We start from the raw sequence: 137,500 nt of genomic DNA on the forward strand, positions 1-137,500 counted from the left end.
GTGTGTGTGTGTAAAATATGCACTTGAATGTACCGAACAGTATGTTTGAGAGTACACAAGAATGAAGTGTGAGTTTGCATACACTTACACTTTCACTATACCACAAAGCATTGTATGCACTATATGAATCAACCACAGCAAAGCAACCTTAAGAGAACGGACAACTGTGTGCGTGTGTGCGTGTGTGTGTGTGTGTGTGTGCGTCTCTGTGTGTGTGTGTTTGTGTGTGTGTGTGTGTGTGTCTCTCTCTCTGTGTGTGTGTGTGTGTGTGTGTGTGTGTGTGTGTGTGTGTGTGTGTGTGTTTGTGTGTCTCTCTCTGTGTGTGTGTGTGTGTGTGTGTGTGTGTGTCTCTCTCTCTTACCATGCGGGCCAGTCTTTCTCGCAGGCGCGTGTTGGCCTCCTGCAGGTCCAGGTTTGTGCCCAGGTCTGGGGAGGAGCTGACTGGGGCCTGGTGGGAAGAATGAGAGGAGCGGCGGATAGGCTGAATGAACAGGTGCATGGATGAAGGGATGAACAAATGAATGGATAGATGGATGAATGAAAGAAATGAATGAATGGATGGATGGATGAATGGATGATGGCATGAATGGGTAAGAAAGATGAACAAGGAAAATAGTTGAGGTTATCAGTGACTCAGCTGATAGATAGAAATAAATAAAGAAAGAAAGAAAGAAAGAAAGAAAGAAAGAAAGAAAGAAAGAAAGAAAGAAAGAAAGAAAGAAAAAGAAAGAAAGAAAGAAAGAAAAAGAAAGAAAGAAAGAAAGAAAGAAAAAGATAGATAGATAGATAGATATATAGATAGATAGATAGATAGATAGATAGATACTTTATTGATCCCCAAGGGGAAATGCAAGTATGTAAATGAAGAGTGGCCTATGCGAGTCTGATTTCACCTGCTTGGCCTTCTCTAGTGCCTTTTCCAGCTCGTCCAGGTTCTTCTGTGATTGCTCTTTCCAGCTGTCAATCTCAGCTTTCAACTTCTCCTCCCGCTCCTTACTGGACCCCCTGGCAGCCTTAAGCTCCTCCCCTTTCTTCACCGACTCCGCCCTCTGCTGGTCCAGCTCTGCTTGAGCGCGCTTCAGGTCGTCACGGCAGCTCTGCAGCTCCTGCGGTAGCCATGACAGCAGGATCATCAGAACATCTCCGTTTCAGTGTGTGTGTGTGTGTGTGTGTGTGTGTGTCTCGCGACAGTGAATAAGCGTGGGCGTTACCTGCAGCAGAGCGTTCTTCTCCTCCGACACGGACATCTGTTTCAGCCGATCCTCCAGCTCCTTCTTCTCCTCCTGCACCTTATGCAGTCTGTGTGGGTGAAGAGGACAAACACGGACAGGTTTCACAATCACGCACTGACGCGGGGATGAAATATACACGCTGATTAAGGGGGAAACACACTGATTACATATGTACACTTGGATCACTCAGGGAGGGTAATTCAACGGCAATCAAACTCGATCATCCTGCAATCACATATTCAGCTGCTAACACATAATCATACCGGATCACACAGTCAACTACTACTACGAAAACACACACACATGCCCACATGCACATACTATGTACATACTATTACACACAAAACTACTAAAAGACTATAAAATCCTATAAAATATCCTATAGGTCATAGGTGATTGGATTTGAGCATGATTGGCTGATGTGATTGAGTTAGTTCTGGTAAGTTTTTTTTTTTTAATCGTCACGATGCGATTGGTGGGTTAGTGTTGGAGTCTGCTAGTGGGCTCTCACGTTCTAGGCACTCTGCGCTGAACAACCCCTCTGACCGATACAAACCCACAGATGGACAGAGGTAGAGGCAGTGGCATGCAAAAAGAGAAGACAAATAAAAACACACAGTCCATTAAAAATAACACCAAGGAGCAGGAGGGTTTGCCTTAGGTTAGGTTGGCGAGCTACAATAAAATGGAAACAAAGTTACCGAAGGAGCATATTATGAGAAAATGTTTATGTTGGCAGATGCTTTTGTCCAAAGTGACTTACTGTACAGTATATGACTGCTACATTATTTCAAAATAATAGCTTCAAATAAAGTTGAAAAGCCTACATTATGCATAATAATAATAATAATAATAATAATAATAATAATAATAATATTATAACATGGCACAAATATACAAAAGATCTGCATTGAATTTCACATAGCTAGTAAAAAGGTTGCATAATAGTTTGGAGCGTGACAATACAACAGCTTAATGTTTAACATCCCCTATACGGAATGACTTGTTCCTTGATACCACATTGGGAATAAGCACTGAAGCTTAGTGACGTTGGTGACGTTGTGGTGAGGTTTTGATAAGTACTATATAGAAGATATCATGACGTGGTTGTAGGTAGGTAGCGCATTGAGGTTGGACTGAAGTTATATTACGAAGATTACCCAGGGATTACCCAGGGATGCAAAAAGAATTTCAGCCTTTGACTGACAATAAAGTTGTATCGTATCGTAGATACGGTATGGCAATGCAAAATGGTTGTAGGTGTGTTGCATTGAGGTTTGAGTTTCCTAATCTGCTGAGGGTATTGGGAGGTTGTGTTGACATTATGCATGACATTATTGGCTTGAAGGTGTGGTAAAGTGACTTCAATCCCATTAAATTGGCATAGAAAGTGGACTTTTAATCATAACCATTGTTATCACATAAATGACTCTCTTCTTTAAAATCTTGCTACCACAGACAAGATACTGTCAAAAAAGCAGGCTTTGCCTGGAAGTCAGATTTAACAATAGTAATGATTAACTAATGTTACAGCAACTTTTGCTGGCAAACTGCCACTGGGGATCTGTTGGAATTCCAACAATTTGTGTTTTACAAACATGACTTTCTCATGGGACAAATTCTGTCACATTCAGGGTGAGGGTTGAACTGGAGTAGTGTGGGTGGGCGGTTGTTAATGGCAGGCCAACAACATGTTTGCACAGAGCAGATGGTTCTCCTAGGTAGGTGGCGACCGTGAGGTTGAGCAGTGCTCGTGAGAAGCCTATGGGCAGCTCTCACAAAGGCCTCGGTGACCGCATGAACAGGTGATGTTGTAGTGTTTGTGGTTGTGTGGTTGTGTGGTGTGAGGACACTCAGGTAAACTAGTGATGTTGAGGCAATGTAATGATGTTGTTGAAGAGATGTGATATGTTGGTCAGTAAGGTTGGGGTGAAACACACTGTGTCACTGTTGATTGACTCGCGTGATTGTGAGCTGTGATAAAGTCATAGGGTTGTGGTGAGGTTGTGATAAGGTTGTGCAGACATTATAGTGAGGTTAAAATAATGTTGTGGTGAGGTTGGAATAAGGTTGTGGTGATAATGTGATTAAGTTGTCATAAGGTTGTGGTGAGGTTGTAATACGATTATGCTGACATAGTGAGGTTGTAATAAGGTTGTGGTGAGGTTGGGATAAGGTTGTGCTGGGGATGTAATAAGGTTGTGTTGAGGTTATGGTGATGTGATAATGTTCTGAGGTTGTAATAAGGTTGTGGTGATGTTGCAATAAGGTTGTGGTGATGTTGCAATAACATTGTGGTGAAGTTGCAATAACATTGTGGTGAAGTTGCAATAACATTGTGATGAGGTTGTAATAACGTTGTGGAGATGTTGCAATAAGGTTGTGGTGAAGATGCTGGATTTGCCCTATAATGTTTTTCTGAAGTTGTAATAAGGTTCTGGTGAGGTTGCAATAATGTTGTTCTGAGGTTGTAATAAGGTATTGGTGAGGTTGCAATAACGTTGTGGTGACATTGGAATAAGGTTGTGGTGAAGTTGCAATAAGGTTGTGGTGACGTTGGAATAAGGTTGTGTTGATGCCGTGTACTCACTCCTGTGAGGTGGAGTGCAGCTGTGTCCTCCAGTGCTGCTCCTTGGTCTTGCTGCCCTCCAGCTCCTCCTCCAGAGCCATGACTGAGCTGTTCACCCGCTCCCGCTCATCCTCCATCTCCTGCTGGGTCTGATGGAGAGAGAGACAGAGATGGGGGAGGGAGAGATGAGGGTGGGAACAGGAGAAATAGAAAGAGGAAGAGCAAAATAGAGAAGAATCAAGAAAGAGAGACAGAGAAAGGGAGAGGGACAGAGAAAGAGAGAAAGAGTGTGTATTTTTTATTTGTGTGCGTACCTGAGACACATTTTCCATGCCCTTGCGGAGCATCTCTTTGAGTGTGTGTGTGTGTGTGTGTGTGTGTGCGCGCGCATTTGTCTGTGTTTGAGTGTGTGTGTGTGTGTGTGTGTGTGTGTGTGTATGTGTGTGTGTGTGTGTGTGTGTGTGTGTGTGTGTGTGTGTATGAGTGTGAGTGTGAGTGTGTGTGTGTGTGTGTGTGTATGTGTGTGTGAGTGTGTGTATGAGTGTGAGTGTGAGTGTGTGTGTGTGTGTGTGTGTGAGTGTGTGTGTGTGTGTGTGTGACTGTCAGTGTGAGTGTGAGTGTGTGTGTGACTGTGAGTGTGTGTATGAGTGTGAGTGTGAGTGTGAGTGTGAGTGTGAGTGTGTGTGTGTGTGTGTGTGTGACTGTCAGTGTGAGTGTGAGTGTGTGTGTGACTGTGAGTGTGTGTATGAGTGTGAGTGTGAGAGTGTGTGTGTGTGTGTGTGTGAGTGTGAGTGTCAGTGTGAGTAAGTGTGTGTGTACCTGAGACACGTTCTCCATGCTCTGTCGTAGTGTGTCCAGGTCCTGGCTGTACTGCTCCTTGAGGGCCTCCATCTCGCGGTCGTGAGAGGCCACCTCGTCCTTCAGCGCACCCTTCAGGGCGGTCAGCTCACGCTCCCGTTGCCGTAGCGACTCCTCCAGACGCTGCCGCTGCAGGGCTGCCTCGGACAGCTCTGCCTGCACCGACGCTAACTCCTGTGTGTGTGTGTGTATGTGTGTGTGTGTGTTTGTGTGTGTTTGTGTGTGTGTGTGTGTGTGTGAGTGTATGTGTGTGTGTGTTTGCGTGTGTATGTGTGTGTGTGTGTGTGTTTGCGTGCGCATATGTGTGTGTGTGTTTGCGTGCGTGTATGTGTGTGTGTGTGTGTGTGTGAGAGTGAGAGAGAGAGAGTGTGTGAGTGTTGAACAGGACAATGAAATAATGATTATGCTTGTGTCATAAGGCAGCTTAAGGGTACTATGTATCTCTGTGTGTAAAACTACAGGTGCCTCTGCTTTGAGTGTGTGTGTGTAAGTGTGTGTGGGTGTGTGGGTGCATACCGTCTGAAGCGTCTCTGTGTGAGGTGTGTGTGTGTGTGTCTTTGTGTGTGTGTGTGTGTACCGTCTGAAGCGTCTCTGTATGAGGTGTATTTGTGTGAGGTCTGAGTGTGTGTGTGTGTGTGTGTACCGTCTGAAGCGTCTCTGTATGAGGTGTATGTGTGTGAGGTCTGAGTGTGTGTGTGTGTGTGTGTGTACCGTCTGAAGCGTCTCTGTATGAGGTGTATGTGTGTGAGGTCTGAGTGAGTGTGTGTGTGTGTGTGTACCGTCTGAAGCGTCTCCGTGTGAGGTGTATGTGTGTGAGGTCTGAGTGTGTGTGTGTGTGTGTGTGTGTGTGTGTGTGTGTGTACCGTCTGAAGCGTCTCTGTATGAGGTGTATGTGTGTGAGGTCTGAGTGTGTGTGTGTGTGTGTGTGTGTGTGTGTACCGTCTGAAGCGTCTCCGTGTGAGGTGTGTTTTCGGAGACTCCTCTCAGCTCCTCCTGCAGGTGAGCCAGCTGGTCCTCCTGCTGCTGCAGCCGAGTCTCCGCCCCTTCCTGTTCCCTCCTCACGACAGCCAATCTGAAAACAGGAATAACATGCTCAACACCTCAATCAAACCTGCACTGGGTGCTAAATACTCCTCCCAATGAATATAAATATAAATATGCATTTTCATCTTTTGACTGTTTTTAAAATCACCCCAATCTGAACCCAATAAAGAGGTATAGGTCAGTCCAAGTCAGTCCAGTACCAAAAACTTCCGTACTATTTCCGTACAACATTCCATCATCTTACACGCAAACATGGCTGGGTTAGCGCACAAACAAGAAGGTTCTCAGTTGTTGAAGGCAAGTACTTGAATTCCTTTAAAGTGGCATTTCTGTGAAACGTACAGAAAAACACTAACAACAAACTGTCATTTAAAGTCAGTCTCCTAAAGTTAAAACGTGCCATTTACTCAACTGAGTGATGCGTCAATAAATTTGTAAATATTGGTCATCACCACTTTTTCTCACTGCATATGTTTGTGTCGCAGCTTGCGGAGCCCGTTAATAAGTTAATTGATTCAAGGACACTTCTCAGTGAAATGATCACATGCAGTTGCAGTAGCCCTTGTGTCCTTACTGCTTATTGGCCTGCTGAAGGTCTTTCTGGCTTTGCTGCAGTTGCTGCTTGAGACGTTTGTTCTCCAGTTCAGCATCCACATTGGAATTCTAAAACATTAGACAAAACACATACGCAGACACACAGACACACACAGACACACACAGACACACACAGACACACACACACACACACACACACACACAAACACAAACACTGTGTTTAATTTCAGTTGCCAACATTAAGCAGCTACATTAAGCAGCTATTGATGTTGAACACACGTTAAAAATGTCCATTAGTCATACATTGCTAATTTCATTTTAATATTGCCTCAGGTATTCCATTAGGAAATAAACAAACAAAACACAACTAGAAAGGCACTTGGAGAGTCCCAGATGTCTCCCAATGTTAAGGATGCAAACCAGTGCTGGATCTGCCCTGTGATTCTGATTCTGATTCTGAGCTGGATGCACTCCAAAATGAGATATGGGTCACTGAAGAACCTTCCACACTCCTCCATCGGTCTTTTTTTTGTTGCACATTTTTTCCCGACAGATAAGCCAACAAACAGGTACACACACAACAGACAAACCAACCGACCACCGGTACTAACATCATAGCCTCCTTGGCGGAGGTAAAAAAAACAAACACTTTTATTGACTCCTCAGTCCTCTGACCTAAATCTGCACAGGTAACAGACATTCCTTCCAACGTGCCATTCATACCTCTCTCACACTGTCTACGCAAGGACGTCTTTTTTCCTCTTTCAAAAGACGCCGACACTACCAACTGTCAACAAGAAAGATTATTATGATATAGAGTACATGCAAGCTTTCTTCATAACACATCCATATAACAGCTGCCTGTTTTATGAGTGTGAGAGAATGTGGAAAGACCAGGAGGATACCGCATGTGAATTCGTACATGACGTGTGTTTGTATGTTTGTGCATGTGTGTGTGTGTGTATTTGTGTGTCTGTTTCCACAGCGCGAGGAGACAGATGCCACCCATCTTGTCTTGCTTGGGTAACCCAAAGCTCTCAGGTTTCCGCACACACCGATACCTGACACGGGTGCCCCTACCAAACTGCTGTTACCACGGCCACACCGATACCCACCACCACACCCAACCAATTAGCCGCATTGACCCCAGTAGAGGGAGCTGCACCAGGCATACAGCACTCCCATCTGCGCCTGGGAACATGAATTACTCATACTTTACTTGCAGCAGTATGTCCTATGATATGTGATTCGGTGGAGGTTAACAGTGCCTTCAAACCCATCTCATTCCTTTGTATATCAATCCAAAGCGTCTCTCATTTCATAGGCTACTTAATTAAGCACCCGTTTTTTCCTGCCTATGAACCAAGTTTTATACATTGATTTTGCTACATTTCTTCAGCAATGAGGTTAATACACAGGTTTTATATAAGTTATATATGGGAATGAGTTTCTTTTTTTCATTCTTCTTTGTGATTAAAACATGTCCTAATCCTGATTCATTGGGCTACAGGGCACTGCAATTAACACATGGGTGCAGCCAATATACTGGAAAAGGCTGCATGCCATGCACATCAAAATGGATGACAGGCAGCTGAATGGGTGTTTGCTAAGAACTGGTTTAACTTGATAGGTTCAAATGTAAATATTTACATGCCCCTACTGCACAGTCTGGGGTAGTGAAGAGTTTTATTTTTTATTTAATTGTATTCCATTTTACAACTGACAGCAACTGCACAGTTTGAAGGTGTTTCTCATTTAATTGGAATGAACACACACAGATCTCTAAATCACACACTTCACATTGGTTTAAAAAAAGAGCTTCGGCCTATTCAGCTACCTTAAAAACTGAAACCTCCCTCTCGTCTGAATAGATTTCAACCTTGAGGAGACTGTGGCTGCTGTGTGCTTTGTGTGTTTTAATTAGTCATACTGGAAGACCCATTCAGACTGCAATCAACTTAAGGTTAAGGTATAAGTATAAGTATAAGTATACTCTTTTGATCCCTTGAGGTAAATTTGGTCTCTGCATTTATCCCAATCCGTGAATTAGTGAAACATACTCAGCACACAGTGAACACACAGTGAGGTGAAGCACACACTAATCCCGGCGCAGTGAGCTGCCTGCAACAACAGCGGCGCTCGGGGAGCAGTGAGGGGAGCAGTGAGGGGTTAGGTGCCTTGCTCAAGGGCACTTCAGCCGTTTTTACTGGTCGGGGTTCAAACCGGCAACCCTCCGGTCACAAGTCCGAAGCGCTAACCAGTAGGCCACAACTGCCCCCTAGGTATTAAGGTTAATTCGGCGATTACAGGTGAAATAACCACATAGCAACATCGTGCAACAAAGTTAAAATGATTTCCATCTTCATGGCGGAAAGCGACTGGCAACTAGCGAAGAATCGCAGAATATGTGAATGGGATTTGAGAGACCACTATTCACTAAATGCCTAAAAGGCTTCTCAAGGCTTCACCTCTTTCTCTCCTGATGGCACTGCCGGAGGTGGCGGAGCGTCCTGACGCCGAGACGTCAGCTCAGACGCAACCCACAGGCGCTCTACCCTCGCTCTCACTCGCTCACTTTCTCCCCTGTAGCTAAGAGACAGCCTGCAGTACATTTCCATTAAGTCACTCAGCAAATGCTTTCACCCACTACAAGTCACAGCACCGTGCAATTTAAGGGCACAATTCATCAGTACACTGCGAGGCAGGCAAGCTTCTACTGTGGCTTTTTGTTTAAGGCTCAAGACTATATATCTGGATTTACTTCCTAACACACAAAGAACCTTTCTTCAGAGGGCCCTGTGAAAAAAAACCCTATACATTCTAACAGCTTATTCTAACTGCATGCAAGCGACCAACTCTAGCATAGCATCGAGTGTTCGGTGTGTCTGACAAAAGTTCTGCTCGCTCACATCCCATACAGTTAGGACACAGTGTAAGGAGGTAACTGTCTCCAATAAAGCTCCTTCTAGCCCAGTGTTTCTCAAACTTTTTCAGACCAAGGACCATTTAACCAATAATAAAAAAACAAACTCATGGACCACCTAGCTAAAAAAAGTAGAAGTAGAAGTAGACCTACTTCAACAGTATATTACACAATAGGCTTATTCGCTGAACCACCTTGCTTATTGTGTCAGAGGATTTATATGATTTAATTAAACTGGCGTAGCTTATAGGCAGTGTTGCAGAACTGTTTGGATTTACATACAAGTTGCCTCAATATTGCAAACAACTCATCTATATTATATTTTATCACGTCTGCTCACGGACCACTTGGGATAGCTTGCGGACCGCCAGTGGTCCCCGGACCACACTTTGAGAAACAATTATCTAGCCTATTCTAAAATAAACTGTACAGCTTCCTCTTCTAGCTTACACAAGTTCTTCAATGGAACCATCGATGAGCGTGAGTGAGGGTTGTGAATGGCATTGTTTGCCACCGTATGCCCAGGCAGGGGTGGCACCTGTGGCCTCTGCAGTGCCATGGAGCACCAGCTGGACTCCAGAAGCGGTGGCACCTCCTCCACCGCACGCCAGGCTGACTGTTGTGCCAGCGAGGTGCAGATGTGGCCTTGTGCTGAGTGGATCCGTAGCCTGGAAACGCTCCTTAAGAGGCGCTAAATAATAACTGCTAATTAAGGCAGATTGGGCTAGCGCCTGAGCCACTCAAGAGATCACAGAAACATTAGCAAACACGACAAGCACTCATGCAACATACATGCTGCACACAGAGGGAGAGAGAGAGAGAGAGAGAGAGAGAGAGAGAGAGAGAGAGAGAGAGAGAGAGAGAGAGAATGTAGGTGAATAAAGGAAGGGGAATTTTTTCTTGTTGATGCAAAGAATAGGAGAATGCTTGACAGTAAGAGAGAGGAAATGAAAGCAACAGAGGGAGAGAGAGAGAGAGAGAGAGAGAGAGAGAGAGAGAGAGAGAATGAATATGAAGAACAGAGGGAGGGGAAAATGAGGATGTAAAGAGCATGAATATGCCAGACAGAAAAGGAAATAGAGACAGAGAGAGAAAGAAAGAATGAAAAGGAGAGAGAGAGAGAAAGAAAGGAACAGAGTGAAAGAGAGAGAGGGAAACCCCTCCTCCCGAGTGTTTGGTTTCTAGTTTTCACTCCATTATTAATGGATCACAACGACTGATCTCCTAAACTCTCCACCTAATCAGCTCTGCGTCCCTCAGCTGTGGTTGCCCAGATACCACACGAATAAGTCACAGCTGCCGCCGCTGACAAGTACACACAAATATACTCACAACTACTTCAGCAGCACACGCACACACATGCACGCACAGTCGCACACACATGCAAGCACACACACGCACACGCACACACACGCTCACACATACACATGCACACAAACACGCACGCACACACACATGCACGCACACACATGCACACACGCTCACACACACACACGCACACGCACACACACACACACAACACACAACACACACACTCACAACAAACACGCACACACACACACACACACACAAGCACTCACAACAAACACGCACACTCACAACACACACACACACGCACGCACATACACACTCACACACACACACACACACACACACACGCACATACACACTCACACACACACACACGCACGCACACACACACACTCACACACACACACACACGCACACACGCACACACTTTCCCTGCCTCTTCCTCTTTCCTCTTTCACACTAAACAAATGTCCCACAGAGATGCAAAACATGCAAGAGAGCAGAGCCATGGAACAGCTCTCTCCAGCTTTGTATGAGCCCAACCCTGAGGAGGAGCCCCAGCGAGAGCAGGGGAGAGGTGGCCTTACCTTGAGCCCAGCCAGCCTCTCCTGGATCAGGGCAGCTTTGCGCATCAGGGACGCCTCGCTCTCCGTGGAGCTGATGCAGGAGCGACAGAAAATAATAATTCATTGAGATGTTAGAAAAGGTCTTTAGACTGTGTGAGAATGGCTATGCTACCGTGTTTTAGTCATTTTATGATGTAGAGTATAATATGAAAGACATTTTCACAATTTGCATCTGATAAACAAACGAGAAATCAGTCCTCTACTGACACGCTCATAGATAATGAATCTTTAATCTGAGTCTTTGAATCTGAATCTTTCATTTTAAGGGGCAGCCGTGGCCTAAGTATAGTATATAGTATATATACTCTTTTGATCCCGTGAGGGAAATTTGGTCTCTGCATTTATCCCAATCCGTGAATTAGTGAAACACACAAGGCACACAGTGTACACACAGTGAGGTGAAGCACACACTAATCCCGGTGCAGTGAGCTGCCTGCATCAACAGCGGCGCTCGGGGTTAGGTGCCTTGCTCAAGGGCACTTCAGCTGTGCCTACTGGTCGGGGTTCGAACCGGCAACCATCCGGTTACAGGTCCGAAGTGCTAACCAGTAGGCCACGGCTGCCCCAAATTTTGACCTACTGGTTAGCGCTATGGACTTGTAACCGGAGGGTTGCCGAGGCCGAGAAATGCAGAGACCAAATTTCCCTCACGGGATCAAAAGAGTATATATACTTATACTTAATCTAAAAACATCTACTGCAAACATTATGCCGTGTTGAGACCACAATGCCATTTTGTTATAAACTCCCTATTTGTATTGATCCCACTCTGTAGTGGTTTGATGTGCTGCATATTAAGAACTGAACATACCCCTCTTTAAGGATGCTGAGGATGGTCTGTTTGCTGTCCAACTCCTCGCCATTGGTCAGCTCCAGACTCTGACTACGGTTCCGCAGGAGGTCAGGGGTCATCTGAGATAGAACAGACAAGCTATGTGAGAGCACTCCCATGCTACATGCTACATGCTACACAACCACATCTAAATGCAACTTATGCATTTACACAATCACTATATTTTTTATTCAGTGGTATGAAGCAGGTTGCTTTATAAGTCAGAAAGGTGGTCCCTGTGGCATAATCAATTGAAAATCCCGGATCCAAAATATGGAAGATGCTGAGCTGCAATAAAAGCCTTGAAAGCATAGTATAAGTACAGTTTCAGTGCAATAATATAATTATTATTATTTAATTAGTATAACAGATGTGACATTGTAATATATGGAGATGGAGATAGCATCTCAACTCACTGGCTTTTTTGGAACCACCGGCGGTTTCCTTGGAGGCTGAGAGAAGGGCACTGGTTTGGGGGCAGAGACAGGTGTTGCCTTGGCAACCGTGGCGGACTTGCGGCCCAGGCTACTGTAGGGCGGGTTGGAGGCAAGAAAGGACGAGGAAGAGGAGGAGACAACGGAGGGGCCGTAGGGGTTAAAGGTCGGGGACGGGGACTTCCGGGGGCTGCTGTCTTCGGCCAGGTCTTTCCGAGAGTCCAGGCTGCGTGAGCGCCGCCTCTCGTCGAAGCGGAGCCGCGCCCTGGCGCTGGAGCGGCCCCGGGGCTGAGTCTGGCTGTCCGCAAGAGCGGGCGGCGTGGAGGCCGGCTCGGTACCGGGCCTGTTGAATCTGTTGATGAGTTTGTTGATGGGGGCCAACGACTTGGTGTCAATGGCCTGCACCGGCTCCTCCTCAAAGGCCACGGGGGGAGGCGGCTCTGGGAAGGAATCCCGGTCCTCTCGTCCAATCCCCTTCAGCCCCACCTTCTTAAGCCCGCCATCCGTCAGCCCTTCGAGGCTTTTACTCTCCACCCCATTGGTCACCGCCGGAGGCCGGCGCGGTGCCGGCGCAGCAGGGCGCTGCGGTCTCTCCGCGGTCCGCTCCTCGGCCTCGCCCTGGCCCACCGCCTGCCCGTCTCCGGGAGGCCGTCTGGACGGGCTCCCGAACCTGCCCACGGGCTCCTCCTCCGGGGAGCTGGGCGTTGCCGTTAGCGACCGGGGGTCCGGCGACGGCCGCGGGCTGGAGAGGCTGGGCAGGCTGGGCAGCGGGGAGCTGCGGCTGGACGACGACCCCCGGTCGCTAACGGCAACGCCCGGGGGCACGGGGCTCAGGGCCTGAGGGTGGCTCTTGAGCTGCACGCCGTACGAGTCGCCCTTCTCCCCGTCCTTCAGCACCACGTAGGGCTGACCGGAGATGCCCTGCACGCGCACCGCCACGCCGTACCGCGACGAGGGAGGGGTGACGGCCGCGCCTGCCCCCCCTCCTCCACCGACACCATTGGCCCTGCCACGTTCGCCGTAGCCCCCGCCTGTGTCGTCCAGGTCTTTGATGAAGCGGATTTGGACGCCGTAGTCCAGAGGGGGCTTCCGGTCGGCGCTGAGGGAGCTCATGCCTACTTCCTGTGTGCGTGACAAATAGGACACAACAGAGAGAGAGAGAGAGAGAGAGAGAGAGAGAGAGAGAGAGAGAGAGAGAGAGAGAGAGAGAGAGAGAGAGAGAGAGAGAGAGAGGGAAGAGAAGAGAAGAGACATTCAAATGAGGTGGTGTTTGAGTATCAACACTGAGTCACAGTAAGCCAAGTCTCAGGGTTATTTTCACAAGGCAACATTATGCTCGCTAGAGGAAAAACAACTCAAAGAATCGAGTTTATATACTATACCAGTATTGGGTTAATGTGTTATCAAATTCAGAGCTTTATCTTGGTTTCCCTCTGTGTTATATAAAGAATATAGAATAGCAAGCATTGCATCCCTCTCTTTCTGACTGATGAAGATAAAAAACACATTAGGTGGTTAGGTCTGAGCCACTTCACAAGTATTTATCTAAATGATTTTACTTATCTTAATGAGCTTTAGTTTTATTGCTACTTTATTGTGTTATTGTTTAATTGTTGTTTTATTGTCTTCTTTATTAAAATAACAGCTTCAAACTCATTATGATGCTACAGTGACACTACCAGTGTGTGCCCAGAGCACTTGATATTGCACTATGTTACGTTGATGGGGTAGGATCAGGATACACTCTGACTCTTCTAGTAGGTTTTTGACTAACTGGATATACCATCAAAGCGCTAAATAGCGTTGATTATTGATCCCTACGGCCATAGATATCAAATCTTCCATCATGTTCCTTTAAGAGCATAATTTTTCACTGCAGAGGTGATGGTTTGGGGGACATTTTGACAATGATTTGTTTTTGTCAGTTAGGAAATACTAGGAAATACAAGTAGATATGGTAGTAAGAAAGAAAGATAAAGAGAGAGAGAGAGAGAGCGCAATAAAAAGGATGGAATGAATGAATGGCTCAGTGAGTCATAAAGGACTTAGGTCAGCCAGCAGTGAAGGACACATGCAAAACACTCTCCAACTCAAGTGTGTGCGTGTGTGTGTGTAGGGAGAGAGAGAGGGAGTGTGCACTCGTGTAAAGAAAAGAGCATGGACAAGATTTTCAGAAAAAGGCAGTTCATTTAGTGGTCCGTAACCCATGAGCAGCAAGTCAATTCTTAAGGTGAAAGAACTTCATCATGTTGCTTTAATCTTAATCACTTGTGGAGGATGTGGGCCTAGCAATTCATTGATCTAAACACAGAACAGCGGAACACCGAACAGCGGAACACCGAACAGCGGAACACCGAACAGCGGAATGGTACTACAAACAAAAACAGCACTCTGGTTGTCTTGGTTCATCCCACATTTAGTGAAAACCACAAACATTGCAAATAATCCCTTCAGCTAACATATAGCTATGGGCGTCTGTATCTTATATTATATTCCTGCAGTTTATCTGCTCTGTCCAAGCCTCTTCCAGAGAGATGCCAGAAGGTCTGGATCAGAACGTAGCCTTTGAAGCCTCTGTCCATGTTTAGGGACACCTTAATGCTTAGGTAGATCACAAGAAAAGATTGCATTCTTCCATGTGTTTGGGAACTTCTCCAGAGTTGAATCAGTTTGAGGTCTGTGCCCTGCACTTGCATATAGCAGTGTGCCAGTCTTATCCCTCTAATGCATGCAACGCAGTACATGAGAAAAAAGGCCTCCTATGGCTTCGGGCTCTTTATGGAACTGCAGCTGTAGTAGTAGTCATGCGTCTCGACTTCAAAATTGGCCCTGGGATTTGCTGTGTTATTGGAAAGAGTTATGGAACTTGTGCCTAGCATGCAATTCCCCAGAGGACAAATCAAGAGAGAGTCTTCATTCGCCCTGTAATGAGTCATTTAACCATATACCGACTTACAAAGATGAGTAATTAACACGAAAACGTTGCCTGGTGTCCTTTTAACTGGCACGGTGTTTAGGTTGAAATCTATGCAATCTCAAACCTATACGAGTGTGACCCATTTCCCCTGGCCATCAAAACAAATGTTTCATTTATGTGCATGTGTGTGTGTCCACAACTGAGCCATTGTGTCAACAGGTGTGGCAGCTATTGTGTGTTGTGTTGCACAACGCTAGCTTCTGGCCGTTCTGCATTGTTCCCTTCAGCCTTCATTCAATGCCAAGTTTCACTCACTCTCTCTCTCCATCTCTCTCTCTCTCTCATCAATCCTCATTACACTGTCATTTGCGGTCATGTTCCTTTATTACAGAGGACTAAGCAGTAGACTGTAGAGGATTATTACTATGACATGACAGCAATACAGTGGAAAATGTATCGGGTAATATCGAAAAGTGAGTCCACATCTGAGCTTTCCCCATCTTTGATTTCTGCCTCAACCTCACTGACCTCTTTTGCCTCTCTCTTTCACAATCTCTCTCTCTCTCTCTCTCTCTCTCTCTCTCTCTCTCTGTTTCCCAATGCCTCTCTCTCTCTCTCTCTCTCTCTCTCTCTCTGCCTCTCTCTCTCTCTCTCTGCACCCAGCCCTCTCCTTTTCTCTGTCGGTGGCTGCATTCCTGCGCAGGGAGCCCATGGTTTCGGGGCCTGCAAGGTCACTCATCCGTGTGAAGGGCTGTTTGCTCAGCTGCATTGGCCGCCGATCAATAACTCACCCGCCCGATTAATCAATACCCCATGCAAGGGCAGGGCTTGGGGCAGGTGGGGCAGGACAGGGCAGTGGTGGGCTATGAGAATGATAAGAGGGTAGGTGGGAGGGGGGGAGGGGGGGGGCGGTAAAAGTTGGCCGATGGGTTACACTGTAACAGCCGGTGCCTTGGTCCGGCAGAGCGGCTCTTTAGCCTCTCAAAGTCAGCCTTTGTCTCGGCCAGCATTCCCGGCATTCCACGCATGCATTCTGTAGCGTACGGTGGCTTCACGCGGGGTGGCGCGGGGCCCAGGAGTGGATTAGGGAAGACAGGGGGGACGTGTCTGGAATGGGGACCAGGACCACGGGGCTCCTGAGGGATGGGGTGGTGCTGGGGTGGTGGTGGTGGTGGTGTAAAGGGGGGGGGGGGGAGGGGGTCTGAAGCAGGGTACTGGGCAGAGAGAGACCCACAGACGGGCGGAGGAGAGAGAGTGAGATATGGATTGGTATGGGGGAGAAATATGAAGACATGTAAAGATGGGAGAGGTACCAGTAAGGCTGCACTATTTTGGGAAAATATTTCATTACGATTTTTCAGACAGATATTGCGATTTGTGAATGTCAATAAAATTGATTCAGTTCAATATTCCAAATGTCTCTTTAAGTTGTGCTGCTGCTGCTGCTGATTACTAAGCGAGTCTGGTGCGTGGGAGGCACAGCACTTCTGATTGACTGTGAAGCTCACCAATCAGAAGTGGCACAGTCAAGGAGGATGACATTATTAAGTCATTAATGTGACAAGATTAACTGAGCATGATTATTTGTAGCTTTTGCGATTAGATAATTGCGTTGGTTCATATTGTGACTGGCGACTGCGATGCGATAATTGTTCAGCCTTAGGGAGAAGGCCAGAGACAATGGAAAAGATAGAGAGAGGATGGATGGATGGATGGATGGATAGAGGCTGGATGGCAATGCTATTTTATGTGCCACCTGTTTGATAGGAGGAAATAGAAGGAGATGTTTTCCTGATGGAGACGTTGCACAGTCCTCTTGAAGCATTACAAAACAAAATAGATGACGCGGATGCCACGTGGAGAGTACTCATATTGGAAACTGCCTCTAAAATGATAAACACTAACTCAAACGACTAAACCTCACCACGGCCCATCCCACTCAAACATACAGGAAGTCACATCCTCATTCCGTATGGCACTTTTGAAGTAATCAAATAGTGATATATGTGGCACAGACCAACCTCTAAAGATTTCTTTTGATAGAGATAAAAGAAGAACACATTCAACAATTCTGTCCTCAGGCAAAAGAAGACCCAGCAGGGTCGAAACGTTGCCTTTGTACATTAAATATGGGAGTCTAAAGCAGTGTTGATGACATTATATATATTTTTTCCCTTGAGTAGGTTTTTTTGTCCTGCACCTGCCAGAAGGTGGGATGTGCACACAATAACTTTTTTGTTGAAATACTCTAGTGTAGCCTCTAGACAAAAGTAGATTGATGACTTAAAAAGCTACACGATAATTACATTATTTTAATTACAATTATTATTGTAAAAAGACTGTACTACTAGACGGTGCCCTTTCAGTGCAGAAAACAAATGTCTCCGATATAGTCTAAATGGCAGAGTGCACGGGGGAAGGGCAAGGCTAGCTAGGTTCAATTGGAGATGACCGAATGACAGCAACACTAAATTGCTGATTATCTTCCATCATCCAAGCATTAAAAATAGGTACTTGTCTTACACTTAAAGCCATGCAAGAGAGAATACCTAAAGACAGAACAGGACTGTGCCATATCATCTATCATTTATGTGATACCTCTTCCTCATGATAAAAAAAAAATGGGGAAGGCAAAATGGCAAGACAGAGGTGCCTATAATGTGCATCCTTACAGGAAGGTAAAGTTATTCATTAATGACATCAAAATTTTAGATATTTTTGTCATTAATTCCTGTATTTATCAACAGAGTGGCCTACAACTGCTCAGACAACTGTCCTTCATGAAACTGCAGACTCACGTTCGGTTGCAGAACCCTTTCAAACTTTGCAGCCGTATGAAACTGGTCTAACAGAGAGAGTCTGCGCTGTTTAGAAAACACACAGCGGCATAATCCCCAGCTCCATACACTCATACTTTGTCATCACAAGGAGGAATGTCACCCTGCTGGAGTATCCTCTCTCTCTCTCTCTCACTCTCTCTCTCTCTCACACACTCACACACACACACACACACACGCACACTAGGGGTGGGCGATATGGACAAAAAATAATATCTCGATATTTTTTTGTGATTTTGACGATATCGATAATTAGTCGACATCCTTTAAAACATTGTTTTTGTTAAAGTCTGAGTTACTTTACAGCTCATTATTTATGAATAGCATCATTACAATAATAACCAATAACCTAACCTGTGACTTTTTTACCAAATCAACCAATGCATTGTCACTCTATGACACATTTCCAATTCTGCCCCCACTTGTGTGTGTGGCAATGACATGGTAAGCCAGCTACATTAGAGAAGATGAATAGGCCTAACAGTTTCCCAAGAAAAAGTCTGAAGCTGAAGTTCAAGAGCAGTTTAAGAGCAATTATGTAGGCTAGCATTCCAAGTTACAGAATAGAAACTAATAGGATACAAGGATACATGGAAGTTTATTGTCACATGCATATAGTTACTGGAAGTAAGAAATGCAGTGAAATTAAGTATGTAAGTATGTTGGGGATGTGTGTTGGAGAAGCTTCCTGATGAAATAATGTGCTGTGTATGTAGAGGAGAGGGGGGGGGGCAGTGTACTGCAAGTATGGTGAAGGGACTTACTATTGCAAGCAGAGTACTGTATGTATGATGTATGTGAGTGATGACAGTGAAGATGTGTGTGTGGGCGGGAGGGGAGTGGAGCAGTGACTGTGTGTGTGTGTGTGTGTGTGCAGTGTGTGTGTGGGTAGGTGGGGCAGTGTGCTGTAAGTATGTAGAGGATGTATGTTGGAGAAGATCCTGAAGACAATGTGCTGTGTATAGGGAGGGGGGGGGCAGTGTGCAGCAAGTATGTAGAGGAGGCTTACTGTAGCAAGCAGTGTGCTGTATGTATGTGTGGTGATGACAGTGATGATGTAAGTGTGTGTGTTTTTTTTGTGTGTGTGTTGGGGATGGGGGTGGGGGGGGGGCAGAAAGGCTAGGCAATCAAGGACATGGGTAGATAGATGGAGGAGAAATCAAAAACAATAAATAAAAAGTTCTATGGAGATGTGCAAAAGTTGGAGAAAGTCAGATGTGTGTGTGTGTGTGTGTGTGTGTGTGTGTGTGTGTGTGTGTGTGTTGACGTGTGATGAAATAAGAAAATAAATAAAAGGTCTGTAGCATAGGGAAAGGGATGTAAAAGTGCTAAAAGTCATGTAGGTGTGTGTGTGTGTGTGTGTGGGGGGGGGGGGGGGGTCATGAGTGCTGAGGAGTGAATGAGTGCAAAGTCAATATAGTGTGAGTTCAGAGTTGGGAAATGTTTGTTAAATGTTAATGTGTTATCTTATGGCTAATGTATATGAGAAATCCCATAGAGATGTATATGAGACTCCCATAGAGAACGGTTAGCATAATCGGTAAACGTAGATACTTAGAGCGAACTTCAGTCCATTTACAAAAGAGTTACATGAGAATAGTTATTTGTTTACAACTGACTATTAAAATACTCAAAGGCTAATGTTTTCTCTCCATATAATACCGTGTGGGAGAAAACGTGACTCATCAATGCTACTTGAACAGAAGTAGCCGCATAAAATCCCTAGTAGGCTACTCTCGCTGCACAAAATAAACATTTGGCATGCGTGTGACAATGTTGTGCGCACTAGTGATCACGTGACACTTGCTCTGCTGCAGCCAGGGGCTTCTCCCGCATAGACCTCTCCAGAATAAGTCCCGCCTCCGTAACTTCCGTATCCATCCAACTTCCGGGCGTGGATTGTCTATGGGGAATAACATGGCGTTTCGAAATATCATACCGGTAAAACATCTGTAGGTAGCGAAGTTGAAAAAGCTGGTGGGCAGATTGACCTACACACTTCTGCCATATAGTTTCCACTGGATTTTTTGATTGTCGGTGCCGTTTAAGTAGTACACTATAGACTATACTACTCAAACGGCACCGAAAATCAAAAAATCCAGTGGAAACTAGATGGCAGAAGTGTGTAGGCCAATCTGCCCAGCAGCTTTTTCTACTTTGTCACCTACAGAGTTTGACAGGTACGATCTTTCAAAACGCCATGTTATTTCCCATAGACAATCCACGCCCGGAAGTTGGATGGATACGGAAGTTAGGAGGCGGGATATATTCTGGAGAGACCTCTCCAGAATATATCCCGCCTCCTAACTTCCGTATCCATCCAACTTCCGGGCGTGGATTGTCTATGGGAAATAACATGGCGTTTTGAAAGATCGTACCTGTCAAACTCTGTAGGTGACAAAGTAGAAAAAGCTGATGGGCAGATTGGCCTACACACTTCTGCCATCTAGTTTCCACTGGATTTTTTGAAATAATAATTTAAGTAAGTTAACGTTGGATGGATACGGAAGTTACGGAGGCGGGACTTATTCTGGAGAGGTCAATAGGCCTACAACTCCTGGGAATGTATGAGTCTTCAATGCGTGATTTTGAGTGCGTGATTTTGAGTGTTTTTTCCCCATAAGTAATTTAAATACTCGATAATGTCAATTTGCACATCGTTAAAACAACAATCACGATATTATCGCAGACGATATATATCGCCCATCCCTAACGCACACACACATGGACACACACACACACACACACGCACACTCTTGAGTGCTCTCTCATTCTTTCATCATTTTTACAAATTCCTTCCATCTCTATTTCCAGGCCTCCAGACAGCTAGCCTATTTGTTGCAGAGGTCAGGGCTACTGTATGATACCGCAATATCTTTGCACATAGAGGGCCATTATGATACAGCAATATCTTCGCACATGGAGGGCCATTATGATACAGCAATATCTTCGCACATAGAGGGCCATTATGATACAGCAATATCTTCGCACATAGAGGGCCATTATGATACAGCAATATCTTCGCACATAGAGGGCCATAGTAGGAGCAAACTGGGTCCTGCTTACTCTTGTTTTGCGTCTTGGATGATTCAATAACAAGTGGTCAGCCAAGACACATTGCTGTTTACACATGTATTCAAGGTGTGCTACAGCCAGAGACATTGCTGACCGCTTGTGTTTTGACTCCGCTACTGCCAACATCACATTCATTGGAACTTCCATTGTCTGTGATGCATCAGAACGCGTAGCGTTTACATTACAAATGATATGTGGTCTAAATGAGTCTCAGACCACCTTGGCAAGTGGTTTGAGTGATCGGATCACAGATGTGTCTTGGTGAATGTTTACACTTATTGTTAGAACTTACCACTTTTAGATTAGATTAGATTAAACTTTGTCATTGTGCAGAGTACAAGTACAGAGACAACGAAATGCAGTTTGTGATCGGATCACCCAGTACTATTTTCAAAACAAATGTGAAACAAAGTCTAGAAGTCTCTGTGTTTGGTTGAAGCATGCATGTTTGATTTTTCTCTGTAATCATTGTATAAGTGAAGGTATTTTCTCGATATGCTTTCCTGAAGCTTAAATGAACAATTGATATGCACCAATATTCCTTCTATCTGACTGGGCTACCTCCCTCTCAAACTTGGTTCGGCCAACTTGGTAGAGCTTATTTTAGTTCAAAACAACAATTGAAGGGGGGGGGGGGGTGGCTGTGGAGAGCTAGAGTCATGAATGGGCAACCTTACTGCTGTCTTTGTCACCTGGACCCATTAGTGCTCAGCCTACGACTAGCCTGCTTCATTAAAGCATTAGCAACCACTCACTAGAAAACATAATGCGTAGTTAAAAAACAACTACACGTGGGCGGCCACCTGACTAAGGAGCTTTGCTGATCGCTAATAGTCCCTCCAGAACACAGGAAACAAGAAAACTTTCCCAGTGGTACAGAGAGAAACATTGACTACAATTAAGCCTCACACACTTCATTATATAAGCGGAGGCAGAACACTAAAGCAAATATAATGTATTTTCATGTGAATTAAGAAATATTCAAAGGCAATTAAACCCCCATTATCTATCTGGTTTAACTGATATAACTTAAGATGGGCAAATCTTTGACCTGGTTGTGATATCACATACAAGTCATGACAGCTCAGTTTTTCTATGCAGTGCAGTCGACTAAGAGGTCCAGGGGCCAAAAAAGAGCATTCCAACTCAAATCAATGGACCATCCTTGCCATCCTTGATACCACTTATATCATCTGGCAGAGGTCAGGTCAGGTTGACCTCAGAAGAGTAACAAAACATATGCCTTCATGAAAAAAATAGCCTACAGCTGCCACAGGTCTTTTGATAATTAAGCAGTTCAGTCGTCCAGCAAATTAAATCTCAAACTAAGGAGTGAAAGTGGCCCTTGAGGCAAGGTAGCAACTGTGCTATTGTGTCAGTAGGCCTAAATGACAAAAGCATTTGCAAGGGTGCTTGTCAGGTGACACAAGGCTAAATCCACAATTATAACCTGGAGCCTGAGTACACCTGACCTCCAAAAAGTGTACTTGAGGGGTCACTTCTTTCCAGCAGCAGGGCCAAAAAAGATAGACCAACAATTGTGAGAGATGGATGGACCCACATCCAAGTTTATAGGCCTACTCAGTGAATATGAAGATCTATTTTGCAACAGATTAACCTCCAAGTTTCCCTCGGCGTCTTGAGAACTGGTTGCGTCACACCCACCCACCCGGTCGGTCAGTATCGGTCTAGAAGCGAAACTACCGTTGTTTGCATGAGAGCTCCGGTCAGCACAGAAACAGAGGCAGGGGGAACTACAAAGCGAATGATAACCAAGCCATGGGATTATCTTTCTAATGCCACTTAGAGAGCAAGTACAAGGGGCAATTAATGTCCCCTAAAAGCCTCTCATGTGGAACTCTAGCGGAATATAGCCTCTGCGTTTAACGTTTGAAGATCTCTCAGTATTGGCTTCAGCAAGGCATTCTTTTATCTACCATGCAATATCCATTTTAGTAGCCTTTACGGTATTGTCGCATCATTTGCAGAGCTGCTGTTACAATGAGCTATAGGGCGCACTGCCACACTGAACAGCTAAACGAGCTAACAGATAACTTCAGGCTATACAAGTTTGTTCTAAAGAAATACCACAGCCTTGATAAAGACAGGCTGAAAATTATTTTGTAGCTTCTGTTCACAGTAACGTTACTACCATAAGGAAATGCTGGTCTCCGACGAGACAGCGACGAGAAACTACAAAGCAACAGGTGCTCTCCCCCCTGCTCGCCGCAATCATAATGCACTCGTAAGCTAAAGAAATGCAGACAATTCAATTACATACATTTCTCCCAATAAATAGCTACCTAGGCTAATGAAAGCCAATGAACATGCGGCGGTGGTCAAATCGACACAAAGCATACAAGTTGTTAAGTAAACATTGCTGTTCCAAGCACACTAACGTTAACTTACCTGTGAGATTACCAGTAAATTCCGACTGCAAAAGTCGCCACTCGGAGGTATAGAAGGTATTTTTAATGTCCTTAATGTCGCAATAATATACTCCCAATAATTACGAAATTAGAAGTACGATTAGTTTACCTCCAATATTGACAGCAAGGAAAATTCCCTATGGACAACCTGTTGCCTTTGCGTCAGATAACCATCAGCCCGCCCCACAGGCTTACTGATTGGTCAAGACATAGTTGCAGGCTGCGCGAGCAACTCCCCGTGCAGCTGATTATTGGATAGCTATTGATGTCAATCCAATATGAATATTGCCTTTTAGAAAAATACACGCTAGAAAATTCAAAATCAAGATAGTGTTGCAAATAGTAGCACGTAAAATACCAAACCTGTCTATTGAAAGCCAAGATACCTGTGATGGATGATTGAACACATTCACCTGTAATATCTACACCCAGGATAATAAAATTCACATTTCTGTTGCTACACATATATGGAAGCCCGTTTCTGCCATTTGGGAAAAACGGCCTCAAACAAGTCAACATTGAGAAGTCTCAATGTAAAGATAAATGTACGTTTTGTAGGCTATTAACATTTGTATCTCAGAATTGTGACCTAGTTTGTGGCTGTTTCTTTCCAAAGTGAAAAAAAACGGGTCTCCATAGAAATAGGCTATTACCAGCTTACTTATAGGCCTAGGCTACAGGAAATGTAACTGGTTCATAGACTTCTTACTTCTCAACCAGTGCAACCCTTCTACTTTATACCAAACATGACACAAATACTTCAGCAAATGTGACTGTCCCTTATTATAAGTTAAATAAAAAAAAATGTCGTTTAGAGTGTGGACTCCTTACCAAGGAAACTGATTGCATAATACGCCCCTAAATCTCACCTGACTCTGTTCACTACTTACTGTGCAAATGAGAAAATTAAAATGAGATTTGACAGCTAAGACTAAATTGATAACATGCTGTGCACCATTAAAATTACATCAATAGCACTGAAATATGCCAGCCAATCATACCTGTCAATCAAAACATCTTAACTTCAAATTACATTTAATATCAATTAACTGATATGTTCTATTTATTGTGCCAGGTAACTAATGTACAGCAGAGATGTCCACTGACATAAATATTTCAATTTAATTTTTACACATCTTTATATTTTACACATGGCTGGGGAATAATCCCAAGGCCACCTAGCATATAAACCAGAAAATGCTGATTGAAACAGATGCCTTCACAATACGCAATGTTAACAGACACATAGGATTTTCCCTTTCCAGCAAAATATCTTGGCACTTGTAGAGCTAATACTACCACCGGATACTATTACATTTCCCGGGTCTCCAACAGGTAACTTGCAAGCTGTCAGTAGCTCTCCAAACAGAGAACACACAGAGAAGGTAAAGGAGTTGAAAGGAACACATAGGAAGCTTATTCAAGCTTATTCTGTTTTGGGTGGAGATCAGCTATGTGAATGCATGCTACTACAGCTAATATAGCCATTAGTAGCTCTTCGCCATGTTCACTTTGTCAAAGTAGAGGAAAAAAGATTGGAGACCGACCCCTACCATATTTAATACACTTTTTTTGTTGTTGTTTAAAAAAGCAAACACATAAAAAGGACAAAGTCATACAAAATCAAAACTCGCTTTACTTCTGAGCACATTACAGTACCATCCCTCTTCCCACCCCGCATGTAACTGCACCTCCAAACCACCAGAGGTCGCCAGAGAAGAGCACATAGAACAGCACAGATATCAGTACCAAAAAAGAACAGCTAAGAGAAAGGCAACTTGGACAGAAATGTTAAAAAAATAACGTATATTAAAAAAAAATACAAACATCTTGCGCAGTGACAGTAAGATGAGTTTGGAGAATTCTTTTTTTTTTCATCCAGTTATTTGGTCTACTTCAAGACCCTGCTCAAAGCAAAGGCCCAAAATGAAAACAAAAGAAAAACAAACCAACAAAAAAAGAAAACACAAGTTACTGCATTGGTTCACATGCAAGCCAAAGACTATACACATATGACATGATATGACTGATTTCACTACATGCTACACCGATCCCCATTGTTAGTCTGCCAGCTCAGCTTTTCTCGCTGCCAGACAAAACATGTCTGAAGGTGGAGCTTTTAAAATGAAAAACAAAACAAAAACAAAACAAAAGAAAACAATCCATTGTGACTGCAGGAGCCTTGGAACATTTGCCTTTGCAGTTCAAAGTTCAGTTCAACTATGTTCCTTAGTGGACAGAGGGAAGTCTGTTGGTGTGTTGGTGAGTTAATGGTCGAGTATCTACAGATTGGTTGCTTCTGCATTATGCTGTTTCACAGGAGGCGTGCAAGGTGGGCTACAACTGGGAGAGAGATTGCTGAGAGGGAGGCCGGAACCTTGGTTGAGAGAGGAGCGAGAGAGGAGGGGAAGAATGACAGTGTGACACAGCCTTGCCTGGTGGTCTGGTCTGGTCTGGGCTGGTGAGTTTGTAGAGCGTGTGAGGTAGCGCGTTGATGTCAGTGCTGCACCAGAGGACACGACAGCTCCGGTGTGCTTTTGATTTGTATAATTTACAGACAATGTGTTTGGACTTGCCAATGAAACGGTAAATTATGTTAGTTTGTTTTTTTTTTTTTTTTAAAAAGAGACACCCAAAGTGCTTATTTACAGAATGAGAAGAAACAACATTAGTGAGAATCAGGCGTAGAGCGTTCCAAAATAAAGGCCAAAGACAGAAAATCGCTGCTGAAAGTCCATTTCTTCCTTACCTCTCCCTCTCCTCACGCACCCCAACCAGCTGGTACAAGCCTCCATCACATCTTCCTCTTTCATCCCAGAATGCCACCGCACCACACACACACAAACAAACCTCTCTCTCTCTCTCTCAGCCCTCGTTAGCCGCCACCAGCTGGCCCATCCCCTGTCGTACGTACACTGCCTGGATCTCCTTGCTCTTGAGGCAGAAGTCGCAGGCCCAGATGGCGGCGTCCTCGCGGTTCAGGAGCCCGTACGCCGGCTCCGTCAGGCCCGTGCAGTCGCGGTGGAACCAGCGCTTGCACGACGCCTCACACAAGATGGCCTCCTGGTCGTCGTGCACCTCGGACAGGCAAAAGCCGCAGGGGCAAACCGACCCCCCGCCCATTTTCGGGGGGCCCCCGCCGGGACCGGAAGAGGGGGGCGCGGGACCAGGGGGCAGGGGCGACTGGGTGGTGGGAGTCGGGGTGGAATTGGACGGGGGGTTGGGGTTGTTGCCAGGCGTGTTGCCACCACCGTTGTTGGGCAAGTTGTTAGGGGTGGAGTTGGGCGGTTGGTTAGCCATGGGGGCAGACCCCGGGCCACTGTTCTGTTGATTGTACGGCGTGGGACCAGGGGCGGAGTTGGGTGGCGTCGTCTGCGGAGGCTGCTGGGAAGAGTTGTTGGAGGACGGGCCACCGGTGGAGTTCGGCGGCGGATGCTGATTGGACGGCGGCTGCTGAGGGCCATTCAGAGGGCCAGTGGGAGAGGAGTTGGGGTTGGGAGGGGGTGGGACGGAAGAGGGCTGGCCGGGGGTGTTTGGGTTGGGATGCTGGACGTCGGGGTGACCGGGGAATCCTCCCCCAGGCTGGGGGGGACCGGAGGATGGGGAAGGCCCAGGGGTGTTGTTGTTGGTCGGGGGGCCGGAGGGGTTGAGGTTAGGGGGCTGCTGCTGGGGTGGGCCTGGTTGGGGGCCACCAGGGCCAAAGTTCTTCCCCTCGTCGTTGCCTGGAGGACTGGGGCCTGGGTAGGGGCCTTCCTGGTTCGGTGGAAACTGTCCTTGTGGGGGTAACCCCGGATGACCCCCAACCATGTTTCCTCCTCCAGGGCCCCCCATGCCTCCCATCATGTTCATCCCGCCTGGCATGCCGCCCATGGGGTTCATAGGCCCGTGGGGTGGCCCCCGGGGACCCCCTCCACCTGGTAAAGGAGGGCTGTTGAAGGGGTGGACGCCCTGGCCATGCTGAGGCTGCTGCGGAGGCATCCCGAAGCGCGGATGTGGGGGTCCCCCGCCCCCTGGGCCCCCCATCCCGCCAGGGGACAACATGGGATTGAATCCTTGACTAGGATGCATGGGCGGGCTAAAGTTGGGAGGCATGTTGAACTGCGACGGCCCGCCAGGGGGAAAGCCACCACCACCGCCGCCTCCTCCACCCCCTGGAAACCCTGGCATCCCAAAACCACCTAGGTGGTGCGGCCCGGCGTTGGGTGGAGGTGGACCGAACGGCGGCCTGCGTCCAGGCGGACCTCCTCCAGGCCCGCCAGGGCCCCCCATGAAGCCCATGGGGCCCCCCATTCGGCCGGGACCCCCATAGCCCCCGCCGGCACCACTCGCCCCCGGGCTGGACAGGAAGGCAGCACCACCGGGGCGGGACGGGGCTCCGAAGTCGTCATCGAACGGGTTGGAGGCCACCAGGTGGTCGACCATGGGAGTGGGCGGGGGCGCAAACTCGGAGAGGTGCGAAACCGCCGGCCCCTGCTGGGTGAAGGGGAAAACAGGAAACAGAAAAGCGAGAACATGAACTATGAACTGCATGCGCATGAACTGATATGCAGGAAAAGTTTACTGAACAATGAATGTTGGTAGGTTTACAAAAAAGACTGAATGATAATGCAACAGGCAATCCTCGCATTACCTGTGCATTGGATTTTTTTCTCTTTTTCTCCGGGCTCTTCAGCATCTGTGAACCTTCAGACAGAGGGAAGAGAAAGGATCGGAAGTGAGTGTAGGTAGATTATGAGACAGGCATCTTTTCCCCATCGACACTGATCTTGGATGGAAAGCTGCTGTCTTCTGTGTTACTGGTGATAGAAAGACCATGAGGTACAACCAAGTCGTGTTGAAGCCCACTGACCACCACCACCATACCATGCCAACATGCCATCAAACACTCCAATTGGTGATCTGTGTCTGTATGTGTGACACCTAGCCACAACTTTACAATATTAGGCTAAAATCTGCTGATTAATGACACAGCTTAAAACAGGAGTGTCTAAATATTTGACTACTTCATAGATACCAGGCCATGCCCGGACTGCACGACCAAATTAAATGATGGTGCCAGTCAAAACTTTGCTTGGTACCATAGGGAAGCTCAGTAGAAACAGCTGAGTTTGTGTTAGTAACCTGGAAACCCATTATCGCAAACCTCCAGGCATAATTAGCACAAACAGTCTTATCTTCAGTTCTAATTACATTGCATGTATGAACCGAACTGATTCTGGTCGCTACCGCAAACGCAGCCAGGTGAGGCGGGTTGAGGACACCTGGACGGATGGGTGACGAGCAGGCACAGAACGGAGAGCGGACACAGCACAAGCAGGTAGACAACGCAGACAGGTAACGCTAGCTTGACATAAACCCAGAGACAGTTCCCTTGAAAACAGACAACCGGACAGTCAGATAGCGAGTGGACAGGGAGATGAAAATCTGCAGCAAGAATGGAGATTCCGCAAGGACACGGAGATGGACTGACGGACGTGTGCCTACCTTTGCCTCGTTTTCCTTGACTTTGTCCCGCCAGTAGTCTCCCCGATTCGGCAGCCATTAATATGACTGTCGGTGCGGTGCCATGTCACCGTTCATATAGAGAAAAAGTGTAAAATTGTCGAGCACGTCTTTAATGGGTCCAAACACTACTCCGGTGATCTTAACAAAGAACCAGAGGATTAGCTTACGTTACCAGCTCCAAGCTACTCCATGAATTCAGTTAACATGGCAGCTACATAACGTTAGCTATTCCTCATTATATCTGTCACGGGAACTATTTCTCCATCTAACAACCAGAAAAATGAACTCCAAGCCAAGACGTCAGACAGCGCAATGGATAAAAAAAAAAGCAACGAGTACAATGGTTTTGGGTGAAAACGACTGCCAAATAGCTAGTTAGTTGGTTAGTTAGCAAAGCGTCGAACACTCCCCCTCTTTAGAAAATATGATCACTTACAGATGTGTGTAAGATAGCTAGGCTAACATGCAAGCTGGTATGACCATGTAGCCTAACGTTACCCTCGTAAACTCTGCTTGCTAGACATCTGTCTATGATCAAACTAGAATCACAATCATTGAAAACAAGAATCCAGTGTACAGGATGCATGTAGTAGCAGAGTCGGGATAATCCCGATCTTCGTTTATAGATGATACGACGGTGAAATTACCAGTTTAATTCAATGATGTTTTTCAGCTAGTTAGCAAGCTAGCTAGTAATTTAGCACAAGATAGCTGACCAGTTAGCTAGCTAGCTAGCCGTCTTACATTGCTAGCAGTCATCTTACTATATTGCTCTTGTTTGTGTCCGCTACGAAGAACCTTCCCCCTGTATTACTGCATACATATCACTCTTGTTCTCCGTAATTAATATCAAATAAACTTACAATTATATTTTATCCACAAACACGAAATTGGCCATGTTAATTACGGCCTACGGACGCCGCTGGACAAAGACGGACAGGCAGGGGAGACGCGCAACCGGGATTATTACAATCAGTGAAATACGTGGGGTTGGTGGTTGAACTTTTTAGTTTGAAATGGGCTCTATTACAATATATTGGGTTTTTGCATTTTACATAATAATTGAAACCTCTTAAACAAATCATTAGTAACATGAGAAGTAGTTACATGTAAATTTCAATACGTTTTGCTGAAATTCTTTGACATAGTTCTCCCTGTAATGTTAAGGAAGTGGGCTAGTTCAGACTAGACCACTCGTTCAGACTAGGCCATATTTTCGTAGGGGTGTGTGGATGCACCAGAGCACTAGGTCGTATAACGGAAATTACAACAATGAATTGACTTTATTGATTATTATAACAGTTGATCAATCTTGTGAGTGGTTTGAAGCTAACACTTTATTGGAAATGTCTCTGTATGTTACCCGAGACGTCCACTTGAATTGCGTTATGGGATACATAGTAATCTCTCCAACAAGCTGTGCTCACTAAGGAAAACTGCAATGATCTGAAGATACGATAAGGTATTACAACAAGATATCCTGATCTTACAACAAGAGATCCTGATACAAAAATAGCAGGACTCTTTTGTATGCAGAAATGTTTTTGTGAAATGTGATTTTGTTTTTGTAAATGTGAAATTATTCCCTATAGGCTAATGGATCATTTTAGGAAAGCAAATCAGAGATCATTTAATTTTATAGTTGTGGGATGTTCCCGTTGGTAAGGGGCACGTGTTATGTTATTAAAACTGACAGACGTAAACAGCCTACTTTTTGCATTTTATTTTTTACAGTTCTAAATGTAGGCCCACAAATAAACTTTGATAAGGTCTGCTTTGACATTTTGATTTCTATTTGTGATAAACAAGAGGAGTGTGCATCAATACATGCAACAACAACAAAAGAAAAATGTGAATGGGCCACTCAAATACATTATTAGATCGGCCTAACTACATGTCAGAAGGCAGCTGAATTTGAGAGATGTCTGGCCTTTGAGTGGGTTTATTGAATATGACTTAGGTCTTGAGCTCCCAATACCACTAATATACAACCAATGCCACTCAGTGTCATTCTATATTTGGATAGCGCTATGTAGGCTAAACTATGTGGATAATGGCTAATTTGGCCTAATAAATAAAACGGTGTCTTGCACATCTTGGAATATTTGTTGAAAATGTATCTTATTTTAGATGGCCATTAGCAAGTAAAAAAACACAGTGCCACAAGGGTGTATGGTGTATCTTCAAATGAGCTGCATGTCATATTCACAGATACAATAGGCTACATCTACGTAAGTCCTGCGCGTCTCCACCCCCTGCACCTCGTACTCTCGGCATACTCGTTTCTCACCTCAATTGCATTCACTGCTAGAACGAGGATCACCAAGATCTCCTTAAACAAACTCACTTATGGAATTAATATTTTAGAAGACAATTAAGCCAGATGTTATGGGATAACATTTTAAGAAGAAAGGCGTTGACGAACTGCACAGGGATATGTATTTACCTTTATGTTCTGACTTTGAACAAGAACATGTTAATGTGAAGTTCGTATAGGTTTATTATTTTGTTTTGAGAACACCACAAACAGTAGAGTAATTGTTGCAAAAGTTTAAATGACCGATAAATGCTTACTAAACAAGACAATTTGACTCACAAGTTTTTAGAATAAGGAGGGACAATTTACGTGCGTAACGGTGTGTATGGCGCTTGGAGAGGCATACGTTCCCTCTCCAATCTCACCACAAAGATTTGCAATGGCGAGGTGGTTTAAAGAGTTTCCCATCAACTTCAGAAATGGAACAGATAAAATCCGTTCTGTCTCGGAGTCGGACTGTCAGAACCGTGACAAGCCTGCGGGAACCTTGGGCATGGGTACCGCTCCGAGGGGGAGTCCGCGTAAAGGCTCCGGCGGTGGCAGAAGCGGCGGGGTGAGCTGCCTTCTGTCAGGAAGAAATCGGAAAAACTCTACCAACGAACCCTGTCACAGTGTGATTAAGGATGAGAAGGTTTGGGACAGTCTGCTCTCTGGAAAAAGTAGGAAAAATTCGAAATCAGTGGCTGTATCTGAGGAGCAAAATCGGACACTGAAGAATTGTATCTCGGCAAGTTCTTACATCACCCGACTCATCAAAGTGGAGAAACAAGATAAGATACAAAATCCCAGCAGTGCATGTACTCCTCCGATCGAAGAACAGAATAAGGGCACGATGGTTGGCAAACCCGAGACGGTGAGAACCCATGGTCACTCATATAGCCTAGTTATGCATGTAAACATGTTTTAAAAGATAGTACTGTTGCAATTCATTTACATGGTGTAGAGAGAGTGATAACTGTTTTGTTTTTTGTTGTTTTTAACTATTAAGATGTCGTGAACCTATTTTCACCCACTTGTTCACCACAGATGCAACCTCATCTCTAATGTACCATTAATAGCTTTGGCAGAAGGAGCCAAATCTAAAGAAAGCTCTGGTCAATGTGAAAGTTGATCGTGCATCAATCTGAGCCAACCCCCAAACTTGTCTTTGTGTCTCCTGCCCTTCTTTGTATTATCTTGTCCATGCCTGTCTATCTTCCTGCCTGCCTACCTACATGTCTATCTCCCTGCCTGCCTGTCTGCATACATGTCTGTCTCCCTTTCCACCTTTCTCACTTCCTATGTCAATCTCTCTCTCCTTTCATCCAGCATTGTTCTGCACTCTGAATTTAAAGTTAATGCATGATTAGATGTAACCCCCCCCCCCTCAACACACACACACACACACACACACACACACACACACACACACACACACACACACACACACACACATACACACACACACACATACACACACACATACACACACACACACACACACACACACACACACACACACACACACACACCCTTTTCCTTGATATCCTCACACTCACCTTAACCCCCGCCCCATACACACACCCCTACTGTGAGACCTATCATCCTGTCAAAGGAGCATGTCATCTGACATGCAGGTGCTAAATCCCTGGTCCCCTCTGGCAGCGCTTTGAAAGTTCAAAAAGAGAGACAGGAGCTAGCGGAAGAGAAAGAACAGATGTAACAGGATGGTGTGAGAAAGAAGGGAGATTTAAGAAAGGAAAGAATCACTGAAGGGTGAGGGGAGGGGGTAGTTTTATGTTTCCAACCGTTGATCCTTTTTTTCCCCTCTGCTCCATGCATCCTACGTCCGGTTGCTTTTGTTCCTTTGTGAGGTCGAGAGAGGGAATCTCTCCAGGGTTTTTGGGACTAGGGACAAGGCACTGAAAAAGCAGATGTCACCTTTTCTCTAATGTGACCTACAAAATTCTGTTTTTGTGTTTCTTGGGTGTAAAGAACATCTAAGAACTACTCAGAAAAAAAAAACAGAACTGGAATAATGACCTTCAACAAATTGGTACTTAGTAGAATTTTTCTGCGGATTCTGGCAATGACTGATTTTTTAAGCGACTGCTTCATTTATGTGTGTGTGTGTGTGTGTGTGTGTGCGTGTGTGTGCGTGTGTGTGGTCGTGTGTGTGTGTGTGCGTGTGTGTCTGTGCGTGTGCGTGTGTGTGTGTGTGTGTGTACACACATGAGTTTTTTATGTTTAGACCTACAGTTCTATCTGACATTTGTGACACCACTCATTTCCAAAAGTTAATGGTTTTCCTGATATTACTACTAGTTGGTCGTAGAAATGAGAAGGAGAAATTAATGCTCAGTCGAGCTAACAAGCAAACAAACGAACAAACACAGAAATTGCACAAAAAGCAGAGATGTATATTTACCGGCATATCAAAGAGATTTCATGCTGGTTGTGGTACTCTGGCCTCTGTAACAGATGGATTCCCACTGATAGGCTATGAGGCTGTGCAACACCAGTCTTATCTAAATTGAGTTAGCACAAGCACAGGTCAGATAACCCTTTTTGTTCTAAAACAAGAGACAGCCGTAAAAAGAGAGACGCCTGCAAACAGCCCATTAGGAGTGTTAGCTTTTACACACACATACACGCACACACCACACATACACACACACACACGCACACACACATGGAACTACACACACACACACACACACACACACACACACACACATGCATGCACGCAAACACACACACACGCATGCACGCAAACACACACACACATAGGTACACACACACACACACACACTGCCCCAGAGTTATCTGAGGCTCAGGCTGATGTAGACAGCCTTTATGACCATGTCTGTAAAGGTTTGAAAAAGACTTGCGTCTGGTCGAAACCAGAACAATGCAGGGAGGAGTGCAGATGTCCTGCTGAAGGATACCATTTCACAAGATGAATGACATGCTGTGACTTACTGAATGAGGAGCCGATAAAGTGTTCCTCTTTTGAATTCTTGATGAGGATGAGGAAGCTGCAAGTGTTTGTCCATCTGTAATATTTCTTGCTGTCCAGAATCAATGAAAAAGTACAGTGTTTTATTTCCTGTGTTGATATACGCATATAATTTTGAGTTGTTCATGGGTAAATATTGATGATGGCATATCCGCTGTCTAATTATCCACAGGAGACCATCCGGTAAATATTTATGCAAAGCGGCACCAGGCCTGGGGGTTCTGCATAGGGCGCGATGGAGGGTGTTTCGTGTACGGCCGAATAGCCGCCAGTTATGTAATAAACCCTGGCTCTGTGAGACAGGGGCTTTTCCACAGGCTGACCTCACCCGTCCTGAATATTTTTAAGCTCTGAACTCATCACATCACGTGCAGACAGGACATATAACGAGGGACGTTTATTTATTTAACTTAATAAAGTATTTTCATCTCCAGAGGTTTACATCTAATAAACATGTCACATGATGACGTCGTTTTCGCAGGATCGCATTTTTAAAAATCACAGAATCAATAGAAACTTTATTGATTTCATGTGATATGATATCATTCACTCAATTGCTGATAACATTTTGCCCTATCAATTAGTGGGTTCATAAATAAGTTATCAAATACTTACACACATAAAACTGCACTTTTTCCTCCTCAATTTCCTCACAATCTATTTATTTAATTCTTCTAATTATTTTCCTTTATCCTTATGAATAGACACCTCTGCACATGAAAGTTGAGCAGCTAAATGCCATTTCACTTGATGTTTTACGACAGTATCTATGTACAGTATGTGACAAATAGAAATAAATAAAAATTCTTGAATCTTTGAATAATTGTTCAAATTTGATGCAGGTTATTATCAGGGAGGATTATGCGGATCCGTTCGATGCCCAGAGGAGCCGTGAGCAGAACGTGTCACCAGGGCGGGGAGAGAACGACGGCTACATGGAACCGTATGATGCCCAACAGCTCATCACAGGTAACCGCAGAAACAGATGCGTATACTGTACACATTCTCTTACACGTTTAACTGCTTCTGATATGGAACACAAGTGCTGATTTCATAGGAAAACTTGTGCATGTCACCCCCAAAAATTAGGATAATCTAACTTGCATGAAATAATAAACCACCTTTGTGCCACTTAATCAGCTTTGCTATTGTCTTCTTGTTGACGTTTCTTTTCACCACATTTCTTGCTCACTCAAAGTGGGCTAATGTTACCCTCATCCACCTTCATCATTCAGACCATTCCATACATCAGGGCTTTCACCACTTGCCACCCAGTCATACACACCCACCCTACACCTCCTCTCAAGCCATTAGTTGAGTATGGTGTACGTGCATCGAGGCACCTACACGGCTGACATTTGTTTTGTGTGGCTACCGATTAGCGAGCATGCACATTAACCCTCTCCTGAATGCTGCTGCACCCCAAAGGGTTGCCATAGAGACCATGCTGTTCTGGGACAATGGGTGCAGTTTCCTGTCTCTACTTCCTGTTTCCTGTCTCTGTTTCCTGGTCCTATTCTTTGGAAGTCAGGTTGCCCCATAATGACACCCCCCCCCTTTCTGTCAGATGGCCCTGACGTGGCCACCCCATTTGTCAAAAAAAGGGCCTGCCCTCTTTTCCCCAAAAAATTCCCGGGGTTTCGGAGTTCATTCATCTGGTCGTACACTCTGCTGACCCCTCATTCTATTGCTACGTTGTCCTATAGGACCATTCCCCTTGGGCCGGGACACATGCTCTATATAATGTGAAAGTATTACAATTTGATCTATGGAAAAATGGGACAATATATGAGGAAGTGCATTTTAGATTTACTACCCAATGGGATATCCTTAATTACAAACTAACAATGGCTGTGCACTATGATGGAGGTTGAAAGCTATTAGTGCCACCAAGGGAATAGAAGATTAAAGCACAGGGCTGTATGGGCATCTGTGTGTGTGTGTGTGTGTGTGTGTGTGTGTGTGTGTGTGTGTGTGTGTGTGTGTGTGTGTGTGTGTGTCTGTGTGCTCACTCATTGAGTCATTCACTTTGGCTGTGGTTCTTTTCGTAGAGATCCGGCGCAGAGGGTCCAAGGACCTGCTGAAGATGTCCACCTTCCTGGAGGGCGGCGAAGGCCTGCGGGACGACCCGAGGTCCTCTCATCCTCTGCAGATATATGATGACCCATACGAGGGAGCCACAGAGACGACTGTGAGCCGCCCAGAGTCCGACCCGCGTTCCCCAGCGGAGTATGAGCTGCCCTGGGAGTGGAGGAGGGAACAGATCCTGAAGGCGCTGTCAGGTACCACAGAACCTGGCCGGAAACTATGTCTGTTAGGTACCACAGAACCTGGCTGGAACTATAGACATGTTTAATGTCCATCAAACTTTACATAAAATGGAAATTTGTCTTTGACAGTGGCATAAAAACACACAAAACACACACACACACACACACATCACAATATCTCTAATATATCTTTTCATGATTTTCACAAAGAATTGAAAACCGATGGAGTCCCTGTGATGGCAATTGTTTTTGGACAAAATAGAGGATAGCAACTAAGCCAATAGGGGAATTGTAAATAACGGCCTTCTGCTTGGTCAGACACAGCCTTGTAATAAAACTCAAAGGTAAACTGGGCCACATAACTACTGACTCTGAAGTGGGTCTGGCCTGATCTTGTCACAATGACATTGTCATTGATATTAACTTTTTTTTACTGTTATCACTATAGTTATCGTTCCTGATGTGAATGGCCCTTAACATTATGAGAAATACAGTCCTGCAGTGCTGGATATGCAAGATCAAGGGAAGGGAAGTTTACTCACAGATCCGCTCTGTACTCGTTGGGCAGTGTGCATTAAAAAATAGTTTTTACATAAAAAAAAACCTCTTCCTTTAGTCACTCACAGTAACAATAGCTCAACAACGCTAACATCAAGTGGCATTCAGAGCTCTTGGGGTCATTTTTCAATACATGGACTAAAGCCTAGTCCGGAACTAAAAGTGAACGTGGAAAATTCCACTGGAAATTGTTTTGTAAATGTAAAATGTAAACCAGGTTTTTCTAGGCCAAGTATACTTGTGTATACAAGGAATTTGGTCTCTGCATTTATCCCATCCGTGAATTAGTGAACACACAGAGCACACAGTGAACACACAGTGAGGTGAGGACACACTAACCCGGAGCAGTGAGCTGCCTTGCTACAGCGGCGCTCAGGGAGCAGTTAGGTGCCTTGCTCAAGGCAGTCTCTTGTACTCTTTGGTTAATGACAGTCTCTCGTACTCTTTGGTTAATGACAGTCTCTCGTACTCTTTGGTTAACGACAGTCTCTTGTACTCTTTCAGTTCCATTTGATGACGCCGCTGATCGCCTGGACCACACAACCCCAGGCAGAGAGGAGGCAGCAGCCCCACATCTCTCCTGGCCCCAGATGCATCCCCTGCAGCGGTGGAGCTGGAGCCAGAGGGGCCCCAGGACCTCCCCACCACCCAGCCAGGCAGTCCCCAGACCCCCACCACCCAGCCAGGCGGCCCCCAGACCCCCACCACCCAGCCAGGCGGCCCCCAGACCCCCACCACCCAGCCAGGCGGCCCCCAGACCCCCACCACCCAGCCAGGCAGTCCCCAGACCACCACTACCCAGCCAGGTGGTCCCCAGATCCCCACCACCCAGCCATTCTGGCGGGAGCCCTACCTCCACTGCTGAGGGAGACGGATGCAGGGTGGACCCCAGTGTGCCTCTGGAGACGCAGAGGTGAGGCTTCTGTTGGTGTCCGGAGGGGGCGGGGGGAGTACAACAAAGGAGTGGGATGGGGCGGGACGGGATTGGAGCGGATGGATGAAAGACTGTTTTTAGAAATGCAAAACTCCAGTCCAAAGGGACATGAGAGTGAGCGCGTGGGCAGACTGGTTTTGTCTGGCCAGCCAATCAGTTTTGGGACAGGTTTATAGCAGTTCACAGACCTGGTTGGTCTAGATTGCACATGTGTCCTCTCTTCTCCAAGCCTGAGGCTTGATACTGATATGGGAAAGTCTCGATTGCTAAGGCAGTTCATGAGATACTTCAAACTTCCAGTAGATCCTCAATATTCATCAAGCTTTTGCTCATAATTCATTATAGCGGGATTTTTGGTTTGTGGTTTTGAAGTAACTCATACAGTATGCTAAAATCTGCACCTCCATTAATCAGTTAATACAATGGTCTGCTTTCTGTTGGAGTGATACTTCCCTCTCTCAGTTTCCCTTTCTCCCCCTCTTGTGTATCCACAGCTGGTACCATGGCAGTGTGACACGGCAGGAAGTGGACTCTCAGCTGCAGTCCTGCAAAGAGGGCAGTTTCCTGGTCAGAGACAGCGAATCGGGAACCAGCAAGTACTCCATTGCTCTCAAGTGAGTTATGCTGTATCATTCTGTATGTTCTACAACCCCAAAGCAGAAAAATGTGTGACGTTATGTAAAATGTAAATAAAAACAGAATATGATCTGTTTTTATTCTATCAAATCTCGTAAACCCATATTTGGCTGCAAAACTGACATAGACGGCAATGGTAAAGCACAGTGGCAGCTGGGAAGATCTTTTTTTTTTTAAATTGTACTTTGTACATTGCACATGTCTCATGGCGCTTTACAGAGTGTTAGACAATCAGAGAAAAGAAAAGAAAGGAAAAGATCTTTCAGGCTATCGCACGCCAACCATGCTCCATATCCACTACACAACCGCTACCACCATCCACATTGCGTCCCCAATGTTTTCCAGACTTCCTCTGACTCATTCTCTCTCTTTCCGTTTCTCTGTGCCTCCTCTCCTCTCTCCCCGTAAGGACGAGCCAGGGCTGCGTGCACATCATCGTGGCGCAGACCAAGGAGAGCGGCTACACACTGGACCAGAGCCGCTGCACTTTCCCCAGCATCCCCCAGGTGGTGCACTACTACTGCACCCAGCCGCTGCCTTTCCCCGGAGCCAATCACATGACCCTGAGGCACCCCGTGCCCCGCCCACTCTAGTCACATGACCAGGATTCCCCTGCTGATTGGAGGGGGAGGTGTGGGGGGGGGGGGTTTGGAGGGCTCTACCTGAGACGTTCACCTTACACTGAGACTCAGGGACTACAAGAACTGTGGCAGATTTTCATATGCTGTATGAATGGATGTATACTGTGAAATATACAGAGAATTATATTTTTTGAAGCTGTTTCATTTGAACTGCTGTAATATGCTGTAACACATGAGAAAATGCAACTGGCTAAAATGCAACTCTCACACCCACCAGTTTATATGACTCCGGGCGGCACAGATAGAACAGTTCCACTACTGTACTGAAGCTAATATAATGGAAGAAATCCATTTGCTTGAGATTCCCCTAAACTGATTGGAAATACAGGAGAATGATACTTCCTGGGCTTTCTTTTCCAGTGTTGCCATTTGCCCCACCCCTGTAGTCTGTCACACACAGCTGTAGAGCTCCAGGGATAACGGTGCTTCTAAGAGCATGATAGCTGCCGACTGCATCTGAACTCTGACTAAAAGAAACATGGTATCTACCGCCCCCTGTTGGACTCAGAACTCAGACAGAATTTTGACTCATCACAAGGACTGGGATGCTGTGTGGTCACCACTGATCTGGACCCTCTGCCCAGCACAATGCACTCCAATCAGGGCAACATGTGTATGAGACAGCTGTGTGCACAGCATGAAAGCATAACTGTGCCATATTTGTACTGTGAATTTATTGCCTTAAAAAAACAAACACTTTCTTATCCTTTACTGCTGTGTGAACAGTTGTGACGTTTTGTTATGGTATGCACTCCCCCCCCATCATGTACCTGTGTCAGACACACATATTTCATCTCTGAGTCTAAGCTCTCCTGCGGGCAACAGGAGCAATAATTGTCCTCGCCTCTTGATACCGAGTCCTCAGTCTGGTTGCAGTTCAGGTCTTTCATTGTGAGCTCTGTTAGCTTTAGATAAAAGTACAAAAAAATTACATATCTGATTTTTAATTGGTGCCAGTTGTTTTCCGACCGGAGCTGAAGAGTCCGTCTGTAGTCAGGAGCTTTTTAAAGTGGAGGAGCCCCAGCTGTAAAACATCTGGCAAGCATAAACCATCTTGTGACGGGAAGAATGCAACTAAACCGCTTTGAGGTGGTGGGACTCGGTTAACAGAAAGTCAGTAGAAAAGTTTGTTTCTGTGGATAGCGTCCAGATAGCTCCTGACACTAGAGCAGACTCAAGCCCTGAGCTCGCACAGAGCTGCACCAGACCCGGGCCACATTTGACGTCTCTGTCAGTGGCATTCTTGGATGTTTAGTCACATTTCCTGTCATTATCCTTCAGTAAGGTTATATGTTAAAGTTTGTCTTCAGTAACAGTGGTTTATATGGCCCATTTGCTACTAAGAACTGGTCCACAATTGAAACAGCAAAACAAACTGAAGTAGCATTGCCAGTAGACAGTCTATGCTCAAAGCTGTTGTGTTAGATATGTCATACACACCACAAAACATTCATCAGCATTCATAATATCCTATTGCATTAGAGTGCTCATATCAACTTGAAGATGTTGGACTCCTGCCAGCGGCACATTTCTCTCTTAAAGTGAACTCTTCGTCTCCTGCTAGTTTTGTGTAAACTTTGTAAAGCCGTAGTTGTAGTGCTTGAATGTGGCTCATTTGTTTTCTTGTCAATTTGTTTTCTTTGGTGCAAGCTCATATGCAACTATTACTGCCTGATAATTATTGATAGATAGATAGATAGATAGATAGATAGATAGATAGATAGATAGATACTTTATTGAACCCTAGGGGAAATTCAAGGGACTTCTTTAAAATGAAGAATGATTTATATTATAGTTGTCCTCCCGATTTTTAAATGTAATTTGCTTGTTTGAAAAGTGTAGCACCAAGTGTGTACTTTGTGCTTACTGGGCTTACTGTTTTAGACCAACAAATCAGATATACAAACATTTATTTTAAAATATGACCTTTACTCTGCTCAGGTGAATATGACACTGTGAGCTGCCTGCCAACCTATCACAATTAGTTATCCAGACGGTTTGCTGGGTTCTTTTTTTTATCTCCATGGTTGTACAGGAACTCAGCATCTCATTTCCGGTCTCTCTATGACAAAGCTTCCCCACCACAGGCGACATCTGCAAACAGGCACATGTTGATTATTCTGCCCCTCTTTGGTGAGAGCAAACTCATGAACAGACACTGTTTTTCCATCTTCATGTTTTCCGGTCTGTCTTCTTCTCTTCTTCAGAATTGACATTGATCAAATTATTGCAAAAATAAATGAAGAAACCTCTATGGCATCTTGCAAGTGCATAACAGAGTTTTTCAGCATTATATTTTACATGTACTCCATAATCATTGCATAAACCACTTGAGTTGGTATATCCTTGCCAAACATTAACATGAAAATACATGTAGGAACCAGATACAAAATGTATTTGCACTATAACAAAACTGGCCATGTATAAATATTGGTCTGATCTCTATTGGTCTGATTTCTATTGCGTTTGAGTGGAACTTGCTCTTACCATCTCAATTCTCTGTGTCTTAAAATGGCTTTAGAAGGGATTACATCACCATCTAAATGTCCTCCACCTCAAGAGATGTAACGGATGTTTCAGACTAACAGCCCTTTGTTTTCCAAGACGTGGACACACCCAAGACCTTAGGCCTGATCCCCAGGCACAACAGTCCTAACTGTCATGCTCCAGACACACACTATGTCCAGGTCAGAGTTACTGCTTGGTTAAAGATAAACTCAGGGCTGGGGGAGATAGGGAGAGAGGTCAACTGGGATCAATGGTGGTGTACAATCTGAGAAGAGGCCCCAGTCAGAAGGAGGGTAGATTACTAGATTACTGGAAGATTACTGTGATATAGAAGTGGTAAAGAAGTGTCTGCTAAATGTAATGTAATATAGAAATTAGGGCTGTCAAAATAACTGATTAATTTCGATAAATTAATTGGAGAAAAAATAACTGATTAAAAAAATAACGCAGATTAATCAATTCTGTATGACCTTTGACCGAGCCGTTGTAGTCAGTAACCATTAGACTGTAAAATGAAGGAGAGAGAAGAAAATGTGCTGCCTAGATCATTGATTGGAACATTTACTTTTCAAAAACGGCTTGATGGTGTTGATAAAAATAAAGTGTTGGTTAAAATAAAGTCTTCTGCAATGTATGTTTCTTCCCGAAGCACTTTTGAATTTATTTCCTCAGCATATTAGGTCATATCATAGATTATTATGGCCATCATTAAAATAATAATAAAAGAGTTTTTGAACTTTAATGTCACTAATGCTGATTATTCAATGATTCATTTGGATTTAAATATTTAAAATACTTTCACAGCAAAAATAATATGTGTGATTAATTTAGATTAATTAATCACAGAGTATGTAATTAATTAGATTAATTTGTTTAATCAATTGACAGCCCTAATAGAAAAAGAATATATTAGATATACTAAGTAAGTATACTCTTTTGATCCCGTGAGGGAAATACTAGATTACTGTGTATAGAAATAGAAACAGTAACATTATTACTTCATTTAATGTCAGACTTAAGGTTATATTTAATGGTTATGTTTCGTGGCATTGCTCCATGACTATTATTGTGCACATCATTATTTATTTATCAGTAGTTTGTCACATCTAGGTGTATCGGATGTTAGAATGTTGGCAACATGCTGTTGTTTTTTTTGTCAGAAGTTCTAACCATGCTGAGCTGTTACTATGCTTACACCAGATGAAGGTGAGTCTCTCTCTCTCTCTCCCTCTCTTTCTCTCTCTCACCTTTATGTAGTGTCTGTAATGTACCCGATTCAGTGTTTCATGTTTTTTGTGACTGTCTGAAATTGTTGTCCCTTTTTCAGTTGTTGGAGGGAGTGGGCCAGAGGTTGGGGTTCACTTTCTCAAAAGAACTGTTCATCCTTGGGGTTAAATACTCCAAAAACAAAAGGGAACTGTGCACCTTCATGAACTTCTTGATTGGCCAAGCAATATGGAAGGGAAATCGGTTGGAGGAGGAGGGCCAGTTTGTCAACCTTGTGGACATGTTTAAAGCTTTGGTGTAATCAAGGGTTAGGGTTGAATATGTTTTTTTTAAAGTTTCAGACAGTGTGGCTCATTTCTCACAGAAATGGTGTACTGACAAGGGTCTGGTCTCCATTGTTGATGGGGCCTTGGCATTTGTGTGGTGATGTCATGGGGACTGGGGGGGGGGGGGGGGGGGGGTTATACTGTAGTGTTTTAAGGTGGTTTTTGATCCATGCAATGGTTCAATAAAAGGGGTTTTAAAAGTCAAAAGTCTCTCTCTCTCTCCATGTAAAGGTGAGTCTCTCTATCTCTCTCTCTTCAGGTAAAGGTGAGTCTCTCTCTCTCTCTCTCCAGGTAAAGGTGAGTATCTCTCTCTCTCTCTCTCCAGGTAAAGGCGAGTCTCTCTCTCTCTCTCTCTCTCTAGGTAAAGGTGAGTCTCTCTCTTTCCAGGTAAAGGTGAGTCTCTCTCTCTCTCTCTCTCTCTAGGTAAAGGTGAGTCTCTCTCTTTCCAGGTAAAGGTGAGTCTCTCTCTCTCTCTCCCTCTCTCTCTCTCTCCAGGTAAAGGCGAGTCTCTCTCTCTCTCTTTCTCTCTCTCTCCAAGTAAAGGTGAGTCTCTCTCTCTCCAGGTAAAGGTGAGTCTCTCTCTCTCTCTCTCTCCAGGTAAAGGCGAGTCTCTCTCTCTCTCTCTCTCTCTCTCTCTCTCTCTCTCTCCAGGTAAAGGTGAGTGTGCTGGTGAAGGTTAATGGCTGGATCTGGATCAGGTGTGGGGCTGGGACAGGTGAGAGAGCTGAGGGCAGCGTGGCAGGTCTATCTGATCTGAGGAAAGAACAAATGTGACTGAGAAAACATCCAGCGTGCCACCGGGGTGTCAGGTCCCTGGCATTAGAACCACTTAACGTGAAGGAAAAAGCAGGACCTGATACCACTGCGCTCTCTCCTTCTCTCTCATCTCTCTCAGTCTCTCCATCTCTCTCTGTATATCTGGCTGTTTCTCTTTCTTTCTCTGTATCTCTATCTGTCTCTCTCTCTTTCACACTCTCTCCATCTCTCTCATCTGTCTGTATCTCTGTCTGTGTCTCTTTCTCTTCCTTTCTTTCTCTCATCTCTTTCATCTCTCTTTGTGTCTCTGTCTCTTTCTTTCTCACTCTCTCTCGCCTGTCTCTGTATCTCTTTCCTTCTCTCTCTATCAACCCTCTATATCTTTTTTCTCTCTCTCTCTCTCTCTCTTGTGCGCTCTTTCTATCTCTGTCTCAACCCCACTCTGATACCCCCACCCCACCCCACGCGCCCCGTCCATCTCTTCGCCCTACTCCATCTTGGACACTCTCTCTTACCCTGCTCACTCCATCATTCTGATATCTGAGTCGGACGGTCAGTCTCTGGTGACAAGCCTCAAACGCCGACTGGGCTCAGATGGCCCTAAAATATAAACAGCAGTGCCATGCTAATGAGGACGAGCAGAAAATATTTAAACAGCAGTGCCATGCTAATGAGGGCGAGCAGAAAATCTGAGCGACATGAATATTTCATCACCATGAATAAAACAAGACGAGAAATACATCATTTAAAACAAATACGTGGCACATATACCATAACCTACGCAGTGTGTGTGTGTGTGTGTGTGTGTGTGTGTGTCTGTGTGTGTCTGTGTGTGTGTGTGTAAGACTCTGTGTGTAGTGTTATATACATGTGTGTATGTATGTATTTTTGTGTTCATGTGTATGTTTATGTGTGTGTGTGTGTGTGTGTGTGTGTGTGTGTGTGTGTGTGTACATGTGTGCGTGTGTATGTACGTACATGTGTGTATGTGTGAGTCTGCGTGTGTGATATCTTGTTCATGATATCCCCATGCCACCATACCCCGGGGCTTCTCATGACAGTGGGACAGCTGACCACAGTGGATCGATGTGGCATGCTGACGTCTCGGTGTCGCTTGGCCAGACGGGTGTGGTGGACGAGAGGTGTCCCTGTCACTCTTACCAGAGTGACCAGAGCGACCAGAGAACCATGTATGCTGACAAAAGTGACGAAACTATGATCTGCTGAAACTATGGTCTGCTGATCTGGGCTGGGCTGGTTTTAGACTGGACTTCCACTCAGGGCTCGAATTATCTTTTTGTCTTTAAGGGGGTCTCTCTATCTCATAAAAAGTTGGCACACCCCGCGCATAGCCTAGGCGATACAATGAAATAGCGTAGACGCAAGTGCCGCTTTTGCGCAGTACAGTATATGCGCACGGTAGGCCTAGGCTTTACCTTGACACACGCACACAACAGACATAGATTTTTCATAGAAATTGATTACTTTTAATTAATTTCAACATATTATTGATTGTAATAGTCCATATCTCATTTCAATTTCACAATACAAAGAAACAGACTAAACGATTTAGTCTGTGCCATTCTCAATTTCACAACGTAACTCATTTAAACCAGACCACCGTCTCAGATAGGCTATCCTCAGTGTCAAACACAATAATGCATGTAGTGTAACTTATACACAGGGGAAAAAGCACTAACTGGCAGAAATGAATAAAGCCAACCAAACTATGTTCTAGTAGGCTAATGTGTTGAACCGTGGAAAATTAATAGACGAACAATTTTGGAGTTTGCACTGAGATATTGTCGGGTAGCCATTGAATATTCCGACATCAGAGATTGCTAACAGGTGTTTCAAAATAGCTGGGAACTTTCCGGAGCTCTGAATGGCATGAGGATAGCTAGATCATCAGACAACACAATCATTGTAGGCTGCATTATGCGCCATAATTTATGGCTTTGTCAATCAACATGGAATAGGTGAAGCGCAAGTTCAACAGCAAGCAGGACTTTTCAGCACGTATCAAACCACGTAGGCTAGCCCAATGAACGCAAATAGACAAAACACTCACATCAAAGCAGGGTGACTTCTTCAGATTTGCAAATGCTGTCAAATCGATACGGTTTGCTCATATAGTCTAGTGGTGTGGTGGTGAAGTCATGCTGCGTTCAAGAGCGTAGTGTAGGTCTACGTCCCGTATAGCCTATATTTTAATTTAACGTCTTTAATGGTAAGAGATCGCACAGGAATGGATAATGAGCGGTTGTTTAAGATTAAATTACAATACCAGACACCTTCAGATATGAGAGACCCCCTCAGGTTTTTGACTTTGTTGCTTTCATGGGAGCCAGTCCTCACTCTATGGGAGCTCGGCTCCCTCTGGCTCCCACGTAATTCGAGCCCTGCTTCCACTACACATCCACTACATTCTAAGAAGCAAGGGAGAACAAGACTAAGTTTTTAGTCTTTACTTCAAACATTGGATGGCTGACCATACAGGCAAAGTATAAATGATATACTTCGAGGGAGACATAACCCCCCCACACAATATTCAACTATGCTCAAAATGCTGGGACATTTCTGGGAAAAAAACAACACAAAATAAATAATAATACGTTTATTTTGTATAGCGCCTTTCTCAAACCCAAGGCCGCTTTACATAGTAGGAAGGCAAAAAAATCTGATAGGCAGGTTTATTGACGGATAACCAGGGTTGGGTAGTAACGGATTACATGTAATCTGGATTACGTAATCAGATTACAAAAATCAAGTAACTATAATCAGCCCAGATTACAAAAAAAAATTGTGTAATCAGATTACAGTTACATTGTTGGGGATTACTTGATTACATTTTATCATGCAAACAATGAAACTTTTTTATGATAGCCTAGCTATCTTTTAATTTGACAAGCTTCGGGCATGCCGGTTTGATCCCCGACTAGTAGAAAAAATGTGGGAGGGGGAAGTGGTTGAGCACTGCTCTCCCATGCCCACATCCACGGCTGAAGTGCCCTTGAGTAAGGCACCTAACCCCTCACTGATCCCTGAGTGCCGCTGGAGCAGACAGCTCACTGCTCCGGGTTGGTGTGTGCTTCATCTCACTCTGTGTTCACTGTGCTCTGTGTGCTTCACTAATTCACGGATTGGGAGACCAAATTTCCCTCACGGGCAGGGGCGTATCAAGCTTTTTAAAAGTGTGGGGGTTGTGGGATAGGAAAATGAAACAATCTTGCCAAATTATAAATAACTCCCTACAGGGACGTTGTAAGTATTTTCTGAGAGGGGTGCGGACTATATTGGTGTCCGGCAGTTTCTACCCCGAAAAAAAATGAAATTCTGATTGCTAAACACACCATTTTAATGCAGTTTGGGAGGGACAGAAGAAGCAGTGCCCCTCATATGTGTGGCTCATGCATGTGACATGTAAGCCTACATGATCTACCTATCACTTCACTATTTGACACTACCCTACATGGAGACATATATCATGTTATAAATCAAGAAATCATTTCAGAAATTATGTTTTGTGCATATATGGGTTAGCAGGCTACAATAAATTGCCCTAACAGACAGCAGCCTAATTTCGAGGTATCACTAATACCTAAATAAATATAATAATAAAGAATACAGAACTGTAAGCTCAAATTCAAAAACGTTTGAAGTCTACCCAAATATAGCCTATGCAAAGGGAATATAAATAGATTGTGTTGCATATAGCCAGCTTAATTAATGTCAATTTAAAGATTATGATTAGCAGTTTCTTTTTCCATTAATATAGTTACAGGAAGCCACGTTGTTGTTTAAGCTATTGTTGCTTCTAGCCCACGTTACCTAGTTTCACTTGCTGCAGGGACACACACATTGCATGAGCGCTCATAAGCGTTCTATTTGAGTTCTACATGCTGGAAATCTTAGTTCTCAGATGTAGAACTCAAATGTGTCTTGACGCCTCCGTTTGTAAGATCAAAATAAGATGTTCTAAATGGAACGCGATCGTAGGCTATTTAAGATCTCCAGCACCGGCCATAACTTAATTTCGCGGCTACGTGGACCAGTAGGTTAATTGTTGAGGAGGCCAATAGTTTGAGAAAAGTTGCAGAGACAGAGAAAGCAAAATGCTCTGAGAACAGTATAGTAGCCAAGGTCTTTCTGCAGAAGCAAGTGCCTTGGTGCGCGACCCTCCGCTTTCACTTTGACTCTCTGCATTTATACATTGTGACAAAAACTGTCAGTCAGACAGTGAATTTTGGTTTACTAAACCAGCTCGGGGCCCCAAGCAATTGCTTGGTTTGCTTGCCTTCTAGCGACGGGCCTGGCAGCAGCACCTTGAAAGATGCACACTTTGAATTTGATCAGAGCGGCTCTGGTTCTTCACTGGCTAACTTGATGTGATTGGCTGGATGACCATTCAATCAAATCAACAGACCTATTTGTGTTTCTTTGTGTGTGCGTTATGGTAGATACGGTTCCAACTCTTTACGGGAGCGTTTATTTCCATATTTTACTTTCATTTTAATCTGACAAAAAGTGTGGGGGATAGAATCATGTTCCAGCAAAAGTCTGTACGTTATAACACCCACATCCCCCACGCTTGCTACGCGCCTGCTCACGGGATCAAAAGAGTATCTTACTTACTTATCTTTTCCTCCTAATCTTAATGTAGCCTCTTGTTTTAGTGTTACCGTTTACTTTGAGAAAGTCACCAGGTCCCCCTGGTTGAAAAACATCCCAAAGGAATAATATTCTCACCCCCACAATTGAAATGGACATGGTGTCATTCAATCTCAGGCCATGCCCTTGGGTCAAAAAAATCCAGCGAAAGCTAAATTCATTGTCCAGGTGTGTCCTAATAAAGGTTAAGCTGAGTTGTGCATGTTTGGAGAATAGTGATCCATGATCACATCCATGATGACTAAGTGATCAATTTTGGGATAGGGTGAAAATTTCAACCACCAAAACACCACCCCCAAAGTGGAGAATAGCTATAGAAATGTACTTAAGGGACATATTTATTGAAGTAATCTAAAAGTAATCCTAAAGTAATCAGATTATGTTACATGTTTTTGGTAATCCAACTGATTACGTTACTGATTGCAAAAATTGCCATGTATTTGTAGTCATGGATTACATTTCAAAGTAATCTGACCCAACCCTGCGGATAACCTACACTGATATCCATGTCCCATGTCAGTAAATGTTTTCCTGCAGGCAGTGTGTGGTATATGGGTGGGGTAATGGTTTGTCCTGGTCCTGGTTTGGAATGTTACCTCACAGGGCGTTCGGCCAGTTGTGCGGGTCCACCTGGGGTCAGTGCTGGGGCCCTTCTCCTCACTATTTACACCACCTCTCTAACCAGCAGTGGTGCAGCATTCTGAATCAACTGCAATGGTCTCACTACAACAATGCATTGTATTAGTCCAGTTTTGTTGAAAATTGCTAACAAGGCCATCTCCATATATATTAACTAAATATAGATTAACGAAAATTAACGAAAGCATTTTGAGACAAAATATAGTAATCTTATAGGAATACTGTAGTATTTTGGGACATAGGAGACATAGAAGTATTATAGTATGGGACATACTATAGAAGTACATTAAGACTGTAATAGGAACATTATAGAGAGTAAGGATATTATAATTACAGAACATCATAGAGGTATTATACACTATCATAGAACTGCTATAGACATGTTATAGTGTTACTCTAGTAAATTGTCTGTGTTTTCACAACACTGTCGCTGCATCATGAATGACAGCATATGACAGGAATGTGGTATGGACATGCATGCTTCTCACCTCCACTTACCTGAGATCATTAGAGCTGCTGGCATTATGCCAGGTGTGTAGAATACACACTTAGTTGGAAGTTGGAGGAGTTAGCTTAACAATACACACCCTCAAATCGGGTGTGTGTAGAGCTTGTAAACAGATGCCAAAACATGTACGTTTGTTAAAGACATGGTCCAAGAAAGACTTATTAAGAGCAAGCGCTTAAGAGTGCAGTTTAGAACTTTATTTTTATAATCTTTTTACAACTCTCACCCAAAGAGAGTTTCATTTTTGGAGTTGAGTGTGCCTGTTCCTGTGTTTACTATAGGCTTTTGTTATATGATTGGTGTGTAATACTATTAGACACTATTAATAAACATAAATAATAGTAATAATGATATAAAATAACAATAAACATAACTCCATCTGTTCATGAATGTTGACTCTATAGCTACGGCTGTGGGCTGAACCAGGCCACTGATATAAGATGAGGCTAGATTATTTAAGGCTCTGAAAATAAACAGTAACATCTTTACATACAATACCTGAAAAAAAAAATGGAGACCCTAGGTAAGTTAACCCAGAGGAAGTGGTAAACCTCCTAACAGAAGAGCCCTTTGGCGTTGTTTAATTTGGAGATTGGCACAAAATGATTTGAAAAATTAGTACAGGCAAGAAAAAGAACATGTGTCACGCAAGTAGTGCTCACAGTTACAGCAACTCTTACTTAAATGTTAGGTTTCTGGTGAACAATTGCCGCAAATTTGCGGCAAGGTCATATTTTTACATGCAAATTAGGTTTCTGGCAAACAGTTGCGGTTAACTTTTGGCAATGTTGCAGTAAATTTGCAGCAATTTCAAATGCAAATTAGGTTTGTCACCAGATTTCACTGGAAGTTTGCCATTATTGGCAAAGTGTGATGGCAAATCACTGGCAAACACATTTGCCACTAGTGGCAAACTTCTCATTGTTGCCAGAACTTTGCTGGAAGTATGCCTCTAGCGGACAACATGGCCAACTTCTGGCAATATTTTCTAGTGAACTCATTTATTTCCCACAAATCATCTAGCCTGGAAATATCCTGACTCATTCATGAAGTGAATAAAGTCTGGGAACTCTCGATTGGGAAACGTTTTCAACACTTGCATCGCGATGGTCCCTAACTTTGAAATCATTGGTCCAGCATTACCAAACGCATTGATCAGAGATTCCTAACGTTACTTCCTGCTTCGCCTACACTTTCTAAACTGACAATAAACAGCATCAACAGTCAGGAAACAATTTATGTGGGTCTACCTTTGCTGTAAATAAAGTTCTGCATTTTGCAGACTAGATCTTCCTGAAAGGAGATCCAGGTGGGCGGGGCCAGGCTACAAATAACCCACGAGTTTGCTGCCAATCTGCTGCAAACATTTAGTTTTATTATTATTATTTTCTTTTGTTTTGTTAGTTAATAAGTTACTAATAAGACACAGGAAGGACATAGAACAGGAGACATACAGTACATGTGGGATTACAATACCATGCAAATCAGGTAAGTAAGACGTATATTGCAGAACAGGTAGTTTGATTTAAATGTCACTAAATGCTTCACAGGTAAGCAAACAGAAGCATTTAGAAAAGGCCAATACAGATGGGATATACGTGTTATCTACCAGTCAGGGGCGCGTTTCCGAAAACCATAGTTGCTAACTAAGCAGCAATTGTGTTGGTTGCAATACAATTTCCCATTGCCAATCAACTAAGTTGCTAACAGGTTAGCAACTATGGTTTTGGGAAACGCACCCCAGATTTGCAGGAAGAATAAAGGATTTGCAGGTAAGGACATTAGTACAGGTAAAATCCAAATAGGAAGATCTGGTAACACAGGTAGAATGTAGAACAGGTAAGTTGGAGGCAGGATTTAGCACAGGTGAGATACAGATAGGATTGAGAACAGGTAAAACTCTGGTAAGCTTGTGCACAAGTGAGGTACAGGCAGGATTGAGAACAGGCAACATACAGGTAGGATTCAGCCCAGGTAAGAAACAGGATCTCTGCGTGCTCTTGGCAGGCCACACCCTCTGTCTGCTCCATGAGCGAAGCATGAGTGTGAGCGAAGGCCTTGTTTCGACAGGTTGGCGTCCGTCGTGTAGCGAGACGGGCAACTGGCTCTGCCGGATGTGAGTAAGCAAACGAGTGGATGGGTGAGTAAGTATGTGAGTGAGAGAAGGAGAGAGCGGGGGCGTGAGTGCCTGGGTAAGTGAGGGAGAGAGAGAGAGGGAGAGAGAGGGAGAGAGAGAGAGAGAGGGAGAGAGAGAGAGGGAGAGAGAGGGAGAGAGAGAGAGAGAGAGAGAGGGAGGGAGCTGGGGGAGAGAGAGGGAGAGAGAGAGAGAGAGAGGGAGAGAGAGAGAGAGAGAGGGAGCTGGGGGAGAGAGAGGGAGAGAGAGAGAGGGAGAGAGAGAGAGAGAGGGAGAGAGAGAGAGGGAGGGAGCTGGGGGAGGGCTTTGGTCTAGACAGAGGGGCGTGGCATGAGGAGCTGGCTTAGCACTGGGTGGCCCATGCGGTGGGAATCCCCGGCCTTTCCTGCGCCGAACAGAGTCAGTTGTGGAGCTTTCCAGCTGTGGACCGTCACGTGTAGGCTAATGTGGAGCAGGCACATAAAGATACAAACACACATATACTGTACGTACACACGCACACACACACATACACACACACACACTCACACACACACTCTCTCTCTATACTGTATGTCACTCACTCACACATACACGCTGACACACACACACACACATACACCCACACACTCTCTCTCTATACTGTGTCGCTCACTCACACATACACACACATATACACAAACTATCTCTATATACTGTATGTCACGCACACATACACATACACACACACACACACACACACACACACACACACACACACACACACACACACACACACACACACACACACACATACACACATGTTCATGAGCACGCACTGATGCTCTCACACACATTCCCATGGCAAGATGTTTGTGTCATTGAGAGCAAGGGCTACCTGAAAAAAAAGTTCATCTTAGTTGTTCATGTGTGTTTATGACTCACACTGGCCACTAAAAAACGTGTAATATCCGCAGTATTACAGTAATGTCATGTATGATGCAATCTAATTGTACTGTTGTGCAGTGCTTAAAGCTATGATGTGTGTGTGGTTAGTTGAGACACACTGAATTGTGTAGTAGGGTGCATGCAGTTTGTCCACCTTAAGGAATGGTCAGCATTTCCTTACATTTCCTAGCCAGCCCATCCATATCTGTGTCCTGTGTCCTGTCAGAACAGCATAATTGCATGTCTGTCTACCTGTCCACGAGCTTTTCTAAGAATGTGTGCAAGAATGATGTGTGTGGGTGTGTGTATGTGTGTGTGTGTGTGTGTGTGTTGCATTGCTGTTTGTGTATTACATGTTTTGAGGCTAAACAAATAACAACAACCTCCCTGTTAAAACAAACAAACAAACAAACAGAACAACACCTGAACAGCGACGCATGTTGGTTAAGCATGTTCATTTTAATGAGGAAGTTATGTGGGATATTAACAAAAAATAGGTTACAAAAGAGGTGCAAGGAAACAGGCAAACATGCTCATATGTCCAACACTGAGAGGATAATGTTATCGATAATATTGCGTAACTATAATACCCTTCAAACGACCTTCTGTCACTCCTTTCTGTACAGTAGAGGGCGTTTCTCTGTCTCACCCTTTCACTCATATCCCCTTCCCTCCCTCTCCCACGGTCAGTCCAGGAAAACACAAATGGTGTATTAGTGAGTGTGTGTGTGTGTGTGTGTGTGTGTGTGTGTGTGTGTGTGTGTGTGTGTGTGTGTGTGTGTGTGTGTGTTTTCTTTGCATGTTCTTGTCCTTAGCCAAGAGGCACTAATTAGAATGATTCACAGGTTAAAGGAAAAGGGAAAACCTGTTCCTGGATAACCATGAGCTCTGCCTTAGCTATAGGACATGGCTCAGGTCTAAATATACACCTAAAGGTAAGTGACAAAGGAGACATGACAACATGGCCCTAATAATGAGAGGTGGCTCAGTGGGAGAAAGCTAGGCCTGATCTGGTTCAGATTGCATCATCTGGTCAAGATCCAGGCCCGATCCAACTACAGTCTGAGCCACATTGAACGGTCCCCTTTTGCATCCTGACTTCAGAGGTGCACTAACAAAATCAGACCAACAACAACATACACTACGGTTCACTTCTGGATGTCTGCTTACTCCGTGTTTTACCTCCATATTTCCCAAATCCTTTGTTTGTGGTGTGAGGATGTGGCTGAGGATGAAGGGGTATCGGTTGCTGTTGTTACGTGACTAAGTGCTCGAGAGGTGAGGCTCAGTGATAAATAAACCAGCAGTATTCATGGTTTTCCAGGAACACGGGAGTGTTAGTCTGTTCAAGTAGTCATGCAATGTGTTCCTCTTCTCCCTCCTTCTCTCTCACCCTGATTAAACTGTCCTTCACTAATCTAGTTGTCTCCCCATCGTCCCACACAAGACACATCTGTCAACCCCCCCCCAAAAAGAAAAACAATACTGGTTTCTTATACCTTCCCCTCCCTTCCTTATCTTCTTAGTCTTCCTTTCTTTATCCATCCATTTATCCTTCACCATCCCTCTATCCCTCTCTCCCACCTTCCCTCTCCACCTCCATCCATTCTCCTCTCCCTCCATCCTTCCATCCTTCTCCTCCTCCTCCTCCTCCTCCTCCACCCCTGAGCACGTTCACTCTTTCTTCGCCTCTTCCGGCTTTTCGTCCTTCTTGGGCATTTCAAGGAAGAAGTCGTTGCAGGCCACGGTGAGCGCACCCATGAGGATGATGAACTCGGTGAAGTCCACCTCGCCGTCGTTGTTGGAGTCCAGGTCATTCATCACTTTTTCCACCGCGTCTTTGTCCTGCGCACTCTGCCCCGGAGCGAAGACGGAAACAAACGTAGGGGATAACACACTGTTAAAGAAACTAGTGACCGCTTCAATTTTCTTCATTTTGATGAAACACTTGATTATAATACAGAACAAGGGGCCTCTGACTTTCCTAATACGTGACCAGAATGGCTGATATTGCGCTGAGTAACTTCGTTGTAGGCTTACCATGCAACAAAGTTGTGAACATGTTTTTTTTTCGTTAGTTTTAGTGCTAAATAGGTACCCAGTGCGTTGAAAATGACAACAAAGTGAATGAATAATAATTCTTACATTGCAATGTTTTCAAGTAAGAGGTGAGGAGAGGTGTGTTGCACATACAAATCAAAACAGAAGGACACACTGCAGTAAATCTTGCACATCTTTCTGCCCAGTGAAATAGTAATCACCTATTCTCCACCCACCCACAACTGATGACATGTATGAGATCACCAAATCTAGCAAATACCCCGGGATAACTGATGAAATTAGGAAGCAATGCATTGCCGTGGCCACCCTTTTGATGTTGCATGTTATGTCTTGTCTGAAAACACAGGCTGAGCTGTGATATTCTCGATCAATTACATCCTTTATTGTGACTAACCTTTGGCCTTCTGACCCATATCAGACATCAGACAATGAAGTAGACTGAAGTAGAATGTTTGTGTGCTCAGCACAGGCGTGTAGTGAGTGCAGTAGTAGTAACAGGAGGGGCCATCCTACCGAGAGTGCTTGTTTGAGAGGGAGCGTCTGTTTGCAGGTGTGTAAAATGGGTGTGTGTATGTAAGTGTGTGTGTATGTAAGTGTGTGACATTTTTTTTTATAAGCGTCTGACACTGTTCCATACTGTGGGCTGTGGGAAGTGTTTTTCAATAAGATGAATAAGATCAAAAGTATGACTGCATGTTGAGTGGTGCAGAAAAATGCATGTCCGTCCATGTGTGTGTGTGTGTGTGTGTGTGTGTGTGTGTCATATGCTGGCATGTTTGTACTTGCAGGTGTTTCACACAAAGTGAGATTGTGAAAGGAGAATGTTGTTGGAAAGTAGGAGGGAAGTCATGGAGACCCACATACTTCTCCATTGTGTGGATGTCAGGAATTCAGCCCTTACTCAATACCACCCTCTCTGCGTTTTCCTGCCTGGCTGTTCTCTACTGTACATGGGGAGTGAATGATTAACCGTAAGGTAGAAATAGTTTAGCTGGTTCCTCATAATAACCCATTTTATCTTTGTCTTGGTTTCTTAGGTAGTCTTCCCATTTCTGCAGCCGACAACTTTGTTTGGTTGTGTTGTGTTGCATTTTGTGTGCAATGTAGGTGTGTGGAAGTCTGGTGGGAATGTTGCATCGGGCGAGCCCCTCTCCTCCCTACAGATATTTGTCCTGGCTTCTTTGTCAGTATGTTCCTCAAGTTGCTGTGCCGTGTTATGTTGTGATATGCCCTGTGGTCTCCTGATGCTTTTGTGGGAATGTTTACATATTGCGATGTGTTTGTGAATCCTCTCCTCACCCCCTAATCTCCTGTCTCTCTGTATTCCATTTCTCTCTCTCTCTCTCTCTCTCTCATCAACCCAACATAGTTCCCTATCTGCTTGGCAAGAAATAGGTTGTATTCTGTCGGCTGCATTCCTATGTTCTGTGTGAGTCCACTTTCTCCTCACAAAGAGGTAGTTCCTCTGTGACAAGATGGAATGGAACCAATCTAGGTTCTACTTAGATGTATATGTTTTGTGGGGATGTTTTGTGTCATCTGGGTTCTAATAGATTCTCCTCACTGCTAGATAGTTCCCCACCTATTTAGCTACGTGGAACCAGTCTAAGTTCCCAATCTCTTTGGTAAGATGGAACCGATAGGTTCTACTTAGATATGTTTTGCGGGGATGTTTTATGTGATGTTTTGGTTTTTGATGGGTTCTCCTCACCCCTAGATAGTTCCCCATCTATTTAGCTACGTGGAACCAGTCTAAGTTCCCAATCTCTTTGGTAAGATGGAACCGCTCTAGGTTCTACTTAGATATGTTTTGTGGGGATGTTTTGTGTGATGTTTTGGTTTTTGATGGGTTCTCCTCACCCCTAGATAGTTCCCCATCAGTTTAGCTACGCGGAACCAGTCTAAGTTCCCAATCTCTTTGGTAAGATGGAACCGCTCTAGGTTCTACTTAGATATGTTTTGTGGGGATGTTTTGTGTGATGTTTTGGTTTTTGATGGGTTCTCCTCACCCCTAGATAGTTCCCCATCTATTTAGCTACGTGGAACCAGTCTAAGTTCCCAATCTCTTTGGTAAGATGGAACCGCTCTAGGTTCTACTTAGATATGTTTTGTGGGGATGTTTTGTGTGATGTTTTGGTTTTTGATGGGTTCTCCTCACCCCTAGATAGTTCCCCATCTATTTAGCTACGCGGAACCAGTCTAAGTTCCCAATCTCATTGGTAAGATGGAACCGCTCTAGGTTCTACTTAGATATGTTTTGCGGGGATGTTTTGTGTGATGTTTTAGTTCTGATGGGTTCTCACCCCTAGGTAGTTCCCCAGCTCCTCGGTGAGTAGTTCCCTCAGCTCTCCACGGCTCAGCGTGTACTTGTCGCCCTCCTTGCCCGAGTACTTGTGGAAGGTCTTGATGAGCATCTGCATGGCGCTCTCCAGGTTGGAACTAGGCTCTTTGGACATGCTGTCAGTACGGGGGTCAAAGGTCAGAAGGAGAGGGGTGTGAGATGGACAGGAGATGGGTGCGCCCCCACTTAGGTCCCAGTTAGTCATGTGAGCTGAGTCACATGACTAGCGTGGGCGGAGCTTTTGGCAGTACAGCACACATGGTCTGCTAAGTGGCAAATGAATGAGATTCGGCTGGAGAATGAGAGAGAGAGTGGAGAGAGAGAGAGAGAGATATGAATGGAGAGAGAGAGAGAGATGAATGGAGAGAGAGAGATATGAATGGAGGGGAGATCTTGGATTCAACACAGAACTACAAGAGAAAAAAAATCTTCCTCCACTCCATTATAAGGGTATAATCTTACGTGTGTCTGTCTCATTGGAGGAGAGTTGAGAAAGAAAGAGAGAGAGAGAGTGAGTGAGAGAGAGAGTGAGTGAGAGAGAGATAAAAGGGGAGAGAGAGAGAGAGAGTGAGAGAGAGAAGGTGTTTTTGGAGGAGGGCGGAGGAGAGCACTCGAGAACCAACACTCTTACACGTTACACCGTGAGCGTGCGCGTGAGTTGGCCATCTTGCTTCTTCTTGTGCCAGGCTTTCTGGACTACTGTGCATACACAGACATAGACAAGGTCACTGAAACAATAGCACGGTTACACATGTAGCTGAATGGATGCTTTTCCCCACATGTAAACACACTGGAAATGGATTTGGCAATAATGAAGCTGCGTGTAGATATACAGTAGATTATCATCAATCATTCATTAGAGTTCTTAATCTGTACATATCAAATGTTGAATTATTGCAGAAGGATTCTGCAAGGTCTTGTTGTTAAAAATGTCATCAGGTTTCTGCTCCCTGCAAAATGGTCGGCGCTTACTGATATTGGATCACAAAATAACAGATCAGGTCCTAACAGAGCCTGTTCACGGGCCAGATGAGGCCAAATTTGAGATGTCGCTGGACTATTAGACGAGTGAAATGTCCTACTGCCCTCTTTTCCTAAAGCCGAGCTGCTAACCTTGATTAGCTGGGCAGAGGCTTGTTAAGGTAAGAGAAGATCGACAACTCCCCACGTTGGACAAACGTATCGGCTGGCCAAGCGGTCATGTAACATGGTCCTTAACGTTCGCATGGAAACCGCAAGTGAAATAGAAAACTGTCAAAATGGAGATAAAGCTCATGGCAACCGCTCCGCAGCAGTGGGGGAAGGTAATTTGAGGCAGACCTATGCACAAAGCCTACGCACAACCACACAGATGCACATGTTCATACACACACACACACACTCACACACACAGACACACACACACACACACACACACACACATACACACATACACACACATACACACGCACTGGTGCATGCACAACCACAAACACCCAGGTGACATATGTCACAGATACCCCTCTTCCTGTAAAGGGTGAATTATCCTAACATCAGGATTTCAAAGAGGATGAAAATTGCAGGTGAGGATGAGGGAACCAGGAGTGGACCAGATGTCTCAGTTGGCACATGCAAAGGACACTGTAGTTGCAGTTTGGCATTGTTTGGTAACATGGTATGGCACTGGTATAGGAGGATGTAAGGACACTGAAAAGGGCAAAGAACGCACCACTGACCAAGCAATCTATAGGTCGCGATGAGCGCAATGGGAGACCATAGCAACCAAAAACATGCACAGAAACTTTATCCTCTGACCTACTGTAACCAGGTCTTGGACCTCAGCAGAGGATAAAGGTAAGAGTGCTTGTTTTTTTCAATCCATGCTGAAAGCTTGGTGTCTTTCTCTGTCAAGCCAGACCTGACAAATTCATCTGGTCCCAAAAGATGAATTTCTCTTGACGTCTCTTGAGCCATCACTACTTAAGTGGACAAAATTGGTCAACTTTTGGTCCTAGCCAGGACATGTTTTCCTACTTGCCCATATTTAATGCTCTTCACCATTAACACATTATAGTTCCTCAGCTTCGTTAACTAGAAAATTCACCCTTCAAACTTCAACTCTGAGGTTGAAGTGAAAAAGACACAACCAAGCCTCCATACGCCCTAAAAACATGGATGAGTGTTTCCGGAAAATTCTACAGAAACACCTGGTGGGTCTTCTCCACTGACAGAATCTATATCCCAATTTTTTTTTTCCCCGAGCCAAGAACTAGCCCAGCCAGAGCACTTTAAATAAGGACCAGGGCTAATCCTTAAGAGCACTTATCGATTACAGAGCGGGAGAAAAGAGATGGCCCTCTCGGCCACTCCGAGCTGTCCATCTTACCTGAGAGCTGGTGGAGAGGCTCCTTTGTCTTCTGCGGGCGAGCGAGAGATGGAGACAGATAGAGAGAAGAGAGTGGATGAGGGGAGAGTGGCGCCAGCAGGTTTAAATATCACCCCCCTCCGCCTCCTCCTCCTCCTCCTCTTCCTCCTCCTCCTCCTCCCTTCCACTCCTCTCCTCCCCTTCTCAAACTCTTCCCTAGGAGGATCTGTTTCTCTCTATCCTCTCATCCCCCTCTTCCTCCACCCCTCCCCCCTTGCTCTCTCTCTCTCTCTCACTCCCTCCTTCTCCCCTTGTTCACGTGCAATCACAAGAGCTGTTTGACCTCATAGGGCAGTTCATTAGACAAGCGAGCCACCAGGCCTCTCAGGGCTTTATTAGAATGCTGGTAGAGCAGGTGTCTACGCACCGGTGGCTTTATATACAGCTCTGGAAAAAAATGAGGAGACCACTGCACATTTCTCTGATGTCATCCTACGGTTGCCGAGTGATATTGGAATGAGTTGATGGTCATATTCAGAATTGCAGTGGTCTTTTAATTTTTTCCAGAGCTGTAAACTGAGGGTCTGTTCCAAAAGTGCTGCATTTTTAAGTATAAGTATGTATATATACTCTTTTGATCCCATGAGGGAAATTTGGTCTCTGCATTTATCCCAATCCGTGAATTAGTGAAACACACTGCACACAGTGAGGTGAAGCACACACTAATCCCGGCGCAGTGAGCTGCCTGCAACAACAGCGGCGCTGGGGGAGCAGTGAGGGGTTAGGTGCCTTGCTCAAGGGCACTTCAGCCGTGCCTACTGGTCGGGGTTCGAACCGGCAACCCTCCGGTTACAAGTCCGAAGCGCTAACCAGTAGGCCACGGCTGCCCCAACAAAGTATATAAATACAAGTATGACCCTGTATGTGTGTGCATACATGGGGGAATGCCATGTATAGGCATTCAGAGATGTGCATAAGGTCTAGCGAACTCACATCTGAGGATATGTATTTGGCAGAATAGCATCTTCACTGGTGGAGGAGAGAAGATGAATAGGCATGCATGTGTAGGCACAGATAGTCATAATTATTCTTGATTGATAATCACTCACTGGCTCTAAGGTGTATAGACAAATGGATCCGATCCACACACACACATACACGGAAAAAAAGTGCTTAGTAAGTTAGAATGATAGTCTGTCAAAAAAAATAAACTAAACACCAAACCAAACACTGGCTCCACTGTGGTGATTAAGTGTGTGTGTGTGTGGGTCTGTATGCGTGTGTATGTGCCAGTGCGTGTTTTGGGGATTACTGGCATCTCCCAAAGTGTTGATAGTGAGTTGGCAGCAGAGATCTGGTTGGCAAGGCCTTCAAATGGCAAGAGGGGAGAGGCATGAGGTAACAGGTATTTTACACACACACACACACACACACACACACACACAAAGGTGTTTCTGCGCGACACTTGAGGCAGTACATGTGTGTGATCAGGGGGAGGCTAGTGGGGTGGACGGGGGTCAATAGTCGGCTGATAGTGTTTCACTGGCCGGCTAAGCATCACTCATGAAAAATCCAAAGTGCTCTTGCATGCCTAAAAGCACCAGGACGCCTATAGCAAATCCCTACTGCAGTAGCAACTGTGTTGACACCATAAATGGTGTATACTGTTATTCATTATTTTGTACCAATCTTTTTTTTTTTCAGCCCAGGTCATGTTTCCATTATATAAACACAAGAATCGTTTGATTTGTACCAGTTTAATACTATCTAGCCACCGTTTCAAATACAATGAACATACATCGTTACAATGTTGTCTGTACTAAAAACAAGTACCATAATGTTTGTTGAGGAAAAAGCCGCTGTGAAGCATTAAGTATGGTATCATGAGATTAGATATACTGGACTTAATGTCATTCACAAAAGAATTACTGGACTGTCATGTATGGGGTGTCCATTTCAAAATTAATATTTAATACAGGCCAAAGTACATATACGTACAGAATTAATGTATGATTATTACAGCTGCATATAAATAGTCAAATTGAGTACATGGTTTCATATTCAGAGTAATAACATGGCATAGACATTTTAGTGGTTTCTTTTGTGTAAATTAGATCATTTTAATACATATATTAGAACCCTCTCTGCAGCCATCCAATGTAATTCAACATTTTGACACCGATTTCACATTGTGGTGACAAAGCAACCACACTGCACTCAAAGGCAAGGATACAAATGGGTAAACAAACACCACAAAAAAAACACATGCAACACATTATTTGATTCCAGGGGTCATTTGAAGGGTCGTGGCCGATTTCATCATAGATTTACCCAAGGGCTAAATTGGCACCACAAAGGTCACAGGCATTGGAGAGGGTCACTAGTCCGAGTTCCCAGTGCCCGATCTCAAGCCTAACAAAAGAAAAACAAAGTGAAGCCACACCTGACACCCAACAAAGTGTCTTTCCTGTACGTTTCCCTGTTATGACTGTGCTTACACGTCCAACATGCACACAAAGGTGTTTATTCTTTATCTTAGTTTTTGAATGTACTTACATATATGTACATATATGTGTATAGATGTGTTATATATGTACATATATGTGTATAGATGTGTTATATATGTCTGCCTGTTTCTCCTTTCTGACTGGGGCACGTTTTGGGTAATGTTGCGTGGACACTGGCTCATCCCCAGGGGCCTCCCTGTGTCAGGTGCCCTGAACCAAGTGGCTATTTTTGGGATCCAGGGCCACAGGGTCCCCTGGTGTGGATTCCGTCCCTAGGTGCCTTAATTATTTACCCCAACAAGCCTTTATTAGGACACCAAGCACCCGTCTGTGTACGGCCTGACAGGCCACTGATGAGAAGAGAAACAGCACACACACGCACACATTTCACCCTTGACCAACAGAGAGAGAGCGAGAGAGAGAGAGAACAGACAGAGAGAGAGAGAGAGAGAGAGAGAGAGAGAGAACACAGAGAGAGAGAGAGAACAGAGAGATTGGATGGACAGAGTACAAGAGACAAGATGATGAGAGAAAAGAAAACAAGAGGACACGCTAGACAGACAGAATGTAGACGTGAGGATGTGGAGATGATCAACTGTTATTCCCAAGTACACACAAAAAGGGCTGTTTAAATTCCAGGCCGAGATGATGAGAAAATTTCACACAGATAGTTGCAAGGATAGTTGTCAACTAGGCAGCTGTTATGTAAACTATCAGGGAAAGCTGACAGATAATAAGAATACAATGTCTAAAATAATATTGAGCATTTTTGTAAAAAGAAAAAGCTTTTCTCTTGCTACCTTGAACAGAATAATATTGGTAAGCACCAGAATAAGTTTCTTCTGTGTTTTGGCCTGAGGACACAGACATCAGAGAAAGAGAGAGAGAGTGACAGAGTGGGGGAGAGAGAGAGGGAGAGAGAGAGGAAAAAGAAGAAAGGAGAAAGTAGACAGAGGACAGATGGTAAGAGAGAACATGCAACACTTACTGATGCAACATTAGAATCTGAAAACCCTCTGTGACACAAGGGTGGAGGGTTGGGGTGCTGTGGGACAGGGAGGATGATTGACAGGAAGAGGAGGGGGCAGCCAAAGACCACAAAAGGGGGTGGTATCACTCTTACTGGGGATGGATGCACTTTACCAGGTGCAGTTAACCTGAGGGCCACTGAAACTAATGGATATAGAGAAACTCTCCTCTAATGTTTGGTGCAAAAGATACTATTTAGCTAAACGATTTGTTTGTTCCAGGTTAATCTCTTCCGTTGGGGTTGCAGCAAGTTTGTAAACATTTGTAAGCCACTACAGGTGTGTGTGTGTGTGTGTGTGTGTGTGTGTGTGTGTGTGTGTGTGTGTGTGTATGTGCGTGTATGTATCTGGTACTGTTGCACACACTTTGGTCCGGACACACACTCTCTCTGTAGCAACTCTAATTTGGCTCAAACTCTTCACAGGATTCACATTCAAAACCCTAACCTCGCCTCCCTGTTAGTCGCAAGCAGCTAGGAAATGATGCTCTAAATGACGCCGAGCTCTTAAAACATGAATTCAGGAGAGGTTTACAACGACTGACAGATTTCAAGAGAGCTTGGACAACTCAACCTGCCGGTCAGGTTTTCGGATGTTTTGTTTTGTTAAAGCAAGGATATGAAGACGATGAAGAGATGTCAGGACTCATATTAGAAAGTACGATTGTCAAACACAATACAAAAACAACTTGATACAAACAGCCACAGGCAAAGGAAGTGTGATGATGATGTCTGTGTGTGACAGAATGCTTCTACACTGGAGCACACAAATGGTATGGCACTGGACTGTGTGTGTAGTGTATTCTAGAATTCAACCAAAAGCGTTACAACTTGACACGGCTTTTTGGGACAGTTATTGTCTAAGGAGATATGATATAATAAGAACATAAGACGGGCCGAGCAGGAGATATTAGAGATGGAGATAAGCTTTTCTGGGGGGGTGGGGGTGGGTGGGGGCGGTCACTCCTCTACGAGGCCTCGTCCTCCTCCGTCTTCTCCTCCGCTGTGTTCTCTGCGGCCGGCTCTTCTGGGGCCTTCTCTGCCTCCCCGTTACCGGCCGCCGGGGCCGCGGCGTGGGCAGCGGCCGGCTCTTCCTCCTTGGCGGCGGCAGGTTGGGTCTTCGCGGCGGCAGGAGCCTCGGACTGCGTCACCGCGCCGTCGTTGCTCTCCGCGGGCTTGGTCTCCTTGTCGGCGATGTACTGCTTGCTGACGGCGTCGGCCAGGTAGCCGATCAGCTTCATGTACTCCTGGAAGCTGACCTTGCCGTCCTGGTTGTCGTCCAGACCCTGCTGCATGTCCATCACAGCGTTCTTGCTCTCCGCATTCTACAATCCAAACACAGAGCGTTGTGCTCAGCTATCAGCGTTTGTGCTAAATGATGCTTGAAGCTGAACACATGAATTTGCTCATGTTCATGAGTTCATTATCCTAGGTTTTGGTTAACAGGTCTACTTTAAACAAGTAAAATGTAAATAATTCTATGAATATAAAAATAAAAATGTTCAAGGTTTTATATCTCCATGCTAGAAACTTTTTACATTCCTTTTTTGGTTCCCTCTTAATGCCACCTTTTGGTATGAAGGGTATCATTTCAGATATTACTTTTCTATTAGTCAAACTCTCTCATCTCATGTAGTTGAACTGTCAAATGCTTTTGTACGTTTTGTGCTTCTGTTAGGTAACAGTTCACTATTGAAAGTATAAGCATGTCCATGAAACAAGCATTTCAGACATGATCAAACAAGATATGATGTGACTCTAATGATGTATTAGACAGCTGCGAAGATGCTGACGATATCAGGGGTATGAAACTATTGGTATGTAAGAGCCTGCCAGTTTGATTGGCGGTTCCTGTGTCCAATAAAAAAACAGGAGAATCTTACATTGAGGATGCCACCGAGTTGGTTCTTCACCAGGCCCTGGAAATCCTTTGAACTCAGGTTCTCTTTGCCCTTTGCAGACTTGAGGTAGACCGACACCACTGTCTTGATTGCTGACTCCATGTTTCTGTTTGACGGGGCAAAAAATGAGAAAAGACAATGAGATTATGATGAAAAGCAAAACACAGCACAGGGTTTTTGACAAGTCTCAGACTGCACCCCACATGTGGCACAAAGCAAGGGGAGGGACTCCATTTTGGGTGTGGTGGTGGCACAACAGTTAGCATCTCTATGTTAGTATCACTAACCGATTCAGGTTTGATTCCTGAATGCCGCAAGTATTTGTAAGCCGCTCTGGACTGAGGGCGTCTGTTGAATACGCTACTTTCGCTACTACTGCTGCCACCGATGCTACTCATTGCGCCAGCACCATGCCCACACAGCGGTGAACAGCCCACGGTGTGAACCATGACAGGAGGCAAGCAGACAAACCAACAAACGGGCCGAGGCCGCGGCGATACGAGATAAGGCCAGGGGTGAGAGCAGGCCCAGCCGAGAGACAGCTCGCTGGACACAATGGCCACGCCGATCTTTGATAGGTCATCTGATCTACTGAGGTCACTGGAGGACGGCATGCCTCCGGTTACAGGAGGGATTACCTGCCACCCGTCTCATTCTCTCCCTCTCTCTCTCTCTCTCTCTCTCTACCTATCTCTCTTGGTTATTGCATGTCTCTATCATTGCCTCTCTCTCTTCCTCTGTCAGTAAGGGGGGGGCGGGGGGGGCGGTTAACAGGAGGTCTGCCATCAGTTGGACTTTGTCATTTCATAAGCGTCTGACATGCAGCTGACAGAGGATAAGGCCCTGCTACTCCAAGAATGATAGGCATGTCCGTATGTGTGTGACAGAGAGAGAGAGAGAGAATAAAAGACAGAGAAATGGGTGTCTTACCTGTGCATAAATGTGTGTGTGTGTGTGTGTGTGTGTGTTTATTTGTGTGTGTGAGTGTGTGCTAAACAACCAAAGAGACCGAGAGATTGACAGGAGGAAATACCAGAGGATGAGTGTGTGTGTGTGTGTGTGTGTGTGTGTGTGTGTGTGTGTGTGTGTGTGTGTGTGTGTGTGTGTGTGTTTGTGTGTGTGTGAGAATGTCCTGTATGACTAGCCTGCATGTGGTAGAGGTGCCACTATTTACTCACTTTCAGATATGCCTACGTGTTCGTGAGGGACAACGCCGACGAGTTGCTGATGACTGGAACATGACAGATACGCCACAGAATGCAGTGGCTGGCCACTGGGCAGAAACGCAGTGTGTTTTACCAACCAATAATGCGCGACGGAGGAAAATACCGATCATTACAATCTGCATCAGTCATTTAAACATGCATGGAATGCCTAGGCTAGCTCTCACAAGCCATTTCTTTACTTTACCACAAATGCCTAGGAGTGTGAGGGCATAGCCGCAACAACAACGGCAGCTGCGAAATGGAGTGACTATTGCTGGCTGTGGTGCAAATATCAGCACTGATTATTTAATGAAGCCATTTTGCAAGCGAGAAAACAGCAGTCTGGCACAATGCATACCACAGCAACTGAAACATCTGCACATTCCTTCTACTAAGACTTACAAAGTCGCATACACACACACACACACACACACACACAGACTGACACAGACACTCACTCACTCACACACACACACACACACACACACACACACACACACACACACACACACACACACACACACACACACACACACACACACACACACAAAAAAAATGCTATACACGCCAAACCCCATGCCATGTTATGAGTACCACCGCCCCATCCTGCAGGCATTGGACAATTAGGAAACATGCCTATTAGCCTAATTAGTCTAAAAAGAGGGGAGTAGGAAAGAGCCTTGTGACGAACAGGGGGCCGTATTAAAGTCTCTGGTTTCATGGCCTGTTTGAGCAGCCTGAGTCTGGGTGCTAGCTAGCAGCATGAGCAAACGAGTGAGCGGAGTGAGTGAGTGACTCGGACGGAACAGGAAATTAGCCGTGGGCTTGTGTTCCATTGTGACGAAGGATTTGCCATAGACTACTGTATAGGCCCTCTGCAATATGGGCCCCAATCCAGACACTGGTCACTCAGGGGGATTAAGAGACCAGATGGAGTTGTGTTCCGACTCTCCTCCTCAACCGTGCAGTTCACAGAGGGACTTGGCACTTCACCATGTCCTATAGAGTGCACTGGAAGTGGCCAAGAGATAGATAGGCTTTGGCTAAGGTGTCATTTAGATTTCGTTTAGCTGTTATGTCCATAGGTAATCAGAGCACATACTGTACATCTAAGGCAGTTGATGGTATGGGCACCTGAAAGTTCATCATTGACTGGGCTTCCAAAAAAAGGCTGCACAATTGTTATTAGTGATATCCAGATTTAGTGTATTGATTGGGGGTGTAGGCCTACTGAATACTGAATAAATTCTATAAAATCTTGTCGTCCTCAGAGATTTCCAATTCATACATACACAGAGCCTAGACGATCTCCTAAGTAGGATGCCACAAGTGGTTTTAGAGGATATATACCATTTGGCTCTTCATACTCATCTAAGGAATGTGGCGCCCGTATTGCGTTCATGGAGAGATGTGGCTCAAGCGCCTAGGTGAAGAAAATTCAGAAATATTTCCTCACACGGTATACTACAACTCACTGGAACACATGCCAGCCAGTTCATGTCAGGAGCCACTTCGCAGCTCACCTGGGGTCTCGTGCGCTAATCCCCTTGAGCCCTGACAATTCAGGCGCGCCACAAGGTCAATACCTCTACCTTTGCCATTTCTGTCCTCGCGTCTCATTTTTTATTTACCCTCTGTCCTGTAACACCGCGTGTCGCTGATGACGGCCGCGCTTAACTCAAAACTCTCCTCCAGACAGCACGTGGGATGTCGCCTCCATTCATTAATACTGGCTAATGTAGTTTGGGCTTTCATTACTTAAGCAACGTCAGCAAGGCGGAACGCGCCCCGTTTCGACACAAGCCTGCCTTAATTTCCATTATTATACGCAAACGCTTTAAAAAATGCGTATATAATTAAATAAATACCCAAGCGGTCTCTAGTTTCCACCCAGAGCTCAGAAGAGATTGAGTGTTGCGTTTCCAAACAGACGAACGTGATACGCGCGCTATCTGAGTAATGACAATACGGCCGCTCGTGTGTCATGAAAAATTAACAGAGGAACAAGTTAGGCGGTGAATATAAACCGCACCAAAGGCTGTAACTGTGTGTGTGGAGCTTTTTTCTTATTTCATTAGGCTATCACGCATCTAAAAAAAGCCCATTTCATGCTCACGGACAAGCGCACTTGTGCCAGCAGCTGTCAATCTGTTTACGCCCTGTCCAGCAGCCGAGCCCCAGCCAGGCAGACATATAGCCAAGAATTATTAATCCGAGATTCTCGAGGTGGGTCGATGTGCAAACAGCCATCATAAAAAAAAATAAAGCAAACAAAATGAACAAAAACTATTATGAAAAGCCTTAACAGTTTTCGTTGAACATAGCACTCAAAAAATGTATGAATCCCAACAGGCCAAGACTGCATTTTGTAAGTTTCATAATACGCTTGAAATGGGATCGAGAGTTGCGTAAAATCAACCGAGAGTTTGCTATACTTGGCCTTCAGGCCATTAATTATTCATCGGTTAACAAAGCGCAGCTGATCCCGATTGTGGGACTGGGTCTCGGTTCTGTCAAGAGGGCTCATTTACCATTATCAAGGTATTTTGCCTGCGTGTGCCATGCAAAGGCCCATAAACTAGATGATATTGTTGCAACTTTCTTGAATCAATGGTTACAGAATATTTTATTGCAGAGTGAGTTTTGTAAAACAAACAAAAACTTGGTATGAAGTTATGTCTCGCAATAGTCTCTGGAAATGTGGTTTCGTAGACGCTGTCCAGCATATCCGCAGGATGGTCATGAACTTGAAAGGGTGTACCTAAAACGTGGCGTTTAAGTTCCTTTCAAACCTCTGCAGTAATCATTTCAGTTAAAGCGAGTTAGAAAACATCAAAACTTACCCTAAAGTTTGTGAAGAACCGACGCACAACTGAACTGCCACAGGACTGTACGTTTCTTTTCTGCTTTTCCGTTTCCCCGACTGCCTTAACAGCTCCAAAACTTGCCTAACTAGTAGGGCAACAGAATCTCTTCCGTGATTTAGTTTTTTCTTTAACTTTTCCCCCTTCTGACAAGTCAAAGGGCGTGTACCTGGGAGAGAGAGAAGGAGAGAGAGAGCGCAAGAGAGAGAGAAGACAGGGAATAGAAGGGACGACAGTTGGGAACAGTTTTGGGGTGGGACTAGCCTTTTATGTGATAGCCTTACACATTACACACGTATTTTCCTTCAATTACAGATATCTCTAGTGTTCGACTCATTTACGTCATGCGTGCTTAGAATGCAGTTCCACGCCAATAATTTGGGTTTGAGGAAGAAAATAGGATTCCTGCTGGACAGAACTAGGCAGGAAGGGAGGGGAGAATGGAGGATAGGTTGATGTTAACCCTTCAGTTCCATCAGAACACTCTCATTGTCTTACTTTTACAATGCAGCTCTCTGACACAGCCTCACAAAATAGTGTTAGGAAAGAGAACCAAAACACCATGTGGTCTTTGCATCAAGGTTTGGCCCACAAATGTGTGGTTGCGTGTGTGTGCATGTGTGTGTGTGTGTGTGTGTGTGTGTGTGCAATGCATAGCACACCAATTAACATGCATTAGGCAGTGAGGACGTCCATCGAGGTCCTCAGGTTGGCATAGTGAATGCCCTCAGGGCACCAGTCTCCATATTGCAACACTACAGTGAGCCAGCTCTATGTGTCAGTCAGTCTACACAGGCTAGTCATAGCACAGCCACACCCCTCCCCTATGTGTGGGCGTTTAACCAAGATTCAAGGTCCACAGGTCTGCTGGGCAGCATCAATGTTGAGCTCTGTGGACACTACCACACCCAGCTAGTAGCCACAGCTGGCTAGCTAGAGTGGTTGCTGCCGGACTTAGCAGGAAAAAGACGGGGGCTTTCTTTGGAGGGTGTGACGTGTTACAATCCTTTAGCAAACACTAGCACAGGCGCCTCAACACGCCCAAGCCTTAATCAACAAGGGCTGTTCGATTCGTAGAGCTACATTAGCGGTGCGAACAGGTTCCTAGGCCAAATAACAAATGTAAACACACACACACACACACACACACACTCAAACCTGCCCTCTACTGCTATAGGCTGGACCCCAGGTGAGTGGTTTTGTGGATAAGGAGGAGATAATGTGTGTGTAGTGTGCCTTACCTATGTACAGTCAGACAAGCAGGCAGCCTCAGTGCCATGGAGAATATGGTGAGTCAATGAGATTAAACGAACTGAAGGAGTTGATCCATGGAAGAATAAAAGATGGAATCTTTCTGTCTCTCTCTCTCTCTCTCTCTCTCTCTCTCTCTCTCTTTCACAAACACACACACCCTCACACTGTTGAATATCTCACATGCAAACTAGTTAAAAGATTTTTTCAACTTTTAAGATAATATCGGTATTTGAATTCAGCAATCAGTAGGATGCTCCAAAAGGGCCCAGGACGATAGTCTGGATGCAAATTGCCATCAGTTAACATTAGAAAGATTATTTTGACCCATAATTATTTTTTCAAAAAATTACTTTCTTCAAAAAAGAAAAATAGTTATTCTGGTAAGTTTGAATTCCAACGGTCAAAATGACAACTTTGGTAGATCTAGTAGTTTTGAAATTCCTGGCAGTTTGTTAAGCAGGAAGATTTAGGATAATGCCTTCAAGGCAGTATAGCATGACATGCACGGCAGCCCATAAGGATCAGTCTTTACATCGTCTGTCTGTGGTGGAGTTAAGTTACACTATTACACTCTAATTACACTATTAAATCATGGAGAGAGGGATGGAGAGAGAGATGGAGAGAGAGAGTGAGAGAGACAGAGAGAGAGAGAGAGAGAGAGAAGCATTTGAGATGGGAAGGGCAAAGAGCAGGACTTTAGGGTGTATATAAAAAAAAAAAACCAGAGATAACGCAAGGATTCACAACAATGGATTATTTTATTTGCAGGTCACCTGCTCCAGAGAATGATTAGCTATGGCATTGTGTGCACAGCACAGGCAGTCCTGAGGTTGAACAGGAGCGATGCAACACACAGAGAGGCATTTTTTGAAATCGAGCACACATTGTTTTTCACGAGCCTGCGTTCGTGCTGGTCTCCTACTAGCAGAGGCCACCGTGCTTGCTTGCCACGGAGCCAATCAGCTGCCAGAACTCCATGAAGGTCAGCTCTCCGTCATTGTTCTGGTCCAAAGAGCTCATGAGCTGGTCGATCACCCCAGGATCACTGGCATTCTGCAAGCAATCAACAGGACAGAGGGTTATTCATACTGAGTTAAGGAGAGAGAGAGAGAGAGAGAGAGAGGGGGGGAGGGAGGGAGGGATAGAGAGAGAGAGTGTAAGAGAGAGACAGAGTGAGAGAGACAGAGAGAGAGAGAGAGAGAGAGAGTAATACAGCCATCTAGTGGTCACTTTGGTTTAAATCTAAGACTGAATGGAGTGCATGTCATTCAACTGAGGTCACCATGAATGACGAAGAAAGCAACCACCAGCAAAACATAGGCTGTGTCTAAAACCACATACTTCCGTCAGTGCACTGAGCGCTTACTTGCATAGTGCCCACTTTTCCGATGGTTAGTATTGTCCCAATATCTGCACTATATACTTAAACTAAGTATTTCGTTTGGGCTAGCATGCAGTAGCTTGAAAGGTTGTGGGTTTAATTCCCAGCTTCCAAGTTGCTCCGGGGACAATGTAGTCCCTTGTAATAGAAATGACATAAGTCACTTGCGATGAAAAGTGTCTGCTAAATGAATACATGTAATTGTAAACAGTTCAGGATAATAAAGAAGGATTAGGGACCAGGCAGTAGGCCTATGTAATAGAAATGGGGGAATGAATAACAATGAAGGACAACTTGTGCACATGAACTAAAAAAAGGAAGACAAACAATGAACAACTCGATGGTGTTTTAAGCCCCCACCGTCGACTTCAAGGCAGCGCTGTGATCGTTGACTTCAAGGCATCTAACCCAAGTGCCTTCCATGCAGCGCTGCCTGGAAGACGATGTTGGGGGCTTAAAACACCAAACACCCAATGGACACTGCAGGGAAAGGGCCGGGCTGAAGAGAGAAGATAAAGCCTTTCACCTTGACTAGGGTGGGCAGCTGAGACACCACCAAGCTCTTAAACTCGTCTTTGCTAAGGGTGGTTGCTGACCCATCCTTTCCAGCGAAGGTCTTGAACTGGCAGACCAGGGTGTTGATGGCAGATTCCATGGTGACTGAAGTTATGGCGGCTTATCACAAAAAAACAAGAGAAAGATGTTTTACTTGTCTTTAAAACACACTTTGAAATGGCACAATGACAAACAACAGATAGCTCACTGAATCATTTTCAGTCTTTAGGATGGACAAGATGAAATCAGATACCAGACACAGAAAAATGAGGAGAGATATAAGTGTTAAGAGAGAAGCGTAAAGAATGAGATCAAACGAGGTCTTGGCTTTATAAACAGATGATAATAATAAGTCATTAACTTTTCTATTAACATATAGTTTGCAAATAAACATTTAACATTTAAATGATGTAAGAAATAACTGTTGATTAGTGCCAAAAATATATTTAGTTAACTATTAACATATATTAATACAATATTAGTTAATAGATTTATTAAAACATTAACATACAGATTTTATGCAAACAACTAATATTTAATTAATGATTAAAAAACGATTAACTTGTGCCAAATAGATATGTTAGTAACAATTAACAAAGGGTTAGGTAATTACTAGTTTGCTATTTATTATGGCACCTTATTATGGAGTGTTACCGAAAGATGTTTTACTTGTCTTTAAAACACACTTTGAAATGACACAATGACAAATAACAGATAGCTCACTGAATCATTTTCAGTCTTTAGGATGGACAAGATGAAATCAGATACCAGACACAGACAAATGAGGAGAGATATAAGTGTTAAGAGAGAAGCGTAAAGAATGAGATCAAACGAGGTCTTGGCTTTATAAACAGATGAAAGAATGACAGGGACAAATACTGTAAGTGTAAATGGAGATTTGAAGTGACACAAATGAAAAGCAGAGCTGGAGAATAAACCCAGGACAAGAGTCTGGAAAGGAAGAGACACAGAGGAGGTGACAGCGAGTCTTACCTGATGTACCTACAGGAGTGGAAGAGTGCAGCAGGTGAGTTGAGCAGCTTTGTGTCTTCTCTCAGCCTCTCTCCATGCCTTTTTATGCCATCACCTTGCTGAAATCAGCGGAAAAGATTACACACACATACACACACACACGCACACACACGCACACACACATGAATACACACACACATGCACAGACACACACACACACACACACAAACGCACACACACGCACACACACATGAATACACACACACGCACACACACGCACGCACGCGCGCACGCACACACACACACACACACACACACACACACACACACACACACACACACACACACACACATAAACACAAACACACACACACACACACACACACACACACACCCCACCACCCCTCCCCCATCTTCAGTTAGTGTCCTCTTATATCTCTGCACATATCTGAAGTTTTCCATCATACGCAAACATTAGACTACAAAACACAAGCCAGTCTAACCTGCTGCCTGATAACAGCTGAAGAACTTCTTCACCCCTACACCAAGGATAACTGTCACTCATGCCACCAACAGTGTCAACAGGGAAGCGTCTGTTTCAAGGGACCTTAAGGGAACTTTTGAAGAGCACTTTTCCAAAAAGCTATATTTTTTGAAAACATAAGTCATGTTAATTGAATTGTCGGTAACACTTTATATAACTACACACAATTCATCATTTATTAAGCCTTTGTTACTTATTAGTTAGTGGTTTGTTCATCATTAGTAATTTCTTGTTCATACATAATTTATCATCAGTAAAGCATTTGTTCAAACAGTTAAAAATAGTTTATTCATAGTAAATAAGCCTATATCTAAAATATGTTTATACATTATTGTTAATACTTAATAAATGATGCAATAATATGTTTTTGATTAAGTAATATTTCCATTATTTAACAGTTGTTACATACATATGCACTAATGATTAGTTAGGGTGAGGATACATATTTTATAAAACACTTCCTAATACCATAATTAATAATTAACTCAGGAGTTACAATTGGTTAGTTAATGATATTTTGTGAGCTCATCTAAAGTGAGGACGTTTTATGCCTTGCAACACATTTACAAATGAGTTATAAAGTTTACTCTTGCATTTATTCATTTAGCAGAAATTTTCACCCAAAGCGACTTACACATGTCAATGAAATTAAAGGGCAAGGCCACATTGGTGGATGCCGGGGCTTGAACCCCCAACTTAATGGGTTATTGCATGTTAACCAGGCTCCCTATCCATTACACTACCTCTGCCCAGTGGTATTACAACAGTCAATTCAAAAATATAATATAGGTATGCATGTTTACTATGAACAAACCATTTTTAAAAAAACATCTGTGTCTAAATATGATTTACAGATGAGAATTAATGTAGGAATAATGCTTTACAAACGAAAAATACAGCATTTAATAATAGTTTACAGGTGTTGGGTAGTGTAGTGGATAAGGAGCTGGAACAGCATACAGTAGCCTGAAAAGTTGACGGTTCGATTCCCGGCTTTCACTATTATGGCCTTCAATTTAATTGACATGTGTACGTCGCTTGTCTGCTAAATGAATGAATGTGAATGTAATCTTTACAACTCATTTGAAAATGTGTTGCAAAGCATAGAAAGTCCTCACTTTAGATAACCACTTGTAACTCCTGAGTTAATCATGAATTATAGTATTAGGAAGTGGTTTATAAAATATGTATCCTCACCCTAACTAATCATTAGTGCATGTGTATGTAACAACTGTTAAATAATGGAAATATTACTTCATCAACAAAATATTATTGCATAATTTATTAAGTATTAACAATAATTCATTAACATATTTTAGATATAGGCTTATTTACTATGAACAAACCATTTATAACTGTGTGTACAAATACTTTATTTATGAGAATTAACATAGAAACAATGATTTACAAATGATGAACAAAGCATTCTGTAATAGTTTGCAACTGGTTTATAATAAGAAAATTATTTCATAGTGGTTGTTTCTTATTAAGTATAAATCATGTACTTACAAACCTATTTTTTGGATAGGCTTATTTACTATGAACAAACCATTTATAATGGTTGTTTTATTACTTATTATGACCGCCGCGCCGCGCAGCGAAGCTATGTGTATAGCGCCACCTAGTTAAACACAAAAAAGTAAAAATGAGGTGTTTGTGACCTAACATAGTCAAAACTGCACAAAATTGGAAGTGTAGGATCATTATGACACCCTCTGAATGCACGCCAAGTTTCGTGGAATTCCGTTCATGGGGGGCCACACAATAAATTAATTTATGCTACTATACACCAACTGGCCTGTAGGTGGCCGGAAACAGTTTTCTGTGAATTTCTCGAGAACCGTAGGGCCTAGGAGGTCCACCTTTTTTATGTATGTTGGTCTTAAGGGGGCATGTCAACCTATCCCATTACCACTTATTTCATGTATAGCGCCACCTAGTTAAAAATTAAAAAGCAAAACATTAGGTGTTTTCATCACAATATCTCTGGCTGACATGGTCAAAACTGCACAAAATTGAAAGTGTAGGATCATTATGACACCCTCCGAATGCATGCCAAGTGTCGTGGACTTTCTTTCATGGGGGGCCTTACAATAAAATAATTTATGTGTACATGTAGTGACCGTACACCAACAAGGATTCCCGGGACACTGAAAGACCGTGGTACACGAAACTTGGTGGGCATGTAACCCCACATGGATAGCATGGAACCATCGTCGACCCCCCGAAAGGAGGGTAGGGCAGACACAGTTTTCTGTGAATATCTTGAGAACCGTAGGGCCTAGGATGACCAATTTTTTGCGTATGTTTGCCTCCAGGAGTCATGTAAACCCATTCCATATGCACACATGTGCATAAACAGATACACACGCACACACATACATTCACAGTAATCCTACGTATGACACATACTCACACAGTAGACATATATACGCATGCAGGGGCGCAGCTACCCATTTTTTGAGGGGTATGCAACAACAAATTGGCGCCCCCCACCCACCCAAAAAAACAAAAACACAAACAACTTCAGTAAAACAAAAGGCCAATAATGTATTACATATTATTATTTTTAAAGAAATTTTGCCGATTTGAACTTGAAGTATTGTTAAATGTCTTAAGAGAGTAAACGGTTCTCATAACGTCCTTTTGCCAGCTGTTGCTCACAAAGGATCAGGCTGATCCAACTCTAGCCTTTGTTTGCGCCACATTGACTGCACAATATTAAGTTATTACAAGGAGTCTTCATTGTTAGGAAATGGAAACATGTAATGAGTTGTTGCTAGACATTTCTGTTTGCAGTTTGCCATTAAAAGTGCAGTATGAGCATGGTAGCCACCTAGCTATCTGAATGGAATAGGCTATGTTTCAATCGGCATATGCTTAGCAAATGCTAGTTAGTCACATGAATAGGTAACATGAATAACATGAACATGAAACGTGTTCCTCCAAGCACAGACGTCACACTTCCTACCTGCTTTTCAACATCCACTTATTTAGCTACTGTCGCATCCCTTGACATGACATCTCATTTTCCCTTTCTTTTTCTATTTTTAGCCCCCGACAGCTTTTTTGCTTTATCCATCTTTTTCCATAGACGAAAACTCACTAGTAGCCTACCTGCTCACTCAGCGCTCACGGCGCCCCCACTCCCTCTTCTATGTCAAAATTCTATGATAGAATCTTATGAGATAGGGCGCCTACTCGAGCCTGTTAGTCGTCTAAAATGTTATTTAACATTGAGGAAATGCAGACATGATTTAGAAACGTACAACAGTAGCTACAAATAGAATATACCAAATATATTATTATTATTATTATTATTATTATTATTTTTTTTTTATTTTTTTACCATCGCTTTGGCGCCCCCATGGTGCTGCGCCCCTATGCGTCGCATATAGCGCATACCCACTTTTTGAGCCACTGTACGCCTGCATGCACATGCACACACACAGGCACATAAACAGGCAAACACACAAGCACATGCACATGCACGCACACACACCCACCCACCCACCCAAACACACATAAACATAAACATGTACACGCACACATGCACACAATTCAAGAATTTCTCAGAATTATGAACAGGCAAGATGGGGGTGGGGTTGGGGTTTTACATGTGAAATCTATGAACTAATCATGTTTTGGTACTTGTTGTCTAGCAGATACCAGTGCAAATTGAGTGTGCATAATGCAATTCAGTGAGACAGTTAGAATCATATATGCCTTTCAGCGTGACTCATTTTTGTGGAAAACATGTGCTGGACTGGGCGGCGGTCATATTTTGTACCGCTCTGCGGTACATCTAGTTAAGTATAAATCATGTACTTACAAACATATTTTTTGGATAGGCTTATTTACAATGAACAAACCATTTATAAATGTGTGAACAAATGCCTAACCCTACAGATGATAAATTATGTATGAACAGGAAATTACTAATGATGAACAAACCATTAACTAATAAGTAACAAAGGCTTAATAAATGATGAATTGTGTGTAGTTATTATAAAGTGTTACCGAACTGTCTATTTCAGGTATATCAATAAAAGTGCAGTTGTGTTGTTTTGATTGAGTAAAGATAAATCAAATAGCAATAACCCTATTACAGTTGCACTGAAATTACTTGGAAAACAACATTTTTTTTATGAAAATGCATTAAATGGTGGAAATAAGAAAAGAGCTCTTCTTTTGGTCCTTTAAGATTGAATTTCAGGGTCTTATTACCAGATTTATGAGGACATTTCATTAGCCTATGTAAATACAAGGGAGATGATATAAATAAAGCATCAACTCACCACAAACAATTCAACTGGGAAAAAAGAACAGAAAAACAAAACCATTGTGAGTTTGAAGAGAGTGTATACAATAAATAATTACATTATAAATAAATACACAATTGTACATGGTGCTCACATTTTCACTTACACATTTTAAAATTCAGTAACAAAAAGAGTCATTCTGAGAAGATTTCAGTCTTATTATTTTTATATTCATAATAAGTGGACTATGCAGTTTAAATGATGGTTGGATAGAAGAGTTCAACTAAGAGGGCTGTTTCTCTATTGTGTCTGTATTTTTTCTGTAGCAACAAGAAACCATTTTATAAGACAAGGGGAAAAAAATGGCTTTCACTCAACTCTACAAATAAATTACGTTCATAGTGATGTACCTGTTAACCTATCCTGGGGTGAAACTTACCCAAAGGCTAACCTGCACTATGCTCTTGAAGCAAATAAACAAATAGCAATGCAAACAGAAATCACCTTATGGGGAGTTTCACAGTCACTGGGATTATATTCACTGGTCCATATGATTTCTCTAGTCTCTATTCCATAGACAGACAGGCGAAAGCATTGTCAATCTCCCACTAGAAAACACTGAATCAACAGAAGTAACAAAAAGAGTCATTCTGAGAAGATTTCAGTCTTATTATTTTTATATTCATAAGTGGACTATGTCCTTGTTTATTGCAGTTTAAATGATGGTTGGATAGAAGAGTTCAACTAAGAGGGCTGTTTCTCTATTGTGTCTGGTCTTCCACATATGACACAACAAGACTGTTGTAACGAGTGATCCTGTTTATGAGAAAATCTTTGTGTCCCAATGTCATTAGAGACGAGGAGGAATATAAAGCCGCTGTAATCACGCATGGTGATGATTCAGCGTGGTCCATCCATGTACACTGGGATGACCAACGACATCTCTTGTCAATAGGGGGACACTTAGCTTCTCTGGTCAGTGCAGCTGCTGTATCTTTAAGTGAGACCATGCACCATCCTTCCCTTGGTGTTTACCATTGTTAATATTAAAGAGAGAAAAGTGCTGCACACTTTGGCTTCATATTGAAGCATTTATTTAGTGACGATGTTTCGGCTGGGGCCTTCATCAGATCTTGTACCATTGGTAATGCCATTGCTACCAGTACCATTGTTAATATAAAACCTTGCTCCTGCTTTTTCCACCATTGGCTGACTTAATCTTTTTTTCTCTCTCTTAAAACACACACACACACACACTCACACACACACACACACACATTGGCTGACTTAATCTTTTTCTCTCTCTCTTAAAACACACACACACACACTCACACACACACACACACACATTGGCTGACTTAATCTTCATGTGGAGCATAAAGCAGTTAACTTCTAACTGGTGTTCTCCAACAATGTAATAAGAGACCTAAAACAGACTTGTGTCTCATGCTTGCTCTCTCCTCCTTTGTCTCTCTCTCTAACACACACACACGCACACACACACACACGCACACACACACACACACGCACACACACACACACACGCACACACACACACACACGCACACACACACACACACTTTTTCCAGTTTGTTTTCCAGCATTGTTCGGTGAGTGTTTATTAGAGGCTTGTGGTGATGATGACGGGGCAACTCATGGTCCAGTTGTGCAGCACGGTGAAGTTGTTGTGCATGGACACATTCCCTGTCAGGGAAATTTGATCAGATACGTCCACCACAACTAACTCAGCACACTCTAACTAATCATTGCCCTTGGAAATGTTCAGCTGGTTTGGAAATTGGACTAATTTTAACATCACTTTTCCCCCTTTTTAAATATATTTTCTTTTTTTATTTGTTTTGTTGTCTGTCTTGTATGTCTTGGTGTCACGGGTACGCTGGCGACTACGCCGCTCCGTCCAGCATTTTTTGTATTTGTTATTTTTAAAATGTATTTGTCATGTCTTGATGTCATGGGCACGCTGGCGACTACGCCGCTCCATCCGGCATCTTTTGTCTTGTTGTTATGTGTGTTGTTTGTGGAGCGCTTTGGGTTGCACTATGTGCATGTTAAATGTGCTTTAAAAATAAATCTGACTTGACTTGACCTCATCAAGGAGGGTAACAGTGTGCATTAAATACAGTTTGATGTAATTTAATTAGTACAGGAGTTGATGGACATCAATTAATGGTTATTAACTATTATAGTTATTATTATTCATATAGGCTGGCAACAAAAAGGCTTTAGAGTATGTAAATATGTTCCCATTTTACTGACTAAATGAATGAAGACTGATTCAAATGCATGCAGTGACCAAGAGTTTGAATTACTGGCATATTTAGCTAAACCATAGCAATTCAGTAAAACCTCTGAAATGACACTATATTGATTTTGGAACAATGTACTACCCCGTTTAAAATCAGAGGAATTAGGAAGTGTGCATAATTGTGAAGCATAGTACATATTGCTCTGATGAAGTGCAGTGTGGTCGAATGTCGGCATGTTTGGTTTTGACTTGGCCAAATATAAACTGGTGATGACTCCAGTTCTATGAAGAGTTGTATAAGTATAAGTATGTAAGTATATATACTTTTTTGATCCCGTGAGGGAAATTTGTGTGTGCTACCACATTAACTTGTGTACATTTAGTTTGGAATTGTACCTACAGTATGTGCTGATAAGATATAACTGATATGAATATGCTGTTAAGTACTTTAAATGTTTGTCTTTGTTTAAGTGCTTGTCACGTTCTTAGGATTCATGACATACATACATTTAAAACAGAGATTTGTCCTTCACATGCAAGACTACAATGTCCAACAAGTTTGTGTTAGCACACTGGTTCTTTTTCACAATGAGTACCACCTCAGAAAACAGTTGGCTCTCCAAGTACCACCATTATGACCATTAAAATGCAGTAGCATAGGCCAATTTAGCTACATATTTTACATTGTGCATCTTTTTTGATTTTCTTTTCAAAATGACAAACATTTAGCTTCAGTGATCCTATTGATAAGATTTTTTTATTACAGTATATACATTTTGATATCATTTGAAGTGATTATTTCATCTTTATGAAAAAAAAAAAAAACACCTCCGGAGTACCACTAGAGAGTCCCTGTACCACAATTTGAGTTAGCACATTTCTGAAAGAGATAGGGAGAGGTCTTTTTAAACACCTCATAGAAGGACACACACAACACCCAACCAATAACTCATTGTTAAATTTTATTCATATTAATAAATAAACAAACTGAGCAATGTCTTGCTTTGTAGCTGTCCATTGTTTTTCTGTATCCACCATATTTCCATTTCATTGACTTTAATGCAGATTGTGGTCAGGCTATCCAAAAAAAAAAAAAGGACTTTTCCCCGATATTTACAAAAATACTGAGACATTCAACATCATGTGCAACCCTTCCATAAACATTCAACAAAATAATAGCAGACTTCATTTTTATTGAAGTGTGTTTTCATTTTAAGCTTTATTGGGTTGACATTCCCACCCAATATGGCTAAGAGCTAATACTTGGGCACACCCAGTTGCTGTGTCAATTCAGGCTTCTCTAATTCATTATGGCCTTTGTGTCACTATAAATATGTAAACAGTATTTTGTTTTTGTTTTTATAACATCCATGTTGTCCCCTCCCTCACAAGGCACATTTACTGCTGAAGACAGAAATCTCACCATCACAAATTGTCCAAACAAAGTCCAGTAAACACATTGAATATGGAAATATGGCTACATATCCCAACATTCCTAAGTAAAAATGTAATGTAAGAGGCAAACTAGACAAAATATGACAAACTGCAACCCACAAGAGAACTTTACCATCTCAAACAAAGTAATCCATCACAATGCTATGTAATGCTATGACAAGCAAAAGTATCGTCCTGTTTTACAAATTGTTGGTGGTGTACGTCTATATCAAAGCTTATAGACTTTTTTTTTTTTCTGTAGCAACAAGAAACCATTTTATAAGACAAGGGGAAAAAAAATGGCTTTCACTCAACTCTACAAATAAATTACGTTCATAGTGATGTACCTGTTAACCTATCCTGGGGTGAAACTTACCCAAAGGCTAACCTGCACTATGCTCTTGAAGCAAATAAACAAATAAACAAACAGCTACGCAAACAGAAATCACCTTATGGGGAGTTTCACAGTCACTGGGATTATATTCACTGGTCCATATGATTTCTCTAGTCTCTATTCCATAGACAGACAGGTGAAAGCATGGTCAATCTCCCACTAGAAAACACTGAATCCTCATAGAGAAGACAGAGGCTGTGTTCCAATTTGCATACTTCCGCACTTACAATACCTAATTTGTAAGTACAGAAGTATGCTAATCGGAACACAGTCAGAGAGAATTTACCACTGGCTAGCCGTTTAAGAATAGCACATTGCTTCCCTTTCACATTTAGATCTAGAGGCGGCTAAGCAGCTCCACCAAGCCCTGCTGTACACCCTAATAAACGGTCTCTGTTTCCTGCTAGGAATCTTCGGGCCAACAATCAGCTTTTTTTGACAGACGAGGGTTACCATTCATCTGCTTGAGTGGCCTGGTGCCCACTCAGCACAGAATCACACAGACGCAGACTCATCACTACTGTGGACGAGACAAGAAGGGTTGGGGACTCTGAAGAGACAGTACGCACGGGAGGTAGGTAATGACTGTAAACCCCACAAACAGGTACAACTTTAAGAAGGTATTTAAAGACTTCCGAGAAACAATCTGTGCGCACAAGATGCACACATCTACGTCTGTATGTAGGCTTCAGGTTGAAGAATCACTGCAACCGTTTTTTTTTTATCCATTTCTTTTTTCTATCCTTTTTTTGCTACCTCTTTTTCCCATCGCCTCGTTCTTCTTCCCATGTCCAAAGGGGGGCGTAAGGAGAGCGGGCCTAAGCGGCAGTGGCCGCAAACTTCCACAACGCCTCCCTCTCAAACTCCTCCATCTCCTCCTCGAGCGAGTCGTCCAGCACGTCGGCCAGGTCCTCCAAGATGTCCGCCACGTCCTCGGCGAAGTCGCTGAAGAGCAGGCGCTCGTGGTCGAAGACGCCGCCGTCGGGGGAGAAGAAGCCGGCGGTCAGCTCCAGGAGCGCCTCCTTGCTCTCGCCGGTGGACGCCGGCAGCTTGCTCAGGTAGCTCTCCAGCAGGGCCTGGAACTCCGAGAGCTCTACGGCGACCAGCCCCTCGGCCTCGGCGCAGCCGGCCGCCCCTGAGCACGCACGGGCCGGCCCGGGGTTCCGCCGGAGCTTCTGCTCCTGGTGCTTCCAGAAGTCGACGCTCTCGTGCTTGTGCTTGTGGTCACTGGGTTTCTCGTGGCTGCGGTCCTCCTGGTGGTGGTGGTGGTGGTGGTGGTGGTGGGCGGAGTGCTTCTTGAAGGACTTGGCCTCCCACGGCCGCTCACTCTTCCTCTTCTCGCGCTCCTCCCTGCGCTCGTGCTTCCGGCCGTCCCAGTCCTCGTGGTACTTCCTCCAGGCGTCCTGCTTGGACTCCATCTTTCCGTCTTTTCCGTTCTTCCCGTTCTTCCGCTCCTTCTCTCCTCCTCTCCACTTCTCAGGCTCCTCATGGTGCTTCTGTTTCCCATGATCCTTCTTTCCTTCCCGTTTACCACCGTCTTCTTTTCTGCCATTCTTCTTGCTCTCCCATTGGCTCTTGTGCTTATCACTCTTGTCTTCCCGTTGCTCGTCTCTCTCCTTCTTGCCACCCCATTGGTTCCCTTGCTCCTTCTTCCCCACCCACTTCCTGTTCTGGTCCTTTTTGGCGCCGGTCTCCGTCCGCTGCTGCTGATTCCTCTTCCAGTCGTGCCTCTTGTCCAGACGCTCGGCCTGTTCGCTCAGCCTCTTCTGCATCTCCACCAGCCCCTCCCGCACGCCCTTCTTCTTCCCCACCGACCTCTTCATCCCCTCCAGACGCTTGCGACTGTCCTCCAACAGGCTCTTCTGCCTCTGGAGCTCTGCCTTCAACCCATCCTCACCTCCTTCCTCCTGCTCCACCCCCTCCACCTGCACTGGAACTTCAGGGATTTGATTGGCTGTCTCGGGCTGGTCGGTTGGCGGCGTGACTGTGTCTGTAGGCTCGGTTTCTGATTCCCGAACTAAATCAAAGAGAAAATAAGAAACATATATGTACGGTATATTACAAGTGATTGAGGTATAGAAAAAATCAGATATCGCAGTTCTTTTCAGCACAACAACTTACACTTATTAATTTGGCTGACGCTTTTATACAAAGCGACTTCCATTTCAGTGCGACTTACAAATATTACAAGGGCCTTTCTCACCAGAGCACTCCGGGGTTACGGTAAGTGCTTTGCCCAAGGGCACAACCTTGGCAGCCGGGAATTGAACCCACATCTTTCTTTCTGCCCCTTGGCCACTACTCTACCACCGCCCACAACCATCACAACTAGGTGATAGTCCTGTGTTCAGTGACCGCCCCGTACCGGTTAGCTGGGACAGTTCTGCCACTCGGACTCGGAGGCTCTCCAGCTCCTCTCTCAGACCAGGCATAGCCGCGAGCTCCTCCTTCAGCTTGACGTTCTCTTTCTGCAGGTGTCCGCCCCCTTCCTCGCCCGGTCGAGCAGCGGCGCGTAGAGCCTGGTCCAGCGCCTCCTTCTGGGACTAGGAGAGAATACAGCGTGACACTTCATTTGCTTCCTCATATCATATCCCATTAAGAATAGGTAACACTTCACTTGACAGTATCGACATAAGAGTGATATGACAGTCATGACACATGAACCCTAACCCTAATCCTAACCTCTAACCCTAACCCTAACTTGTCAGGCAAAAACAGAATGACACTTAATGACAGAGGCGTTATGCATGCCATAAATGTTTATGACTTGTTTATGACACGTTCATGACAGTGTCATGTCACTCTTATGTCGATACTGTCAAGTAAAGTGAAACCTAAGAATAAGAGAGATGGACAAGAGATGGACTAGCCCAGGGGTGGGCAACTAATTTCCCCAAGGGGCCACATGACAAACTGGGACTGTTGAGGAGGGCCAGACCCAAAATACCGAACTCAAGTCTGAACTCAATTCTGTTTAATTCTATTCTGTTCTTGTATAACATTAAGTAAATCATATGGTTTTGTTTACTAGTCGTAAGAACAGATAAAAATGTGAGGAAGACAAAGGAAAAACAGCAATATTTAATCTATGTCCAGTATTTAATCCTCATTCTCGAAAATGATTTTTTGACATTGACATTTTTTTCAGTTTTCAAAGACTGATATAAAAAAGTACTACAATATCTATATAATTAGGCTAGGTCATGAAAATGTGAAGGAGTCAGTACAACCGATAGGCCTGTGCCACCATTTCATCAACACTCAGCAATATTTCATCATTAAATTATTACCATCATTAAATTAACTCTATGCAGAATTAGACTACGAAAATGTGGAGCAGACAATAGTAGGCTGTCATTAGTTTATCAACATGCACAAAGAAAACTATTTAAAAAAATGTAGGCTATGTTTTTGCTTTAACTTTATGCACATAACTGTGATTGGTCACTTCGCTCTGTGTGTTGAGCCGGCTGCTTCAAGCAACCTGTGGGTAGTAGCATCATACTAGTTCGCTAACATAAGCTTTGCAAATAAACTCAGACATATTTTGGTTACAATTACGGGGTTATCCGATTGTAAACTGTCTATCTGCCAGTAACGTTTTGAAATGAACACTGTATTGCCAACAAACAGCAGGAGTTCGTTCTGACAACCTTTGCGGTGGTGAGCAACACAGACATAAGAGACACAAAACTTTGAAAGGTTTACGCCGACGTAAAGGCAACTGCATTGTGTCGACGCAGAAGCATAAATTCTATTCACCAGCACATCAGTGAGGGTGTTTACGTCGTATGCATCCACACACAAATGTATGGGCGTACAAATAGCAGTCGCTTTCAAAATAAAAACAACGATATTGATTTGCATGCATTATCTCTATGCTAGGCTCTTGACTATTGTTCTTTCACGGACCTTACGCGGGCCGGTCAGGGAAAGCCCACGGGCCGGATGTGGCCCGCGGGCCGTATGTTGCCCATGTATGGACTAGCCTATTAGCTTTTTTTTTTTGCGTTTTTTTGGGCTTTATTAATAGGAAAGTGAAGAGACGGGATCAGGAAATGACCCGGGTTGGACTCGAACCCAGGACCCCGTGGGCACTTGGACCCAGATGTAGTGCGGGCACTGTAGCCAGTTACGCCACAGCGTCCTCAAGAGATAGACTGTTTTTTGATCAAAAGGCGCACTTTGATAAACAGGGATGAATAGCCTTACCTAGGCCAATAAATTATATATAAATATTTTATACATATCTTTTTTTCTGTGTAAACCTCTTAAATAGAAATACTTATGAAATAATAAGTTCAATTTTGCCAGAGGATGACAGAAACAAAACATTTTTTTTTTTAAACTTTAAAAACTATTAAGCCATTACTAACTACTAACTAAACTATTAAGTAACTGATACACAACACATTACGGTGTCCAAGTTTATGACAAAGCCAAAACACACTATGCATAGCATGTGAACAAGCACTAGAGGACTACACTTGAGTACTCTATTTGCAGACATTGCTATTTAAAGCCTCTTACACTCAAATGAATGTAAACATTGTGTTAGTACACGCAAGGCCAGCGGAAATTGATACCCTTACTGACACTGCTGTCATCGAGTTGTGCAGCTAAACTATATTTAATATCCTGCTTATGGGAGGAGGAGGAGGAAGGAAAGCTTCACATGAGAAAGAAGCGCTCAAAAAGTGAATGGGAGAAGAAGGGAAAACAAAATGGCTGACTGACCTGGAGCTGAGATTCCAGCATGGCAATCTGTTGGTTTTCTTGAGCAAGTCTTTCCAAGAGTTCCTGTAATCAAATCAAGAGTTAGACACACAACCAGAACCAGACACAGAACAGGATCAGAACTTTTGGTGCAGCTTCTAACATGTGGTTATTTCACAATGTGCTCGTATGAAATTAGAACATGTTGTTATTTCACAACGTGCTAACAATTAAATTAGATTTACTGTTTAGAAAACTGTACTAGTGTTAGTTATTCTATGTATTCAGATACTGTTCAGACACACGCTATCTATCATTAACTTGCTTGCTTTGCTTGCTGATATAAAGTGCATTGACAGGAACATCAATTACAAGACCCACTGAGATACAAGTGAAGGAAGGTGTTGTGCCAACATAGTGGAAATAGAGGAAGAATGCTGACCTGTTCAGTCATTTCTGAGCCATCAAAGCCATCATCTGTCAAGAGATACAACAAGTGTTGTCAGCATTCAAAAAGACAAAAAAAAAAAAGTTGTGTAAATTATTATATTATGATCATTAACACTGCAGTTCTACCGTCATAATGTAGAATCTAGATGATGTCTCTGTCATGCGTTTTTCAGTTTTGCAGCCGTTAAACAGCTTCAATATGTTTAAATAAATACATAACATCCAAGATAGATGAGAAATGCACTTACAAGAGGCCAGTAATGCAAGTAATTCTGTGCATTTTGAAGTGACTGTGTGGAAGAAGTGTCAAGGCTACTACACACTTAAGCTGCCACTCAAGAAATCCATTCAAGAACATTTCACTAAGGCCTAGAAAACACCACACAACTAGTGCCATACAGCCTCATGCATTGGAACCCACAGTGAATGCATGGTGAGTACTCCAAGCCAAGTTAGGGCAGTGTCACCCTTGCCTAGAACACACAAGTCCTCAGAATCCATGCCAGCAAAAAAAAGACAGCTATCTAACCTTTGGCATATGCATTGAATGTATATACGACGTCCTGGCTGAGACACGTATGTCTGTATCAACAAGTCAGGCTCAGTCAGTGGTCAGCACAGTACTGGCTAATCTACCTCAGGTTTGGACTCACTAAAACCTTACTAGCAATACAGCAGCAAAACAGCAGCTATGCTATACACTCAAAAACGTCATGTTCCAGTCAGCACGTCTCTGTCGACAAATTTCAAGGGCCTGATGAGGACGTAGCCGCAGTCGGTTCTGACAGAAAGCCAAACCCAAGGTCATTAAGAGGTTTAGGAGTACGGTCACAAATATGTGATTAGAATGTTCGCAATCCGAGACTTCCGTATTATGATGCGACAATTACCCTCAGAGATTTTCCCCATAGACTGTATAAAGAACACTGAAACTATAGATCGTTTGCGTAGAATTCTAGAAGGAACCAGGAAAATAATTCACTTCTCAACAGGTTAAGAGGTTTAGGTGGGAAGGCACCAAAGCAGAGTAACCAGACAACGTGCGTGCCAGCTGGCTGCCAATGCCATTAAGCGACACAGTGGGGCATAAACCTTTATCCCTACGGCCTCCCTCACTCACTCACTCCTGTCCCATACCTACTGTACCACTCTCCTCGGCCACCAACACACCTGTAAACAGAGAACACCTAAGCCCAAGATGGACGACCCCTGAAGACACATTCATGCATTGCACAGTGTGATAGGTGGTGTAATTCCAAACCACGCTATTTAAAGCCGATAATTAGATCGTGGCTTGATCATTAACGTAAGGGGTTACGAACTGAATGTGCCCAGCTACATTTCCTGTCTGGAATCCAGTCTTAAATAACCTGAATCACACTTCATTAGCGCTACTGCATGGTAAGGATTTAAAGATCATTCATTAGCAGATGTAGCAGCAACTGTAAAATAGACCTAATGGGCCTACACTGCCTACAGGCCAGACATGTGCCCAAGGGTCCAAATGATATTTAGGTTGTACCCTGGAACCAAACTGGTGTCCAAAACGAAGCGAAGAGCAACAGTGGCTCTTCATGACCCATGTTTTGGAGCATACTTGTACTGGTATTCTAGTTGTTTTGCAGTTATGACCAATGGTGTATTCTCTTCCCTCAGCATTTAAACAGACATTGTAAACAGTGACCAGTACAGGTATAAGTACTTGATGACAAACATTATTACGGCTGATATAAAGATGACTGGAAATGCTTGCAAAGTAGCAACATTAATTCTGCTGACACATTTGAATGATTTTGTGCTTACATTCCATTTCCATGGTAACTCTCTGTCCAACTCCCAACATGTTTATGGAGAACTACCTCCTGAAATTGTTGGTGACTGGTCGCAAACATTCACGGAAAACTCAGAAAACTGTTTGTCTATGTTTGCGAATTTGAATGCACCTAAGGTCCCACCACGGACTCCTCTCTCCTAAGACAGACCTGAAAAGAAGAGGGAGCCCAGGCACAGGAGGACCAGGGCGCCCACGATCAGCTTGTTGAGGGCCAAGCCGTGCTTCTCCTCTCGCCTCTCGGCCAGCTGGAACTCCTCTTCCTCCTCGTCTTCGTCCTCCGAGCTTCGGCCCAGCGCGGGCTCGGGCGGCGACACATGCCTCTGGCGCAGGCCGTCTCCCTCAGCCCCTGGCTCAGGCCTGACCGCCTCCTCAATGGGCACTAGGAGGGAGAGAAGGAGAGAGAATGAACAGAAGAGAGAAGGAGAGACAGAAGTCAAAAGTTATATCATATTATAATGTAATATCAAAGCACATAGGACTACAAAACAATAGTGAATCTACTTAACTTATGACAACATACTTCCATGTATCTATAAGTAAATGTAGGATTATATTGTTGTATATTTTTTGTTGTTGTTTATTTTGCTTTTGTTAGTTGCTTGTTTTGCCTTATTTTCTTTTAGAAGTGTAAAGTGTAATGAAACCATGTTGCACTGCACTATAAATAAATTAAATAATTGATACCTTGTAATAACTATGATGCACTACCCTATGATAACATATGAAGTACACTTTAAGTACACAGTACAGAAACAAAGACTCTCTCTCTCTCTCTCTCTACACACACCAGTGTGATATCCTCTCATTACCTGCTTCCACTGGCTCCACATTCTGCTGCTCTATCACGTCAGCATCCTCCTCCGAGGGCGGCTCCTCTCCGTACTCCTCCTCCTCCTCCTGTGGCTGTGCTGAGGCAGAGCTGACGGTCTCTGGCTCCAGGCCAACAGGACCAAGGCCTCCCTCCGCAGGACTGGCCTCAGGTGTGGGGGTGAAACTGGAGAGGGGATGACCCTGCATGAGCAGAGTCAGGTCCTCAACTCCCTCAGGAGCAGGGGTCTCCACTGGGGCAGGAGCAGGGGTCTCCACTGGGGCAGGAGCAGAGGTCTTCACTGGGGCAGGGGCAGGACGAGGAGCCTCTGAGGCAGGGGCAATTGGGGAAGGTGGGGCAGCTGGGGGGGAGATGTCAGGAGTGGGGCTACTTTCAGGAGGCACCTCGGGGGCAGAGCTCTCTGGGACCCGAGATTCAAGAGTGGCGGCCTCCGCAGCGACAGCTTCCTGGACAGCAGGGCTTTCTTCTGGAAGACCTTCGGGGGAGGGGCTGTGTTGAGAGAGGGGCTCAGGGGCGTGGCTTTGCTCAGGGATGGCTTCAGGGGCGGGGATTTTTTCCTCCGACAGGACTTCAGGGGTGCGGCTCTCCGGGACGAGGGGTTCTTCCGTGGGGATCTCGTAGCCGTAACCGACGTCGGTAAACACGTCAGAGGCGCGCGGAGCAAAGGCGGGCTCCTCGGAGAAGAGCAAGGCTGCTTCCGAGGAGATGGCGAAAGGGGTGGAGCCCAACAGGTCACTGTCGGGCGGCGAGCTGGTAATGGTGTCGTGGATGACGGGAGCGTGGATGTCTGGGTCAAACTCGCCTTCCTCGAAACCAGAGAAGGAGGGGCCTACGAAGGCCGCCGCCTCACAGACTTCTGGGGAAGTTTCCTGGCATACCGGCTGCACACACCAAACAACACAACTTAACAACACAACACAACACAAATCACACAACCATTTATACAACTCCATTTAGGAAACCACTGAATGCAACTGCTACCCCATTAAAGATGGAGTCAGCGATGGAAGTGACATGTGTTAATGTTTATATTTCAAATTATTAGCAGAAACTTTTGTCCACTGCATGCAACTGCTACCCCATTAATGTGCAATGTGGAACAAAAAAAAAACTGCAAGACTCTGGAAACTACTTGACTAGCCAATGCTCCTTAGACATTAGCAAATATGAGTGTGAGGATGTGAGGTCAAGCAGTGAACCTGGCAGCCTGCAGTACTGAAGAGACACTTGAAATGCTCACCCATGGGGCAACTAATCACAGTATCAGTTCCTATCATCAGTTCATATGATCAAGACACGTTGATTTAAAGGTGCATTCAGTGATCATACGCATTTCAAGCCCATAACTTTGTTCTGTCACATGGGGCAATCATCTCTTCACGACCCACCAGCTGCTCATTCCGTGAGTACACTGTAAAAAACCTGGTCTCTGTGGGCAGCCCAGGCTCCAAAAACTGGGAACAAACAAAGTGTGGGCAGCCTGTCCCCCCAAACAAAAACGAAACCCTGTGTGGAGTTTCTCGGGCAATACTGAAGACAGGTGTGAGCTACCTCCCTGGTATGTTTCGTTTGGTCCTTGGTTAAAATATAATATATGTTGTTTTGGAAAAACGGACTGCTAATAATTTTAACTATGAATATAAATATAAACAAACATGACTTCCTGCGCTAGCGCTGACCTCACCTTTAAGTTCTGCAGGTAAAAATGTATGCCTAATATCAGTGGGAATGTGCCTGAATGACATTGGTCAGTAACGCTGCGTGGCAATATCGCTGTGCACCGTCACCTTCAAAAACGTACCTGTTGGCCCTCCTCTGACAACACTGGTTCGACTGGAGGATCAAGCCCACTCACGTCACTGTCCAGAGGAACACCTGCTAAAGCACAAGCCTTGGTTCATTAAAAAAAAACTACAAATACAAGTACATTAAAAAACTACAATCCTACTGTCAAGTGCACACAAAGAACACACTGTTAATCCACTTTGTAGTCTGGCGGAAGGAGCGTTTCATGCTATTCTTGGATTTAGTCACTGAGTTTGTTTGATCTACTCACAGGATTATGGTCTTGTGCCTCAAACAAATGAGAGATCTGAATAATCTTTAAACATTTTAGACAATGGGCCTACAACACAGATCCCAGAAGCCCTAGAATACTATCCCTTTCAACCCTTAATCATCTAATGTTCTTTTTTTTTTTTTTAAATGCCACAAGTTCAGACAGAAGTTAAGTACCAGCTTCGGGTAGGGTAAGTGAGCAGACTTAGAACAGAGAAACATACACAAGTAAAAATACAATAGACATAAAAAATAAAATAAAATGGAAACCATGGGAAGTGGTCCATGATATTTGTGAGCCAACAATGGGCGTCGCAATGAGTAAGTATAAGTATATAAACTTTTTTGATCCCGTGAGGGAAACTTGGTCTCTGCATTTAACCCAATCGGTGAATTAGTGAAACACAAACAGCACACAGTGAACACACAGTGAGGTGAAGCACACACTAATCCCGGCGCAGTGAGCTGCCTGCTACTACGGCGGCGCTCGGGGAGCAGTGAGGGGTTAGGTGCCTTGCTCAAGGGCACTTCAGCCGCGGCCCACTGGTCGGGGCACGAACTGGCTACCCTCCGGTTACAAGTCCAGAGTGCTAACCAGTGGGCCACGGCTGCCCCCCACTGACACTTCAGTATTCAGGAATTCTACCTGTTCCTTCCTCTGGAAGCCCCGGAACTCCACAGAGACTCCCGGTGCCGTCGTCAGGCCCTACTGTTTCAACAGCAGCCTCCTACAAAAAGATAATTCATTATTTAAAAAAGGTCCACTTTTTCAAAGCCCTCCAAAACAGTCAATGTTGGAATTCACAGAACTCATAATCTATCAGAAGAGCTTTGATAAAAAACTAAATTTAGATATTAAAATTATACTATAAAAGTGACAAATCTGCATGATGAGACAACCTTGTCCAAATCATAAAGTACACAAGTTCATCACATTAATAAATACATTAGACTAATGTTTTGATGAGCCAACACCAATGACTGCCAACCCCAATGTCAACACCACTGGTTAAAAAAAAATGTTAGTACATTTGACACTACATTGCCTAAACCATTGCAAACTTGTCAATTATAACATCAGGCAGCTAATATGTCAGATGTCCTTGCCTCTGGGGAAAGGATGGTCCAGCTATTTGTAGAGGACCCACTACTACCGGTGCTGTGGTCGGACATCGCCCCCTCGTGGAAAAGGACAACACCTGCAAACACAATGATTTCATCTGACGAGGTGACTCATCTCACCTGTGTGGGGATCTTGACACCAGACACTTATAAATTAGCATGAGTCGCACGCCTATATGGTTAAAATATCACACATCATTGATCTGCAGGCGTCGGTTCTCTGATAACACAGCTGGTTGACTAGCTAGCACAGGGTGAAGTCGTACGGAAACGTTACAGTGGTTAAACGTGATTTCATCATACGAAAAAAAATATGATAACGTTAATAACATTTTAACATGTTTCACATGGCTACTACTGTGCTCGTATTCAGTGCTGTGAAACCCAGTCGTCTACAGACTGATAATGTTATCTTATCTACAACTATGACATTAACTTAATGTTACATTACAGACATAGGAACAGTAGTTGTGTGCTGTCTGTCTGTCAGTGCTAAAGACGGGAGAAATTCTATCTGTAACGTTTGTACCTTTGGAACATAACATTAAACATAAGCAACTGACGACCCCAAAAACGTGACCAAAAATGGTCAAACGGATTGAGGGAGAAAGTTACCCACGCTTACGACTTATGACTATGGGTTGACTATACAAAACTGCGCCATCCATCCCATACCCTTAACTAACGTTATTGTTATCATCATGGAAATGAAGCTTGGTAATGCACGCCAACAGTTAGCTATTAGCTAAGCTTGCTAACATGCTATTTCAACAAATGTCTCGCGAAACTAATCTACTTACGCTAACTATATCTAGCATGTTTACATTTCATTTATCTCTAGGACTACCAGGCTTTATTGTTAGCACGTATTAGCCAGCTAGCTAACGTTAGCTTTCCAATGGAATTAGATGTAATGTTAGCTTTAGCTGTGCGTGTCCACGGACAATCACAGGACTTAACAGTGACAACAACTAAGCTGAACAAGTGTGAAGTTTAACAAACGTCGTCTTACTTACCCTATAACAAAAACTGTCCCTCAGTTTTAAAAGACTAAAAATATGTCTTCTGTCCTCTGTTCGTATGGATCTCCTTTCACGAACTTCGGAACTTTGGGAATTCCAGACTGCGTTGATCTTACGTTGTCCACTCTATTCCAATGGGATATCAGTGGAGTGCAGACGTAACGACTCTCAGACAGTTGGCAGCCAATTGAAATTTTGTGTCGTGTCTGCGAAACGGAGCATTTTCTTGGATGAGTGACAGTGACAGGTGACAGTGGACGTCTTTACATTGACTAGGGAGAAACTAAAAGCTGAGGAAGACTTACAAGGCGTATTTATATACGGCGAGAGAGAGGGAGCTCTACCCAGCAGTGGACCGACACGTCTCTACTGCTATTTCTGAGGGGGATTCCCTAAGGAGAAATCCCTCGTGCCCACTGGCATATAGCCCTAACATTGCACCACCAGTGCCTATTCTTAAATTCTGCGAGTCCCACCAACCAGAGCATGACACGACAGGAGATGACTGAGATGTTGGGCAGACTTTGTAGCCAGCATCAGGCCTAGTCAGTGGCTCATGTTTTGTGTCTATGACAATTGGTGGGGATGGTGATTGGTCAATCTGTAGGCTACTTTCTTGTATATAGAGGAGCATCTTTCTCTTCAGTTGGAAAATCAGGGAGTTTATTGACATTTAACAACATCAAATCTCACTCACACTAAGGGCCTACACTCACATACTCAACTAGCCTACATCACTTACAGAACAAGGAACGCCACAGGACTCCAAGGTAAGAGGAAAGTAAATCTGCTCACCTCCTGAATGCAATTAAGTGGGAGTAACCCAGCAATCTTTGTAGGCAAGCATTAGTGACTTGAATAGACCAATTTCACAGTGTCCAGGTGTCCGGCCTCATTGATGTTATTGATACCTTAATTGGCAGGGTAACATGTCTTCCTGTTTCTGTCTTTCCTGTGGACTTTTCTTTTGCTGTCTATGGGACAGTGCTGTTCCACAGGAAGTTGATTTACACAGCGGCACCATCTTGTGAAATGGGCTAATTAGATGTAGGCCTATTGGCAGCTAAGGGTAGCTCCACGCTCAATGAACAGCAGGGTAACATGTGGCCTTTTTGATTAATTGAAAACCAGACTCCCTGCCACATGCATTCTGGGCCATCTGCAGCTGTGTCACTGCACACAGGCTCCTTAGAAATGCATTACAGTAGCCGAGTCAAGGTGAGAGATAATGGTCTGTACCAAGAGCTGGATGGCGTGTTGGGTTAGGTACAGCCTGATTTTTTGACATGACTGAGCAACAGATGCGATCAGACAAGGTCAGCTGGCCATCAGTCATGACACAGTTGTCATGCAACCTTGGTATAAGCAAGAGATAAGGCGTACATTTTGATGTTGATGTTGTGATATAGTTTGTTTGGCTGGGAAAACTAGCATTTCGATATTAGAGACGTTTACAGTAAGTAACTGACGAGAGAGCGGTGACTGACTCGATCCACTGGATGAAGTCAAAGCCCTTTGTATCAACATAGGTGGTTTCCCATTGTTTGTCCAGGTCAGTAGTCTGGGTCAGTAACAATATACCAAAAATGGTAACCTATGCGCTGGGTCTGTAATACAGATCTGCATATCACCTTAACCCTTAAAGGTGTAGGTTTTTGAACGTTCTAAGTTCCGCAACAATTGAAGGTTCTAAAATTCTATGTTGAATTCAGTGAACCCAGATGTTCTTTAGAACGTTCATTTCTCAACATTCCCGTCACACCGGTGTGACGGTACTCCTTTAAGGGTTAAGGACTGGGAACAACTTGAAGGATGTAACAATGATGTTATATCAGTAGTTCTCAAAGTGTGGGGTGAGCACGATGAACAGGAGGAAATATTTTTTTTTGTTAACCTTTAATAATGCCTTTCTTTTTTTGACAAGATCATAGATTCAAAACAAAATAGCCACACACAAACATAGGAGTCATAAACAGACCGACGTATGAATTAAAATAGCATCTGATCCAGCGGACCAAGACAGGAAATGCAACATGGAACCATTTTTTCAACATTACCATTTTGCCGAGTTGAATCAGGTGGGGCTTGAAAATTCCCCACAGAAAAAGTTTGAGAACCACTGAGTTATATGAACCTGCCAGCCTTCTGGGGGAGTAATATTATTTCAAAAAGTTTTATTTATGTCCCATAAATTAATAAAAAATTCTGCAGCACAGAAAAAAGAAAAGAAGCATGCTGCAACTTTGATGAAAATGTGGGTAATTCCAATTATTGTGAAGTCTGGTGTATTTAGGCCTCATTATGGATAAAAAGACAGACCAGAAGGTGTTGGGTAATTTGTTTTCAGATTGAGTTTTATTCTCTCCCAGTTTCTAAACGTTGCAACTTTCTAGATGTGGCAAGTGCCACAGCCATCATTTCTGTGGTTTGAGGATAACCTGAGCCTTCGTGCTGCCCTGTTACCATAGCAACTCAACAGATAATTCACCCACTTTCTTTATTTTTGGCAGAGGCTCTTAGAACCTTATTTTTGGCATAAACTCTTATTGTTAGGCTATTTCAAATGAAATCAGTTTGTTTATATTGAGTGAATGTTACTGAACAAAAATGTCAAGAAAGCAAAAACAGTTTCTAGACTGAGTTCATAACACTTGTGAATTCTATTTCACATTGGAGATTATGTTGTGGCATGTGTGCACACCACAATAACAATTTACGATTCACCAATTTGCACTCTTTTTGCCTTTGCACACATCACAAATGTGGCACCTTTAAGGAAATTAGAAGGAAAAGAATTCATTTTCTATATGGTTTCACTAGACGCGCCATGTGTCTAAACTTGAAATCAAAAGCACCGTAGTAAGAATATGTCATGATCACTAGGCCCTGGATCTAGAGGGCTGGTTGAGGGTTGCTGGGAGACGAGTAATGGACTGATAGAGTGTGGTTGGGTCACCTGAGAGGATGTACACATCAGACCCAAAACATCTGATGCGATTGCGATGTGTCACAGCACATGAGCAAGAACTAGAAATATTGGGTGACTGTATAATGTCTTGACTAAGGGGGTTGAATACATTTGCAAGACACTGTAGGCCTATTTTTAAATGCAGTATAGTCCAATACATAAATTAAATACACATTATTTCAGACAGTGTGTTGTGCAGTCAAAAGTCAAACCAACTACTGTACACTCAAGAGAAACCGCGGTTTGGGATAAATGTGTGGTTTCCTGTTTCCTGCGTGCTTTTTAAATGTGTATCACGTCCTCTCACATCACTATCTTTCTCACAGTGTCTGTTGACTCTTTTCACCTGATCTCACTTCTGTAGTGAAATAGGTTGGATAGTCCGGAACCTTCTTTGGATTTCTGTGGCAGGCCTGGCTATAATTCCTCATACTCATGTGAATAAGAGGCTACGCGAATGTGGGAAATATGGGAAATCACGCTGATAAAGACAACTGCAAACCTGTGTATGAAGTAATGCAGGCTCAGGTCAGAAGTACAAGGTCCATCAAAGGAGGGAGAAGGTATGGTGAGCATTTCCGTAAAAATTACTGCTACTACTACTACTTTTACTACTACTACCACCACCACTAATAATAGTAATAATATAATGTCTGAGTGTAGGATTCCTATCTATAATATTATTATTATTATTATATTATATTAATATAATAAAAATAATTCTCTATTGATATTCCTGTTACTCTATATAGATATAGAAGATTAGGAGTCACTCTCTTCTAATTGCTTTAAATCATTTCAGTTTCTTCTTTAGGCTGTTGATTAGAAAGACTTAATGTTGCTTTTTCTATTTTCAGTTGGTGTGGCTATGCCAAACAAATAGGCAGTGTATAATCTTTTACCTTCATGTTGTCCTATATGTTGCCAGGGCCTGGTACGGGTGAGAACTCTTGCTGCGGAATTTTGTATGTATTGTAGTCTGTCTAATCTCTTTGCTGAGACACCAAAGAGCAGGGCATTACAGTAAGTCTAGAGGTTATGAAAGCATGAATGAGAGTCTCAGCAGTGGGGTTAAGGGACGGGCGGAGTTTAGAAATGTTTTTGAGGTGGGTGAAGGCTGTTTTAGTGATGTATTTGATGTGAGAGTCAAAGGAAAGGGTAGAGTAAATTATGACACCAAGGTTTTTGACTTCAGAGGTAGTAGTGGTGGTGAAGTAGCCAAGGATGAATAACTGTGATTGTTTAAGCTTTTTCAGTACAGAATCTACACATCAACATTGATGAATGTAATATTTATTGAGCTTATTGTGTATTTTATAACTGTAAAGGATGAGAAAAAACAGGACTGATCTTTTAGATGTGGAAGTTTCAATCAAACTGACTGAACCTGAGGGGCATCACAGTCGTCAAGGATCTAAAAAGTAAGAAAACATAATTTAATCCTTCAGCAAGGGGAGTTTACAATGTGAGGTTCTAAAATTCCATGTTGAATTCAATGAACCCAGATATTCTTTAGAACATTCATTTTCTGAGAATATTTCTCTCACACCGGTGAGACTGCTTTTACACTGTATGCCAACCACAAACTGTGTTGAGTACTAGGCTATACTGAGGTGGGTACTATACCCCACCTCAGTTTTCGGTTGGCACACAGTGTGAAATCATCATCAATGTTTGTTTCATTTTTATAAAGGAGCACAGCTTCTGCATGTGTTGAGATCCCTATATCAGTTGAAAATCAACAAAATGTCAGTGATGAGGACCCGGAGAGGTATGGATAAGGAGTCTATCCTACATTTTCTCTTGATTGCTTTAAAGGATTCTTTTCAATTCAGTTGTTTTCAAATTTAAATGTAAATATAAAAAGCTTAGTAATACTGAATTGCAATGCTTAATGTTTGTGAACCTTATTGAACAGAAGCCCATTTAGGCTTTTCATAAGTGACTGATGACAGTGATGGCTTTGCTCTGTAATTCATGCAATTACATGTAAACAATACAGTATGTTATATGTTAGTTGAAAACAATCTTGGCAAACTGGCATGAGGGAATTAGTACATCTAACACAGGGCAATTCCATGGGAAATTATGTTTTTTGTAACATCCATAACGCCAATAAAATGTGATGGTGTACAGTATGGTATGATGTGAATGATTACATTAAATTTGAGCATTTGCTATTTTTGGCTGAAGAATGTGCATGAGAAAAAATGCACAAAACAATTAATGTTATCATTCACATCATACAAATGCCAAGGCATTTCACTGGCGTTATGGATGTGACAAAAAGTCCATTTTCCGTGGAATTGCCCCACATCAACAAAGAGGAATTTATAGAATATTTACTCATGTTATGGGGCTATATGTATCGATGAGCAAATCTCAAGGAGGACAGAAGGAAGCAGTGACCTTTTAGATCCGGATATTTCCGTCACACTGAATGAGCTTGAAGAACATTGCAGCTGTCAAGGATCCAAGAAGAGAAGAATTGTAGGTTGTTTATTACAGAGTATGCCAACCAAGTATCAAGTATCAAAGTATTTTTTTAAAGTGTTTTTCATGTTGCACACGGATCAATTGAAAATCAAGAGACTTTCTGTCGTACGAGTTTTAAGAGGTAAGATTTTGCATTTGCACTCCTCTTCACCAACCAATCAGAAACACTAAAAGGCTCTCTGCTTCTCTGCTCATATATGATAATTTTGCAATGTTTCCTGAGCTTATTATTGTGTATTTTATAACTGTATAGGACAAGAGAAGACAGCACTGATCTTGTAAATGTGGAAGTTTCAATCAGACTGAGTGAACCTGAGCGACATCATAGTCGTCAAGGATCTAAGAAGTAAGATAAATACAATTCAAGACTGTTCATTTGAAGACAAATATGGAAGAGTAATGTTGCCTAATTTTACACAGTATGCCAACCAAACATGCACAATGAGGTGGGTAGAGTATGTGTCAATGTTTGTTTCATTTTAAAAAAGGAGCGCAACTTCTGCATGTGTTGAGGTTGAAAATCAAGAGAATGTCAGTCCCAGGAGCTCTGAGAGGTAAGAGGAAAGGCGGTCGTTTGCTCTTTCTTATACCCAATTGTCTGAATAAACACTTAGTACGAGATACGAGAGGCTTCCTAGGTCCTACCAATAATATGTTCATTTTGCCACATTGTTTCTTATTTATGGAATTATTCCATTTGCAGAAAAAAATATAACATTTAACATTTGTTGACTTTAACCATTCAGACATTACAAACGAGCAAAGGGCATTTTTTTTTAATAACACATGTACCAACACACCAGTACAGAAATTGGTTTTATATACTGAAAGTGCTTATATACAGAGTTTGGTTTAATATTAACTGAAAATGCTTATGGTCTTATTTAATACATGTAAGGATGGAAGCAGGCAGCACTGATCTTTTAGATGTGGATGTTTCCATCACACTGGGGGAAACTGAAGGATGTTACAGTCATCAAGGATCTAAGAAGTAAGAGAAACTAAACGCTGTTCATTACAGCCTATGGAAGATGGCATGATGTTGCCTAATTTTACATACAGTATACATGTCATTTAACAATTAGGTTGGCAGTGTGTATCAATGTTTCTTTTTTTAAAAACTTTTTTTAAAGGAGTGAACAATCAACAAGTCGTCAAGGATCTAAGAAGTAAGAAAACATCTTTAGAGAGGGTTGTTTGTTGTCGCTCTATAAGGGATTATGCTGCGTTCCATTGTACTTAGAACTTGGGGTAAAAACGACCTCCGATTCGGAAAAGTGCAATGGAAAACCAAAGTTGGTTTTTTGCCTGGGGACGCTAGGGGCAGCGGGGAAAGTCACCATTTTCACCTGAACAGGTCATTTAAACATCAAAATTATTTCTAAACAGGTGTATTACGTTGAAATAGTTGCCAAGTTCACCTTTAAGTAGAATTGCCTGTTTGTCAAATTTTTTTTTTACATATATATTTTTTTGGCTTTGACCACGGGGGCAGGAATCGAACCCAGGTCGGCATACGGTGCAGGTGCCCCAGCCAGTCGCGCCACGCCCAGGGTCTTGGTAGAAGTTTTTACTTGCCTACTCTCATCCTTGTTAGCTAAGCTACCTACATCAATGTGACTAGCCAAACAACCATAACATTAGATTCCTGCTGGCATGCATGTTCTTCCGAGAAGATGCACTAGAATGCATTTAGATTGGAAGTCTGGAAAACCGACACAGAATGATCGACTTCCGACTTGCAATGGAAAGCAGCAAATCACTGAATGTAATAACAAGATAGACTCTGTTTTGGCAGAGTGATTTCAGACTGTATGTATTCATATTACAGAACACACAAAGTCAAAGGTATTTTTATTCGCCAAAGCTTTAATCGCCGGGGATTTAAGAGGTAAGTAAAAAGACATTTCCTAATTTGTAGTCATAGTGCATACTAACAAATCGGTATATAGGATGTATAATATGTGTTAGTGTGAAGTTGGTTACATCCTCTTTTGTTATCACTGGTAACATGACACTGGCCTGAATGTGTTTTTCTTGAACCCAAGCCCAGACCTCACATCCATTTTGTAAAGGGGACCCTCATCTGATAGGAGTGACCCCTATGTTCCTTATCTGATATAGGGGTCACTTATGCACCTATGAATATTTTTCCCATTCAAATGAAGTATGCTCCTTCAGCCCTATTCTTTGAAGAATTTGGCATTTGGAATTTTCAAAGGTTTGAAAGGCAGTTACTTTGTCCAGATAACTTACTGCACCTTTTCTCGCAGTGTTCCTCATAAACTTTTTCTCTAATGCAAATTAGGCCCTGTGTTCCTTCAGTAGCAGAGCCAGTCCATCCATACTGTACACCATTCTTTTTTGGCCCAATGGTGTGCTACAAGATTCTAGTTGTTTACTCTGGTATATTCATTTCAACAAAGAAGCTAAAATGCAAGGTTATACTGACTCATGTTTCTCATTTGTCTTGAGATGGCTACATTACTCCTAAATGAGTAATGTAGCACCATTTCCAAAGATATTTTGATTGTAATTATCTGTTTTTTCACCGTCCCTGTAGGAAGACAAAATGTGCTGCTAAGGTCTTGCAGAAACCAGATACATTAACAGTGGATGGAAATGAGGGCAATCATAGTCGCCAAGGCTCTCAGAGGTGAGAATACACTATAACATAAACAATTTAGCTAGCTACATGGGAACACTGTTAAAGATGCCATTGATGTACCCCTAAAAAAAAAACTCATCTTACTCAGTGAAATGAGTTAATGGCCTTGAAAATGGCTTGTATGCATCTCATACCTACTCTGCCTCATCTCTGATCATCTCTGATGTCAAATTGTCAATGCAATGTCCAGGTGGATCAGTTGCCGTATCTATTGTTCAGTAATATTTGAGGTCTGGTGTAATATTTATTGTAATTAATATGTAACAGCTATTCTTACATAATGTACAGGTCAGAACATGAGGGCTACCTACAAAGTGTCCTAATGTGGAAGTGCAATCGCTGTGCAGACGTGACAAATTCAACCAATTGGATGAAGGCGAAGCCCTCTGTATCCACAGAAGAGGGGTTTCCATTGTTTGTGCAGACCTGTAGTTCAGGACAGTTTGAGTGTACACAAACTGGTATACGTTGGGTCTGTTTTACAGACGTGAAGATACAGTATCGTGTTGTGAATTGGGAAGTACTTCATGGGATAATGGAATCATATGAACCTGCTGGTCCTTTGCTGAACATTACACTTCTGGAGGGCGAACTGGAGGAGATCCACCTGACACATTTTCTCTGTTTGGGAGGTGTTGAAGCATCACTGCATGACTATGTGAAGGTTCTACATTGGCGGGAGAGTGGAGTGTCCTTGGAAAAATGTGACTTAACCCGATTCCACGGCAGAGTCTCTAAGCCCACCTTTTCCTTTCTCGGGCTCATCATCAAGAAGTTTCAAGACTTTCTGTCACTTTCTGTGCATGGGGCATTGGTACACTACTGTGCTGGAGTTTCACCCCTTATTCTTCACACTTATCTCATGCCCGAGGAGCCCATTCTACTACAGCGTGTAAAGGAGAACAGTGCCAACTATTGTCCGATCCCTCTACCCAGACCTGAAGAGCCTTTAAGGTTGGGGACCTTCTACCAACTCAGAACTTCCTGTTTTTCCGACATCACTCCTTCAGAGATCCAATTTAGGTATCCAAGAATTGTCCCAAACTTCTTTAAAGTGCGCATTGAAGATCCCAAGGACAAATTTAAAATGGAGCTGATTCGCGTTCATGACCGTGAATGTAAGTGGATCGGTGAATTTCATAAGGATGAATACAACAAGACCACAGCAAAGAGGCAGGTGGCGATTCTGGAGAACTACAGCCCAGCAATGATTGAAAATGAGGCCCATTTTATTGATGATCACAGAGTTGCACTCATTGAACGTGTGACATGTATACCTCCCATAGCAGAAGAGATGCTCTCACAAGGTTTGATCCATAAAGAAAAACATTCAAACATCATGGCAGCAAGGACCAGTGAAGAAAGAATGAGGGAGATCTACAAATGTCTGCAGTCTAGCGGAACCAAAGGGAAGGCCCAATTTTACCAGATCCTTCTACTAAAAGAGCCCCACTTGGTGAAGCATCTGAATAATTCACACCACTGATAAGGAAGGGTGTCCTGCAACTGTTTTTTGAGAACCTGATGTGACTGTATTTGTGTTGGCCTGATAAATCATGTTTTGGACACGGACACCTGAAAATATAGATATCACAAAACCTACAAATGCATTCCGTTTAATAAAACAATGTTTTCTCTCTCCTTTTTTGTTTCTGTGCAATCATAACCAGCCTCATGAAATAGTCACCTAGAATTCTGTTTGATTTAATTTGACTGAAAGAAAGGCAGCATGATGGACTGGTCTGATGGAAAGCCATTCCAACTCAATTGGTTGAGAAAATAGCAAGAGTGAAAGAAAGTCACTAATCTCAGTAAATGTTGGCGTGTGTTGTTTCAACCTTCAGTTTTGTTGCACAAAGTAACAATAGTCAAAATAAATATCCATAAAAAAAAAAAAAAAATCCATAAATGTGTGTCCAAACTTTTGACTGGTGTAAGTTGTGTTTCCTGGAGCCTTGGTGCTGTTGAATGTGTGCAGCCTATTAACCTCGAGTTCATCTGGCAAAATGCTGGCAACTCAAATATAAAAATTGGGGTTATACTGTGGAGACCTACATACGATTGTGACAATTGATTAGGTGGGATATCTATATGAAGTTATTATAAGTCAAGGGAAGTTACTAAAATATGTTCCATGTAGAAATTAGCCTATTAACAAGTAGCCTATGAAAATAGGCTGAATTAATATCCACATTTATTTAGATTTTTGGTTAGTGCATGCCATAATTCTGGGATAGGCCCATTATAAGGAAATAACGATAAACATTTATCAGATGTGTCCCTCTCTCACATAGTACATTTCTGCAGAGGTATTTATTACCATATTCTAATTTATTCATAGACAACACTATCCTGCACTTTATATTTATTCAATAGCTATGTATTTTTTTGTATTTATTGAAACTATTTATCTTCTGCTTTCGTTACATCTGTGGTACAGAGAAAACTGGAAATTTCACCTTGGGGGTTATTACAGTTTCTATCTATCTATCTATCTATCTATCTAACGATAATGGAAAAGTTGTTTGTTCACATCAGTTAGGCCTAATACTGTATGCTGGCAAAGTTTGTTTTGATGTTCTGCAGTTTATAGGTTGTGGTGGATGTGGTAGAAGCACAGGATGGGCTGTCCTCCGTGTCTGACCTACAATTTAGTAACAGATTGAGGCCTTTGGGGAGGACCTGTTTTTATGGTTCCGTTTAGGTGACAGAATATATTTTGCAATATGAACATATTAGATTAGATTATTCAACGTTATTGTCATTGCCATTGCAATGCAGTTTGCGTCTAACCAGAAGTGCAAAAAAAAAGTGCAATGTGATATACAAAGTATAGGCAGGTGGTGCATAGACAGGACAATAAATATAGTGCAGTGTAGACAGTAGTATACAGTTGATTTACAGAAGGTGGTTTAGAGTAGTATAAATGAAATATAAATATGTGCATAAGCAGTTACCTTAAGAGCAGAATAAATATGGCTAGGTAATATGAACAATGTATGAACAACATGTATGTGCAATGTAGTAGCAGTAACATTATAATAGTAAGAATAGTATGCAGATTATCAACAGAATATAGAATAAGAAAACAGAATAAAAGTGGATATTCAGTATGAAAAATAAAGACATATGTACAGAATGTACAGTTATGCGCAGTGTAACAGTACCATTGTAGTGCAGAAACAGTAACATTATAAGAGTGGTAAGAATAAGTGTATGTGCAGGATGAGTATGAAGAGCAGTAGAAAATGTATATATATACAAGTGTAACACTATACAGTATTTTGTAAATAAATAGATATAACACTATGGATGGGATATAGGTAGTGCAGGGGAGGCGCGCTGGGGGTTGGGTGTGTGACTGTGTGTCCGCCTCCTTGTTGTCCCTGTCAAGGTTGCCAGGTCGTGGACACCTCAACAGGGAAGTAGGCCTTGGGTAGGGGCGGTGGGGGGCTTAGTTGGTTTGTTGTCACTGGGGTGCAGAGCTAGAGTTCAGTAGGGTGACAGCTGCAGGAAAGAAGCTTCCTCTGAACCTGCTGGTTCAGGTGCGGAGAGACCTGTAACGCCTCCTGGAGGGGAGTGGGGTGAACAGTCTGTGGTTGAGGTGAGAACAGTCTTGATGAGATATATATATATATATATATATATATATATATATATATATATATATATATATATATATATATATATATATATATATATATATATATATATATATGAAACAAACCACCACACCAACAATGGGTTATGATCATTATAATGAACCATCTGAATTACCATGAATAATACAAAGCAGAAAGGGCTGATGGTGTGTTGGGATCTGGGAATAATAGGAAACACATTTTTCCAATGAAAAGCTTTCCAAGTTGTGGACTTATCAGTTTGTCAACACTTTGTAGTTCAATTGTAGGCTAATCTGAGTACCCAGAAGTTTGCATCATGCTGAACGAACGGCTAGTCTTCAATTTTAATGTGAATTTAGAAATTTGACGTTTTTGTGAAAGCTGGCATATTGTTTTTTCAGAAGCACTGTATGCCATACTTTTGCGCAAATATAGGCCTAGTCATTTTAGGATTGTGCGTATGTTTTAATCTTTGTTGCGCCGCCCCTCCATGTTTTTCCGAAATGCCGACTGCAAACTTTGCAATGCAAAGCACATGAACGCTCACAGTTGAAAGAATGATGTCATTACTGGGAACATTCGCATTAGGCCTATTCCCAGATTCCATGAATGCATCTTCAGAGGAACTGTGAACAGTGAACCTGGAAAACTGAGGCCCCATCAGAGTTACCAGAAAGAGTTATCTTTCAAACGAGTGAGTCCTTTTTATTTAGGTCCACTTTAAAAAGAACTAGCCTATGTGAAAGCCCAGCAAAAAGTAGCCTAGGCCAGTGTTTCTCAAACTTTTTTTCTGGGGACCCACTTTTTAAAAATGACAGACTATCGCGACCCAACTCGTGACTGTGGTAGTTAACAAACTAGATCCTTATAGAAAGCTGTTAGCTTTCCTAAGCTATATGGTATAAGGAACCAATGAGATTGTTGTCTAGACAACAAATTCCCATTATGTTATAAGGGCTTAGTACCCTGGGAGTACCCTGGGAGTGAGACAGCTATAAGTTAGTGTCTTGAGAGTGAGACAGTTGTCTGCGTGACTTTCTGAGTCACTCCTTATAGCAGTGGTTCTCAAACGTTTTCTTTCATTCCCCACTTTGATCAAGGGGGCATTCTCGAGCCCCACCCCACCTGTCCCTTATCGCTCTAAGAAAGTGGTAGGTCAAGCCTAAAATTGTCAAATTTATTGAAATAATGACAAGTTCTAAATATATCCTCTTCAACAGTTAAAATCAGCTGGTGCTGCAGATATAATAATAAATAAATACATAATAACACACATATTTCTTCAACATATTAGGAAGCATAGGCCATTTTACAGCATTGTACAATATATTCAATGAAATAGCAACTACCAACTACCAACATGCTGCATTAAATGGATCCATAAGCCAGTCATACTTAGCACTGCTGGTTGGGAAATATTTTTGAAATAAACTTTGCAGGGATGTGATGTAGGCCTACTGTTTAACACATGGGATCACAAGAGTGGCTCCCGAATCAGACGTTTCAGCGATTTCGCTCAGAAATCTCAAAGGCATAATACTGTCGCGATTAAGGCGCCTGTCCATACCTCAAGTTTTTTTGGTGAATGCAGTAGGCCTAATCTTATTTGCTAGGTGAGGTAGCTTGTCTTTGCCTTGTAACTGGACATTTAACTCATGTATCGCTAAGATATATCAAATATAGGCCTATCGCTAAGATAGGCCAGTTTCGTCAAGAAATGTTCATTAGTGAACGTGCTTGCAGATTCAAACATGCGCTCTTCCTCCAAGCAGAGGCGACCCGGAGCTCAAACACGCGCCTCGGGAAAGCCACCTTGCCTCGCTGTGAAACAGTAGGCCTACAGTCTTTTGGTCAGCTACCATCTCTTCGCAAAGTGCGGAGAATAGACGCGCTTTTAAGGGCCGGGTTTTGATGAAATTCATCACTCTCACAACAACGTTCAAAATCTCATGTAGGTCGGGACTAACTAAGCTGCCTTGACACGAGCGCTTCCCTATGAATAACACAGTGCGTCCATCGGGTGCTATCTGGGCCTAGGCTACAAATAAAAAAATAAAATAAAAAAACTCCTGTTTTTCACGTCAGTTCGCGCCCCACCTGGCATGTCTCCCTAAAGGCTCTCCCTAAAGACTCCCCTAGGCCAGGCCAGCGTTTCTCAAACTCTCACAGTTTGAGAAACGCTGGCCTAGGCTATGGTCCTTTTCTGAGCATGGAGGGAGGAGCTGACTTTCTTCCAATGAAAACAGCTATGTCTGGCATCACGTGGTAAACTCGTATGAAGCGGAAACTTTTTGAATGCAAACGGGCGCGGGTTTGTGCTTGCCATTCAGCGAGGGAAAGGTGGAAGTAGGATACCATCGTCCAAACACAACAGAAGAAAACAAGTAGCAACCTGAGATCAACTTAACGTCAAGAAGTAAGGAACAACATTGTCCGTCAATTTAAGGCGTTGTAACGTTAACGTTAACTTACAAAGCATCTAGAAGCTAGCTGTTGATAATTGAGATGTGATGACTAACGTTACGTGACCTGATAAATCTGGTTAGATATTCATGCTAGGTAGCGGTAGCGCTAACGGTAACTAGCTTGCTAACTGTAGTTAAACTGGTAAGTTATAGCGTATTATTTACGTTAACTTGGTTAACATTTATGTATTAGGTGTCACTTATGTCGTGTGTCGTATTTGACGTTATATTGTTTCCCATGTTTCGCGTGACTATTCAAAACTGTCAGGAAGGACTCCTCTGAGACATGTTTACCAAGCGAGCTTTAGCTTTAGCTCTCCAAGATGCAAACGTATTAGATATTAATATTAACTTGGCCAAAGTTTGACTTTTAACTTGCCCAAATTGGTCCTTTAGCTTGTCAACTAACGTCAACGGGAATTTTCCTATTTAAGTGTGCCGATGTTTTGATTGCATAACGTTAACGAAACGTTGAACTAAAATTACAGTGATTGGTATGACATAATTATGTCACTGTATTTCTATAGGTTTACGTCACTCACGATGTCACACAAGCAAATCTACTACTCAGAAAAATATGACGACGACAAATACGAATACAGGTGAGTACGTTGTGTCCAGTCTTGTTGACACTAACGTTACCTAAACGTCATCTTGTATGGTAACCTTGACCCAGCTAACTTAATGTGTTTCTCTTCCGCTCCGTATAGACATGTAATGCTGCCTAAAGACATCGCCAAGTTGGTACCCAAAACCCACTTGATGTCCGAGACCGAGTGGAGGAACCTGGGCGTTCAGCAGAGCCAAGGCTGGGTACACTACATGACTCACCAGCCAGGTAGGAATTGACGTTGCAATCACACACCAGCTCAATGTCTACCTACACCACCTGCTGTCAGCTCTTCTTGCCATGCAGTGATGCAGGACTTCATATAGCCCTGGCAGTGGAGGCACAGAAGGAAGTTATTTAGAAAAACTTTTCCTGTTTCTAGCTACTTTCTGTCCACTTTTTTACAGTCCCCCACACACACACCTTTGCTAGATAAGGCAGGACTGTACATATGGCTGGCACATGTCGTATTTGGTGTCATAACATTTGTACTTGCAGGAAGTCTCTAGTGACAATAACAACGGTGCTATGTCACATCACGTATATGAATGAATCGGGTGAAGTTTGCGCAAGCTGTCCTACGGGATTGTTTTTCCATAGTCCATATGTCTCGTGTGTCTCTCAAAACCTAATTAGCATTAGTCATTCAATCTCAGCAGAGAGTATCAGGTGCACAGAAAGCTGTGTGAGCAGGATTGCCAGATGTTGTGTGGCTCTCCTCTGGTCGCCAGCTGTGAGTGTTGCTTTGATGGAAAGGTGTGTCCACAGAGGGCCTCCGTTTGGCTCCAGGGCCAGTGCGAAGACTGGAAATCGATGAGCTCATGTTGCCCTTTGTCCGTCAGTAGGCCAAGTGTTGTTTAAGGTGCTTTGTTTAGTGTGTTTGTCAGTATAGGCCAAATTTTGTTTTGGGTGTTTCTCAGTAGGCCAAGTTTTGTTTAGGGTTTTCAAGTTTTGTTTTGGGTGTTTCTCAGTAGGCCAAGTTTTGTTTAGGGTTTTCAAGTACAGGTATTGTAAACACTAATTACCACATGTATGTACAGAAATAAATGTAATTTAATTTTCTACATAAAATTATAAAATATTATATAGGCTATATATGGCCTGATGAAAGTGGACAGCTAAGAGACATTGGCTACCGAAGTTGTGTGCAAGATCTGCTCCAGTGAAATCTGGAAATGGACAGACAACCAATCTGAACACTTGTGTGTGCACCTACCAGCGGAATATTCCGCATTGCCAGCCTTCGCTTGGCTAGCAAAAAAGCTACTTAAAACTACTATCGCGGTCACTCATCTAAAATCATCCGTATTCTGTACCAACCTCATACGCTATGCATCTCACGTTATTACCGGCCATGCCAACTATGAGGAGGGGCGGAACATGAAAGCTGGGGGCTGCTATCGCACAGTCCAGGCTACTGGAGGGGCAGCGAACAACTTACGCAAATACCGAATCCCGATTACCACTCTGCTACTGTCTGGGGCTTTGCTCAATGAATTAAGTATAAGCTTTACAGTGAAAGAAGGAGGTCTTCTGATTCTGTAACTCTAACAAAATGAATGGTTTCTTTTAACACATTGGAGAAAAACACATTTGGTGCTTCAGTGCTGTAACTAGCCTATGTGACATTCAGCAATTTTCCTAGTCGTAACAATAATAATAATTCCTTAGGACTATTTTGTGCTAAAACATGAAATATTTTAAGTTCAATGTAGGCGACAGTGTGTGATATGTAAAAATAGACAATAACAATGTCACAATCTGGAATTATTTGAATAAGACGGTAGTTTCACATAGACTTCTAAGTCCTTTATTTTTGCACTCTGGCTACCCCTAAGTACCCTTCATATGCATTTAGTTATAGGCTCAATTTAATTTCCAGGGAAAAGTTTTTTTTAAAAAATGTTTTAGCCTATGTTACAGCAGGGTCTATAGAATTAGTGTGTGTCTGGCATATGGAGGCGTGGTATCACGATGGTTGCTTCCTATCGTGATGTCGGTCAACCATCACGATAGACGACCTTGTCAATCAGCCCAACCCTAGCAAGCAGTTAGCATGACATGTCACTCTAGATACTGAATATGTATGTTACTGCATTAGATACTGGATAGCTGTTTGCCATTGTAGATGTTTTTCACCTATGTGGTGTATGAAGTGCATTTTACTCTTTGAAGTGAAATGCTTACACACAACTTGCACTTTGTCTAAAAGGCCTATTTATTGGGAGGCGAAAATGCTCTAAATCTTGTGTAATGGAGTAATGGTTTAGACTTATATTGAGAATCAATGACAGCCACACAGATGTACTTTGGATTTTTTTTTTTTTGTTGGTTATTGACTGATTTCAGCCTAGTGAGAGTTAAGCAGCAGGGAAATGAGTATTTGTTGTACCTTGGAATCGAACCAGCGACCATGACGTGGCTTCACAGGCATTTTAAGTTGGAGGAGCAAAGCAGCGGGAGTGACTGAACTGAACTACTTGAATTGCAGCCAGTTTGGAAGGACTGGTGGAGGGCAGCAGCTTCCGCTTTTGATTAATGGAACTCTCACGAAGCCTCACTTTATCTTGTCTTTGACAACTGCGCATTTCCACCTTTTGTCTACTACTGTTTGTGTGTGTGCATGCGCTTGCGAGTGCGCGCGTGTGTGTCCACAAGCTTGCGCGTGTCTGTGTGTGCATGTGCAATCGCTTTGACCGTGTACATGGCCCTAAAGTGAAACCTTTCCCATTTCTCTGTGCAGAACCGCACATCCTGCTGTTCCGTCGTCCACTACCCCAGACAGCGTGACACTATACGAAGGGAACCGAGAAGGGGCGGGGAATGACAGAGAGAACTGCCGAGGTGCCAGCGTGACGATGCCATTTACAGGAAAGGGATCCCGTCTGGACAGATGCACTATGCCTTTTGTAAAGAGCTTGCCTGACCCAGTGACCAACCCCACCATTGCCCAACTCCCCATGTTTTTAACCCTTCAATTAATTATACTGTTCATATGTCGCCCCTGCTCTGGGTCTGTTTGGTGCCTGTATAGGAGTAACTGTAGTTACCTCTTTAGAGGCGTAATGATGTTCTTGTGATGTTGTTTCATGTCTGTATGTTTTCGCCCCTCTTCATATTTAACTGCTCTTATCTGTGTGTTATCCGTATATATGTGACCCCCTTGTTGTCCCATGTGGTGTCAGAACAGCTGCTTTCTATGTATGAACTTCATTTTACACTGAAATAAATCTTTCAAACAACAACAAACAAGACTTATTTTTGTCTTTAACTTGGTAGTAACAAGTCGATTTCAAACAGCAGGATCCTTGTCATCTATTTTGTTAAAACCTTGATTTGGCTTCAAATGGCACCCTTCTTGATATAATTCTATGGCCTCACCTTTTCCAAGACCCACATGTTAAAGGTTGTATCAGCGATTGCGGGGTAACGTCACTTCTGTTGATGTTCAAACAAAACAGAGCTAGCTCGCTACACCCTCCCCCTCCCTCCCGTGCAATTGAAACTCCTAAATGCGCATCTCATCGGTTATTGGTTGGAACACTTTATTTTGCCTTTGAGTGGTTGCCAACACTTGTTGGTATAGCAATTGTTTTTGTGTACAGATCTCGGAGCCTGGGCTGCCTACAGAGACGGGTTTTTTTGACAACCTGCTTATGGGGCAGGCAGTAGCGGATCATTAGGAAAGATTAAATCAATGTGATAATTTATGTTTGGGCCTGAAATCGCTGATACAACCTTTAAGTGTCCTACATTCAGGGTTGGGTCAGATTACTTTGAAATGTAATCCATTACTGACTACAAATTACATGGCAATTTTTGTAATCAGTAACGTAATCAGGATTACCAAAAACATGTAACGTAATCTGATTACTTTAGGATTACTTTTAGATTACTTCAATAAATATGTCCCTTAAGTAAAAGACACCACCACTGAATTGAGGAAAGAATTCTCATTCTATTTTTCTGTTTAGGCCATCCTTAAAAATATTTTTGTTTGCAGTAACAGCCAAAAAAAAAAAAAAATGGGTCGGTAGGTAGGTCAATATTTTTTTTTTCAAGATTCAAAGTAAAAAAAAAAAGTACAATTTTGGTCATGGTGATTACATAGGAATGAATTTACACAAATGTGCATATCGTGACGTAACTGACTGGGTCTTCAACCCGTGCCTTCAGGCGCACCATTGCAAACCTCATTCTGATGCAGGTTATATAGACCAGCCTTTCTCAAACTTCTTTGAACTGAGGCCCGGTCATGGCAGACTTTGGGGTCATAGGGCTCATCTACATGTACCCAGAAAGAAGGCTACAATAAAGCTCTTGGCCACGTTATATTGAAATTTGACTATACAATACTCAATGCTATACAGTGTATTATACCGTCTCTGCTCTGTTTCTAAGGAAGTTCCAAAAAACAACGTCGTTCTATTAAGTTTTTTTAAATAAATAAATAGCCTTCCAACAGGTTGAAGCGGAGCTTTGATACCAACGTTATCGATTAGTTTCAGTTTGAATGAATGCTCATACCACCACTTGATTGTAGGGCTCCATGTTTAATGACATCGATAGCAGAAACGTTTGTTTTATTTTTTCGTCGATCCGCGGTTTCTTGATCAACTGCGCAGCAAATTGTCAGATTAAGCACCGGGCCAAATTTCACTCCACGACTCCGCGGACCAGCAGTCTCCATGTTGCGGACCCATATTTTGAGAAATGCTAAATAGACCACAACCAATTTCAATACTCCGACACGGTCACCGTTAGACTAGGGGGGGGGGGGGGGGGGGGGGGGGGGGGGGGGGGGGAGAAGGGTTGAGAAAAGATCTGGCCACAGTTCTTCCAGAACTTCGTGCCAAGTAAAAGCATTATCAGTTGGTGTGAATGAAACGAAGCGTAGGCTATAGTGTGACATGCGTAAAACCAATGTTGTAGAGATGACGCCACAGGGTTTTATTTAAGTGAGCCACGTTTGCATGTAGGCAATTTATATTCACAATACTTGGGCCTACTAAAAGAAATATTATTTTATTGCATTTGTATTGGTTGTTTAGAGTAAAAAAAACAATCGGTCGGTATTAACGCAAGTTTACAACCGGCAAGTCGGTCGGACTAAAAGGGGAAAAAAAAAAATATTTGGGTCGGTTCTAAATTGACAGGGTCGGTCGGGTTACGGCAAACGAAAATATTTTTAAGGATGGCCTTATTCATTACATCTAAGAAATCTCTTTGCTCTGAGTAAAGCATTCCTGTGTGAATTAACTGATCTTTTCTTCCAAAAATCTTAATGTAGCCCCTTGTTTTAGTGTTACCATTTACTTTGAGGTCACCAGGTCCCATTGTCTGAAAAACACCCAAAACTAATACATTTCTATAGCTATTCTCCACTTTGGGGGTGGTATTTTGGTGGTTGAAATTTTCCCCATCCCAAAATTGATCACTTAGTCATCATGGATGTGATCGATCACTATTCTCCAAACATGCACAACTCAGCTTAACCTTTATAAGGGCACACCTGGACAATAAATTTAGCTTTTGCTGGATTTTTTTGACCCAGGGACATGGCCTGAGATTGAATGACACCATGTCCATTTCAATTGTGGGGGTGAGAAAATTATTCCTTTGGGATGTTTTTCAACCAGGGGGACCTGGTGACTTTCTCAAAGTAAACGGTAACACTAAAACAAGAGGCTACATTAAGATTAGGAGGAAAAGATCAGGCAGTGTGCCGAGAGACCTGCCCCAATAGTAAATAATTTAGTAAGTAAATATAGATACTCTTTTGATCCCGTGAGGGAAATTTGGTCTCCCAATCTGCGAATTAGTGAAGCACAGTGAACACACAGTGAGGTGAAGCACACACATACCCGGAGCAGTGAGCTGTCTGCTACAACGGCGCTCGGGGATCAATGAGGGGTTAGGTGCCTTACTCAAGGGCACTTCAGCCGTGGATGTGGGCATGGGAGAGCAGTGCTCAACCACTTCCCCCGCCCACATTTTTTCTACTGGTGGGGGATCGAACCGGCAAGCCGGAAGCTTGTCGAATTAAAAGATAACTAGGCTATCATTAAAAAGTTGCATTGCTGGCCCTAGCAGTGGCGCGACTGGCTGGGGCACCTGCACCGTACGCCGGCGACCCGGGTTCGATTCCCGCCCCGTGGTCCTTTCCGGATCCCACCCAGACTCTCTCTCCCACTCACTTCCTGTCAATCTCCACTATCCTATCTGATTAAAGGCATAAAAAAGCCCAAAAAATATACTTAAAAAAAAAAAAAAGGTGCATTGCTTGCATAATAAAATGTAATCAGGTAATCCCCAACAATGTAACTGTAATCTGATTACACCATTTTTTATTGTAATCTGGGCTGATTATAGTTACTTGATTTTTGTAATCTGATTACGTAATCCAGATTACATGTAATCCGTTACTACCCAACCCTGCCTACATTCTAGTATCAGTTGAAAGAATGAAGCTGACTCCTGCTTTGCCCCTATAGGAAGGATCCTGCTCTGTTTGATGCTGTGGTACATAATAAGTAAGCTGTCCTCTGATTATAACCTCACGGGAGGGCAGGAATGGCACTTTATCCAAACATCAGGACCTAAAGGGGTTTTGACTTATAATGATAGTTTTGTTGCTGTGTGCAGTTCTAGCAGTAATCCAACAGAGGGCACCCTCATCTTGTAAAATGGCAAAGGAAGATAATATTTTGAATGTTTAAAAAAAAAAAAAAACTACTCTGCATTGCCTTGATGCAGTGTCATTCTTAAAACTGAATGACAAATTGGTGTCAATATATTCATTTGTCATGGTTTGTATAGTAATTGACAGGCTCAATTTAAGCATATAGGTCTACAATGAATAGAACTGATACGTTCGTATTTTGATTGTACTGTCTATATTATAGTCCTAATACAAATAATCTATAATGTACATGAAATCATGACTCCTAAATTATAACTCTGTCTTATGTTTTGCCTGTGAAGCCATGTTTACCAGTGCAGTCGGTGAAGCCATGTTTACGCTTGCTGTAAGTAGTAATCTTTTACTATTTCCATTATAACATTATTGCATCAATTGGAAAACGCCCTGTGGCTCTGAAACACGATCGCACCACCCAAGGTGTCCGACCGCTTCAGCGGATTGGTCACTTACCGAGCTGGTGCAGCGACGGGCTTATAGGCTGTGGGGAGGATAATAGGAAATTTTCATGGTCCTACGGGGAGATTTCTGCAATTGCAGGGAAGCCGTTCCAGAAACCTGCAATTACTGGGAGCGAGATGACCAGGCTCCCACTGGGGATGAAGAGGGAGACCGCCGCGAACAGGTGCCACTTCCTCCCGTGAGGTGGGAAAATAATTGCCACCCTCTTATTGTACCTGTGGCTGGATTGATGGGGTCATCTGGGATCATCAGAGTCCTCTGTACGAGTATATGTTGCTATACATCAGGATGGGTTGTTGTAGAAAAAGGTATCTCTTCCTTCTACTCTTGTCATAACAGGTGGACCTCCCGGGTTCAGAAAGTAAAAGTCCTGCCAAGTATTCGATCCAGCCGTTTAGTAAACCAGCTCATCCTAATTAGCAGCCAGGTAGATCAGATAATTAGTGATATCACCTGTGTTAAGTGCACAGGTAAAAAGAATATATGGCAGGACTTTTACTAAAGTCCCTCCACTCGGCGGCCATTTTGCAACGCTTTTTGTGCACTTATCGGGCATCTATTTCGGCAGAAATGCTCGTGCGCAAGGCTTCACGACACCAATCTTGCTCCAGCAGCAAGATCACTCACATGATTGGCACGATGTCTTCACAACAAACTACATTATTGGCTCAATGTATTCACTACACAGCACATGATTGGCTCAATGTATTCTCATGTCGACGTTTTGCCGCAGAAGGGGTGTGATATGCATAGACGACTGCCATTTTGGCGTTGCAAACTAACCCCATGCATTTCTATGGAGGATTTTTTGAGTGCTGTGTCTCCTCATTAGAAAGTCTCTGGTTTTACTTTCTGGAACCGGGATGTCCGCCTCTGCAGGTGAGGATGAGACCAAATTGCTTGATCGAATTGAATTGCGAGACACGATGCATTGCACAGTATATGCCTGCTGTTTTTAAATGTTGTGTGCTTCCTCTTGGTCATGCTTCCATTATGCAAAGTTCCAACAGCCCCTGATTTTCACAACTTTCCAGGGAACGTGTTCTGTCACGATCTGGAAAAGCGTGGTGGTTGGTAAGAAAATACCCTTCAACCATAGATTTTACCCATTTTTCGTGTCCCAGCTTTTCTGCTTTCAAAAGAGAATTGGTGTAATGTGTTTACAAAATGAAGGAGATGCGAGGCAAATTGGCCAAAATGGACTGGGACCGTGGTGGGGGTTTTACTCTTTGCCTACACAAAGGATGGGCACATGCTTGGCTGTGTAAGACAAACACATGATAACATTGGCAGTTGCCAAATAAATGTATTATGAATGTCATACATGAAATGAATGAAGGACACATCAACAAGCTAGTTCCTGTGGTTTGAGACATGGATTTTATTTATCACAACACATAAAGATTATGCCTCAGCCAGTGATAAAAATAAGATACACATTTGAACATTAAATGCTTTGTCTGCCATGGCAGAATCACTGGCTGTGGATTAGGCAACGCAACACTGTCCTTGGAAGAAACAATCAGCTTTGCTCGACTAACATAAAGTGTTTTGTAGCTACCACTAGAGTACACTATGGAGTTAGCAAGGTGTTTCTGTGAAAGAGTATTCAGTTGGTTTACTTTACTGGTTGCCGGGTTCCCCATGAGATGAAGGTAAACAATGTAGCACAGTTTTAAAGACGTTCCAAAAAAATGACTTGGTGTTTTATGAGCCAAGCAAATTATTTCATCACGCCCAGCAGGCCTCAAGGACACGTAATTTGTTTTGGTGATAAAATATTAATTTTAACAAAAGCTTATTTGTTTCCAATTACCTTGAAATTATATTTCAGACATAAAAGCGCATATAGTCCTCCTCACCAACCACTCAAAATGCTTACCATTATCCTGTGAACATCTAACACACTAATTGAGATTTATTGTTAGCAGAGACTTTCTAATGAGGAGACACGGCACTCAAAAAATCCTCCATAGAAATGCATGGGGTTAGTTTGAAATGCCAATATGGCCGTTGTCTACACATATCCCACCCCTTCCTCGGCAAGACGTTGACATGTGAATACATTGAGCCAATCATATGGTGTGTTGTGAAGACATCTTGCCAATCATGTGTTGTGAACTCGCCGCTGGAGCAAGATTGGTGTCGTGAAGACTTGCACACGCGCATTTCTGCTGAATAGAATGCCCGATGAGTGCCCAATAATTGTTGCTATATGGCCGCCGAGTGGAGGGACTTGCCTAAAAGGACTTTGTTGTTAGTGACGATAAGTCGCATACTAAGTTTTTTTTTTAAATTGGAGCAAACTGTATTACATGGGGTTTATCACTGATACTGGCCCAGTGGAATCTCCGTTGAAGTTCTCATGTACTCCAGGACGAAGCTTACCGGTAATCCATTATATGGGAAACTGGGCCATTGTGTCCATGAGGCAATGCATGGCATCACGATCAAGATCAAACATGCAATAGCTGAGACGACTGACAGAATGATAGACAGTAAAAGTGACACACACACACACATTGACTGCATATTAAGCAACCTTTTCGCCTTTTCGTTACACACAGAAAGAGCAATAAGCCCAGATATCATAATTGACTGCTTACGGAGATTGTGCCTTTTAGAGAGGAGATTAATTGTTGCTTGTGGTCGTTTAAAATAAAGGTGCATCTGATCATGCGGTTCTGTACTAACAACGCTCCTCTCAAGTGTATGTGAGTACAGCACTGAAAATACTTCAAATAGATGTTTGACCCAGATTTGGCAACTTCAGAGCGCTGCAGCCTTTCACTCCACAGTTGCAGATTCCTACAGATCCTCCCCGCTACTGTTTTTTTTTTTTTTAAGTACAACGTGAGACAAAGATAAAACAGAGCAGCAAGACAAAGAGAGACAGCCACAAAAGCGTGGCCGACTGGAGGAAGAGGCAGCCAGCTGAGGAGGAGGAGGGATGGGGAAGCCATGTGGCGACCCTCTGCTCCAACAACCCCACCCTCGCAGCGGCCCAAGTGTCCACACTGATTGATCCTCTGGTCCCTTTTTAGGCTGGACACTAATGTGTGACCACTGCAGGTCTCGAAGGCTTAGCCCAGTGGCTCGCTCCATGCGGCATCAGAAGCTTTTGCACGACACACAAAAGCACCAACAAAGAAGGGAGGGGTAGCGCACACACACAAAAAAAAGGGTCGCTTTGAAGCTCGGGGAGAGATGCAGAGAAACGAGTAATTACAGCAGAAGGCGAATGAAAGACTATTAACAGCTGCACGCGGGCAGACTGTGAGGAAGGTATGACAGTGTCAGAGTCAAATTCAGGACCCCCCATCCCCCATCCCTCCAAAAAAGGAAGAAGGCAAAGAGCAGAAAGGAAATAGAGTGAAAGAAGGTCAGACAGAAAAAATACTGAAAGATGTGCAAGGGTCAGTGTTTGTGTCTGAGTGTCGTCCACACAGCAGGGGGCCGCCTAAAAGGAAGTAATATAGGATATAAGAGAGAAAGTAAGAGAGTGGGAGGGAGGGAGAGAGGGATGGAAAGAAATGGAGAGCTGAAGGTTGTTAAAGTGCCAACACCCAACACCATGTGCTCGGCATGTCTCCATTAGAATGTCGAGTTGGATTTCAGCAAAGGGTGAAATCACTGACTGCTCCCATTCAATGATTAATGAGGTTCCCCTACACAAGGGATGGCAAATTTATTTCCGTCTTCGTTCATTCACGAGTGAACTGACAACAAAACAGAATAGGACAATACTCGAAACATGACACCGAAAATATTCGGTCCCAAAATATTGTTTGTTGTTACAAACTCTAATACTAATACACCCAGACACACATCAATTACTATGATCCAAGAGAGACCTCTGGAGCTGGATAATAATTGTCGGGGCGGGGCCAGTCCCCCAGTCCCCATAATCCATCCCTGCTTACAGTGTGGAAGCTAAAGCTAGCATGCTAACAAAGCATGCAGTTTAGGCAGGGTGACTTTCCTGATGCTAGTCTCCCAGGAATGACTCACTCACTCTCTGTTTGTTTAAACCTGCGCAGGGCTGCCGGGTAATTAGCTATGCACTGGATGGAGTCTGTGGTGTATTGATTCACTGTGTGAGGGACTCCAAACCAGTCTACTGAGAGGCTGAGGATTCTGTGGAGGGGTGAAGGCAGGCAGGCAGTGTGATCATGGTGAGCCTGGTCTTGCTTTGTGGACTGATAAGTACCTGAGGTGATCTCTGTGAAGGTCAAAGGGTCAAAGGATCTGCAGTCTTCTCAGCTGTACTTGAGATCAATGCAGGGTGTCATAATGGTGGCACTACATCTTGCTACTACATCTACTCTTTAAATCGCAGCCAGAGCAGGTTTCTTTATAGCAGAAATAAGCATTTACTGTACATTTGCTATTCTATTTCATGATGCTAAAGATTCATTTGGGTGAAGACCTATAGCCTATATCACTGTGTAGAGCAATACAGCTATTTGATGCATAATTACAGAAGTCGAAGGTCCTGTTTTATGACTTCCAGGGATATAATCAGCAGTGAAATTTAACTTAAATTGGTGGATTAAAATCTTAATCATTAAACACAATTGCAAATTCCTGGGTTTTTTGGTGATTCGGAAAACGGACGTCAATTGACTCCTTTCCAGACTGACCTGCAGAGCAAATTCAAATGTGCTAACAATGTCGTCTGGGTTCACCCAGGCTCGTCGAAGTCATGAATCAAGTGGATAATTGTATTGAGGGCTTTTATGCTCATACATTATGCAATGCTATTGAATAAGTCATTATGTGGAAATGCTGTCACATTGTTTGCCTCTCTGCCCTAATTTCATGAACAGTACTGTATGACGGTGTGACAGGTTAAGGATTGAGTTGTTGTATCAGCATCAGCATCAAAGCAGTCAAGGCCACCAGAGAAAAAAAGCCTTCCTCAACCTTTGACCTCTTGTGGATGTCCCAATGGCCTTGCCCCAATAAAACGGTGTGTAGCCTACATGGCAACGTTTGTGTCGTCTTCTGTCAGATGAGCCCCTTGGGGTGACACTAAGCGCCTGTCAGCAGTATTACTGACAAATATGCAACACCCAGCCCTTCAAGGAAGGAAGATGGGATAGCACATCAAGAGCCCCTTGGGCTAGCTGTTATTGGTAGGATCCACCAACCTCAACCCCCCCCCCCCCCCCAAACCCCCCTTGGGCTAGCTGTTATTGGTAGGATCCACCAACCTCAACCCACCCGCCCCTCACATAGAGCCAGTGAGGTCATACACCACCGACAGGACTTCGACTTTCCTTTCAGAGCCAATGAAGGTGTGAACATAATATCTGATTCCCAGACTAAAAGATATTGAACTTAAACTTTGATCCCAATTAAACAGATCAATAGGCTGTGTCCTAGTAATGCACATAGGATGCAGTCCATGGCTTCGGCTTGAGGTGTTAATCTATATGTGCTTGAACTGCGCATGTTTACATGAGATCATCCTGTGCATTTAGATAGTTTCAACCACTGAGAGTATGATGCATGAATTTGTTAGAAATGTGTATCTCTTTGGTTTAAGGCCACCACGTATGCCAAAATATCTTGTTATATACTGTATAAATGTTTTATACGCCATTTTGGTGATTTGCTATACAAATAAAGGTTGATTGATTTAGTGATTGACTGAAAATAATGCTTCAACAAGACTTTGTAATTTAGACTGTGTATAAACAGATTAGACCTACAGTATTGAACAGTCTACAGAGCTGAGATCTCCGTCATATTATTCATACAATGAAGGTCAAATATTACCTTTAAATGGCTAACTTGTATAATATCATCTGGGCCAGTCGAAACCCCTTGACAAGTCTTTGTGTGGGGTAGCAGGTTCCCAGTCTAGCCTGCTGACTCCCTGCATTTGTATAAATGGCCACATTAAACTACACAGGGCTGATAAAAAGGTGCTTAAATTGAGTCTGTTGAGTATTGATCCAGTCTGAGCCAGAGCTCAAAGACTCCGACGGCCTTGATGTGCCACCAGGCTGCACCAGGAGACTGTTATATTGATCGCGAGCCTTTGAGAATCACCCCCATTGAAATCTTTGTGTTGAACCAAATCTCTGGTCCAGAAGGGCACTCGGACATTGGTGGTAACTCTTGTGAATTTAATAGCCATCGGTGGGGGGAAAAAAGTGTAGAGGTATAAGTGTGACTTCATCCTTGAGTCCTAATGTGACTGGTGTTGTGTGGTGTGTTCACTCTGTCTCTTAAATAAAGAGATAATGTTTCTTACCGCAAGTGAATATATTTCACATTAAAAAGACGTTACTTGAGGGTGCATGGATGAATGCAAGAAAAGGCTATTCATGGCTGAATAGTACAGTAAATAATGGAACTCACTTCCATGCACTATCTGTCCACATTTTGGTAAACAATTGCAGGTTACATCACAGGACTTCACCCTTTATTTTTTACGAGGGAATATTCATAATTAAAGAACTTTCACAAGCACCATGGCGCACAGCGAAGGGGAGCTCTTGACGAGGGCAGGCTACTTTTCCAAAGAACTTTAATCACCATTATAACAAGACCACAGGAGGATAATGAGGTAACAGTTCACTAGCGTGGCTCTCGTTAATCAATTGGTGAAAGAAGACTGAATGCCCTTTTATTTATAATGTACTGTATGATGGCGTAATAGAACTCGTTAGGCAATAAGCGGGGAGCAGAGTGACTATGACCTGTTTTTAAAAAAATAACTTCACTTTATTATATAAATTTTTTTTTTTTTGGGGGGGGGGGGGGTATAAAGTTGTAGCCTTCAAACTATTAAACTCCCCAGTCCTGCAGGGGTTGGTACACTTTACTTAAAACATAACTCAGCACTTACAAACCGGCTTACAAACAGGCTCACAGAACACACACACACAGTGAGTGAGTGTGGGAGAGAGAGAGAGAGGGACGTTAAACCTTCAATTGGTGGATTGTATGGATATTATTTCATCACAGCTAAGGTTAACAAGGTCGTGGACATACATGTTCTGGTTCTATTAACTGCCTCCGGTTTATGTGGAACACCGAACTTGACAAGGGCATCTAATTCACCACAAGTAACTCCAAGGGCAGCATAATTGTTTGGCCAAATAGCTGACACTTACAATGAGATCAAGTCTTTCACACTTGCTAACCCGAAGTGAGTCCTCTTGGCCTGTTCAACGACTTAAGATGTCTACAGCATGACTTGTCTTTCATCCTTGTTTGTGTTCTCGTCTGTTTTCGATTCCCTCGTAGCTTTTACAGTCAGGGCCAAGCTTCATGCCGTCTTTGTGCTTCATGCTGAGCTGTTCTCCGTGCCCTGCTGTTATGTGTAATCAATGTGTCTCATGAACCTGTTCCTCCCAGGTTGAGGTGATGAGTGTGTGACAAAAAGACTATTTCTGATCAGTCGTGACACTTTATGCCAAAGATTCTAGAATCTTTGGCATAAAGTGTTTGTTCTAGAATCTTTGCTTTATGCTATGTTTGCTCAATCGAATACACTAAAGTGAGGTACATAGAAGAATGAGGAAAGCTATGAACTTCGGGGCCAGAACCAACACAAAATATATTCAGATGAGTATCTTAAGATCGTGTTAAATATCTGATGCTCATTCAAGGGTATTAGAGCTCTTTCATTCTCTCCTTCTCCCTCCATCCCTCTCTCGCTCTGTCTCTCTCTCTCTCTCTGACACTCACAGTCCTGTATCCCCAGATCATCTCACCTCATGCCTAAAAGGACTCTTTGTTGTCACCGTCCCCCGTGCGTCAAAGCAAAGCCAGAAGTGCAAACGAGGGGAGAAAATCTCACGAAAAGACGAGGAGATCAAAGATGGAAGCCGGTACAAACAGGCCGCCGCTCGAAGAAAACAGGAGCGAGGCAGTGGGGAGAAGACAGGAGAACTGGAGGGAGAGAGATGGGGGAGGACAAGGAGGAAAAAGGATCCGGCATAGATGCGGGAGAGGAGCTGTCAAAAAGTATTGGTTGAGGGAGGTGAGTGGGACACTTTTTGTGTGTTTCGATCCTCCCATTAAACACACAAAACAGAGAGGGGGAGTTAGTGAGCGAATGTCCATTAGGAGAGGTACTCAGGGCCCATGACAACGAGAGATGGCAGAGAGAGAGAGAGAGAGAGAGAGAGAGAAGGAAACAGACAGATGGAGAGAGAAAGGGAGAGATGGAAAAGCGAAGGATCAATTAGAGGGAGAGCAGAAATGGCCATAATGGCTTCTCACAGCAGGGGAGAGGAAGAGAGGGATGGGGGGAGAGTAGAGAGAGGGAGGGAGAAGAGAGAGAAGTGAGGAAGCTGAGGAAAAAAAAAAAGGTGAAGAAAAAAAAAATGGCAGCCAGCATTTAACATCTCAGTAAGCTACTGCCAGCCATGACAGGCTGCCGAGCTGAAGTCACAGTTGTATAAGTCACTGCCTGTATGGTATGTGTCTCAATCAATGTGTGTGTGTGTATGTGTGTTGCGTATGTCTTCATATACAAGTTAATGTGCATAGGCTTATTTACGAGCTCATATGTAAGTGTCTGACCTTTGTCACACACATGTCACATCCATGTGACTGCAGATAATACTCTTCATCCTCCTCTTCCTCTCCCACTTCCTGTCTCAGTCACAGCTATGTTATTTCCTATCTATTTTTTTTTCCTCCAAAACACTGTCTCTGGGTGAAATCCTGGCGCTGCCTGTTGGAGACCGTGCGGCGCTCACATGGGCCGTATTAGACACCGAGTCTAGAGATAATTACTTAATTGGCGCTGCTTTCAGCGGCTGTCAGTGGCACGGCGAGAGAGGCAGAGAGTGGCCACGGACCGGCGCCGATAAGGCCTCTAATCTGGACACTGCAGTCTCCGCAGCTCGGAGAGAGTCCGAGCCACCGGACGAGCAGACAGCTGCTATCCCCTAAGCTGCTCACGGGAGTCCATCTCACACGCCGCGGCTGGACACGTGTTGGACACTGTGTGAGAGAGAAAAAAATAGATATTATTTATGAAGTGAAAGAGCCTTTATGAAACGTATTGTGTTAGTATCTCTCTTTGATAGGAGCATGGTTTGGTTGGCATAAATATGCTCGTACTGAGATGGAGTTGAATAATTTAGGTGTGTTACATTTAAGTTTCATCAGACAACAAGCTTCCTTGCGCCCATGGAAAGTGAGCGAGGTGGTTGATTTCAGCCACTGATTCAGAACACGCCCCTGTGGTTGCAGACACAAAGGAGAACTAATAGCCAATGACTCAGACGGTCAGAGACATTTGGGGTGGGTGGGGGGGGGGGGGGCAATCACTGAGGGAGAAAAAAAATGGGGAACACGATGGCGGCAAAAGATGTCTGATCTGCAACTGGAGGTCCAGCCCTGTGATATATAAAGAGCCAATTAGATTGTCCGAGAAGGCGCAACTGACTTTTTTCGTCACCTGAATATTCGGTTTATCTCCACCATTACTGGAGTAAAAGCCATACAGCAAAATCTGGCACATAGATAGATAGATAAATAGATAGATAGATAGACACTTTATTGATCCCCGATAGATAGATACTTTATTGATCCCCAATGTGCAGTAAGGACACGAACCAAAACAAAATGAAAATCTTTTTAGTCTTACTTTAGCAACCATTATTGTCATGCTTTATTGATTATGTTAGATGTACACAGTGACCAGTGGGGGGGGGGGCTTGTACAGGGGGCCTTTAAGTACCACTGAGTGACAGTTTAACTGTACAGTTACTCAGAACGTTAGTATCACCACCCATATCCGGTGTCACGGCAAGTCTCTCAGTGCAACCCAGAAGAGGCTACCTGAGTAGACTACAGCATTTCCATGAGGAATTAATAGTTGTCGCTCATTTCGCCCACAGAAATAATTGCCCCCGATAAGTGCGGCCTTGACACAGCGGTTGCCTGCAAGTGTATTTAACAGACGGCAAAAGGACAGCGTGTCAATTTTTTTTTTTTTTCTGTCTGATAGGGCACATGTCAACGGAGTATAATGGACACGCAGAGCGAAAATCAATTTGAGGCTCTTTTTGAGTGCATGCTTCAGCCGAGATTTTTTTATTTTTTATTTTTTGCTTCCTCCTCCTCCTCCTCCAATTTGAAACTGCCAATTATGTGGCTCTCCTAAGCCTTTTTGTGAGAGAAGATGCCTACTTAAATCAGGGAGGGAAGACCAGCACACGTCTACTCTTGAAGAATTCTTCCTCTCAGGGTTTTAATCTGACATGTCTATTGCCTTCATTTTGGTTTCACATGCATCACACGTGTTGATGTGTAATGACTCGTTCACCTGTAGTTATGTTGGAACTAAGAAATGGAGTATCTAAAACATCGACTTTGTGGGCGTGTGCGCGTGTGCATGTGTGTGTGAATTTTTGCTTGTTTGTGTGTGAGTCTGTCTGTGTATTTTAAGCCTGTCGATTACATCATGGTAATAGTGTTGCAGTTATGTGCAATTCTCTCGCCATGAGGAGATTTCAAGGAAAAGGCCGGCACACACCAGACGCACACTTGAAGATATAAGCTGCTTCAGGGCTGCCTTTGGAGGTGTCCGACTGGATAAATCTGCGGCACGCTCGCATCGCCCCGCATCCTGCAGGGGACGCAACAGGGGTACGAGTCAGCAGATAAATTGGACATTTCAGGAAAGCTGAAAATCCATCATGCCTCCACGCTCCTGCAACCCCCCCCCCCCACCACCAACCCATTCCAGCTCTCGCTCTTACACACACAAACCTACACATACCTACTCACACAGACACACACACACCTACTCACACACACACTCACACACACACACGCACACTCACACACACACCTACTCACACACACACAAACATACACACACACACACCTAGTCACATACACACACACACACACACACACACTCCTACTCGCCTACTCGCCTACACACAATTCAGCACCCAGCCCCGTGATTTCTGACGGGAGTGTAAAATCACATAAATAACGAATGAGTTGAAATAAAAGCAGCAGGCAGCAATCACAGGGGACAGGCAGGCAAAGTCAACAACAAGCCAATCATCTGCTGGGCATACCATCATGGCTGCCTCCTCACTTTTTTTTAATAGTCTCTCTTCCGGTACGTTTTTTTCTGTAATGTACCCCTGCTGAGTGCTGATGATCTGTTTTTGAGGTGAGTTTTTTTTGTTGTTGTTGTTGGGAGTGATCTGTAATTACATTGATTTGTTTGTTTTTAGTGATACGTTGTTATGGAGATTGGAGAGGGGTTGATGTTAAAGTGATGGGTAATATGCACTGACCAACAACACCATTTTGTGTTTTTAACCACAAATTTGTCACCTCTACCATCCTGTTTCACTCCAAATGATATACAAATTCATGTGTGCTACTTTTTCATAATCATACAGATCACTATCTATTCCAGGCTGATATGTATAGGAAGTGAATGACAAAATGTGTATCATTTATTATTATTGATGTATGTAATCGATTCCATATACTCTGTGGATGTTGATATGTGGCGGGGATGTTTATCAGTTAAGACAGATGGTGGAGAGTTTGGGGAGGTTAGTTTAACCTTCATGAACTCTGCATATTAAATGGAGACATGGCAACATAATCGATTGAGAAAAGTTTTTTTCTTGGCTTCTCACCTCTTGCCTCCAAGCCAAAAAAAGAGAAGAAAATATCTGGGAATATTTGGGTTTAAAAACTGTGTTGCTTAGCAACCATTTTGACAATATGCTTAAAGATCTGTAAATATATGAAATGAAAAAAAAAAAACATTAGATAAAACAGAAGCTCAATGTTTTTGAAGGTGGACCTGAAAACAGATGCTGGAATGGACTTTTTGGCAGGACTTATTTAAAGCAACACGGCGGGAAAAAAAGAGAAGAAAATCCTTTCTGACTTTGACTGTGCCTGGAGCAAAAATTATTCCCCAGCAACATGCAACCAACCACCAAAAAGTAGTCAATTCACTGAGCAGTTGAGATGGAACTTGAGGGAAATGGTGTGAATCTGCCAACAAGCCCACCACAATGTGGAATGGTACCAGGTCGTTTGACAAAGGAAACAGTTTTGCATTCCAATATTTTATATGCAGAGTAACATTGAAATGTATTAATTTAAACCAAGTTTCCCAACTTTCATACATGAAAGGTGGAGAGAAAGTGTGTGAGGGCAATTTTAGAGTACCCACTGGAGCGGATCCTGCCAGAGAAAATTGTCCAATTAAGGAGAAATCACAACATCAGCCTATTCAACACTTCAGAACTCAGGCCTGGTCTACAGAGGCAAAGTTTGCCCCAAAGAGTGTGCTGTCAAAGAAACATTTTCATACTTACCAGACACTATTCAAATAAACTATTGGGTAACATTTACTTGGATAATCCTCCTACAGAAATTTAAAAGATCAACTGTAAAGAGTCGACTCAAGTTCAGTATGTCGAATTGTTGTTGAACGATTACCGAACATTGCCTTAACCAAATCCAATCCCTAACCGTAAAGTTGTCGTTAACAGAGTGTCAACAACTGTGTTTGTTTATAATCTGGGCATCTGTAGATGCTGTCGGACTATCCAAACGCATTATTAAAACTATCAAATGCATAATGTTATCAACCCATGTCGACATGGTACAGAAGGTTATGCTACTTTGCTTATGGTCGATTAAACGGGCATGAGGCTGTTTAATAGAACTGTTTTGTTTGCGATGTCTTCTTTTTCATCCTTGTTGTAAAATGGGAACTACAGGGGGTGGTAAATACAGACCAAATCAAACATAAAATGAGATGAAAGTGTGCTGTGGTGACCAGGCGGGACTCAGTGATAGGGCCAAAACAAGAGCGATGAGTAAAACAACAGATGTGGTGGTGACAGAGGCAGAGGCAGAGGAGGGGAGGTGGGAGGTGATAGGGGGTGGGTTTGGGATAGGATTAGTTTTGCTTCTGTAACGACAGATCATAAAAAAACACACACACACAAGAGAAGAGGAAACGGAGAGAGGGGGTGAAGATTAGTGCCACTTGAGTAACAGAGTCTCAGAGAGGGGGAGAGAAAGGAAGAAAGAGAGAGGAAGAGAGAAAGAGAGAGGGAGGGGGGGGGGTAGGGAATGGGACACGGGGAGGGAAAGAGGAGAGGAATCCTCTGAGTTTAGACGGGATTAGTTATGCTTCAGGAACGAGAGAAGGGAAAAGAAACATGAGCACGATGGAATTGTGTGATCCCGTCTGCAAGCGTACTGTAGACGGGGGACAGCCAGTGACTTTGTGTGTACAGTATGACAGGTGAACAGGCAGAAAACGTCTGCAGGAGGTTCACATTAACTTTTGTTACAGCGATCGATAAATGAAGCCAGTCAGGCAGGTAAGTGAAAATGAACTGGATGAGTCTTGACCACTGCCAGCATTCAACATAGTGCAATTGAGCCAAAAGAACAAACTTAAAGACAGAGAAGAAACCACTGGAGCACAATAATGTCTGACAGAGTCTTTATTTAAAAGGAAATGGCAATGCCGACCACCCTGCTGTGTTACAATGGCAGGTGAGAAGACTACTTTGTGTTCTTTTCGTCTCTGCTGATTGGGTAATACCTCTGACATTTCCACCAAACATAAGATAATGTCCCTCACAACGTTTTAAGGAAATACTGTATGCAATTACAACCGTAACAAAAAATGGTACACACCATTTTCAGAGAGAGCGTTATGTGCTTCTGAAGGGCCCCTGAAGTACTGTAGCTCTGGTTGTGCTGCTGTTACTTTATGCTGGAGAACTGGCATCAACAACTGAGCTTTTAAAAGCAATAACAGCAAAAAAACAAACAAACAAAGCACATGCAATATTGCATCAGTTAAATTCATTTTTAACCTTCATTCAACCAGGCTAAGTTGGCTGAGTGCTCTCTGCTATATTTGATACTTCAACAACAATAAGCCTATACTGCCCTACACAAACACACACACACACACACACCGGGAAGCTGCCCAACTGAGCCACAGCGTTGCGCTGAAGGCGAGTGGGCAGCTCTACAGGAGCAGTTGGGGGTTAAGTGCCTGCTGAAGGGCGCGCAGCACTAGTTGGTGGGAGAAAGACTGTGGAACTCAACTCTTTTTCTCAGCCCCCATGATTCTGCACACAGACTGCCACCCCAGACTGCCAGCCACCTTCAACCATAAGATCTCTCCTTTAACCTCCATCAATCATTAAAGCAAAACGATGTAAGAATTGGTAGGCTACGTATACCACATTGTCGACAGTTTTCAGAAGTAAAGTAAAACTGACTGGTGCTAAGCAGACTCTTACACTTTTATTCCAAGCGACACAGACTTGAAACAGCAGGTTCAGGATTCAAACCCACGGCCGACCAATTTCAGGTGGCGACACTACCACTGAAAACTGATGAAAACGGTCATATTCCTATGAAGGTATATTGGGTGCAAAAGTGGCGAGCACATTTAACTGCAGATTTTGCATGTGCACACTAAAGTCGTAAATGTGTAACAGTAAAGTTGAAGTTGTACATATTTTTTTATATCTTGTTAACACAAAATAGGGGCTACGGGTTCACAAATCCTTTTTACAGGTACACAAATCCTTTTTACAGGTACACAAATCCTATCCTGTGAGTCACAACTTTCAAGAGTCACGCACTCGACACTTTTGCTCCAATCGTTGCAGCGCAGTAGGTGCGAAACACATTTGCACATCCGTGTTTCATAATCTGAGAACATGCACAACATTCGTGCATTTGTAAACGCAAATGTGAACTAATGCATCCGAAGTTGTGCATCTGTGAAATAATTTCTCATTAATAAAATTCTACAGATCGCTTTGATTTTCTTGCACGACTACAAGTCAATTGATACAAGTGCTCGAATCTGCTTCTACGAGTGACGATACTTTTGCTCCTGGCTAGGTGATATAATAGGAGCAAAACGATTTGTATGTGTGCACGTCGAGCGAATCGATCGAGAAAACAAGGCGGCCGGATCTGGATCGCGCTCAGACTACCATTGCCTGCTCATAAGGTAAGTAACATGATAATAATATGAAGAAAGTTATCTTGTTTGTTGGTTTACATTATCATGACAGCTATGTTTAGCTTAGTTTACCTGCTTGCTAAATCCTCCAGTGCCAGATCAAGCTAGCTATCGCTAGATAAATAACTAGTTTAGAAGTACAGAAATATAACACTGCCCGTCCAAAATCGTTAGGACACACAATCTGACACAATCGTTCTGCAATTTTCGAACAGCTGACTTGTATCTTGCACGAAGACTATTGGATAGTGCAAGGCAAGTTAGCAATTGTTTGCTGTGCAGACATTATGAATAATAAGGTCGTAGAACTTAACACCGCACACCGCAAAATTTTTTTCCTCGCTTTGTGCAAAGAAAAACTATAAATCGTGTGTCCTTCATTGATAAGGAAACATGCTGAGGTTACTTACTTTATGAGCAGGCAATGGTAGTCTGAGCGTGATCCAGGATCCAGATCCGGCCGCCTTGTTTTCTCGATCGATTGCTCGACGTGCACACATACAAATCTTTTTGCACCTATTATATCACCTAGCTAGGAGCAAAAGTCACTCGTCACTCGTAGAAGCAGATTCGAGCACTTGTATCAATTGACTTGTAGTCGTGCAAGAAAATCAAAGCGATCTGTACAATTTTATTAATGAGAAATTATTTCACAGATGCACAACTTCGGATGCATTAGTTCACATTTGGGTTTACAAATGCACGAATGTTGTGCATGTTCTCAGATTATGAAACACGGATGTGCAAATGTGTTTCCCACCTACTGCGCTGCAACGATTGGAGCAAAAGTGTCGAGTGCGTGACTCTTGAAAGTTGTGACTCACAGGATAGGATTTGTGTACCTGTAAAAAGGATTTGTGTACCTGTAAAAAGGATTTGTGAACCCGTAGCCCCTATTTTGTGTTAACAAGATATAAAAAAATATGTACAACTTCAACTTTACTGTTACACATTTACGACTTTAGTGTGCACATGCAAAATCTGCAGTTAAATGTGCTCGCCACTTTTGCACCCAATATACCTTCATATATTCCTGGCACAGTGCAACAAAGTTACAAAGTACAATACCAGACATTCTAGGTGTGCATCGGCAAGGTCAGATATGTTATTCTCTGTATTATTAAGTAAAGTCCCTGTTTGAAGCCATGATTTTAAGGTAAAAGAACAAGACAGTGTTGCTTTAATGCACACGCTGTCCATGGTAGAAGGACTTAGACATGTATAAATATACAAATATACAAATCAAACAAGTCAAGTCTTCCACCAGGATATGCTTGGTGCTGGAAACCTCACAGTCACATACGATTCAAACATCTACTAGAAGGAGAGAGTTGTTTTGTTTTCAGCAGAGCGTGGCATTGCTGATGATGCTCCAGGACTTTCCTGACTTTGTCTGAAGGGTGCACTTTGATGAAACGAAAACAGCCCAGGGACATGAGTCTAGTCTTGTGAATTTACACTGTTCAGCTACCTTGTGAGCAGCATAGGCTAGTACAGTAACGTTTGTGTAACAGTGTAATTTAGTCTTCCATTTTAAGTCAGTGTCCTACATATTTTTACATGCTACCCATGAATTGTCAATGCATTTAAAGGTGGTTGCACCAGTTGTACAAGAGGCTGCTGCTGTTGATGATTACATGATACATCTTTAGTGACCTTTATTAGAGCATGCATGGTCTCTGGAAGGTAAGAGCTGTATGGATTACAGGCGCATTTGTTAAAGCAACTGCGATACATTATGGCTTAGTGGAGCCTGACACCGTTGGCATTTACACAAAAGCAGTTTACAAAAAAAAAAGATGAAATAGACTCCAGAGAGCTATAACAATTAATTATGGTATGTTGATATTTCTAAGTTCATACATGCGCTTGTGTGAGGTTGCAGGTGCAGATCTAAAAATGTCACACATATTCTTTTCTGTTTGCTTTGTTCTTTCGTTCTTTTTTTTGCACTTTTATTGGTGTCTAATTTATTTTGGTACCAGCTGTGTAGAGAACAGACCCTGGTTTCATCTGGTGTTCTCTCTGTGTATAGAGAGCAGAGCCTGGTTTCATCTGGTGTTCTCTCTGTGTATAGAGAGCAGAGCCTGGTTTCATATGGTGTTCTCTCTGTGTATAGTGAACAGACCCTGGTTTCGTTTGGAGCTGTGTAGAGAGCAGACCCTGGTTTCATCTGGCGTTCTCAGAGAGCAGAGCCTGGTTTTATCTGGTGTTCTCTCTGTGTATATCGAGCAGACCCTGGTTTCGTCTGGAGTTCTCTCTCTGTATAGTGAACAGACCCTGGTTTCATCTGGTGTTCTCAGAGAGCAGAGCCTGGTTTTATCTGGTGTTCTCTCTGTGTATATCGAGCAGACCCTGGTTTCGTCTGGAGTTCTCTCTCTGTATAGTGAACAGACCCTGGTTTCATCTGGTGTTCTCTCTGCTTCAGCTGGACATGTGACCTGATCATTTGTGTGGGTTTGCAGAGTTCACACTGTTCAGTCTCTCCTAGTAAATTCCTAATATGTTAATCATTCACCATTATATTAACAGAATAATTGGAGGAAGACTGAATGAAATTAAACAACATTAAACAAAATAATAATAATGAAATCATTGTTTACAGACACACCAGGGTGTGATCCAGCTGCTTCAGCCTTTGCTGTCGTTTATGGATTTATTCCTTTACTGTCTCTCACATGTGCATTCTTCCTTGAATCTAGCTGATTTTGGTGACTGTGATGTTGAAGCTGGTGTTGGTGACTGTGATGTTGAAGCTGGTTTTGGTATGGTGACTGTGATGTTAAAGCTGGTTTTGGTGACTGTGATGTTGAAGCTGGTGTTGGTGACTGTGATGTTGAAGCTGGTGTTAGTGACTGTGATGTTGAAGCTGGTTTTGTGATGGTGCCTGGGATGTTGAAACTGGTTTTGGTATGGTGACTGTGATGGTGAAGTTGGTTTTGTGATGGTGCCTGGGATGTTGAAGCTGGTTTTGTGATGGTATATGGGATGTTGAAGCTGGTTTTGTGATGGTGCCTGGGATGTTGAAGCTGGTTTTTGCAATGGTGCCTGGGATGTTGAAGCTGGTTTTTGCAATGGTGCCTGGGATAGTGTGGTGATGTGGTGTCTGGGATGTTGAACGTGGCTTTGGTGATGGCATATGTGGTGCTCGAAGTTCCTTTGGTGATGGTGTCTGTGGTGCTCGAGGTTCCTTTGGTGATGGCATATGTGGTGCTCGAGGTTCCTTTGGTGATGGTATCTGTGGTGCTCGAGGTTCCTTTGGTGATGGCATATGTGGTGCTCGAGGTTCCTTTGGTGATGACGTCTGTGGTGCTCGAGGTTACTTTGGTGATGGCGTCTGAGATGCAGAATCTTTGTTAATCTAGTTCTAGGAAACTGAATGTACATTTGTCATGCCGTTTGTTTGGGCTGCTGGACTTGCCTTTGTTATGGTGCATGTGATACACTTACCATTTGCCCCTGCAGACAGCAGGTGGCGCTGCAGCTAAAAGCACCTGGCCCACATCCCACAGCTTTGATCCGGGTCTCCTGTGCCCTTGTCTGGGCATCAGCCACTCTCTCTCTTTTTCTCTCTCTCTCTCTGTCTTTCTCTCTCTCTCTCTTTCTGCTCCAGGGGGCTCCAGAGAGGCCAGCGACTGCACTGCACTGTGCTGCTGGGAGGCAGCCGGGGGAAGGTTGGTGAGGAGAGGTCTTTCACCCCCAGCGCCTCTTCTCCAGCATATTCCCAGGTGCACAGGTGTAGAGCAGGCCAGGGGCCTCATTTATAAAAGTGTTGCGCAGAAACCATCCTACATTTGATTTTAGATCATTTCTGAAATGATCGTACATGTGATTCAGAGATAATGAACGTACGCACAAAAAAACGTGCGTACGCCACCCTTGCAGATGTGGCCATTATAAATCACAAATGAACGTCAACTTGTGTGCAGCCTGATGGTTTTAGGTCTCCGCCTTGTAAACACCCCCTCATCAATATCATTAGCATATGTTTTAATGAAATCAATGGCCTAAAAGCTGAAGCCTATGTAAAATTATATATTAAAAACATAGTATAGAACTAGCCTATGCCATCTGATGTTAACTAGCTTATATGCGTCAGTTCAAATAGCTTAACTAATTATGTTTTTCCAAGCAAAGCTTTCTGGAAAGAGATCGTATGCATCCATGTCCATTGTCCTCGCTTTCATTCCTTTTGCTTGCAGTAATGTGAATAATTAACATTTAGTATGTTTAGGCCTACTTTGTAGAAAAAAAATTGTGAAGGCCTACCTTTAAGGAAAGACCTATAGGCCTACAGCATAATCCTGTACGTTATGGTACAGTGCTACGTTTCCAATATGACCCAGGGTAATATGCTGATTTAGCCTACAAAACAGAGTACTAAATTATAAGCGTGATATGTCATGTAGGCTTAACGTTTCTTTTAGGATAGGCTATGTTTTGCTGAAAAAGTAGCCTAGTTCGCCGGTCATTATGCATTCATTTTGCATATATATCTTTGCGATCATTTTCTTTCAATAATGTCCAATGGCTTAAACATTGTCCTTTATTGTTTGCTTTAGGCTGAATATGGAGATGCCCTGCTTTCAGAGGATAACTTCCGTCCCTTGGTTGTGTAGGCTATATATGATATAAAATATCTATAGCCTACATTGTATAGCTTACATTCAAATATTACCTTTCTGTTACGGAGCTGGGAATAGGCCTATGAGCGCAAATTAGGATGTAGTGGAGGCTAAATGCGAGTAAACGCAGTTTATCCACCTCTGAAATTTCAGAAATAGAGTTTACCCACCTCTTATTAGAGTTTATTCACCTCTCAAAAGAGTTTATTTACTTTTAATATCCAATACTATCCTATATTCCCAATATTGTACAATAACCTCCACCATTATCAAACATATTGAATGCCTTTTTTACTGTAAAAATCCGATACCGCATGGCGCAGTCCACCTCACCGAGATCGCAGAATTCATAGTTCACCCACCTCTTATTTTACCACCCTGGCGCAAATGTACTTTTCCTCTCCTAGAGCAATTGGACATTTTATGGTCAATATTACATTAGATTGGTGAGAACACTAAATATACTAGATCACCTGTAAGAATGTTTCAATCATTCTATCCTTGGTGTTTTTTTAGATATTATGAAATAAGTAAGCTATACGTTTTTTCACTTTCTTAAGTGGGCTATAGTTCTCATTAGCAGTTTTATGCCAAACCATGAAACATTAAGCTGCGTCCAAAAATGACTTTAAAAATCTTCTGATATTGATCATGCATATGGCAAAGAAAGACATGAGATCGTTGGTCTTGGAATTTTGAAAATGCATCACACTTAGACCTCAGATTACTTGCATTACCCCGGCATTACCACAAGGAAATGGTCGTACGTCAAGTTTGAACCTGACGTGGAGATAAGCACTTTTCCACGTCAAAGACGTTTTTTATAAATCTGAGCGTTGGCATAGATTTGAGCGTACGCACGGTCTAAGATCAAATCTGTGCGTAAGAACGCTTTATAAATGAGGCCCCAGGTGAGACAGACAGCACACCTTTTTTGCACATGTTTGCGAGTGACGCTATGAGAAGCTGACTCTGACTGATAGAAAACGTTGGCAATAAATAAATAAAAAATCAAATAAAACTTCACCTGGTTGTGAACCAGCAAAGTCTCAGTAACAGCCTCAACCGAGTGAATGGGCGAAATGTGTTATTTTTTTCCACCTCTCACTTATTTGTTTAGCACTGCCTTACTTATCAAGGTCACCACTCACTTGAGTCTGTTCATTGGAGAGCACTTCAGACTTCCCTCAGGTAATGGATGACAAATGAGTTGTACATGTGTGATAGCTCCTGCTGCATTCCCTGTGAACCTAGAGGATAAGGAATGGCGAGACAGGAAACCCGAGCATCAATTCCTGCATGTATTCACGTACTTCAGGCGTATAGC

The 137,500-nt window shown here is 43.3% G+C and overlaps 9 protein-coding genes across 24 annotated transcripts in view; 3 read left to right on the top strand and 6 right to left on the bottom strand.

The window, feature by feature from the left end:
- cgnb (cingulin b) overlaps window positions 1-23,798 on the bottom strand; it is a 37,046-nt gene extending 13,248 nt beyond the window's left edge. Inside the window, exons 1-12 of one of the 2 annotated variants that reach the window (XM_076301228.1) lie at window positions 23,623-23,798; window positions 12,367-13,506; window positions 11,930-12,030; window positions 11,080-11,149; window positions 6,278-6,366; window positions 5,599-5,731; window positions 4,621-4,833; window positions 3,823-3,950; window positions 1,744-1,773; window positions 1,212-1,299; window positions 894-1,106; window positions 362-448 (exon numbers count right to left, since the gene is read on the bottom strand). In XM_076301228.1, coding sequence (XP_076157343.1) covers window positions 362-448; window positions 894-1,106; window positions 1,212-1,299; window positions 1,744-1,773; window positions 3,823-3,950; window positions 4,621-4,833; window positions 5,599-5,731; window positions 6,278-6,366; window positions 11,080-11,149; window positions 11,930-12,030; window positions 12,367-13,497 — 2,283 coding nt within the window. In that variant the 5' untranslated portion in view covers window positions 13,498-13,506; window positions 23,623-23,798. The remainder of the gene's footprint in view (window positions 1-361; window positions 449-893; window positions 1,107-1,211; window positions 1,300-1,743; window positions 1,774-3,822; window positions 3,951-4,620; window positions 4,834-5,598; window positions 5,732-6,277; window positions 6,367-11,079; window positions 11,150-11,929; window positions 12,031-12,366; window positions 13,507-23,622) is intronic. The other variant, XM_076301229.1, reaches the window with a different exon arrangement.
- Window positions 23,799-25,650: 1,852 nt separating this feature from the next.
- pygo2 (pygopus homolog 2 (Drosophila)) lies at window positions 25,651-30,101 on the bottom strand. Of its 8 annotated transcripts, none has more exons than XM_076301235.1 (4): window positions 30,011-30,101; window positions 29,127-29,192; window positions 28,273-28,325; window positions 25,651-28,115 (listed from the first exon to the last, which is right to left on the bottom strand). In XM_076301235.1, the coding sequence occupies exons 2-4, from the start codon at window positions 29,182-29,184 to the stop codon at window positions 26,508-26,510; spliced, it is 1,719 nt and encodes a 572-aa protein (XP_076157350.1). In that variant the 5' UTR covers window positions 29,185-29,192; window positions 30,011-30,101; the 3' UTR covers window positions 25,651-26,507. The 8 variants fall into 8 exon arrangements, with proteins under 8 accessions (XP_076157350.1, XP_076157349.1, XP_076157347.1 ...); XM_076301234.1 differs by having other exon boundaries at window positions 29,127-29,285; window positions 30,011-30,099; XM_076301232.1 differs by having other exon boundaries at window positions 29,127-29,285; window positions 29,912-30,095.
- Window positions 30,102-31,481: 1,380 nt separating this feature from the next.
- Window positions 31,482-39,453, top strand: LOC143140621 (SH2 domain-containing adapter protein E-like). Its single transcript, XM_076301649.1, has 6 exons — window positions 31,482-32,317; window positions 35,305-35,431; window positions 36,514-36,744; window positions 37,795-38,203; window positions 38,719-38,838; window positions 39,270-39,453. Exons 1-6 carry the CDS (start codon window positions 31,790-31,792, stop codon window positions 39,451-39,453), a joined length of 1,599 nt encoding a protein of 532 aa, XP_076157764.1. The 5' UTR covers window positions 31,482-31,789.
- Window positions 39,454-54,844: 15,391 nt separating this feature from the next.
- s100s (S100 calcium binding protein S) lies at window positions 54,845-60,082 on the bottom strand. 2 transcript variants are annotated; one of them, XM_076301241.1, is made up of 3 exons: window positions 58,210-60,082; window positions 57,541-57,694; window positions 54,845-55,030 (listed from the first exon to the last, which is right to left on the bottom strand). In XM_076301241.1, the coding sequence occupies exons 1-3, from the start codon at window positions 58,242-58,244 to the stop codon at window positions 54,851-54,853; spliced, it is 369 nt and encodes a 122-aa protein (XP_076157356.1). In that variant the 5' UTR covers window positions 58,245-60,082; the 3' UTR covers window positions 54,845-54,850. The 2 variants fall into 2 exon arrangements, with proteins under 2 accessions (XP_076157356.1, XP_076157355.1); XM_076301240.1 differs by having other exon boundaries at window positions 57,541-60,082.
- Window positions 60,083-61,663: 1,581 nt separating this feature from the next.
- On the bottom strand, window positions 61,664-69,574 carry s100u (S100 calcium binding protein U). The gene is made up of 3 exons (XM_076301239.1): window positions 69,406-69,574; window positions 65,340-65,463; window positions 61,664-64,781 (listed from the first exon to the last, which is right to left on the bottom strand). The coding sequence occupies exons 2-3, from the start codon at window positions 65,457-65,459 to the stop codon at window positions 64,425-64,427; spliced, it is 477 nt and encodes a 158-aa protein (XP_076157354.1). The 5' UTR covers window positions 65,460-65,463; window positions 69,406-69,574; the 3' UTR covers window positions 61,664-64,424.
- A 1,845-nt stretch (window positions 69,575-71,419) lies between these two features.
- On the bottom strand, window positions 71,420-73,716 carry s100a11 (S100 calcium binding protein A11). Of its 2 annotated transcripts, none has more exons than XM_076301242.1 (3): window positions 73,610-73,716; window positions 72,588-72,736; window positions 71,420-71,733 (listed from the first exon to the last, which is right to left on the bottom strand). In XM_076301242.1, exons 2-3 carry the CDS (start codon window positions 72,714-72,716, stop codon window positions 71,602-71,604), a joined length of 261 nt encoding a protein of 86 aa, XP_076157357.1. In that variant the 5' UTR covers window positions 72,717-72,736; window positions 73,610-73,716; the 3' UTR covers window positions 71,420-71,601. The 2 variants fall into 2 exon arrangements, with proteins under 2 accessions (XP_076157357.1, XP_076157358.1); XM_076301243.1 differs by having other exon boundaries at window positions 73,623-73,694.
- A 7,735-nt stretch (window positions 73,717-81,451) lies between these two features.
- On the bottom strand, window positions 81,452-94,781 carry pbxip1a (pre-B-cell leukemia homeobox interacting protein 1a). Of its 2 annotated transcripts, none has more exons than XM_076301245.1 (10): window positions 94,514-94,781; window positions 93,483-93,574; window positions 93,022-93,103; window positions 92,119-92,192; window positions 90,298-91,198; window positions 89,637-89,867; window positions 87,647-87,681; window positions 87,226-87,288; window positions 84,854-85,031; window positions 81,452-84,505 (listed from the first exon to the last, which is right to left on the bottom strand). In XM_076301245.1, exons 2-10 carry the CDS (start codon window positions 93,546-93,548, stop codon window positions 83,307-83,309), a joined length of 2,829 nt encoding a protein of 942 aa, XP_076157360.1. In that variant the 5' UTR covers window positions 93,549-93,574; window positions 94,514-94,781; the 3' UTR covers window positions 81,452-83,306. The 2 variants fall into 2 exon arrangements, with proteins under 2 accessions (XP_076157360.1, XP_076157359.1); XM_076301244.1 differs by having other exon boundaries at window positions 92,119-92,195.
- Window positions 94,782-95,176: 395 nt separating this feature from the next.
- On the top strand, window positions 95,177-104,292 carry LOC143140394 (NACHT, LRR and PYD domains-containing protein 1 homolog). 5 transcript variants are annotated; one of them, XM_076301248.1, is made up of 12 exons: window positions 95,177-95,289; window positions 97,852-98,050; window positions 98,816-98,908; window positions 99,181-99,258; window positions 100,039-100,104; window positions 100,237-100,329; window positions 100,472-100,537; window positions 100,882-100,974; window positions 101,117-101,152; window positions 101,815-101,874; window positions 102,547-102,639; window positions 102,940-104,292. In XM_076301248.1, exons 2-12 carry the CDS (start codon window positions 97,956-97,958, stop codon window positions 104,135-104,137), a joined length of 1,971 nt encoding a protein of 656 aa, XP_076157363.1. In that variant the 5' UTR covers window positions 95,177-95,289; window positions 97,852-97,955; the 3' UTR covers window positions 104,138-104,292. The 5 variants fall into 5 exon arrangements, with proteins under 5 accessions (XP_076157363.1, XP_076157361.1, XP_076157366.1 ...); XM_076301246.1 differs by lacking the exon at window positions 95,177-95,289 and having other exon boundaries at window positions 97,825-98,050; XM_076301249.1 differs by lacking the exon at window positions 95,177-95,289 and having other exon boundaries at window positions 97,968-98,055.
- A 4,294-nt stretch (window positions 104,293-108,586) lies between these two features.
- On the top strand, window positions 108,587-112,595 carry cks1b (CDC28 protein kinase regulatory subunit 1B). Its single transcript, XM_076300902.1, has 4 exons — window positions 108,587-108,690; window positions 109,267-109,341; window positions 109,450-109,577; window positions 112,093-112,595. Exons 2-4 carry the CDS (start codon window positions 109,283-109,285, stop codon window positions 112,137-112,139), a joined length of 234 nt encoding a protein of 77 aa, XP_076157017.1. The 5' UTR covers window positions 108,587-108,690; window positions 109,267-109,282; the 3' UTR covers window positions 112,140-112,595.
- Window positions 112,596-137,500: the final 24,905 nt, after the last annotated feature.

The sequence above is a fragment of the Alosa pseudoharengus genome, unplaced genomic scaffold (assembly GCF_046254945.1).
Source record: "Alosa pseudoharengus isolate Yale_2024_CS ecotype anadromous, Long Island Sound unplaced genomic scaffold, YU_APseudo_1.1 YU_APseudo_1.1_scf_23, whole genome shotgun sequence".
Classification (NCBI taxonomy): domain Eukaryota; kingdom Metazoa; phylum Chordata; class Actinopteri; order Clupeiformes; family Clupeidae; genus Alosa; species Alosa pseudoharengus.

Excerpts from the sequence above, each read along its gene's own strand:
- pygo2 (XM_076301235.1), bottom strand. The coding sequence starts at position 29,184 with ATGGCTGCCGAATCGGGGAGACTACTGGCGGGACAAAGTCAAGGAAAA. Across the intron at positions 28,326-29,126 it reads TCAAGGAAAACGAGGCAAAG|GTTCACAGATGCTGAAGAGC; the intron begins GTAGGCACACGT and ends CTCTGTCTGAAG. Across the intron at positions 28,116-28,272 it reads GAAAAAAATCCAATGCACAG|CAGGGGCCGGCGGTTTCGCA; the intron begins GTAATGCGAGGA and ends CCCTTCACCCAG.
- LOC143140621 (XM_076301649.1), top strand. The coding sequence starts at position 31,790 with ATGGCGCTTGGAGAGGCATACGTTCCCTCTCCAATCTCACCACAAAGA. Across the intron at positions 32,318-35,304 it reads TGGTTGGCAAACCCGAGACG|GTTATTATCAGGGAGGATTA; the intron begins GTGAGAACCCAT and ends AATTTGATGCAG. Across the intron at positions 38,839-39,269 it reads AAGTACTCCATTGCTCTCAA|GACGAGCCAGGGCTGCGTGC; the intron begins GTGAGTTATGCT and ends TCTCCCCGTAAG.
- s100s (XM_076301240.1), bottom strand. The coding sequence starts at position 57,783 with ATGACTAACTGGGACCTAAGTGGGGGCGCACCCATCTCCTGTCCATCT. Across the intron at positions 55,031-57,540 it reads AGCTGGGGAACTACCTAGGG|AGTGCGCAGGACAAAGACGC; the intron begins GTGAGAACCCAT and ends GCTCCGGGGCAG.
- s100u (XM_076301239.1), bottom strand. The coding sequence starts at position 65,459 with ATGGAGTCAGCAATCAAGACAGTGGTGTCGGTCTACCTCAAGTCTGCA. Across the intron at positions 64,782-65,339 it reads AACTCGGTGGCATCCTCAAT|AATGCGGAGAGCAAGAACGC; the intron begins GTAAGATTCTCC and ends TTTGGATTGTAG.
- s100a11 (XM_076301242.1), bottom strand. The coding sequence starts at position 72,716 with ATGGAATCTGCCATCAACACCCTGGTCTGCCAGTTCAAGACCTTCGCT. Across the intron at positions 71,734-72,587 it reads AGCTGCCCACCCTAGTCAAG|AATGCCAGTGATCCTGGGGT; the intron begins GTGAAAGGCTTT and ends GATTGCTTGCAG.
- pbxip1a (XM_076301244.1), bottom strand. The coding sequence starts at position 93,548 with ATGTCCGACCACAGCACCGGTAGTAGTGGGTCCTCTACAAATAGCTGG. Across the intron at positions 87,682-89,636 it reads GGGCTCCCTCTTCTTTTCAG|ATGATGGCTTTGATGGCTCA; the intron begins GTCTGTCTTAGG and ends ATCTCTTGACAG. Across the intron at positions 84,506-84,853 it reads AGAACTGTCCCAGCTAACCG|TTCGGGAATCAGAAACCGAG; the intron begins GTACGGGGCGGT and ends TCTTTGATTTAG.
- LOC143140394 (XM_076301248.1), top strand. The coding sequence starts at position 97,956 with ATGGGAAATCACGCTGATAAAGACAACTGCAAACCTGTGTATGAAGTA. Across the intron at positions 100,538-100,881 it reads AGTCCCAGGAGCTCTGAGAG|GATGGAAGCAGGCAGCACTG; the intron begins GTAAGAGGAAAG and ends AATACATGTAAG. Across the intron at positions 102,640-102,939 it reads AGTCGCCAAGGCTCTCAGAG|GTCAGAACATGAGGGCTACC; the intron begins GTGAGAATACAC and ends CATAATGTACAG.
- cks1b (XM_076300902.1), top strand. The coding sequence starts at position 109,283 with ATGTCACACAAGCAAATCTACTACTCAGAAAAATATGACGACGACAAA. Across the intron at positions 109,342-109,449 it reads GACGACAAATACGAATACAG|ACATGTAATGCTGCCTAAAG; the intron begins GTGAGTACGTTG and ends CGCTCCGTATAG. Across the intron at positions 109,578-112,092 it reads CTACATGACTCACCAGCCAG|AACCGCACATCCTGCTGTTC; the intron begins GTAGGAATTGAC and ends TTCTCTGTGCAG.